Consider the following 144,179-nt stretch of genomic DNA (forward strand, 5'->3'; position numbering starts at 1 on the left):
TATATAATTTATATATGTTATTTATATATATTATACTTTACAGTAGTGTAACATAGTTGATGAATTATGCGGCTGGTGTGAAAACCTGAAGTAAAAACTACAAAATTATATAAATACGCGTTGTTCGTAGAACGGCATGGTTGCTGCGGCGAGTTGGGTAATTTGTGTTTAATAGTTGAACGGGAATAATAAAATTAAAAAAACAAAACCAAAAAAATTCATGATAAAAAAACTTGTTTATTGTTTTTACTTTTTAACCACTGTTTAGAACATTCCGATGTTACGTATGGCATGGGATAGTTTTATAGTTTTTTTTTTCTGTACGCGAGGAGACATAAATAGTATAAAAAAGGTATTTTTTGAATTGTTTTTATTATATTATCATTAAGGTTTACCTTGAAACATCGAAACACAATAATTATATAATCGCAAAAGTTTAATAATCGAGAACGAAATAAATAATATACCCATTCGAGTGGACTTTAATAATTTCGCAGCGCAGCGTCAAAGCAGGTAGGTATTCTTAAGCTGGTAATAGTTGTTATTAAATCAATCTAAGAAGATTGTATTTATAATGCGATAAATAAAATAATTAAACGTGGATAGAAAAATTGCTGTTTTAAATGATTTAATCATTATATAGCCTGGGATTTACCATTTACAGGTGATGTAATTATAAACAAAAAAAACCATAAATAATATTTTTTCTAATTAAATTTGAATGAATTTAATTAAATTTCATAAATTAAATGTTTACATTAAATAAAAAAAATAAATACAATTTATAACTATAGTATAATATCATATTTAGGTTAAAAATACAAATATTTTGTCAAATGAATAATTTTAAAATAGTTTAAATGTATTATAATTCATAATTATTATAATGAAAAAAGTAATTATTGCAAATTATTGAAAATTAATGTTAACAATGGGCTAAAATTACAAAAAACGAGCTTAAAGTGTAAAAAAATGCAAAATAAAAATTAGTATTTTAGATTATTATGTTATTGAAATATTAATTTAGCTGGAAAGATTATCTTAAGTTCCCAACAAAAGGTAAAGAATATATTAATGCTATAGAAACTAAAGAATTATATTACTCGTACCTATATATTTTTTTAGTTATTCAAATCTAGCACTATATTGAAACTGAAATTCTTTAAGTTTAATTATATATAATTAATTTATATGGAATGTTACACTTTTTAAAATTGTAAAATCATTGCAAGCTAACTATCGCGATACCAATAAATATTAATTGAATATGATATTTTAAATTGGTAATAGGCAATATCTAACTATTACATTTTTATAAGTACCTACATGAATTAAATTAATGAAATTAAACAATTATCATGGTTCTTTAGATATACCTACGCCACAAAATTATTGGATTAAACATAACCTAGAGTTGCAATATAATATAACTATTTATATATTATATACTCATAACAAAGCAATTTTGTACGTATATATACATTTTCTCTTTTAAAAATAAAAATGTATAATAAATGTCATTTAAATCTATACTCATAATATGACAATATTGAGAAAATGACTACGCATTTTTATAAATTATTACTTTGTAAGACATTAAATTTAATCACTGTGTTTTCTTGTAAAACAATATCTATGTATAATAATATAATGTAATATCCATAATAAAATAAAATTAGCAATAAAAACTTATTTTCGTAAATGAATGTATACCTAGTTATAAAGGATATAATAATAAAAAGTGATCCCAAAATTAGTGTTTAATATTAATGCACAGATTACTATCCCAGAAAACTATAATGAGCCTGTTAATAACTTTGTCATTTTACTTAATATACAATAATTTTATTTATTCAATACGATAATAAAAATAAATAAATGTTAAGCAAATACGCATTTAATTCAGCTATAATAATAATTAAAATAATATTTGTGGTTGGTGGGTGAATTTTGCTCATATTTTTAAACTCGTTAAGAAAATATCATTCAGATCGAAAATTCAAGAGCCATCTAAATTTAAAAAATATATTTTTTTTTATGTTTAGTTAAAACATAATATTATGTATTTTGATATAAGGAAGTATAGATTACTTAAATACTTACCAAGTATGTTTCATATTACACAAATTATTTATTGTCTTACATTTTCTCCAGGCAATTTTTAAGTAAAATTCATTAAGATTTTTCACAATCTTTTAAAATTATATTTTGCTAAAACTAAATTACTTTATTTTCAGTTTCTATATAAATATTACCGTACAAAAGGTTTTATTTAAACTTCAAAAATACATTTTTCGTTTTCCTATAATTTAATACAAAATATAAAATAAAGGCTATTTATTTCATCCCGCTGCATTGTCAAAATATCAACATATTATACCTGTTATCATCTTGTATTCATACATTGTATGTTAGGTGTTAATAAAAATTACTATATAACTCGTTTCTTACCATATTTACGACCTAGCAACTCTGTATGATATAAATGAATGATCTCTTCAAGAATTTTGAAAAAAAAAATGCATAGTAATATATAAAATAATAATATTGACTCCGTCTTAGAAGTGCGTATTACTGAATAGTTATACGTTCATAAATTCTGGTTTAGCTTAGTTTAAAATATATTATATGAGTGAATTTACGCACTTGTAAGGTTAGATAAAATAATAGAACTATAGAACTTTAATACACACCTACAGGTGAAACGTCTTTGTAATACTTAATTTGATGTTATTTTTTGTCGAATGTCTATAAACATATAACATAATATTATTATTTGAAAGTAAATAAACATTTTGTTTGACAACTCATACGTTATGACATAAATACAAGTTGGGTTTTTTAACTGAAGATTCTGATATTTAACAATTATTACAACTTACTTTCAACATTAGGAACATAATATATTTTTACTAACCAAATTATTTTTTCCACAGTTTCACGGTTTCACCCATGTATACTGTATACATTTGTATAATATTATTATATTTGAGTTGTAAATTGTAACTACATACTGCAGGTATATTATGAAAAATCACATTTTTTGATCTACACCGCCTGAAACTTTCGGTATCCGTTTCAATGCAGTTGTATTCCAAGGATTCGAATAATGTCGTATACAAAAATATGTCTTTATATTCATGTAGGACAATTGCAGGTACATCCTTTAATGGCCTTTAGACAGAGCGGCAAAGCAAAAGATCTTTTGTGATGTGCATACGGTTGATAAAATAATATTGTCTTATTGACACTTGTTCGTATAATATGATAATATATGGCTCGTGTACCTTAATATAGGTATAATATTATCTTGGTTATAGTGCAATAAATCAATCGAACCGTAATAAATTGTAAATCATAATTTATTAATAAATGAAAAACGTGATGGTAAAACGTTTGAACGGATAATATATTTTATAATATACATATAATATACAGGTATCTATTATTATACAAGTATGGTCTGAGGAGGGCTATAATTTTTCTCGAAATCTGTGCGGCATTACGCCACCCACGTTTCTAATATTTGGACAATTCTAAATTCTTTAATTTTAGTATTCATTATGTAGGCGTTACATTTCTAACCTTTTACAATTTAAAAAAACACTTAAATAACAACCAACAGGTATATACAGTTTTGACAGTATATCATATTGTGTATAGACAAATACTTTTTTAAATACATGCCTAAATATTGTATGTACCTACCGATATAAGCCACTTATTGTTTTTGAAACTTTTCATTATTGACGTGTTCAATGTTATTAGGTAGGTATGTCTTTAAAATTAAACTGTTTTAATTTACAATACATTACCTATAATTATATAGATGTGCTATTAAACATATTACCATAGTTATAGACAACAATAGACTATTCATAGTCGTACTCGGAAATCGTAATATTGTTAATAATACACATTATAACAATAATATTGTTATTTTTTGAGTTATCGACGATAAATCTAAAAAATAAGATATCGACTATCACAAAACTATTGAACTGACCGAATAACAAAAAAATAAAATTATTTGGAAAATGTACACTATCGCATACTATAGTTTTTCGTCGAAACGAAAAAATAAATTATAGAGACGACATTTGGTAGTTATTATGCGATAATACGATGTCTATACAATATCAATATAATATTAACGGTTTATAATAATACATTATCATATAATACAGTTTACACTATTGTATCGTGGTCGGAGGTGACTCGTTAAATATAAAAGATTCAGTTTCTTTTGAATCTGTATTAACCGGAACTCGGAAGCAGAATATAATACAAATAAATGAAGATCGGTCCAATAATATAGTTGACACATAAAAGTTTATTCATACTTACAAAACAGCTTACTAAAAGGTAGAGCTGTCTTGGAGTCCCGGTGAGCGTGATGGTCGTACATATTATTGTGTTTTGGCCATAGCGTTACAATATATACTGAATGTGACACAAAGCCGGGGGGGGACTTAATATCTAGATCAGCGTGTATACAAAGTGTATAATATATATGTTACTATAATATTTACGTGTATTGTACATATTATATTTATTAACTATATAAATAATGGATGTAACGATTGTTACACTATATACGGGCGAAGTGGTGTTGTCACGACTTTTCCGTGTACCTACGCAGTACGTTAGATACCTACACCTACTGCAACGAATACGTGTCAAGACGATTGGTGAATTTTATTAGGGTTTTAGACATTTCCCCTCGAACCCCGAACGCAACGCACGTCCCGTCCCCTCCTCGTCGTTCGATATTTTCTTTTCAAAAACAAATCGTCGTCGCGAAAAACGATTAAACCTTATGCGACTCGGCCCCGCGAAAGCACGCGCGACGGCGGCTTCGTCGTCAACGCCGCGCGTTCTCGAAGACTCGTCGGAATAACAAAGTGTGGGTGTAGATTACGCGCGTGCGCCCAGAGGGGAAACGGCGGCGGCGGCGGCCGCGCGTATATGATATTATTATTATTATTATTACATTTTATAGAGACAAGAGTGTCGGTCGCCGGTCGCCGCCGGCCGGACCACACGCATTCAGCGCCACCCAATATCATGATATTACACACGTAGGTATAGTGTGTGTGTGTGTGTGTGTGTGTAAACGTATTTATATGTATATACGTATACGGACTCGAGGCGCGCAGGTGTCCGTGATTGCTGCCCGGCATTATTATTATATTATTATTATTATCGCTATTACTATATAATATTATATATATTTTCCCACCTTTGGTAATTTTTTTTTTCGTCTTTCACCGCGGCGTTAATTCTTTCTCTTTCCCGAAATAAATAGTAGCCGCCATATATATATATATATACGGTCACAATCGAGCCGATGATGACGGCGGGATCAATGGAAATCTCGTGTATAATATATATAATATATAATACGATATATTATATATTGTAATACACATCACCATAGGATCGACGACGCGCGTTATAACATTATAATATTGTCGATCCTCCGTGTATAGGTGTATATAATATATATATTACAGCGTTGTACAGGTATACAGCATCACTACAGTCTTCTATATACACACTTTATTGCGACACGCATCGGCGTGTATATACAATAATAATAATAACTTCGGCATTACGATATGATATAAAAGCACGAGGGTGTGCAGCACGCGACCGTCCTAATCCTCCGTCCACACCCTTACCCCCCTGTAAGTCAAAGATTTATTAAATTAAGCCATCATCCCCGTCACACGCCGGGCACCCGCCACCCACGGCATGCCCGATAATAGCACGTATACCTATATATTTATTGTAATAACGTGTTCCGTATGAGGGTATTATTATTATATATTATGTGGATATACGTGACAACCCTCGGACGTCGGCGTCGGGTGCTGCTGCGACAAAAACGCATCTTGTACAAAGAAAGCGTATTATATATCTGTATACGAGTACGCAATATATATACACGTTTACGTGGGAAAGGTGTTCGTTAAAGCGAATATAAAAACGTTAAGGAAACGAATTGTATATGTATATGTTTTTAAAATCGTTATACGGGGAAATGGCTCGGTGGTAAGCGCCGCTCGCGCCCCCATCGCCATCACCACTTTTTCGATTCGCTTTGATTCGCCGCCTACGCTGAAATCGGGACATTTGTATATTATTATATTTATTATTATTATTATTAGGTATAGGTACTATGGTTATATTATTATTGTTATTATGGGGGTGAAACGCGGGCCGCGTGCATCCCCAAGCCTCCGTTTTTAAATCAATCGGCTCTCCATTGTCGTCGGCGCGATGACGTTTTTATCACTCGATATCCAATAATTTAGAGCTTCACGGTCGAATCGGTTACCTGGTCAATGGTACGTACAGTTATTACAGAGTGTCGGCACTGCTGTTGACGGTGCACAAAATCATCTATTCATTCAACATACATATTATAATCTACATAACTATATACAATGCGAGTATATGTATATAAATAAAAAGCGATTTGCGTGTATGTGTGTTTGTGTGTAAGCTATCGAACTCATTTTCTCGGTTTCTGAAATTTGGTACATGGAGTTTAAAAAGTGGTAAATCCATGGACTACGGTCATATAATTGTTCACGTGCAACGCTGTAGGTTAGGTTATTTAACAAAAATTGTTATACTACGTTTTTATGGAGCTTATAGATTTGGAAAATAACGAACCGGCGCCAAATTTTAAACACGTTTTATTTCTTGAGGCTCGAGTTTTCTTTATTTAATTTCTCTACCCCAATTGATTGATGTATAGGATGAATCACACATTCCAAGTCACGAAAATCGAATACTTTTTTGTTTATGTAAAGGGTTTATATAAGTCACAGAAATAAAATTTAAAAATAAATGTTAATAAAGACTATACGACCTGCAATGCATTGCTATGGAATTTTAATTACATAATATATAATTTATTGTTTGTTATTCAAATATATGTATATCAAAAGGCATTGTTCAAATAATGTCTGTGCCTTTTATAGAATAAAAAAAAAATAATTCACCGATTTTGATAAAAATTTCTAACATTGTTCTTACGGGCGGTGGTAAACTCTCCCGATTTTTAATAATAGTAAACTCTCCCGGGTCAACATTTTCAAACTGAAATATACATTAAAATTCAAAGTTGCAATAAATTAAACAAAACAAGTAAAAACCGTAATACAAAAAATAATGAAAAAACTATATCTCAAAAAGTATTAGATTAGAAATAGATACCATATAAGTTTTTTTAAATGTGTATTTATAATATCAAAAAAAAAATATATTTAATTTAAACATTTTTATTTTATTATATATTTTGTATTTATTTTGTATCTAAGATTTATATTTTATTTTATGAATTTTTATTTTTTATTGTATTTTGACTATAATATTATAGCTCATAGTAGCTAAAGGCAGTAGTTTATATTATTATTATTATTATATGATTGACTATTTTTAAATGAAACTTAAATTAATATTAGATTTATTTTATGAGTTTTATTAAATTAAATAAGTAGTACTGAAGACCCGGGAAAGTTTACATATTTCCGTCAGGTATAGTACTGGAGTAGACCCGGGAGAGTTACAATCGCCCGTTCTTACAGACATCGGACAAATTTAGATAGTTATATGTATAGTTTGAACAACTTTTGAAAATATTCTCAACGCTGAAGGCAGATAGTCCATCTCGGAGTATATATATACTGATGCCGATTTGACCGTGAATTGCAGAGTTACACAAAAGCCGAGATACGCACTTACGCACAGCGTCGTATCTGTTAATATTTTCACGTAGTCGGGTCATACGACTACAGTAATACATTATAATAAACATATTAAAATATATAATAATATATATTATATTATTTATGCGCGCACGCGATATCCACCGACTTTAAACCGGTTCCGTCTACGTAACAATAATATGATAAATCTGTGGTGTGGGTACGCCGTGCGCGCGTTCCACGACGGTTTTAATGATATTATAATATGTATGATAATATTATTATTATTATTATATTATGTACGATTTGTATATTGTAACGTTATTTTTACCGCCGCGCGTGTTATAAATTCGAGAGAGCGAAAAAAAAAAAATTATAATAATAAAATGCGAGTTCACAATATTATTATTATTATATACAGGTACGCCGTAGTGGCCGTACGCGTCATAATACACTATTACTACATAACATTATAATGTGATATACCTACTGATGATATGTATTGGATAGGTACGGCAAGTGATGTGCGCGTATCGGAAATTAACAGAGTGTACGCTATTATATAGGTACATTTTTTTTTTTATTATTATTATGATAATACGATATTATATAGGTATAATACTCGCACGGAATCGTAACGAATGATCGTAAATTTTTTGTGACGTGGTAAATCGTTAATGTTTAATATGCAGCAGATACCCGTGTTTTATTAATTATATAGCGATATTATTGTATAATATCGTACCGCCTCGCGAGAACGCGCGTCTGCGTCGCTGGAAAACAATGTTGCACACTTGGTATTATAATATGTATCGTTTACGCGTTGCTTACAATAGTTATATACAATGGACTCCGTGACGAATAAATCGCTTATAAATTATAATATACTTGTCGACTGAGATTCCATCGAGTTTTTCGTTATTATGTATTAAATCGCGCAGACATGTTTTGTAAACGCGTATATAGGTATATGACTTGCATAACCTACACGCAACATAGCAAATTTTTGTTGAGCAGTTCCGATTTTGTGTAATAAGTTTTAACATTATATAGAGTGAAATTATCTATAATCAAACGTAATGGTTACGATCGTTAACTATGTGTATTTCAGAGGTCGGCAATTAAATTCTTTGACGGTCCGGATATAATTTTAAAAACGATTTTCGAGGGCCAGAAAACATTTCAATATTTGTTAATAATTGTTATTTTATCGTGACTATATTATTATGTAAACAGCGATAAACGATGAACACCGTCGTTTAATCTCCAAATATGCGGTAAACCTGCAGCATTAAAAAAAAAATTTTCGGCGGTCTAGTTATTTCCCTTCCAATGGATTTGGTCCGCGGGCCACCCATTTTCCGACCTCTGTATCTAAGTGTTTTTCTTTACGATATCTTAGTTTTTAAACAAGTTATGAGTAGGTATGTAAAATATTATAATTTAAAAATTCTCATAATTTTCTTAAAAATTAAAATGTCGATAAAAATCCACGATAGAATAGGTACACTGCAGTTAGAATACTTATTATACCTTAAGTTTGATAATGGGATAATTATTGATACTACTATTAAAGCTATAACTATACAAAAATAGAAGCGGAATTAAGTGTTTTCATTAATTGTATTTGTCTAATACAAAAAATAATAAACGATTACAATACGATATAACAAAAACTGGATAAAAATTTTTAATACACAACAATGCAGTACACAGACTTTATAACGGGTAGACGACTGCAGACAGTTATATTATAGTAATATTTACTCGTAGAATGTTGAGAAATTTTTTTTCAAAAACAAAATAGAATGACGATTGACAAATACAAATAGCAATAAACAAGGTCACAAGGATTGGTAACAAATGCATTATATTTTATCTTTGACGAGGCGGATTACCAGTATGAAAATTTAATATATTGTCATAAAGTAAATATGTCACGCATAAAACGAGAGAAAAAGTAACTGAAACTGTGTAGCTGAGAGTCATAAATACATAAGATATAGTTAAGGGATTCCTATAAATTAATGTGATAATAATATCAGTAGTAATAATTCTGTATTTTTTATTCTAGAAACAAAATGTATATATAGACAAGTGTACTATGAACATAAGATGGAATTTTAAGAACGAAAGAAATATGAACGAACCTGCAATATTATTACAGTATTAGATGTAAGCAAGTCGGTATAGTCTAATCGCCAATATTATTTCAATGTGAACCCAATAAAATTTAGCATTTAAGTCAAAATTAATTGATAGGAATACCTACTGTCATCTTATGAACGCCACGGACGAAGATACGAATGCAGGAAATGGAGACAACAAAAGACAAACACATCACATTGAAGACGGGATTAAGAATACTAAAACTCATAAAAATTAATAATCTATAATTATATGCTTTACTGCAAACTATACCTATAGTAGTATAGTGTTACTTAAGTTAATGTTAAGCTATGCCCAATGCAACATAATATTTGTAAAAGTATAAGGTATGTTAGCGCATTATTTGTTTCTTTTCTTAAGCTCACGTGCAATATAGACAACAAGTTTTCACTCAAAATTATCTTTTTTTTTATGTTTTTGAGGAATCTTTAAGTTAAATCACCATTTAAAAAGCTTAAAAGAATAATATTTTTAATTTTTATGAGATATACATGACGATTTGTTTAATATTTTTTATTTTATTTTTTTTTTATTAATTTTAAGAGGCAAGCTCTTTAACACGATATATAATAATATAAGATAGGAATCAGAATAACCAAATATAAAATACACAATACTTAATTTAAATCAATAGGTGCTGAATATAATAATAAAAACGTATAATATATAAATACATAATAAGATATTAGTTTGAAAATAGAATATTATGTAGAGCTTTCATCCTAAAACTTTCGCGGGACATTCAAAAACAAATCGGTACATATGTTTTACTTATAAAAAGGTACGAAAAATAAATTTTAATTTCTAATAGAATATTTGTGAGTACAATTACCAGTTTTAATTAATACATTTGAACATTCAATATTAGTATCAAGAATATGATAAATAAATATGACGGTGTCGGTTAACTTACGTCTTACTTCACATAACTGAATAAAAATTGTATCTGCTACTAAAAAGAGTCAATAGAGATAGGTAAGTTTAAACGAAAAGCAATAGATTTTAAGAAGTTATTCTGAATATTATTAACGCGTTTGGCAGTCGGATTTTATCCCCAGATAAACGAACCAAACTTTATACTAGACCTAACGAGAAAAAAGTATAGCATTTTTTAGCTTATGAGCGTTTTTAAGTTCACTAGAATTCCTTAACATAAAACCTAGCATTTTAAATGCTTTATTTATAACTATATCAGTGTTATTAAAATATATATATATATATATATATATTAGCAAAAAAAAACACCAAATCTCTATTAGATTCAATTCTGTTAATAATAATATTATTAATTTTATAATTTAAAATTATAAAATATTGTTTTTCAATATTAACTGGTAATAAAATTGTGGTTACACCATGAACTAAATTTATTCAAATTTGCTTGAGCATTAATGACATCATCTTAATTTTTAATTATTGATAATAATTTTGTATTATCGGCGAACATATACATTGACTAAAAAATTAAAAACAGATGGTAAATCGTTAATGTACAAATAATAAAACAATAAAGGCTCTGGGGTACACTAGAGCTTACAAAAATAACATTTCATAGAGAATACGGAAATTAAACTATTTTATTACTTTTTTTCCTATTGTTGAAACATTATCTATAATTATTTAAATTCTTTAATTAAATGTTCACATTTCATTTTTATATTATAAAGGATCTAATTCCGTTAAATTGTTTATAAATAAATATATATACCACTACAACAAAAAGTTAAATAACTCAATATTTACTCTTTCACATTTTAGTTCAGATAACTATGTCTTTTCAAAAAATAATTTACTTAGTATTCTATTTGAAAAAAAATTTCTTTCAACAGTTTAGACATCATAAAAAGTTCAAAGAATCAAAATGTGATATTATTAAAATAAAAATTTAAGTGAGCATCAATCATGATAATAAGTCATTGGTTTACTCCAATATATCCATAATATTACCATTATTCTATTCCACATAATAGACAATTATTTTTAAATAAATATGATACCTATATGATATATAAAAAATATTTTTTCTAGTTATCATATAAATATGCAAAAGTGATGTAATGAATTTCATGGAGATTCAAATTTCAAACCGTCGCTCCCTGTAAATACTAAATACACAATTGCTAAATACAATAATTATATAACAAATAGATAATTACCTATATTAATATTATCACTTGATTTAATTAGAGTAGGTAAAATTTTAATTTTTAATCCAATATTTGTCAATCATATCTATTTTTAACAATTAATTAATAATTAATAATTTTAAATATAAACATTTGAACAAATGATGCTAGATACTATAATTTTATTCACTATTACATTTTTAACAAAATATTTAAATTTGTATAACATTACTTGTTTCCAAACCATTATCCGTAAATACATGATAAAACGTGTAGGTAAAATATTTTAATATTTAAAATAAATATAAATATATATTAAATATTATAGCATTGTAACTTTTGTAGCTACATATAGCTACCTCTACCTACAGCTATTTTATTGTTAAACATTTAAAAAATGCATAACATAAATTTTAATCGCAGTCTTGTAAGTAGATGCACTATTGAGAATAATAATGCATATTATTCCTTAAGTTTGTTTTAAGATAAAGAAGATAACAAAAAAGTTTAATTTTTGAGTTGACATACATATTAATATATTATTGTAATTGAAAACAATAAAATATAGCTTATATTACCTACATTTAATTACTATAATTACTAAAATACTCTTTGATTACTTAGCACTGTGCTTGTTATTGATTGTATTAAATAGCATATGTTTACATAAACTGAAAAATTAGTATTTACTTCAATGTACCTATGTCATGTACTATACATGTACTTACGGGTAATTTTTCCAAGAAATAGTTATGAATGAAACTTGAGTAAATCATACTTGACATTTTACATTTACAATACGCCAATGCACATATAATAATATATATTAATCCTGACATAAACTGTGGTTATAGACATTTTATATTAAAAAAAAAAAAAAAAAATGCATTGAAATCAGGTATCAAATAAAGCGTTTAAAAGGCACTATAATTTTTGGAGGTTTTGCACACCGCATTTTACATAACATAAATAGGTATATGTGTATTGTATTACAATGTCACTTCGGGCAGTCTATACCCACATTTTTGTTCGATTATCTTCGGATTTGGTGTGTATCCTGTTTATAATTTACTTTTATAGGTGACTTATTCAGAAAACTTAGCCCGTGTGAAATCGTTTAACGCGCCCACAGAACCAAAAAAAAAAAAAAAAACGGGGAAAAAAAGAAAGAGATAAAGGGTCGTCGAAAGGGCGATCGTTTGATTAATCGTCGAGTGGTCTCCGTCATCGACGCCCTGTATACCGCAGCAGTGTTAGCAGTGTATAGGGATTGGACACAATATGTTTAATATATTATAATATGCGTGGGCGATATTCCGCGTACCACCGTGATGGAATTATCATCATACTCGCTACTATATTTTTATTCCACAATAGCAAAAATAACCTATATAATATTGAATTGCATGTCATGCATATAACAATAATATATAATATATCAATGTATACACATATATGCCTACTACGCTCGTGTATATAGCAACCTAAACTAATTGGCGCGTTACACTGCGTAGTATATATATATCGTTTGTACGCGGCACATTATAATACGCGTAGAAGAGACACGTGTATAGGTATAATAACGAATAAACCGAAACGAAATAAAATAAAACGAATTATATCGACATACGTATTTGCCAGCAATAGAATTTCACATATTAAAAATCCCTCATAAATATAATATATATATATGTATATATATTACTAAAAAAATACATCGTATAAATAATTTTGTAAAATTAGCTACCCCCTTGAACAACCTACAGATTCGCTACTGGTATATAAATAACATATTATAATATTGGTTATAATATGTTATAACAACGCGGTGGCGATTACCCTATTTATTCCGTTCGATCGAGCAATCGACTAGTTGTTGTTGTTGTTGTTGTTCGATGACTTTCTCGGGACTCACTCCTCGAGTATTCGTAACTAACGCTTCCGGTGTGTTCACTACCTGCAACGTATTAAATATTGTATTATTATTTCACCCGTCAATCATGCGGATGCGACGGTGGTGGTGTTGGTGGTATTAATTATTCTATCTACGACGATAAATCGGAGATGAAAAAAAAAAATTAAAAATATAAACGGATATAAAATGTGTGAGTATACTCACTATAGTGATAGAGAAATAAATTTATCAACAGATTTATACGCGAATCGAATGTAATTAGTCGAACGGTTGTGGGTCGTGGCCACTGATTACCAACAAAATACTCAATATATCGATTTATCTATTTATTAGTAATTTTTAATTAATATAACCGTTTAGTTCGAGAGATAAATAAATTAATAATTATAGTTTGGTATAAAAATGTTAGTTTTACTTAATCTATTTCTTGGCAAAATATTTTTAGTTTCTACCAAAACCCATGTAAATATATTGTTAATAAATTAATGTCTGCAAATTAATAAGTATAAAAAAACTATACTGATTTAAAGGCAAATGTCATTGAAGCCATAACTTATTAAAAAAAAAAACGTTACGTTTTTTAATTATTTAGTATATTTTTGTGAGACTAAAAAAAAATATAAAACGAATAACAAAATATAGATAAAAATTAAAAGCATACGAAAATGAAAAACTTAATCTGCGTACACATCATATAACAAACATTTTGCAATCGTATTTAGTCGTACGTTCGCCAAAAAATGTTTCGTCAGATCTTAGCTAGGACGCAGCTTTGAAACAACATTTTAGATTTTAAGCGTAGTGAATTCTAATTATTATTTTATGTTTTACGTTTGATATGCCTGAAGACACTTTTTGCAGTAAAAATATTGCTCCATTCTTCAACTTCAAGGGTGATTGCTGGTCAATTGGATCTAGTTGGTAATTTTTTTATAAAAGCTTCCTCATAAGTTGTTTTTTAAGAACATCATGGAAATTATATTATATAATTATTAAGACTTCATACATTTTTCAATCTTTATAGCAAAGGCTTCAAATTGTAATAAAATATTCCTCAAAAGTTTTTCTTACAGTAACATAAATATAAGAGATGCACATAATATTATTATGTACACAATTTTGTTTTGTATACTTATTTACATATGAAGTTAAAATTTTATTCAAAGTTGGATATTTGATTTAATTATAAATTAACAACACATTGACAGATAGTTAAATTGAATGAAATAATATCATAATAATAAATAAATATAGTATATACATATATTATGATTTATTTTTGAAGAAAATAACTAACCGTATTACCATTGATTATAAATACTATAGTATTTATAATCAATGGTATTACGTATACGATTTCCTATATAGTTAATAAATATTATCAACTTTTGGTATCAAAAAATAATTAAACGATAAATAGCTTACTTTCATTGCAATACATTGTGTACTCGTCAAATGTGCTATTACAAAACGATAATTGTTGATTAGATAAATCGTCGGATACAATTGGATTTCCTGTAACTGTAAATCGAAAAAAAAATCATCCCATAACAATAATCCATATTATAATGGTTGACAATATTCCTAATTTACTTTGAAATGGAACACATAATTTTTCATCTAATACATTTGCCCAATTGTTCTTATGCGAATATGTAATTTTTTCATACGGCGTGATGCCTTGAATTCCTTTTTGTGTCACCATGTACCATTGGCATCTGTACCATAAGTCTTGAATTTTCCCACTCCCTGAGTTGTTATTAAACAAAAAAATACCATTGTTATTGTAGGCTATGTAATGTTATTTTCACTTAAATTAATCTTTTAAAATGAAATTATAAGTGTTTTTAGACATTTTTTCCTTATTAATAATTATTCTCATGTAACATTCTTAAAATATACAAGTATACATAAAGCATTTGAAAAATAATAGAATTCATAAACCTACATGGTTTTAGATGATTTATAATTTTAATATTTTATTACTATTCGAATTGTATAGGTACGGTGAAAAAATTAATAATGAAATCAGTCTGAATGTAAATTTTTGTATTAATATATAAGCCCATAATCAACACAATTTAATATATTAGACTTTTTATCTTTAACTATTCTCTTTATAATATATTTTATTTTTTTTATATGGCCCCATCGCCCCAAATTATATGGTTTTAATAGGTACACTTAGTTATACTTGCCCATATTGTATAAGATATTTCTTGTGTTTTTTGTTAACTTTTTAGATGCCTCGTCGAATGTAAAAAATATTACTACATCCCCAACGTTAACCATGTGATCAAGCCATTCGTCTAAATTAGAACTATTATACTCATACGTATCAAAGTTTTTTACATCCATGATGGTATATGTAGTTGACTCTATCACAGCTACGTTGATACCACGACCACCTGCAGTTCGGTTGAATGACATAACGCTAAATAAATTTAAAAAACTGCATATCATTTTTATACCAAATACTTATTATTATGAAAGTAAAAAATATTTATTATTTTATTTTTGATATTAAAACAATATTTTTGTATACGATTCCGAATCCATTGTTTGGAGCCGACGCAAACAATTTAAAGGGGGGGGGGGGTATATTATATAAAATTGATCACTGTTTACTAAAACTTGAATCATAGCAAGAAAATATTAGGTTTGAAATTTATTAAATATTTATAGAACCTAATGATCGCATGATTGCATGTACCTAATGATTAATAGATATGAAAATCAATAAAAATTAAAATAATTGTAAAACTATTATTATAAATGATTAACGATAATTATAACGATAAGTATTTTAAATTTAAACTACGACTATTAAATGTCATACATTTTTAAAAATACAGTTTTAATACATACTATTTGCCCATAATACACAACCTCGGAAAGTCGGTTTTATTTTTTCCTGTATATATATGAATTGGAAAAGCATTGTCTGAGCAAATGGTTTGTAATCCACAATTTGGTAGAATTTCGATTACTTCAATTGTTGGTTTTCCGTTATCATATCCTAAAATTACAAACATAAATTAATTAGTAATCTGAAAAAAATTTTATTAATAAACTATTACTTTTTAGATTTTAAATTAGTTCAAAAAATTGTTATACATAATATTGCCGATTTAAATAAAACACTAATTAAGTATTCCTCATCAAAAAAATATGTTAATACTCATTATGAAATAAAATTAATCTCGGTAGGTATAGTATTTTTGATACTAAATATTATATGTACATATATTAGTTATTAACCGTTAAGTTAATAATTGACTGATTATAGTAGGGCAAGGACTGCATTTGCATATTTTTTCTTCTTAACATTATCGTATGCTTAGTAAGTATAAAATACATTTCACAACATTTGTGATCAATACTTAAAGTTTTTAGTGTATATTTTTACATATTTTGACATCTTTGGATTTAAATTTTAAAGGGTATATTTTCGATTACAAGAACATATTTTGATAGTTTATCGAAAATCAAGTACTTTGGTAAATATTTTTCATGAATCAGTGCAATTCTAATAATAGGTAAGATATAGATATAGGAGAATTATTCAACAATTATTTTTAAATTTTTTTTTTTTTTTTGTTTAATTAGAGTACAGCATAATAAGAATAATACCCATGCATTGACTGTATAACAAAATTAATAACAATATAAATAATATAATAAAAATAATTTAAATTAATCAATTATTTAAACAATACAAATAATTATTAGTGTTAATGATCAATTGTCTTGATTGCAATTTATAACAACGTGCATTTTTAAATTTTAAAATTCAAAGGATCGACATTCTATTGTAAAATTGTTTTATAACGACCGGAAGATCTCTCAACTTTGATTAGTGTTATCTGACAATATTACATGTTAAGTATGTCTGAAGGATAAATTATATTGCAGCCGATAAAATTGTACCTAGAAATAATTGAAAAATATAATACTATATAGTAGTTTAACACAAAGAGTGTTGTTGAGTTTGTCAGCGTGGAATTCGTATTAAGCCCCACGTAAAAAATATGCTCGGTCGACACCGCTGACCCGACGACACAAGTCGTAACTATTGGTTTACTTATGACTTATGAGAAGTTTTGAATCACTCTGTAATCTAATGGAAACACGTTTTATACATCAAAAAGGCACTCAATGTGTTAAACTGCCAAAATTGTCTAAATACCCATGTAAGAAAAAAATAGAATAATTTATTGAGAAGTATATAAAAACATGTATTTATGAAAAAATTTGTAGAATATAGCTCGTTTTACCAAAAATCTTATGAAACGAATTAATCACTTGTCGAAATTAATTTATCACGTCACATATAAAATATTACGTATTTACATAATATAAATTGAAGAAATTGAAGTTATTATAACAATAGTCCCTGTCCCTATAAGCATGCGTTTAAAATCAATAAATTAAGCTTTAGAATTAATTAAAAATATAATACTTACAAACGTGGGTATCATACTATGTACTTAAATGGTATATCATTAATTATAAAAGTGAACTAGACTAATTGATTAAATTTATTCGATGGATAGAAGAATTGTTTATTGTAGGAATAATAATATAATACAGCAATTCCACACTACTGAAGATGAATTCATTAATGAGTCTACGTTAAAAATGATGGCTTATAAACTAGTATTTATTTTTATATTTTTAACAACATATAATATTATAATATAAATGTGCAATAGCGTGTCATATTACGAAAATTATTTAAAATCTTATGAAATTGTTTTGTATGAATATGCGATTTACGTATATAATACCTACTTATGCAATTGGAATATTATGCGTATATACATAGTATACACACTAATACACTATAAACAAGTTATTTTATAAATTAAATATTTAATTACGCATAAAGTTTACGTATTTACCGACCGTATAACGTTTTAGTAGAGTTCCATGAAGTCTTCATGATCGATATGGAAGATTTTTCATTCTTCAAGTGGAAATAATCCATGTAAACCGACTTGTATAGTAAGACAACCATTACGATGATCAAGCAGATAACGAATCGGAATGACGGACCTATTTTAATATATAAAAAAAAAAATAACACATCAGGATATCAAAGAAAAAATAACATTATTTCCGTGAAGTTCACCATCGTTCGTATTGGCTTACTCGACAGGATGTCGCAGAGCGAATCGTCCTTTCTCGTTCTGTTGTTACCATGATCACTTAGACTATCGCCGGCCCCGTTTCTCAAGTCACGTACAACCGGCAACAGGCTCAATGTGTCCTTTCTCTTATATTTTCTACTAAAATTCCTAATAAAACAAACATATTTTTTAAATCTTAACTCTTAAGTAATAATGGCTAATTAATATTTAATACAAATACAAATGTGGTAATAATTAAAAATAATAATTGAACATACGCAATTAGCAATTTATGTAAGTAAATACATTATACTGTGTAAAATAATAATATAATAATAATAATAAATTATTAAAAATTATCTATATTCAATGATATTTGTTATTAGTATTATTAATATAGTAATTTTTTTATTTTAAAATGAAGAAAAATTTACTTTTAATTAGATTTTTACTTAATGTTTAAATTGTATCGTATTTATTGTTAACATAAACAATTCGTTCTGCTTTATAAAATATATTGAGTGTTGGTACACCGACATTGAGTAGATAACTATATAGTCTATAATGGCTGTATTCAATTTTAATTCAATGATTAATTATTGTGTACGAAAAACGATAAAGATCAATGAGCTTATATTTCTAATAATAATGTTTTAAATATTTATATTGCTATTATTAATTTATTTTTATAATATAAATATAGCAGGTTTAAGTTGAACTAATTTTTGTCAAAAAAAAAAAAATCGCTTATTATATAAAAATTATTATAATAATAACATTGCATACACGAGTAATATTACTAGCTACGTATTTTATCTTAAAGTCTAATATTTACAGTAGAACGATTTAAAAAATTTCATTCCATGGTATAAATAGCTTAAGTATCTTGATAATTTATTGTATTTTATTGTGTTATAAAAGTTGCAAAGTAATATGTTAAAACGAGAATAAAATCTACATGAGATCAATATATAACAACAAACAGCTGGAGTACCTCAACCAAAAAAAAAAAAAAAAAATATAAAAATTTGGAGGAGCGGTTAAATGCTGTTGTAAAAGGATACGATGAAACTAATAAAAATAAATATTTAAAATCAATAGTACATAACTTGATATTATAATAAGTATATTAATTTTGAATATAGTATTTTAATATTTATTTAAGCATTGTTTAGTTAAATTTTTTTGTGTTCTTTAAATGTTAATAATAATTGTATTGTATTAATATCTAAGCAACTTTTATTAAAAAAAAAAAAGGTTTAAATTTTCATTTAATATTGTATTTTATCATAGATTATTTTCGCGGGGATATTTGTTTTTGGGATATTTTTACAGGGATGCTATGGCGTGTCACTGTCAAAGAAAGCGCCCTCAAAGTTTAAGGTTAAATCTATTCACTGTTTCAAAAACTGACACCAGGCACAGAAAAAAACCCACTTTATTGTAAAACCAAGAACTACAATTTAAAACAAATATAATGACAATACAATATATTATCATTCATTCGTCGAAATGCAGATTATAAAAACCTTCTGATACCATGACTTTATATTAATTATATATTATGACTAATACATGTTTTATATCATCGCTATTCGCTACTGTTAGTTTATTATTATTATATATTATATGATTAGTGATTATCTGATCAGTGATATCAGAGAAGATAAACAATAATTGTTAGAAAATTAGTGGCCCAGCAGTAATTTGTTCACACTTAGATTTTTTTATCTTTATCTATTATTCATAAGTCCAAAGTCTGACAATCAAACATAGTATATTTACTTTTTATAAAATTATCACTGCGGATTCTTTTTCAATATCGATGATTACATACTTTAATAGTTAATAAAATCCTTTAATAAGACTATTTTTATGATATTATTAAAATTGTGTTAGATACCAATGTCCCATTGTATTAAGTTTATTTTAAAATTAAATTTAGATAATTAATAATATTTTAAATAAAAGTAAAATCAAAATATAAAAGAACTCGTCCATTATGACAAATATACAACATATTATTATACTGTATTATATTATTTCATAATTAATACTTAAAATATATAAATAATAATATTATTACAATTATTTAGAACCTTCATTTTTACTATGTACGTGATTACATGAGTTGTATTACTTGTATTGGATTAACATTTATCATAGTATTTTTTAAAGTTTTTACCTATCAAAATAACTTTACTATTATAGATACTTGAAAGTTTAAACGTTTATTATATATGTATAGTATTTGATAAGCTATAGTACTATTAGTACTTTATCAACTCACAAATACTATTATATCTCAAAGATTATTTTAAATTTAATTACAATATTAATTATAATTATTATAACTTTTAGTCTATACCATGATAATAATAAGAGTGGGAACTTTCAGGTACCTATATTATAAGAGTTCTGGTCGATTATATTGTAAGCTTGCATCAAAAGTACAATACATGGTCGATATGCCTGTAATATATGAATTTATTATGTAATTGTGTAAATGTTTTACATTTGTATTGATATAGAAAAATAATAAACATAATAAAAAAATAGGAGTCTACTATGACAATAATTAAATAATGATCTAATTTTAAATAAAAGTGAATATTTGATAAATTTATACTAGGGTAATATTAAATCCCAATAAAATATGATTTTAACAAAATTAAATTAAATTTATAGTATCATAGAAACACGTGTATAATTTTGATTATAAACTATATACAGTAAGTTGTTCGTAAACAGTATTCATAATAATTTAAATATTTAATTTTTTCATAATTACATATGAATGTATTTTCACGTATTACAAATTTATAATTTATTACTGACTTTTTATGTTAATTATTAACTTTTAATTGTTATTTATATTTAAATAAATCGTAATTAATATGATAAATAATAATATAACTTTATAAATTGAATATACAGCAACTAATGTAAACAATTAACGCTTCTTATAATAATATCTAGTTTAATAGTTTGCTGTTTAAAATTTAAATAATATTATTTGATTTATAAATGTTAAGGCACCTTATAGGCAATTTATTCGACATTAATACAAGTAGTCTTGCAGTACTTGCATCAAAACCCATTAAACATTTTTATCGGTACTTCACGTAGTTTATAATACTTAATGTTACAAGTTTTTAATGTATAAAAAAACTTTATTATATTAACGTCAAATTAGGGCGTACAAAAACGTTTACTAATAAAATGTAAATACTAAATAGCTATAATCTTTATTTATACACCGATACTTTGATTGATTTATTTATACTACTTAATTTAGGAACCTACTTAACATAATATCATTCTTCTTTTATAATAACGACAGAACAAATAGCAACACGGCAAGGGATGTATATTTTAAGAATTGGCGTAAAGAGACAAAAAAATCCACTCAATCGTACAATTTATATAATAAAATTAACAATGATGTAAAAAAAAAAAATTTCGTCATACAATGTGAAAAGTAGAGGTTAGATCACTTCCGGTGCTTAATACGATTAAAGCATTTATGTTAATGACAATGATAATAATATTAATTATGTTGAAACAATTAAAAAATATAATGTTAAATGTTAATTATATAAGAAATAAGTGAATGGAGTTATGAGAGGATTAAAACAAAACCAGTTTCTTAAAATCAGTAGCCTCCTCAAAATCAACTACATGAAAAACAGCCCCCTGTTGTACGTCGCCATAAATGTGATTTTGATTACCGCTATTCTCGATCAATAAAGAATCGTCACTTCAAAAAATATATCGTAAACACTATTTTTGGATTAACGTTATACATTCGTCGAGTGCATACCTTTATTATTAAAAATAATTATTATTAAGTACAACGTTGTCGTCCGATACTCCGTGTATACGCAGTTTCGTTGTTCACAATCGTTCGTCGATCGTCATCGCAACTATGACGCTTGTGTACGTAACTAGCGTGTACGGCGTTACACACGATAAATATCAGTATGAAAAATACGATAGAAGCGATACCTACCCCCCCCCCCCCCCAAAAAAAAAAAGGAGAAATCTGAGCTGACAACTAACGCGACCTATTACGGGCCATCGGAGAGCACGCCGATCGAATAGCATAACGTACGACTAGACCTATAATAGCGCACAGTGTCCTGCTTATACACCTGGTATACAGACTATACCAGCGGTGGCCAGCGAGAAGATACTCGCGAGCCACCAAATATATAATAAGTCATAAGTACATAAATATAAGTATAAATAAATTCATATTAAAAATTTTTTTTTGTAAAAACGTTACGATAAGATGTGAGCCGCGAAAGTCTATGACGCGAGCCGCGGTTTGGCCACCCCTGGACTGTATACAGTATATACAGTGGCGCAACTGAGGGAGGTGTTTTCGCCTTCCCCCCCTTAGAACCGTAACCTAAGTCCATAGTGTATACTAACAAATGTTGAAATGTATTGGGGAACTACTGTACATACACGCTACTGGCGGACACCTCCCTTGAAAAAATTCTGGTTGCGCTACCACGACGCTATAATGTAATACGTAAATCGCGCATTGTCCCGATGATATCGTCGCCGACGGCCGCGTACAATCATAATAGTGACGATTCGCGCCTTTCGAAACGCATGTCCTATATGGCCCGGCTGTCATAAACCTATATATTATAATTACATAGACCTATATATTACAATAGGTATACCTATAATATTATATGTACGGTGTGCACGCGTGCGGCTTACCTGCTGATCATGTACCGGTGGCTGTACACGGAGTAATACTTGGTCGGCATGTCTCGGCCCGTCGTGTCAACGGGTTAGCGGCCCGCTGTTACCGATGTTTTCGAACTAAATCCACTGATAAGAAGGTGCGTGTTGACATCGAACAGTATAGTTCTGTTATCACGCGCGGTCTCCGTCGCGGCCGAGTCGACGCCGCGCAGTGGTGGGCGGCGGTTGTCGAAAGCCGCACGCGGTGGCGGCGCGCGGATATCACATAATATAAATATATATATATATATATATATTATAATATAGGACGCGCGTATTGATTTCTCGCCCGGTCAGCTGACGCGGTCGTCCCGAGGCTGAGTGCAGTACAGGCGCGCGCGTCGTCGGCGATTCGGTGGTAGGTATTATATTATTGTACGAGTCGCGGGGTCGTTATAATATATTATTATATACACCCGCCGACAACGTATCGCATTATAATATAGTCGTATATTATTTCGATATCACTGCAGCTTGCTATTTTACCTATATAATAATAATGTGCAGTCGTGTTTGTAACTTCCGTATAGATATTATATGCTAAAAGCTGCTGTCTCGTCCGTACACCGTTTACGCAATACGGTTTTACGTAGTATCGCTCGTATACAATATTATTCACCGCGTGTTCGTCGACGTCTATTCGCAGTTAATTATGCGCAGTAAGAATAAAATATTATATGTCCCATACGCGGACACGCAGCTATATTTGTTGTATATGAGGTCGATAAAGTATACTTGCGTAGAATAGTCTACCGTGGGGTGTATAGGGGTGGGGAGGAGTCGAAAAGTCCAACGAAGTATTATTTCTCGCACGTGGGCCCCCTATAGAAAATCGTCGCCCTTAAAACGGCAAAACGCCGCTAATGTCCATACCGTAGGTATATTATATATCTACGGGTTTTACGACAAAATATTATCACGGCAACAATATTCCGTGAAAAATTAAAAATTATAACCACAAAAAACAGCAAAACGAAAAAATATTTTTAATCGTTCAAACAAGTTGCGGAGCAATAACATTCTTAAATAATTCTCATTTATATAATATAATTATACCGTGAGTATAACTATAATTATTTAAATTTTTTCAAAAAAACTACAATTAAAATTTAAACAGTAGTTAACTTACAATACACGTTACCGTTTTCAAAATAACGATTCATATACACATCACGTTTTATTTTGGATTAGAAGTTTAGATTTTGAACTAATAATAATTATGCAGAATTTTAGTCATAATAATAAAACAATATTTTAGGATATTTTTTATTTTTTTATTATAACATATTATCAAAACTACGTAGACGCGTAATAGGTAGGTGAGTGATAATAAGTTTCTAAAAATGTATTTGGTTTTTTTGTTTCCAGTCGTTCGGAAAGTAACGAGAACAAATGATAAATTTAAAAATAGCATTTCACTGAGGATATCATTATATTCAACAATATTACTTTAATCTTTACTATTTTACGATATCTAAAATTACTGTTAAATTATTACTCGTAAAACACTAATTGTTTCAAACTACATTTTTTTTTAAAGAAACACTCTAAATAATTGTAAGTCATTACAAGACAATATTTTTGGAAATAAATTATATCTTTACTATTTTTTATGATTATATAATTTCTTAAGTTTTTCACTTTTTTGGATGAGAACATTGATTTTTAATTTGAAGTAGAACATTATTCGGAATATTTCGATCTATCTAAATCAAATTTTGGATTAGTAGCATATTAGTAAGATATAAATGTTTAAATTTTTAAGTGTCGATGCAAGTGTAATGAACCAACATTTTGCGGGGTACCTAATTTTGTTACACTCAACTTCACTTATCCAAACTTATAAGTGGTTAATAATCGACCAAAATAATGTATCAAAGTAGTACAAAAAATGTTCAGTTTTGGAATAAAGAATTAAAAATGCATGTTGTCATTAAAAATTATCAAAAAAATTAAGAAATGACAACGATAAAAAATATATTATTTTAGAAAAATTATGTTTTTTATGATTTAAAATGATGTGAAAAAAATGTGTAAAATGTTTCCGAAATAACGAGTGTCTTACGTTAATTAGATCAAGCAGTTTATTTATTTATTTATTTTTAGTGTTTATAAAATAGGTACCTATATTTGTTTTAAACATACCAACAGAATTATAATAATTATAAAATATTTATTATTTATTATAGTATAATATATATTACTGTTACTATGTAAACCGTTGTTGAAAAACCATTTTAAAGATTTATATAACAATAAATTTGATAATGTATATCAAAAAATGCTAAAATAATTGTTTAATATCTGTGGAAAAAGCTGATCTTAAGAATAATTTCAAATATTTAATAACTATTATCATGCTATAGCTGATAATTTCATCGCATTACCAGTGACAAATTGAATGCCATGGACTTATGCCTTCTTAAACTCCGATGAATGAAAACTATTTACATTTTCACAGTTATTTGAGAAGTTTTGACCAATTATATACAGTACAGGTCTAAGATAATGTCTAATTATAATAACTATCTTATATTATGTAGCCAATGGCAACTCTATTATGTAAATAAAAATATTTTCGTTTTTCACGTGTCAACAAATCCTTGTATGCGTCCCATTTAAAATACAAAGTTTAAAAAATTTGCTTCAAGGTACACGTCCTTGATTTTAGGATTGTCTATGTACTAAATAATTTCAAAACCGTTTACCCATGTCGCGCCATCACAGCTGACCAATCGAAAATAATGCATCAATCGCAACAATTAGTTACTAAATACTAATTAGTCATTACCAACGGTTGACTATTGTCTATCGGGTATTTTGGACTTTATGACTGTTTTGAATTTGTTCATTTTTTTTTTTTTTTTAAGTACTATTATTAATAAATGTCCTATAACATGATTCTAATGATTACATAGTTCTTGAATATTTATGTGTGTAAATATTATATTATAGTATGTGTCTTATTAAAAATATGTATGAAAATTATATCATTATATTATATAGATGGCTCATCTAAAGTAGAAAAATATATATTTGTATCCAGATAAGCAAGTCTCAAAACTGACGATAGATTACTGATCTTAATTTCCAAGAGCAGGAGAAAAACAGTATACGCAACGACATCTAGATGACTGCAATTAAACTATTGCTCGTAACGCATCGCATTTAATATTGAATGCTATTCAGCGAAAAATGCGTATAAAATGTTGTTATACATTAAACTTAATGTTTTAGTAAGTAGGTTTATTGTTGTGTTTACCAATAATAGTAATAATACCAACATTGAAAGTAACTATTTTTCTCAAAATCCATCACTTAAGTCTACTTTATATGTTGCATACACATCCATGCACAGATGCACATTTCATGTAGATGCTTAAACCGTGTTCTTCATATTATCCTTGAAATTATTTTTTTTCCTTTTGTACATTATAATTTATAAGATATAATAATTAATTTTATATTAAGATATGACGTCGCACTCACACGTGTTGTCTCCGTCTTACACGCGTACGACATGATAAATTTTCGTCCGCCAGTTTCAATAGTGTACTTTTAGTTTTGATATTGGAGTAAATTGACATATTATCAAATTTTTAGGTAAGAACATATTATCTGTGTTCTCTCGTTGGTTTCTTACGATATTTTAATTTTTAGGTGTGTTTTGAGTATGAAAAATATTAAATACTTGAAAATGCTCAAAATTCATTAAAAAATTAAAATATCGTAAAAGACGGCTCTAGGGGGGGGGGGAGATTCCGTGCAGATGCCCGGGGCCCCGTTATCGAGGGGGCGTGTCTACTTATTTTATTATTAATAATTAAGTACTCACCATCTAGTTCCATAATCATCAAGGTCTCCAAAATACGTAGTGCCGTCACTGATCCTAACTTTAGAGTAGAATGAATTTGGTAAAAATACATAGGTAGACAAAAACAAAACTATATACTATTATGACGTAGTAAAAAATTAATTAAGTACGATAAATTTTATTATTATGGTAAATTTATTAATTATAATAAATTACAATTTATTACTAATTATACGTTTGTTTGAGAAAAAAATTAATTTAAAAACACAATATGTAGCACATTATATGTAGTTATTCAAGTAGGTACCTACTTATCTATTTATAATAAAATAAATACAATAAAAAAAAATATATGATAATATCTAAAAAATTATAGATGTAAAGTATATATTTATTTCAGATTGTAACACTAATAACAGTAATATTATTTAAAATTCATGTTTAGTTTTATTCTGGCTCTGGTAATATTGTCGTACGATGATTAAATAACCCACCCAAAAATTCGGACGTGCATGAAAGTTTGCCTATCAAAAAATGTATAGGGGTAATGTATAGTTCTCGGGTATTATTACCGAGTGGGTCTTACGGCTATTCCGTCCGTTCTTGGACACACACAGTACCGATACATTTGCAATACTGTTAAAAAAAAACTAGTCTGAAAAAAATTAATTTAAGCTTCAATATATTGTAATGAAAAACTAAATTTTGTTCCCAATGCGAGCCAGACAATCTAATTAATCAAACTAATTTCAATCAATTGTTATAAATATGCAATTATTTCCTAAGAAACTTTATCTTACGGTTGTTATAGGTACATAAACTTATTAAAAACTCACAATCAGAATACTAGTGTAACAATTATAAATAAGTATGTTACATGACACTTATATGTATATGTACGGACTCTATTGCTGACCAATGCATTATTAACACACACATACAAACACACATATATTTGTAAGGCCTATGGCCAAGCCACTGTATGTATAGGTAGTGAGTCGATTGTACACCTTAGACATAAAGGATTGGGCTGCATCCGAGTTGGGTCCCAAATTTATAATTACTACACTAGTTGGGTCCCGAATTATTTTAGGTACTACACTAGTTGGGTCCCGGATTTTTGTAGGTACTATACTAGTTCGGTCCCGGATTTTTATAGTTGCTACACTAGTTGGGTCCTGAATTATTTTAGCTACAATACTAGTTCTTGAATATTTTTTGGTAAGTACTACACTATAGTACTATACTAACATTTTCCTTCCCATTTTAACAGACTTAGGACTGTCTATGATCTATTTAGACCACAGGTATGGTTAAAAATGTTTTTTACAGTTTTTTTTTTAGTTTTGTTTCTTTTCTATTAAAATATAAGTAATTAGAATTTTATAAAAAAATAAATCACTTATATATTGAAAAGGTTAAAAACTAATTAGTATAAAAATACATATTATATAATATAAATATAGCCATATAGGTGTAAGTTAAAAAATATTAAAAATGTTAAAATTATTATACAATAATATTATAAATACAAAAAAAAAATATTTTTGGAAAAATCACATGTTTGTTGGTAAAAATTTATACGATATTAATTTTACAAAATCAAATCGATTGATTATTCCTGCAGTTTTTTTATTCATATTGTCAGCTATAAATTTTTCTTTTAGCAAAATGCAGTTTCTTTTTTTCATTACTTCTACACTTCTCATTTTTATATAAGTATCAATTTGTACGTTTTTTAAAATTTCTAGGAACTGATAAATATTTGGGTGTGCTGTGTAAAACATAGAATTAAAATGAGAATGGAATGATTCGCAGGAATTTGTGGTTCGCATTGTCGAGGCATTAAATTCTGACCAAATTTTTGGTGGAAATCTAGATTCTTCATTAATATAATTGTCAAAAACATAATCAGTGAATTCTCGAATTTTATTGTCGTTTGGTTGGAGACTCATTATATCTTCAATAAAACAATTTTCCACTTCTTCTGGGTGTAGAAATGGTAAGCCAAAAAAATATTTGAGATATTTACTTAATTCAGAATTACTTTTATACTCGTTTGTTAATCCCAAATTTTGAATTTTCCGCCACCAGCTCTGCCCTAAATGGAATCTACACCCTTTAATATTTATTTCCGGCCATACTGATAAAATAGAATTATGAATAGCTTCTTCAAAGTCTACATATATTGTTTGAGGTAAAAATTTTAAATTAAGTTTTTCGCATTCATTACATAACATCCGAAAAGTTTGAGTATAAATTTCTTTTTGTTTATTTGGGAGTAGACAAAAAATAAGTGGAATATAATGATTATTATGTATTGTATGTATTGTGAATATTTGCATAAATATTTTTGGGCAACTTTTGAATGTGCCATCTACGTAAAACGTGTTGTTGTTACATAAAAAATTTAAATTTTCGACTGTACAAAAAATAACTATGTTATATTGATTATCATTAATTAATAAAAAATTTTCTTGTTTGTTAGTTTTTATATTTAAATCGTTCAATACTTTGTGAACCTCGTCATAACTTTGTGGAATATTTGGTAGAATATTTTTTCTCGCGTGATGAATATTTTTTTTAATAAGTGTACAATCGTAACGTGTTAATGTATCTATATCATTGTTTTTTAATTCAGCATGTAATAATTTAGAAGGTTTCTCACATATATCATTTTGAGCTTTTCTCTTTAAATTATTATTTAATATCTGCCTATTTAATATTTTTTCGGAATCACAATTATGATTATGTGTCAAATTTTGATCAATAAATTGATTTTCGTTGTATTTAAAAAATGACTTACATGATCTATGAATACATCTCCATCGTTCAATATCATTTTTCAGAAGTTTGTGAAATGAAAATTTATATCCTTCTATAATATATATTTTTTTGCCCTTTTCACTGAACATAACGTTAGAATCTTCCATAGTGCTAGTGGTTAGAATGCAGAACACTTACTACCAACATGTAGCTATATCGATAGATAACTCGTCGAGGTTTAACCGGCATTTATCGCTGTTCCAGATAGTTTATTATAAGATATGTCAAAAATTATCAGATATTACCGATAATACTGATATTATTACACGAATGCTCGAAAAATCCATGAGAGAAAACCACTTACGTCTTTTTTTATTACGAATATCCCATAATAGTCATATTATATATGTATAAGTACTTTTCATTTACTTTTAAATTTAATAAAATTCTATTAATATTATTGTACAATATTTTTACTAACTATCAAATACTATTATATAAATTATACAATTCTTCATAAACCTATTATATGGATTTATTTAAATTAAATAATATGTATTTATATACTTGGTTTTTAGCATTTTTAATATTTTAAAAAAAAACTGTAAAAAACATTTTTAACCATACCTGTGGTCTAAATAGCTCATAGACAGTCTGTTAAAATGGGAATGAAAATGTTAGTATAGTGTAGTACTTACCAAAAAATATTCAGGAACTAGTGGAATACCTATAATAATTTGGGACCCAACTAGTATAGTACCTATAAAAATCTGGGACCTAACTAGTACACTACCTGCGATTAGCCCCTAGTATTCGGGACCCAACTCGGATGCACCGAAGGATTGCAGGACTCCGTACGACTACGTTAAGGTAATTTTTAGTATAGAAGACTGCAATTACCGTGAGTAGCATTATTTATAAGTATTTAGTCTATAACAAAAGTTAATAACACCTGAAACAGAATCCTAGTTATTTATATTACATTTAAGATTCCTACGTTCTACCCCTGGCTACGGAAACTATATTTATAGAGTCTAACGACTCTCCCTGGATATCTCATATTTGACTGGTCATTCCCCGACCACGTTACACTAGGTTTATATTTTATCTATATCTATTATTTCCTAATTATATAATTTAATAATAAATAATTGTAATCATAAATACTATTGGAATTATGAAGACGTTATTAATTTTGTCAAAATAAATATAGTATTTACTACAATTAAAAATACCTCAATCAACAACAGTCAGTAACAAACTAATAACTAATAAATTAATTGATACAAAAAAAAAATACTAATGTACCTATCAAATTTAATAAAAATGTATTTACTTAATAATAATATCCTAAAGGTTTATGAAAAATGTAAAAAAAAAACGCCAACGGCACGTAGTGTTCCCAAGCGGTCACCCATCCAAGTACTAACTACGCCCGACGTTGCTTAACTTCAGTGATCGGACGAGAACTGGTGTATTCAACGTGGTATGGTCGTTGGCGATAGAGTTTTGCTTTCTGAAATAATATAGCTATAACATACGTAGTAAACTAATAATTTGATAAAACGCAATTATAATATAATATAATATTTTATAATTTAATGATAATTTTCAATACTTTAGCCACACGCTCATAAGGTTTTAGAAATGCAAAGTTTTTACATTAGAGAAACACAATAATAGTCAAATGTATTTTTTTATTGTATACTACATTACTACTGTATGAATCCACATTCTATGTGGTTTTGGCTATGTATTTTTTAATTTACATAAAAATGATTATTTTTTTTTGTTGAGTAGGTATACTTAGTGAAATAAAGTCACCTAATATACATAATTTCCCTTAAAGCATACAAACAATATTTTATTTTATTTATTATTGGACAATGGTTTCTAACAATTTATACATATTTTTTAATAAGAAAATTATGGTAATTTTCTAGCCAAAATAATAGGTACTTATAATATAATGCAGGCTCTTAAGATTATAAATCAATGTAAATATTTTATATGCGGACAATGGTCATCATACTTGATGTAGGTATAGGTAATACTATATGTATGAGCATAAATAGGCTCCAATTTATTAAGTAATTGTTTATTTAATTCCTTTGAATCAATTATTGTTTAATAACAAACTATTGTAATTGTTGTAAAAAATACTGTTTTTAAAACCTAATTTAGGTAAAAAATAATATTTTGAGTAGAAACTTTTAATAATAAATGTTGTCAACCACGAACCCATTTTTATGCAAATATTTGTTTTGTTTTGTTGATTATAGTTAAATAAAAAGAACTAAAATCTAGATAACGCATAAATATGCTCTTAAAAAGCAAAAACGTTAAAATATACTAAATACAATTTCGGATTAAAATTCTTTGTAGGTATTTCAAATGGTATGATACCTACTACAAATTGTAGTCTATAAGTCAAAAGTAAGTACCTACTAAGTAGGTAGTCACTACAAGCTATACATTATTAATATTCACCATTCTAAACGAACTTGATTAGACGCGCCCGACATTATGCGATGATTTACCTTTGGCTTTTGAACCATCGGATCGGATGCGGATATATAATATATATTATATTATATACAATATATTATATATACATACACAATACTATAGTATATATACATAATACATTATGTCATTATATGAACCACCACAATGAGAGGTGCTCAGGTGCCGCTGCACGCCTGCACATGGAAAATAACAACATGAGGATATACGTAAACTGGTAAACTTCGTAACCACACATTTGATTTTCTTGTCACATCAATGCATCATATCGCGTACCTACTGTACAGTGTACCTACATGTAATTCAAGATAAATCTATGCATTTTTTATTTATAATATATAAATGTATTGAATTTAAATTATCATTTTGATGTATTATGCATCAGAAAACACACTAATACATTAATAATACCAATTTCCGAGTCCAAACCTAATTCCGTAGAAATATTTTTTTTCCATAAGAATTATTTGATATCCTACAACTTATGTATTTCCCCATACGGATACCATTTGATATAAGCATATATTATTGTGTAATTCGTATTTTATATAAAACGATGACGTCGATAACTCCTGTTCCATAATGATTCACGACTCACGAGCCACTGCTATAGCAATAGGTACGCGATTAATGCAATATTATGTTAGTTTATCCTCCCATGTGAGAAACTAGTTTTTGATTAAATTTGTTTTTTTAATTTCATTGTAATTCAATAATAAATAATCGTAGTAGATACTTACATTTGTGGATATCCCTAGTGAGTCTATGTAATACCTAGGTATTACGAATTATATTCAATTTGCCACGATGAGTTTATCAACAAATTATAATAATTAATAGTTCGTTTACGTCGTCAATCTACTACAGTAATATAAGTATCTGATTAAGATAAATAATAATCTAATCGGATAAAAACTTTTAAGATACAATTAGTCTATAATAAATCAAATTTAAAACTATGACATTACAAAGTCTTTGCAATGCAATGACTGAACTGAAGACATATATAGTGAAGAAACCGTATTTTATTATTCAACATCGACAGTATATAACTAAGCACGACTAAAAATCATTTACATTGAATAAGTGCGAGTGAAGTAGATGTTTAATTGACAATCTGTATTTTAGATTTTGAACGGAACGATAGATGTGTTGATTTTCCAGCGATGTGTGTTTTTGTGTCTATGTACACGATAGTCGATAAAACCGATATACGTATACGATAAATACTGCAATTGTAAATTGAATCAAGTTAGTTTAAACAGGTCAAAATTAAAAATGTCCAGTACATTTTTTTGTAATCAGGAAAAACAAATAAAATGTTAAGGAAGATGAGAATTTTTATACTAAACAAGTTTTTGACTTAATTCATTTCTTTAATTTGTTATAATTCACAACCAAATAACCGCAGAAACTTAGTTTTCTATATAACTTAATCTGTATATATATAGAATAATTTTCGAAATATTTTAACTTTTTTCAACTATTTATATACACAATTGGAATTTTTGTTGAAAATATATAAATGGGTAATGGCTTTAAAATTTAATATAAGATTCCTAATAAGTTTTTCATTTTTTAATTAAAAAATATCAAAAATTTATAATTTTATAAAATTCACAATATTTTTTATAAACATTTAATTTAAGAATTTTTAAAAAATTGTCTAAATCTCAATAATTACAAATTATTTGGTATCTATAGTTAAAAAATCATAAGAAAATTATATATTAAAACAATATTTTTTATACCTACGTTTTTCAATCTATACTAAAAATTAAATTTTAATTAAATCAAGTACTGTTTTTCAGTCATAAAATTTACATTATAAATAGATTTTCATTTGTTTAATTCCTATTTCTTCCCAAATGATACCGTTATTTGTTTCAATTAAAAAATGAATAACAATTAACATTTAACATTTTCCCAAAATGTTTATGTTATCATGATGTATATGTTACGCCGAATTTATGAAATTACCGATTTCATGAAATCAGCAACGTTGTCACCGAGTACGTGAAATCGCAACTTAAAGTGCATAATACTGCCGATTGCGTGAAATCGGCAAGACCCGTCTTAAAAAATTATAAAACATAATTTAATTTAAATAAATGTATAAAACGCCAGAAATATAATAAAATCAAATTGTAATAATAAATATTATATGTATATAAAAAATAGTTTAAAAGTTAAACAAAAGTTAAAAAAGTTAAGTTAACAAATCTTGTTAAGTTATTGAATTTTAAATGTAATATTAATAGTTTATATTCATAAAAAATAATATTCTTTATTGATTAAAAAATTCCAAATAAATAGAAAATACTAATTTCCATAAATAATATCCTATTTTAACCAAAAAATATTGATACCAGTTACCAGCTAACAAACGTTGCTAATTGGCTGCTAAACGATGGTTCAAGAAAAATTTGAAAATATGATTTCAATGATATGGGTGGGGCTGGGGAAATGTGTCTCCAGCCCCACCCTAAGTTTTTAATTTTTTCCGATTAAAAAATAGGCTTGCAAATTGTGAAAATATGCTTGCAAATTGTTGCTAAATGACTGCTAAGTGTTGACTTGAAAAAAATGTCAAAATTTTGAATGGGTGGGGTTGAGGAAATGTACGTGCAATAAAAAGACCTCAATGACCAAGATAAAATGCTTGTACGTATCATAGCATCTATCATCAAAGGTAATATAAAGATTACGGCGTGGTAATGCCGATCAGCACGCGTGCAATTATTGTTTATTTATAATCCACTATTTGTAATTATGTCATAATAATATGTTACCGAATTCATGCAATCGGCAGAAAAAAGTCTGCCTAATTCACGAAATCGGCAATCAAAATTTGCCGATTTCGTGAATTTGGTAGCCAAATTGCCGATTTCACGTATTCGGCGACAACGTTGCTGATTTTACGAAATCGGCAATTTCATGAATTCGGCGTAACATATACATGGCAATATTTTAAAACTTTTTTTGAGCATGTCAAATTTTCAAATTTTTTGGCTGCATCCGAATTGCGTGCGGAAAAAAAGAACTATGTTTGACAACAACCGAATGCGTGCGCGGTTTTTTCGAGACACAGTCGAATTGCGTGCGTGGTTTCTTCATGACAGAGCTGAATTGCATGCGCATATTTTATTTAAAGAAAACCGGTTTTCACCGAGCTGGATGTGTCGGCCAGAGAATCATTTATCTGTATTTAATATTATAGCTATATTTGGGTATTATCATTGATTATAAATACTAGTATTTATAATCAATGGTATTATGTACTATGTAGGGAATGGGACTTTTCGGCAATAAGATATAAGCTGATAATTTGATAAATAATATTAAACGATCTATATTCTATATGAAATTGGAATTGAATATCAGTTGATAGTCAACACTCAATCGCGACCAAAATGGAAGTGTATCAAATGTTAAGCGAAAAAAATAAAAAATTATATATAATTAACGGGTATAAATTTCATTTTCAAAAATTTTTAAATAACAATACATACAGAGATGGGCATGTACTAAACGTTTGTGTAAATCTTTTTTTAAGCTAAGTGAAAATGGTGATATTGTTTTTAGTGTTTTAAATCACGATCATGACAAGGATGATACAAATATTTTAACTCGACAAAAAGTCAGCAACAAATTAAAACGTAAAGCTCTGGATGATCCGTATGAAAAACCGTGTAAAATTTTACATAAAGAATTACGCCAAGGAGACATATCCAGTTTGACTACTGCAGATACGACGCTGATAAGAAAAAATATTCATTATGCACGGTCAAGCATTATTCCAAAGTTGCCTACAAATTTAGAAGAACTACATTTGGCTCTTACAAATTTAGGTGAAATTAAAACAAATCGAGATGAAATATTTTTATTCATAAATAATTCAGTAAAAAATATTGTAGCATTTTCAACACAATCCAACTTAAAACATTTAACTGAATGTGATGTTTTATATGTTGATGGGACGTTTAAAAGCTGTCCCAGACCATTTTACCAATTATTCATAATTCATGGAGCTAAAAATGCAAATTATACACTGTTAGTATTTTTTTTATTAACTGGAAAAACTAAAGAAATATATAAAGATGCTTTTTCCGAGTTAATAGAAAAAATTGAATTTAAATTTTACACCAGGTATAATTTACGCTGATTTTGAAGAAGCAATACACACGGCAATTTCAGAAATTTTCCCCGAAGTAATTCGCAAAGGCTATCGTTTTCACTTAGGCCAGTCTATGTGGAGAAAAATTCAATCACTTGGTCTTTGTAAGAATTTTAAAAATAAATCAGAAGTGGGGAAATTTTTAAAATTATTCTTTGGATTATCTTTTTTAAAACCTGAGGATGTTCATAAATGTTTTGCTGAAGACCTCATGGCCATAAAACCAAATAATCAGCAATTGCATGATTTTTGTAATTTTTTCGAAAGAAATTATGTTTTACCAAATTCTAAATTTCCACCGTCATTATGGGCTGAATTTTCTAACTCATTGCAGCGCACTACTAATTCATGCGAGTCATTCCATTCGAAACTAAACAGTATGTTTTACTCTGCGTATCCAAATATATTTCAATTTGTAGAAATCTTGAAAAATGTACAAACCGATGTTTATGTCAAAATTCGTAGCTCAAATGTAACAAAAAAACAACGGGAGGTATTAGAAAAAGAAGATTATATTAATGACATTATGCATCAATTTCAAAATAAAATGTTAACTCGTTTGGAATTTATTGAAAAGTTGGCGTACAAAAATTTGCCAGTTGGGTTTTAGTTTGAATACAAAACTCAAAATATATATATAAACAAACCTATTTATTTTTATTTTTTATTTTTTCTTATTTTTATAATATTTTGACTGTAATTTTAAATTACATTTTTTGCTACTCATATAAAATATTTAAATATAATCGTTTTTACGAGATACCTAATAATTTTATTGTATTATCACTTGAATTAATATTGTTTTAATAATTTGTAATCGAAGAGTAAATGTATTCTTTAATTATTTAGTGTAAATAAATCTGGCACACCGTGCGGCATCAACACTGTATCTCGCACGCAACTCGGCTCTGTCACAAAAAAACCGCGCACGCAACTCAACCCTGTTATGAAAAAACCACGCACGACCCAGAAAACGATTTTCGCACGCAACTCGGAACCGCCGAATTTTTATATAAACGTTGTCAAAAAATTATTCATTGGATCAAAATTCTTAAACATTTAATACAGGATTTCAAATAAGTTATTCTTATGACTTATATCTATCCTGTAAAAATTCAAAATTCAAATGTATTGTTATTATCAATTTTTGTTATCTACCTAAATGGTTTTAAATTGATTACAATGTTTTTTACTCCATGATATGTAATTTGTTCTTTCATGACCGTCTTTTTCTAACAATGTTGGTATACTAACACTAACTTCTCTTTGTACAATTGTGCGGTCGTCGCCCGTCGGTCAGTCCATTTAGTAATGTCTATGTAAAAACCACGTTAATTTTTAAGATTTTTAATACGTAGAAATAATAAACTTTTATAGTTGTTTATATTATATTATTTTACGTAAGTATTTTAAACATATAAAAACATAATAATTAAAATGTTTCAAACAATAAAACTATTATATTCAGTGGTGTTCCCATGAATCTTTTTGAGAGTATACTATATCATCAAATACGCATGTATTATGAGGACGCCTTACCCGCATGTGTTGTCTCTGTCTTACTAACGTACATCATAATAAATTTTCGTTCAGTAGAATACATTTTGTGACGTTAGCTTTAATATTAAAGAAAATTTACCTATTATCAAATTTAAAGGTAAGAATATTATCTAGACAATGACATATGATTTTATGGATATTATCATTTTAAAGTGAGTTGCAGCTATGTAAAATATAATAACTTTCAAATGTTCATAACTCACTTTGATAATATCCATAAAATCATATGTCATTGTCTAGATAATATTCTTACCTTTTAATTTGATAATAGGTAAATTTACTCTAATATTAAAGCTAACGTCACAAAATGTATTCTACTGAACGAAAATTTGTTATGATGTACGTTAGTAAGACAGAGTTAACACATGCGGGTATGGCGTCCTCTTATGGGTATACACAGTTACCCATAATATTGAAAAAAAATCTTGAGAGTATTCGGCGTATATGTAGTATACCCTATGGGAACACCCCTGATTATATTATTTTAGCAACATAAGAAATTGTTTATTATTAATTATTATCGCCTACGTTATAATAAATGCACCGAAATTAAACATCTTATAAATATAACAGGAAAAAAAATATATTATAGGAGACTTTTTACCAAGGTTAAATATTAAATTAAGCGAAGAGGAAGATATACAGATGAGAGATGTAGTATTTGTAGTTGTAAATAACATACAATTTAGTGAAGAGAAGTTACAACTGTACCAAAAAGAAACTATTTAAAATAAAGATCTGAAATTAGTTCATAAATATTATTTTGATTATTATTATTTTTAGGTGGAAATAAGCATAAATGGAAAGCTGAATGCCCATATGTTCTACTAAATGATAACAAGAAATCATCAGTCTTCAATATGTAAACATACTTGTTTTAATTGTATACAAATTATTGTTAATGTTTTTTATGTTATTTTTTTAGGTTTAATAAAAACTCATCACAAATGCCAGTTATAGATAGGTCTGAAGGAACACTAAAAATTAAAATTGGTATGGCTTATCTTTAATAATACACATGCATGTTTAATAATTAATAATTCAATTTATATTTTGTCTGGCGTAGAGAGTGGTGGTATAAAGCTTCAATTAGCTCAATCCGCTTCAATAAATGTATCTAGTTTACAATCCGAAGAGCCTGTTAAAGAAGCAGATCCAATCCCTGATAAAATTAAAATGAAATGTGAAAATATGCTTCTTGAATATGAGCAACTGAAAAATGTAGATGTGTGTATTTAAGGCTAAAATATTTAGAGTAAAACAATATTTCTAATGTATTGTTTGAATTATGATATGTATTTTCTTATATAGGATATAATTTATTCATTATCGGAAGATGAATCTTCGGTAATTCGCACAAGACATGAAGAATTTGTGAAATCAATGACACTTATAACCTTAGATAATAATCCAATCACTCAAACAACTGTGGCAGGAAAAATGTTTGCAGAACTTTTATCTAAAAATATTCTTTCGATGGAGGCCATAACTCAAGGGTGAATTTATTTTTTACAAACTATATAACATACTAATTTGTATTGTGTTTTTTTTTTTTTTAAAAAGAATTGATGCTGTCCTTAAAAATTGGAATGATTATTTGATGGATAACCCTCAATTTTTCTCCTATATTGCTGCCATTATTGGTAACTTTTTACTTATACACTTAATCAATTATTTGATTTATACAAGAATTTTAAAAACAAAATATTTTTTTTATATAGCTCCATTATTATTATCACAAAATGCTTCCTTTGATTTTAATAATTTAAAAGATTCGTGTACGTCAATACGGCCAGATAATTCTAGTAAATTTTTCATAGAAGTATTAAATAAAATTCTTAATTCCAAGGAAACACATAACATAAAAGAAGTAAGTAATAGTATTAAATTCTGATTAGAATTAATATTAGTTTACAGTTACATGTTTTTTAGCAGAATAAATGAATCTTTAATTTTATTTCTGGTTTCTAGTAACAAATCAGTCTCAATTGTTGAGCATAGATTTTGCACCATTTTGGTTTTCTTTTATCATATAAATTAAAAATTATTCTAAGTATTTTCAAGATTCTAAAACAATCAAAAATGTTTATATATTTAGATCAGAGGTTTCCAAATTGTGAGATGCTATATTTTCAAATAGTACATTTTTCAATCATCTATTACTTTTTGTTGATGTTCAAATTCAGTTTGACTACTAAAACAACAAAACAAATAAATAAAGATCATTCATTGATATTGTAAGTCACCAAATTTAAAAAAAAATCCTAATATAGGTCATACAATTAAAAGTTTGGGAACCTCGGGTTTAGACATTTAAAGTTCTACCCAATATGTTTGAATATTTAATTAACATCATGCTTTTAGTTGATCAAAGAATATGAGTTTTAAGTCTAAAAACGTTTTTGTTATTATTCTGTACTTAATTAAAATTAAACTTTATTTAATTTATAGAACATGTACTATTCATTCTGATATGATGCATAATGTTTCTAATGAGTATAAGCTTAGCATTTAGACATTTTCTTAATGTTATTTGTTATATATATTTGTAACTTATATTTTGTTGTCAATTTAATCATTTATTTCACTATATCTAATACATTTTTGACCTGTATGAATGATATTTTTTTTGTATTTTTAGCAACAAGGAGGTATATTGTGGATTTACAATAAGTGGAGGACTTCAGAATATGTTTCTCTTGATGTATTTATGCCTAATAACCAAATAAATAAGTTTTTTAAAAATGATGTAAGTTTTTAAACCTTTTATGTTATTTTTATTTTATTTATAAAATGTATTTAATTTTAGAGAATTGGAGTATTCCTTTTATCTATTGCTATGTATGATAAAATGAAGCTGACTGATAGTGAACTACTGTATGGTATATTAAGTAGTTGGATAAATGTGAGTAAATTAATTAGTGATTTAAAATGTTGCACTATATTTTTTATGTTTGATATGGTGTTATAACTTAATTTTTTCTATTTAATTAAGGTTAATTTCAGCACAGAAATAATAAAATGCCCTCAATTTGTGCGAGCATTAACTATAGCTATTGTCATATTAAATTCAAGTAGGTCACTATCTTTGATACTTTTGTATACTAGTTATTCAAATATTAAATTTGAACTTTTAGAACCGAACCATTCTTATGAAGATTTCTTTGACCATTCTCATGTGAAATTATTGATGTGTCATATTCGGTCTGAACCACTTCCAGAACCTGAAATCCAGGCTCGAGAAGTTCAATGTCTGTATGGCATTCAAATAATGTCTGCAGTACTTAAGCATCCTAGAGGTAAATTGCTATTGATTTAATTTTTAGATATATTATTAATTTAATTGTTTTTCCACTAGGAATGGTATTACGTCTATTCCATAATCTCTATCAGAATGGTATTATTAGTTCAGAATCGTTTGAACTATGGAAAGAAGATGAATTCAAAGCAGGATTTGATGAAGACTTGGAAACAAAAACCATGGCTGTTGAAGTTTTAAATTCATTCTTCATTTCACTAGCAGTAAACAATTCTGATTCTGATGAAACATGTGAGTAGTGTACCAACACTATCTTGTTGCTGTGTATATCCATCAATCGACGCAAATTCTTCTATTTTTTTTATTTTATTGTAGATACCATGTTATAAAAGATTTATAAAAATAAGAAAAAAAATTCTAAATACTTAGCCATTTTTCATTTATTTCCTGTGGAATTCAATTATTCATAAATTTGCAAATATTTGTATAGTGTTTTTTTTGTTAAGGGTTTTATTTTAATTTATTTATCTTTTGTACACCTGGTTTTACTTTATATTAAAGTCTTCTTAACAATAAAAATAATAAATGACTTAAATCGTTACCTCTCCACTCCTCTCTTTTTGAAAATGGGATTATAATAAATTAATTTTGTTGGTATATTTATATGAATTATAATATATAATATAATTGTGTGATTATTATATACATTAGTTTTTAATACATGTTTCAGTAAATATGGAGACTATGCTAAAAGTTGCGGTTAATGTTGATTCTATTATATATATATACATATACATTATATATAAAAAAAAAATAATTGACTAAATATTTTAGTTTTAAATATGCTCTTCTCAATATCTGTATATATTTTGATCATAAATGTATACTATTTCCTACCTTATTTTAAACATTTAATAATTACACTTCTAATTTTTATTGCTAAGAGTGACCATTTTCATGTTTATTATGGTCACTATGTGTAATCAGTTGTTATTGTGTATTATGCCTGAGCGATGTAGAAATTATGATCAGTGGGCAATAATTGTGATTTAAAAATAGAAAAAAGGCTATTCTTGGAATTTACACGAATTTTATTAAATTTATTTATGAGTAATATTTATAAGAAACCACGAAAGCGATGGAGTAATGTTACTTTTTGACTCTCCCCTACAAATTTAACAAACACTTTTTACAATTTTACTACATATATGTTATTTGTTATAGCATTATTTTTCTAATTATCATATCAGAAATTCACATTTTTTACTCGGAGATGCATTTAAAATGCTTTAATCAAGTTAAATTATTATAGTATTTATACTGCTTTGTGTTTATAAGTAAAATGGACACGCAAGGTCGTAAGTAATCTTGTAAAGTACTCGAGTCAAACTGTAAGAGTTTTAAAATACTATTTAGGGAAACAAAAGTCGTTTAAATTCCGAAAATAGTCATGCAAATTCATGTTAGTGAACTATTTTTTTTTTAAATAAGTTCATTGAGGGGGGTCAGTGTAATGTACACATTTTGAGGATAATACGATATGATATAATATTTCGACATGAAGTCATAGCTATGACACTACTAATTACTTCATACCAATAGCATATTTTTTATAAACCAAATGCTGTGAGTTAATTAATAATTTATTTTACAACTCTTATTTAGAATAGTATCTATAATATATATTATCCAATAGCCATAATATTATGTAAGATCAAGATGACTAAGATGTATAAAAAGCTCCTATGATTAGACAACGGTCAGTGGTCAATATCTTCCTGACTATGCTATGTGGCCTGCACAAAATTCTATCTGCTAGTTAATAGTTACTAGACTAGAAACAGTGCACTTCTATACAACTATTTTTCATTAGTATATTTTCAGATACTAGATATCATTTGGTAAACTTATATAAACAACAGCCGCGCTTACGATAGGCATGTTTTTCGATTTAGGTATATTATTTGTTGATATGTACCGGTCGCATAATTTCGTATACGATATTTATACTTCAATACCCAGTCTTCACATCTTTCTATACATCATAAATATATTTTTACATATTATATAATTATATTTTTATAGAAATATTCTTGAGTCTGTGTACATTTTATTGTTTTGAAACTGTACATTTTAAAATGACCATAACTTACTTAAAAATAATAACATCAATAAAATCCTACAGAGGGTCCTAGATAATAGTATTACTTCTAAATTTAATAATAGGTCAATTCGCTCCAATATATCAAAACTAACAGTACAGCATTGAAACTGAACAAAAATTTGCTATATCATACGCGTGTAAGATGGAGACAATACATGCGGGTACTACGTCCTATTAAGCTGAATTTTGTCTAGGCTAGTTTCATATGACAATTATAAGTTGTAAATGTTATATGTAGACAGTGGTAATTGGCTATCGGTAATATCATTAGTTATTTTTATAAGAAAAGATTTTATTCTTCGATAAAGTTGAGTATTATAAAAAAAATTGTTTTTATCAATTTATTATGATATCCAATAGATGACAACACAAATGTCAATTCATACATTATAAAGGTTACATCAACAGTCTTTTAATAACAATTTTTTAAACACAGAAATAACAGAAATACTATATAATATGTCAATTGATATCTTTCAAAAGGTTAATACTATAATAAAAATGATGCTTCTGACTGAATATATACAAAAAAAAAATAAAAATAGTTTTACTGTAGTAGGTTCTAGTACAGTTATATAATTGTATAGTTTAGTTTACTTGTGACCTGTTAAAAAATTTCATAAACCTATAGGTTGTGAAATACTTTTATATACTGGTCTAACAATTTAATATTTACGATTAAATATACAATTATACGTTTACTATAAGTTTATAGCAAAAATTTGAAATTTATATTCAAACGAAAAAGATTAACTATCAAATAAAATTAAAACTTGTTTAATTAATATGTTTTATCTTAACAAATATATTTTGAATAAAAAGAAAATATACACAAACATAATATGATAAATGTTTATAAATATTAAAAATTACTTCAAAATTAGTATTGATATTTGTATATAAAATTGAAAATTAATGGATTTAAAAAAAAAAAAAATTAAAGCAGTCTTATATTGACAATCAGAATGTGTTTGTTTAAAATTAACTTTAAAGCAATATGATACTGTACTCAACAATGGCCACGATCTTCAACTCGCTGTCTTGGGGCAGCCTTGATAATGCAATCGACACGAAGAATCATTTCAGCAGCTTCTGCAGCAGATACAAGTACTTGTCTTTTAACAACAAAAGATTCAGTGATTCCAATCTCTTGCATACAACCCAAACAATCATTTTCCATATCTTAATAAAAAAATAAACATCATAAACACTGTATTTTATAAAATCTACTTAATTCTTACTAACCTAGTCCCATATTATTTTTTCCAAGAGCATGAGCAGCTCTTAATTCACTTATTAATTGTGCTGAATCTAAACCAGCATTATCAGCTATAGTGATGGGAAGAGACTGTAATGCTCTAGAAAACGCTTCCATGGCTACAGCTTCTTTGCCTGGAGTTTTGGCCGCTTCAGCACTTACAGCATTTGCCATCAACATTTCACTGCAACCACCACCATAGACAACAGTTGGTTCTCGGACAGTAGATGATAAAACACATAAGGCATCATGTAAAGAACGGTCAGCTTCGTCAATAATCTGCTCAGTAGCTCCACGAATAACAATAGTACAAGCTTCACCAAGAGCCACACCAGAAAAACGTAACAATGTGTTTTCACCAATCATTATTTCTTCAATAAGTTTACATGTGCCCAAATTGGCTTTCACGGGAGAATCAAAAGTTGACAGAATTTCCCCACCAGTTACTAGTGCTAGACGTTCAATGCCATCAAAATCAGCATGCTCAATAGCCATTATACCAGCATCGGCAAAAAGTTGTTCTGGATAATTGTAGATCAATTGCCTAAAGAGATAAAATATTATTTTAATATTTTTAATCATGACATTTTATAAAATTATATTAAGTATGTAAAGTTACTAGACAATAATAAATTAAATAAACTAATACAATAGTAGTAAATAATAAGCAGTTTTTCTAACAATAAATTAGGTAATAACTAGTAATACATAATATTAGAAACATAAGAATATATTATTTTATTTTTTGTATTTTGATTATTCAGATTGTCTTAACAATAATGACAGATTAGACTGATTAGAGAATAACAGAAAATAGCTGATGTAAATGAAGGAAAGGTGGGGAGAGTTCTTTTTTTCTCTATGAAGGTGTAGGAATACAATACAAGGGTGTCCAATCCCATATAGTTGAGAGAAAAGGGCAAAACAAAGAAGAGATTTTATTTTAACAATAAATTAATTCAAGTAGTTTTTGAATACAAATTAATTAAAGGATTGTCATATTACCTGTTTATGAATACATTACATTCGTAGGAAAGTATTTTGCTAACTTTATCTTTCATTTTCTCTTTTTCTGCTAATTCAAGTTCTGCAACCTTTGCCATTGAATCAACTTTGATACGAGATCCAAAAATTTTAATTTTGTCAGTATCCATAGGTGTGTTTGCTATTAATATACGAGCATTTTCTAAACGTTTTGGTTGATGTTGGCCAATCTTTTTGTCAAGAAGAAAACCTATTTAAATATAAATAATAAGCAATTATTAATTTATTTATTAATGTATGTATTTTTTTTAGAGTTCAATTAAAATATGTCTTACCTTCATCCAAGAATGAATCTTCCAAACAACCACCCTTTATCTTTATAATTTGTATAGCTGACAAGTTTCCAGATCCTTTTAAACGCAAGATTGCGTCTACTGATAGTTTGGCAAAATGTTCTTTATGTTGTGACAAGATCTTAGAACTTAATGTTGTGCGAGCAATATTTAATAAATCCTCTCGAAATTCAGCTTCATTTTTACTATGATTTAATGAAGCTGCCAGTAAAGCTTCATGTGCTATCTGTGTTGCCTTTCTCCATCCAGCAATAATAATCTGTGGATGAATTTTTTGATCAACTAATTTTTCGGCTTCACGTAATAATTCAGCAGCTATAAAATAAAAAAATATATATTAATTTTATCTAATATTAGATATTCCTACACAAGTTCATCATTATAATATCAATCCTATCTACCAATTTATAGAAATTAATACTATAGTTAAAATATAAAATTTAATTAAATAGGTAATTAATTATTTTATTAAGTAATGTTGTATACTATGGACTAGTGTTTACAAACCTATTTGTTGTGACAACTCAAAACTTTACTCTTTAGCTCAAAAAATTAAGCATACCATTCAAGTATCATTTTATAATAATATAAATATTGTTTTTAATTTTTATTATAATACAATACTGAATAGTGAATAATTAATTCTGTTGATTATAAAGATTTTTTCTTGTTATTTATGTTCAGCGACCTATCAAAAATATTGTTTTGTGATTCAGTTTTGGTTTATCATTAACTCAAGACTACTTAGGTCTTAGAGTATAAGACGTTGAAGGTTTTAACTTTTAAACTTTAATGTATATCACTTAATATATGTTTTATATAATAATACAATTGTATTCCCTAAGTGGTAAATTGTATGCAATTAAAATCTACCAAATTATTTGTTGCTTATTTTTATAGGTAATTTAGATTTTATTAATTATAATTAGCTGTGAGTACTAACTATAAGGCTAAAAGTTAAAATACATTTTTTATAACTTAATAATTTTTTTATTAAATTTAGTTGCATAATACTTGATATAACTAAACAAAAAATTACCTAAAACAGTGACAGATGTAGTACCATCACCAACTTCACCATCTTGAACCATAGACATATCGACCAATATTTTAGCAGCTGGATTATCTACTCCAATATTTTTTAAGATTGTTGCACCATCATTAGTAATTTCAACTTTGGAATCCATACTACCACGACCAACAGAAATGAGTATTTTGTCCATACCTTTAGGGCCTAGCGTGCTTTTGACCAAATCACCAATGGCAATAGCCCCAATGAAACTAGATAAACGTGCATTTTCCCCTCGGTCTTCTTCAGCTTGGTGTTTCAAAATGCGTACAGGATTCAATGAAACCTACAAATAGTGAAACATAATAAAAAATAAGAATAAGCTAGTGACATTAAGACATCACAAACACTCAGATGAATTTTTTAGAATATCTTCCGCCGAACTCATAGGCAGATAGTTCTTATACATTATTATTTTTGTTTTTTAGCTTACCATTTTTGTGATTAATTTATTATGTGCATCAAGTATGAATAACTAAAACAAAATGAACGCAAATTTGTTGGTGAAAAGTGAATACTGAAAATTCAAAATACTAACAAAATTGTACGGTCTATAGAACAACGGAGATATAGAATAAAGAATAAAGACAACAGCACGTCAACACTATCGTAAATCGTTGTCCAGTCCAGTGAACACAACAAAATACATACCTACTACAAGCCGACAAAAAAAAAAAAAAAACAGTAAAAACCGTAAATTTTAAAATTCGGTAAATTAATGTACCTATGGCGGTTGTCGTGGTATTATGTACGAGCATATCATTTATTATTGATAAAACATATGATTCGCGTGTTATCATATTATTTGGTTATTATCAACAAACATCCCGCCGTTTCAAAAGTTTAGAACTTGTGACTTACCGTACAATAGTAATTAAAGCTAGAACTTATGTTTTTCATTTACATTTTTTTTTTGTAAATCACTAAATTACCTATAGCGATAATAGAAGTATTATTCATTATATGAATCTTAAAGCAAACTTTTCTTTTTTTGTACATAACTTAACGATTGTTTGTCATGGAAATCCAAAATATTATTGATTCGATGTCCACAATCATCTCTACGAATTGTTCTGGTGAGCTTTTACTGTTAAATATTCTAAATTGATTTACGGATTATTTAAAAATAATATTACAAACTTCAATAAGTATGCAGTACTTGGGTATATTATGCCAGCGATAGTACAAAACCAAAGTAAATTGCAGTATTCACTTGAACTGCTAATTCAATTTATTATACTTACTTCAAAATAAATCAATATTTTTTAATTTACCTCATTGCAAAAGTAGTTTTTAGATGGTTCAGAGGGTGTATAGCAGTGATGGGAAACTGGCGGTCCGTGAGCCTTTTTTATCTGGCCCATGCAATATTTTCAAATTATTTCATACTATTTTAAAGTTTATCGTCTATACTCTATACTCTATAGTCTATGTATTCAAATATGAAACATATAAAATCAAAACAAAACAAATCGTCTTACAGATGAAACATTAAGTCGCCTACTTCGTGTTTCCTCTTCCGAAATAGAAGTTGATTTTGCCGCGTTATCATTAGCAGTCACACATCCTCAAAACTCACATAAAGTAATATTTTTATTTTTTTATTTAATTTTTTTTAATAACCTTTTTTGTATTCAATGTTAATTTATATTATAAACAAAATAAATGCTAATTATTAAAATGCATATTTTAAATGACTTTTTTTTTTAACTTTTGGCTCTGGCCCACTAGATTACAATTTTCTAAAAATTGTCCCAATATTAATTTTGAGTTGCCCATCCCTGCTGTATACTAAACAAATGTAGTATGAAGAGTCAGTTTATCAAAAATTTCCAACTTGAAATTGTGGATGAAATAATAATTATACCTATAATTAGTTATAATATTAAAACAATATATAACTATTACAAATTTAAATATTAATAAAAAGTTTTAAATAAACATAGATTTTATTTTATTTTATTTTAATGTTACTTAATTTCAATTGTATGTGTATGAGAAAAACATAGTTTTATTAATTTTCTCTCTTAAAGGCATTGTCAAACAGAAAGGGTTATTTTAATGTCACATGAATAATGCGTTCTGTTTGATAGAGCCTTTAATAATATTAGTTTGTTATATAATTTAATAAAATTATTAATTCAATCTAATAATTATTAATGATACATGCTCTAATTATAATGTATAGATTCATTATGTATAATGTATTTACATACAATACTCATGGTTGCAGTAAGAATGTATTTAAATGTATTAAATTATAAAATCTTATCTTGTATTATTAAATGTATAAATAAATAAATAAACATTAATGTTATTATTTTATCTTTAGTTTGTAAACATTTTAGGTGATATATTTTGTGACAATACCTTTAAAAGGGTTTTGGATCTTGATTCTGATTTATCTGACAATGAAAACAAAAATCAAAGTCTTAGGTAATCTATTTATTTTTATTGTAATTGTTTTTTTATTTTATGATGAAATATTATTATTTTCAGATTTATTAATGTTAAGAAGACAATTGAACTATTGTCTTGTCTAAAAGAATGTCTGTTAAAGCATTCTGATGATTCTACTGATATAATTTTAAGCGCCGTTCATTGTGCTACAGTATCAAAATGCTTAAATTCTGTTGTTACTTATGGTTTTATTCCATGTCTTATACCAAGTATATGGAAATCATTTGAGAATAACCATAAAAATGTCCAAGTCATCCAAAAAATTTCACCTGATACAGTAATGATAATTATTTATTATAATTTATTGTCTATTGATATGTATTTGATTAACCGCTAAAAATTGAATATTTTAAAATAAATACTATATAAGTTATTGTTAGGATTAGTGATTGACCCTTTTTAATTTTTCAAAAATTATTTTAACTATAATAATATTTATTTAAATATTTGATTTGGTTTGAAAACTACAATTAAAGTAATTAAAAATATTATATTTCTATTGCTTCATTTTAATTTAATAATATTTTTAAGTCCTTGTTTGTTATTGCTCCTTTGACGCGCCATACAACATTTATCACTCGGAAATTTTATAATTACACATAAAAATTTCTTTGAAAAAGTAAAAAATGTAGGTACCTTATGCATACAACTTAAAATAGATACATAATAAATTATGACAATTATTATTTAAATTCTATTTCTTTAGTAAGCATGTGTTATAGCCAGGTTTTAAATAAATCTTTTCAAAAAATGGCATCTCCAATTTTACATAATGTATTATTTTTCCAGTGTGATTTTTCATTTTGTGAAATAAAGATTTACAGTGTATAATTATCAACAAAATTTTACATAAATATAAAATTCCTTGTATTTATTTAAATATAGGTGTATTCAATTTAAATTATTAATATTTTACGTAAATATTAAATTTGAAAAAAAAATTACTTTAATACTTATTTTTTTAAAAAAAAAGGAAAAAATAAGTTTGTAAAAGTATACAGTATTTGCTTTAATTAATATTCATTTAAGAATAATTTTAAGCAGGACCAATATGTACCTAAAAAAAAAAGAAATATAAAATAATATATAAATAATGTAAAGAAAGTATTAATTAAAAGTATTATATAGCAATTAATTTTGATTTTTAATAACTTAAGCAGGACATGACTAATGATAATAGCTGTTACATTGTCTAATACTATCTATAAAATAAGTACCTTATTTGATTTTACAAGTACTTTTTCATGCACAATTCCTGACCCAACTTGAACTGTTTAATAAAAATAGTTATTGATTATTGATTTTTTTAATAATAGGTGTACTCAAGTACCTAAAAAGTGTAGATTTATTGGTTTTGATTTACCTAATATTGTTATCAATTGTATGGTAGATGTATATAGTCCATTTTTATTCTTATTTCAACTGGAAATATGCAGCAATATCTGAAAAATTTATTACACTTGAACTAGTCAAAAAAACAAAAAGCGTTAACTTTGCTTTAAACTATTCAAGTTGTATCCAGTAGTCATAGGCGTTACTAGGGGTTTGAGTGGGCTTCAGCCCCCCCCCCCAGAATTTTTGGGTAAATGTATATGTTTATAAACATATTTGTATTAACTTTATTATTGCTTACAATATAAAAAATATAATGTTTCATATAAACGAATAATCATTCAAGTTAGTTGTAATCATCAATAAAAACAATAAATAATAATTAAATCAAAAAAATTTGCTATGAAAAATGTTTAGCCTCCCCCTAATTTAAAGGACTCGTTAAACCTATACAAGAGGTTAAGAGTTAGTAAGTTCTTAGTATAAAAATCCATATCAAGCTGTTGTCATAACTACCTAATTTAATATTACTTAATAAATTGTTAAGATGATTTCATACCCATCTGAACTGTTGTCTTTAGTTTATTAACACATAATACAGGGGTGGCCAACCAGTCGATCGCGACTCCCTTTCGTGTTTTCTTGAATTTCTGAATTTTTTCTGTAAATTTGTATATCTTTATATCAACGAATATAAAAATTATACTTAGAAAATGCAATAAATAACTATGAAAAATGAGATTATACACAAATATCGAATAAAAGAAGTGTAATACGCATGTATAATGTACATATATAATAAACATATTTTTTTTTTATTTTTTTTTTTTTTGGTCGATCGCGACAACCTAGAAAATCTCGGATGTCGATCACAAGTCTATTAAAGTTGGCCATCCCGGACATAATATACCAAAAATTACATTTAGTAGTTCCAATTTTTACTTGTTACATTAAATATTAAAGTGAACTGACTTATTATCAAATTTAATGGAGTGAATATTACTTAGACTTTATACTAATAGATGGAATAATTCAACAATGTGTAACTCGCATTGGTAATGACAGGTATTGTCTGATAAAATACTGAAGCATTATGCATATGCACGCTAAAGCCATGGAAATATGGAATATGTATTTGGATTCCACAATAATATTGTATTTACATTAAAGCTAATATTATAATATTAATTCACTAAATAATTAAGAAATACTTTTGTAGACATTTCAAATTTAGAATATAATGTTTTATTTAATTTACAATTATTTAAATTTATCTATAACACTATTAAATTATTTATTTATTTTATGTATGCAACCAGTGGTGAACTGGTGAAGTTTAAGGTAACATTAGTAACAATAATTTACCAATTAAGTTTTAATTTGTACAAATTAACTTTTTACTGTACAAACATGATATATATTATGTATCCTTCATGTTAATATTGGTATTTATTTACCTTATTCTATTTGAGACTTGACTGCTTGAGTAAATTCTTAAATTAAGTTTAACATTTTATTTCTGATAGATATTAGAAAACAAAAACCTTATTATACATATTAGTATACTGCATTAAGTACTAATTAGTAATTAATATTTACTTATCATACATTAATTATAAGTATTAACTTATATGCCCATTAATAAAGATATATATAATAAAACAGTATTCAGTTAGCAGTTTTTTATGCATTGATATTCTCACAATAATAAAAGTTTTAAAGAATATTCATCTCTGCAATTTTACTTATCTGGACTAGTTAAGATCATACATAGAAAGATGTTCCATTTATAAGTTTAAGATCTATGAATTACTATCTGTTCTCTTATGTTTTTTTTTATTTATATATATTTTAATTTTTAAACAAGCTATGAGCATTTTTAGATACTAACATTTTATATACTTAAAATATAGTTTTTAACTTGCTATTAAATATAATATTTTAATATTATACTTAAACAAATTGAAAACATAAATTTCCTATGTTTGTAAGACAAATACAACACTTTTAAGGGTATGAAATTTGTATAAAAAATACTATGTATAATTTAATTGGACTTTAAATAAATATAGCTTAAATGTATGATGTAAGTTGACATGTACTTTTATTTTGTAAAATTTATTTTAGATATTAGTATTAAGTATAAAGGATTTTCTTTTTAATTTTATTATATTTTTATTAGGTACCTATGCTTAAACTAATATTTAATATAAATTATTACTTTTATAATAATTTATTTATTGTATATTTCAGGCATATGAAGAATTAAAATTTTATGTGAATTCATTATTTGATCTGATAAAAGAGCCTACATTAAAAAGACTCATATTGGTGAAACATACAAATGTTTTACTTGCAGGATTATGTCAATTATCTTTACTACCCATTGCAAAACCTGGTACAGCAATTGCAACAGAAAGTACTATAGATGAAACAAAATATGAGCAATTGATAAATGAACAGAATACATTTAAAAACATTCTCAAAAATCTCATTTTGATAAACAGAGATCCTTTGTTTATTCGAGAAATAATATTTGTTCTTGGTCATAAGGTACTTATTATTAAATTAATAAAAAAATACAGTTTTAGAGATCAATATTTTATTAACTAACCTAACATTAGACACATTTGTATGCAATCATTATTGAACCACAACAAGAAAGTATTATTCACCAAACTTTCATAGTATATGATTAAATCATTAAATTAATTTGCTATCAAAATATAAATTATAACATATCAAAATATAAATATAAATTTGCATCACTACTCTTTAATAATAGTATGTTATAAAATACTCGTATTTATTTTAATTAAATTGTATTTTTTCCAAATCTTGATTTCTAAAAATAGTTTTTATGTATTGTATTTATCTTAAGTTTTATTTGTTATGAAGTAAAAGTGAGGTAAATTTGAGGTACATCTTATAATACTTAAAATTAGTTCTAAGTTTAAGAATTTAATGTTTACATTATTATCAACATAAAAAGAGGAGTAGTATTTGACCTTAGTTGTTTAATGTAATTCAAAAAAGACTTTATACACATATTATGATTTATAATGTTATAAGTAAAAGTAATTATTATTTTCAGAATTGCCAGAAACATATAAAGCTTGGTCTTGGAGAATTATTTTCAGATTTATTAATACAGTCTAATGGAATTCAAACATTTTTAAGAGTGGCATGTGATTTAATTTCTGAAACTTCACAAAACTTTAACCACCATGGTTTGGAAGAGTGGTCAAATTTAATCCATAGTTATTACTTAAAATCAAAAGAAAAATATACTAATTATATTGTTCCTCAGGTAAATAATAGTATGATAATATTATAATTTTTTTGAAGTATTAAATATTTAAATTTATTTTATTTGAATACAATTTAAAAATACCCATTCTTTAAAAGGCAGAATTGTTTATTATATACTTTTAATAATAATTAAATATTCTATTTCTGTTTTATCTTATATATTGTATTAAAATATTTTAGATATGGGAGTTATTAAGATCTAACAAAAATTTCCATCAACTTCAATTTCGTAGTATTGCTGTGTTTTGCATTCATTTAATGTCAAAAGAAAATTATAATGATTTTCTAGCATTCTATATAAGCCCAATTGAACAGTTAATGAAAATAAGTAAAATTCAAAATGTGTCAAGATGTATAGAAGATTTGCATTCTCTTTTTTATTTATTCAGGAATGAAATTTGGTCTTTAAATCCAAAGTTATTAACACATGTTGCTACAACTATATATAATGTGTATACAGCCACTGCTAATGGTGTATATTATTTGAAATCTAAATTAGAAGATTTAGTTTTCTTAATATTAATTTATTTTTCTAGTTGTAAAGATCATTTAAAACTGATTGTATTTTCCCCATACCAAATTTCTGTAGAATATGATGATGATGGTGGAAATATACAAATAAAATATGTTGAAAAAGAACATCAGTTAAGTTTAGAAACTCAAGTTGATTTAATTTTAAATTTAATTGACAATCGTGCAGACTCAAAATTGATGAAAACAATTTTTATAACTTTACTCGATATGTACACTGATGTACCATCAAAGGAATATTCTATTATGGAAACATTATTCATCGTTAAAGCTATTCATTATTTAATTCGAAAAGATGATGTGCAAAAATCAATATCTACTAATCCAGAAATAGGGTTAAATCTCATAAAGTCAATACTAAAAGCTATAAGTGAAAACAATGTAATTAATGTCCAAGTTCTTTCTACTGCATTGATGGTACTTACATATTTACTAGAAAACGCCAATAGAATTTGTGAATTTAACTGTTTCATGGATTCTCTTACAAAAATTTCCGAAAATGTAGAGGAAGGGATGTTAAAAGATTTAATTCTAAAAACGCAAGAGAAAATTAAACAAATTAATAATATTTGTACAAAAAAACCATCAGCTGTTCAGCGTACAATTGATGACGTATTATTTGATACCAGAGACCCATTATTACCTTGTAGATCACATGCATTAATTGAACTAAAAAAAATGATAGACTCTGGTGACAAAATGGTTCCTGCAAAGAAAACAGCAATATTAATCGTGATTCAAGTATAATATTTGATTTTAATATATTAATATTAGTATTAGTTTTTATTCTAAAATGTAATATTGTATTTAGGAAAATTTGAAAAATACTGATTCATATTTGTATTTAAGCGCCATATTCACTTTGTCTTCTTTGTGTTCATATTTTCCAAATGACATTCTCCCAATACTTTGTGAAGAGTATAGTATGCCAACAAATTACAACCATTCACCGGAAACTAGATTAAAAATTGGTGAAGTTTTAATGAAAACCGTAAAATTATTAAGTATGTGAACATTTAAGAATACATTAATTATATATAAAAACTAGAAGTTAAAAATAAATAATTTAATGGTTTAACATTCTAGATGAGACTATTCCTTTGTATAAAAATCGATTACTAAACACTTTTATGGCTGGTGTTAGAGACAATGACCATTTAGTCAGAGCATCAAGTCTTTCAAATCTGGCTGACATTTGTCGACTCTTGCGTTACAATCTTGGATCAATTGTTTCTGAAATTGTTAACTGTGCGGATTATGTACTACGATATGATACTGCAATTGAACCTCGTAGAGCAGCTGTTTTATTATTACAAATGATCATTCAAGGAGCAGATTCAGAATTACTCGAAGTAAGTTCACAATAAACCATAATTACTATTATTGCTAGAAAATAAATTTATAATATATAAAATATATATTATTATATTTTTCATATTAATGATTTTCATAACATTTAAACCAGAGTTAAATTATCTTTTGCATATCACTCATATTCATATTTGGTATGAGTTAGTCACATGCTGCTAATGACTGAACATAAATCCGTTCAAAAATTCAAAATGTTAAGACAATAAAACATTACTAAACTACAAAAATTAGAAATTTATGACAAAATACGATTGAGATTGTACTTAATGGTGAGCAAAGTGTATGTCCACAATTATAAATGGATATATTTTCTATGATTCGGAATCACTTAATAATTTTGAATAATAATTTATACTAAACATTAAACTAATATTATATCCACCACTAACTGAGTGAATAATAATAAAAAATTATTTTCCGTACTAATGTGTGACCTGCATACTACCTGCATACATTTCTTTTTAACTTTTTTTGAATACAAATATTTTATTTTTTCTACTCAATTTTAATGCTCGTACTTTAACCTTCACTGAAAAGATTTTCAAGTATTAACTTACGTATTTAATAAGTACTAACCTAATTCAATATTCACAGATTTTGACAGACAGTATAAAAGATATCTATCATATGCTCAAGTTCCAATATCAGTGCGACAAAGATGAAACTATCAAATTACACGCTCAAGTGGCAATAGAGAGATTGAATGATATAATGAAATCTTTATTTTTGGAACCAAAATAAATAATATATAATTTCAGATTGATATTTATTTATTTTAAATACTGAACTGAATAAAGTAAATTTTTTAAATTAACAATGAATTTTTTGATTTTAAATACTGTTTTATTTACAATACAAAATCTATCAAAGTTTTATACTTATTAGTTATTATAGTTATTTGTTATATATAACTAGCGTTTGGTATAATTTTAAATTTTAAAAATGTTTACCATCGACCAATTTTATTAGTAGATTTAGAAATTTAGCATAATTAACAAAATTAATTGTTTATACATACAATATACTTAATTCAAGTATAAATTTTATAAGATGTATTTTCTATATATTAATATCATTATTCGTTAACAGCTCCAACTAATATAATATGCTAGATATACCAAGCAAATAGCTGTTATATGCCATGTTATAACACATTCAATTATAAAATTTGAAAGTGCTTTTTTCAATGATTTTTTAAAAAAGATGCTTATTTCCAATTTTTTTGATTATTTTTGATTTTTTCACCAGTTTTTCTACTTTTTAGTTTTTTCTGAAAATCCCTCGGAAAATCTATAAACAATAAGGCAAAATGTCTCGAAAGTGAAGTTTGACTTTTTTATGATACAAAGATTTATTTATTTTTTTAATTAGAAACTTTTGTTTCAATATTATTTGTAATATTTGATTGTATTATTTTTAGCACAGTTACAAATTATGTCTAGTACCTAATTTATCATGTAAAAAAAGAGGAGTTTTTTTTTTATTAAATATTTTTGTTCAAATTTAATTTTTTAAATGTTTATTTGAGTGCTTATAATGATGATTTTAAGTGCTATAAGTCCCGAGCCCTGATTATGTCAATATATAAATGTATAAATAATATAAATGTTTGTATACAATACAAACAAAATGCATTTGTCATATTATAGTAAATTAAAATCAAAATAAAAAATCAAATATAATCAAATTTATTATTCAGTTTTGTTGAATAAAAACTACAAATTTCTTTGTTTTATTCCAAACATTAATGACATCCTGAATGAAACTATCATTGTTCAAGTTCAGGTGATTAAGAAAAACAATTTATCTTCTGCTATCTAGGTTAGTAGGTGTTACCATGGTAGTATTTATTAAAAAGTTCATATTGCCTATGTCGACAATTGATCAAGTATAAATAGGCATTTTATTTATCTATATGACTATATACCTATTGGCCATTCTATTGACTTATGACAAGTTAACCAAATGGTATCTACAGTATCTGAAAATATACTAATGAAAAATAATTGTATAAAAGTGCACTGTTTCTAGTATAGTAACTACTAACTAGCAATAATATATTTGTAATATAATATACTGGATACAAACCAGCGCTTATTGTAATGGATAATTAAGTATTATATTATATAGTGTAGCCAGTGCCAAGTATACCGACAACCAGGTATCAGATATTACTCTAAGCCTCTATATAGCTGCAGGTAGGTAGAAAATAGCAATTATTATATCTAATATATTTTTATATTATAATATTCAATGTGCACTATACGGTCTATACTCTATACGTTATGAACGACGCACGTTATACAGGTATTATAACCGTACTGAGTTTCTGAAAAAGCAATTGCATGTGCATACTGCATACACGACATTATTGCATTATTAGTTCATTACATTTAGATGTACACATATGTTGTATAATATTTAATATTAATAAATAATATCTACTGACCATTGTTACAATATCTCTCATAAACTATATACTATAGTATTGTGTATGTATATATAATATATTGTATATAATATAATAAATATTATATATCCGCATCCAATCCGATGGTTCAAAAGCCAAAGGTAAATCATCGCATAATGTTGGGCGCGTCTAATCAAGTTCGTTTCAATGGTGTTATTACTAATCAATTCGTCGACACGTTAATTAATGTATACACGATTATATAATATAATAATACATAGGTGAATATTAATAATGTATAGCTTGTGGTGACTACCTACTTAGTAGGTACTTACTTTTGACTTATAGACTACAATTTGTAGTAGGTATCATACCATTTGAAATACCTACAAAGAATCTTAATCCGAAATTGTATTTAGTATATTTTAACGTTTTTGCTTTTTAAGAGCATATTTATGCGTTATCTAGATTTTAGTTCTTTTTATTTAACTATAATCAACAAAACAAAACAAATATTTGCATAAAAATGGGTTTGTAGTTGACAACATTTATTGTTAAAAGTTTCTACTCAAAATATTATTTTTTACCTAAATTAGGTTTTAAAAACAGTATTTTTTACAACAATTACAATAGTTTGTTATTAAATAATAATTGATTCAAAGGAATTAAATAAACAATTACTTAATAAATTGGAGCCTATTTATGCTCATACATATAGTATTACCTATACCTACATCAAGTATGACGACCATTGTCCGCATATAAAATATTTACATTGATTTATAATCTTAAGAGCCTGCATTATATTATAAGTACCTATTATTTTGGCTAGAAAATTACCATAATTTTCTTATTAAAAAATATGTATAAATTGTTAGAAACCATTGTCCAATAATAAATAAAATAAAATATTGTTTGTATGCTTTAAGGGAAATTATGTATATTAGGTGACTTTATTTCACTAAGTATACCTACTCAACAAAAAAAAATAATCATTTTTATGTAAATTAAAAAATACATAGCCAAAACCACATAGAATGTGGATTCATACAGTAGTAATGTAGTATACAATAAAAAAATACATTTGACTATTATTGTGTTTCTCTAATGTAAAAACTTTGCATTTCTAAAACCTTATGAGCGTGTGGCTAAAGTATTGAAAATTATCATTAAATTATAAAATATTATATTATATTATAATTGCGTTTTATCAAATTATTAGTTTACTACGTATGTTATAGCTATATTATTTCAGAAAGCAAATCTCTTTCGCCAACGACCATACCACGTTGAATACACCAGTTCTCGTCCGATCACTGAAGTTAAGCAACGTCGGGCGTAGTTAGTACTTGGATGGGTGACCGCCTGGGAACACTACGTGCCGTTGGCATTTTTTTTTACATTTTTCATAAACCTTTAGGATATTATTATTAAGTAAATACATTTTTATTAAATTTGATAGGTAGATTAGTATTTTTTTTTTGGTATCAATTCATTTATTATTATTAGTTATTAGTTTGTTACTGACTGTTGTTGATTGAGGCATCTTCAATTGTAGTAAATATTATATTTATTTTGACAAAATTAATAACGTCTTTGTAATTACAGTAGGTAGTATTATAAAACCAAATCACCCTTAAAGTTAAAAATTACTACACCCAACAAAAAACACACTGTTTTAAAATCAGTGTAATTATATGGTTCCGCTCAGAATCAGCAATAATACATTTATGATTTATTTAATAATATGAGAAAAATAAATGTAGTTATTACTTATTACAATTTCCTATAGGTACCTTGGTACCTACATATTTTATTATATCTTCATGAGAGATATTGTAACAATGGTCAGCAGATATTATTTATTAATATTAAATATTATACAATATATGTGTACATCTAAATGTAATGAACTAATAATGCAATAATGTCGTGTATGCAGTATGCACATGCAATTGCTTTTTCAGAAACTCAGTACGGTTATAATACCTGTATAACGTGCGTCGTTCATAACGTATAGAGTATAGACCGTATAGTGCACATTGAATATTATAATATAAAAATATATTAGATATAATAATTGCTATTTGCTACCTACCTGCAGCTATATAGGGGCTTAGAGTAATATCTGATACCTGGTTGTCGGTATACTTGGCACTGGCTACACTATATAATATAATACTTAAATATCCATTACAATAAGCGCTGGTTTGTATCCAGTATATTATATTACAAATATATTATTGTACTATAGGTCTATAGCAGACAGCAGTATTATAATATGTATTTTAATATTTATACGATCTCATAACCTAGGAACCGAAAGACGGAAAGAATATTAACACATAGGTGTATACCGCATATATGAGTAGTTTAGGTCTTAGGTAAAGTATTTGTAAGTAAAGATACTGTATTATATTATTCGTAATTCGTATAGGTCTCGTTTGGTGAGTGTAAGCTTTAGTAATATATAAATTATAAATATCATTTTACTGCTTTCGCGGTTATACATCATAATATATTTTAGCAACAGTTGGCCTACTTATTTTGTATATTCATTGTTAAATTTTGTATTAAATATTATCTTTTTATATTATAAATTAATATTCGACAATATCATCGTGTACTTAATATTATTATTTATTTGAGTAATTAATATACGACGTATTGAAATAATTAAAAATGTTGAAATCATCAAATCAATACCAAATAGTAATATTGCATGTTCTGATTCTATTATAACCTTTCTATCTTCCAACCTAGTTTTTACCAGCTAGTACCTACAGACCAAGCTGGCACAGAAAAAAGATTACGAACAACAAAGTTTACCTCTTATTAAAAACGATGTAGGAGATCAGGGCCGGATTTAAGGGTGGGGGCCAGGGGCGACGGGTGAACCAGGCCATGTATAAGCCCCGGAAGTCTTGATCGGAAGGAAAGGCGCCGCATTACCAAATTATAAGTGAATATATAATTAATAGTTATAGGCATAATAAGAGGGAAACAATTATGAGGGAGGGCTAATTTTATACTTTGTCCTGGGTAAAAATATAGTTACCAGATCCGCCACTGTACAAGATAGGTAAAAATTGATATTTGTTTACCAAAAAAAAAACAAAAGGTTCGTAGTTACTAATTGACAACATTTATCATTACTAAAGTTTTCATTTCAAAATATAGCTACACAAATATACAAAAAAAAATATTGTCATGTTAGTTTGAAACAAATGTAATTTGTAATAAGAACTACTGATAAAAATATAAAACTATAATAAAGGAAAGAGAAAAGACATACAAAAATCATTTAGCAATAGGTACCTATAAGTCGACCTAAATTTTGCGAGCTTCATCGAGTCGACATAACTACTAGCTAGGCTTATCCGTAACGTATCTCTAACACACCTAGCTACCTCTACATATGTATTACATTATTTTAATATATTTATATGTATAATAATACCTATTCTAGGTAATACAATTATATGCTCGGGCAGCAGGCACAACGCCATACGACTGATATATAATTATTATATTATATTATATCATATATTTAGAATATTTAGATAATTATGTGCATAGACAGTGACGCCCTTAAACCTTTTCATAGGGGGAGGAGGCGAACTTCATACATTATATATATAAAAAAAAACACAAAGATTAGTGATTACTATAGAGTATAGGTAATTTACCTAGTGTGCACTGTGCAGATAGAAATTACAGTAGCACTTCCATATTATAACAGTCACCGTAGGAATCGTAAATAATTATCGCTATTTAGATTTTAGAGGCACCCGTTCTACAGAGGTGACGGGTAGGGGTAACAGAAAATCAAATAGTTCAATATCCTCCAGATGCCATGCTATATACCTAAAGGTCATGCAAATTTTAAAAATAAAATGCATACTAAATAAATAATGCTTATGAATATGATGATGGGTACTAAAACAAGATACCGTTTTCCTCCACTGTCCATTTTCTTAAAAAAAAAAAAATAAAAGGTTGGTTTCCATTTTCCTCCAATATTTTAGCCTGCAGTGTCGTAGTGTTGCGTTTCGAATTATAAAGATAGAATATGGCTAGGATCACATTTTGCGCGTGTCTGTTGATTAAATTCTGGTCGCTTGATTTATAGATATTAGATATGTAATTACAAAAAGTAAAATAATTATTCATATTATGTCTAATTTTTATTTTCTTTAAACAGGTATTCATTTGTTGCTTAAAATGTCCTATAATTATAAAAAATATATAATATTATATACTGTAGTGATTTTACTATTTTACATATTGTTTGGTTGCATTATCATCAACCACTTATTATTAATTATTATCTAATTTTTATTATTATTTTATTTATTGATTGATGCATCTTTATCGACATACGTATTTTTTTATTATATTCATTTTGTTTTTAGCCACCCACCTGCAAGTTCGGTGGCGAAGTACGGTGTATTTTATATTATTATAATTATACTTTAATGTTAACCTAATAATACTTGAATGAAACCAATGACGATTTTAATATTTTATTTATTAGAGGAAAATGGACCCGCCCAATAATTTACGGCCGATTAAATGTTATATAGGTAGCTATGTAAGTACCTATTATACCTACCAATAATTAATCAACGGTGTTCGACGTGCACGCGGTAGCAGGACGTCTATTGCGTATAACTATAAGCAGATTCAATCGTTGGTTTATATATATATATGTATATACACCATATTATACATTATTAGCCATTAGGTATGGTAGGTATACTAGCTATATGGTATGTGTACACACTACACAGTATATATATATATTTATCATAAAAACGTAGGCATGCGATTACCAATAGGTATACAAATAGGCTGTTGTTATATAATTTCATAAAAAATAAAAATAAAATAATGTATTATATTATTATTAAAATAAACGGTTCGGTTCGTACGAGACATACCTACAACGTGTGATATACCGATATCGCGCGTATGGCGTACAGGGCATAGTATGCACACAAACACACACACACACACACAAAGATACGAGCGCGCGCACGCACACACGCACACACATTACGAACGAGTCATCACGTCGAGCACACGACGAATCTCCTCGACTCTCTCGAGTATTCGAGCTGTGCCAGTGTATGTGTGCGTGCGTGCGTGTGTGTGTGTGTGTGTGTGTGTGCGTGTGTGTGTGTGTGTGTGTGTGCGTATAATAGCAAATAGCAATCACTTTATATACCGATCGACGACCATCACGTACGTCATGATTTATAATATCTTATTATATCGGTAGGTACACAATGATAATATTATGCACTCCGCGATACGTCCTGTCCTCTCGACCGATTGAGATTTAAACGCGACGGTGTTTGCCTCCAAATACCGTCGAAAACCACTCCTCCATTGATCCAGCGTACGTGATAAACGGTGATAACATTGCCTAATCTCAAAACGTGTAAACACACACATACCTACGTTATTATTATTATTATTATTATTATTACATTAAAAATTAGGTACGATATCGACAAGGGCCTCTCTCGTTCCGAATCAAAATTTTTTAAAACGACTCGATCGCCGTCGAATACCGCGCGCGCGTACGTCCCGTACGTCGCGAGGCAACACGTCCCGTCGTACGGATCAATCGTCGCCGCGCCGCGGACGAACGACGCACACGGTTGGGCGCGCGAACCATATCAATCCGTTCTCAGGTCGCGGGCCCCGCTGCCGCTGCCCAGCTGTACACGCCAATCTATACCGCCGACGTGACCGACGTTTTCGCGGTAAGGCATTGAGTAGCGCGAGAGTAGTTTTAAATATTTCACGTCGGCCCCTCGTCCCCGTCGATATCGCGTCATATTGTCACGCACCCGTTTTGCCGTCACAACAAGTAACAGTCTTCTGTACCCGCTGAACACTATGAGCTCGGACATAAGTACCAGAAATCCTCAAGAAGAATACGAGCTGATTCAGAGGATCGGTAGTGGTACATACGGCGATGTCTATAAAGTGAGATATGTTCTTATACAACTTGGTGTGGAAAAAAAAATTCTGCTGCTGTTAACACTGTTTGGTTTTATTAATTACAGGCAAAGCGAATTTCAACATCAGGCTTAGCGGCTATCAAAGTTATCAAATTAGAAGTCGGTAAGTGAAATTGTTTCCAATGTTGCTAATGTTTAACCTATAATTGGCAAACAGTTGCCAAACTGTTAAGGTTTGTCCTAATCAGTAATCGAGCGTGGTATGTTTGGCTTTATTAAAAGGTTTTTCTAAAGGGTTTTATTCAATATCTAATCAATATTAGTCATTAATAATTAAAAAAAGAAATTATGTAATGTACATGAGAATAATATTGTGTTTACATAAGCACAATCTTAATATTGCTAATTTTATTTATATTCTTAGGTGATGATTTTTCAATAATACAGCAAGAGATATTAATGATGCAAGATTGTCAACATTCCAATATTATAGAATATTATGGTAGCTATTTACGTAGAGACAAACTATGGATATGTATGGAGTATTGTTCTGGAGGATCATTGCAAGATATTTATCACAGTGAGTATATTAAAAGTAATAAAGAAATAACTACATAAGTTGTTGGTATGAAATTAAGTTTCTTAGTATCTCTAAACTGATAAACAATATTTTAAATATTAAATGTTTTCATAAAACGAGGTTAATTATTGTAATTGTTTTAATTCATATTCAATATTTGTAAAAAGCTCTATAGGTACTGAATGTTATTTAATAAACATTTAAACCAAAATAGTCTAATATTTCCTTCAATTTTAAATTAGTGTTGAATTTGAGCATGAAATTTGAATAAGTAATAAATAAATAATACCTTTAATTTATTGTTTTTTAGAAGGACTTATATTATTATTTAGCCGTAGAAGCATATTTCTTTTTTTTTCTTAAGAGTGAAGATAATCTTGCCAATTACTAAGTGGATGTTATAACCTTTTTATTTTTCATATTTGTATTAGAAATATACAACACACCAAATTTGTATTCAGTGTAATCAATTTCATGTTATGTTAGGTTTAATAATTGAGTGAATTAATTCCTGAATAGTAGATGTATTATCAAATGTAAAAGTAAACATTTTATGTAAGGCAAGTGCGTTGTAGTCATTTATTGAAATTTAAATTTTAAAGAAAATTATGAGAGTTTTTAAAATTAAAATATGTAGGAAACCTATTATTTAATTTGATTAATTATTATTAACCATTATACGTAATATTTTGTTTTGCAAAATTAATTATGTATAATATATTTATAAACAAAATATTATGCTAAATTTAAGGAGAATGTGGTACTTGTCATAGGAGAGGGAGAACCAGGTTAATTCACTCTAGTACCAAAATTTTACTAAAAACAATCCAAAATCAATTTTCCTAAACACAAATTGTTTGTATGTTTGAAGTATAGAGATAACACATGCATGTGTGGTATGCTTAAAACATCATCTACTGAATTGTAAATGTCCCGATAAAAATTGTTTTTTTTTTTTTATTAAATCTTAAAAACGAATTTAAATTTATCCAAGAGGTAGTTACTAATTTTTAGTTTAGTATTGTATTATACCTACTTAAGTAAAAACTAATTATTTGAGTTTAATATAGTTGGTTACCATTTAAATATGATTAACACCAGACTAAAATAAATTGTAATTTTTTCAATATTGGCTTTTGTAGATTATTGACTATATTTTATTTGTTGACTTTAAACATAGAGATTTTTAGTGTCTCTTGGACTCTAAGTAAATATATGTTTATATAATATACAACTTAATTGTATAAATCCATGATATATATTATATACTAACTATTTTACAAGATTCTACTTTGAAAATTGTTTCTGATAAAATAATAAATTATTTTAAAAGTTGATGCTAAAAATTATCAAGTTTTAAGTTTTTACTAATGTGGCCCTAAGAAACAGTGTAATAAGTAATAACTATCTATGTATTTTCAAGTATGGAGATGATAACTTTTTTTTATATTCATGTCTTTATTTTTATAGTAACTGGACCACTTACAGAACTACAAATAGCATATATGTGTAGAGAAACACTTAAAGGACTTTCATATTTACATACAGTGGGTAAAATGCACAGAGATATTAAGGTAATAATCTAAAAAGTGTTTAAGTATCTTTCTAAAAGCTTCTAAAATCATAAATTATTATTATTGAATATATCTGTAATATAATTGTAAAAATAATATATCATTAATACACATATAAGTATAGTATGCTTATATAATATTATAATATATTATTTACAGTGTGTTCATGTTAAAAAATACCACTAAATACTTCAGCTCAAATATGTCAAATAGACACATTTTATGAAAATTCTTTCTACAGATTTGGATAGACGATTTATTTTTAACTATTTTTGTATAACATTTTTTTAGTTATTGAAAAATTGATTTAGAGTACGGTAAAATGTACAAACAATTAATGTTTTAAGCGATATTTTAACTATGTTAATTTTATACTCAATACATCATATTGTTTAATATACAGAAAAGATATAAATAAACACTAATGCTTAATATATAAATAACAAAATCTTCAAAATAAATAATTTTGCAATGTGTTAAAGTGTTTGTTAAATGAAGATAAATTATGAAAAATAAGTGTATAAAAGCTTTATTATTTGATATTTAAATTTACACATACTCAAACTAACTTAAATTTGTTAATTTTGCAGTTAAGAAAAACTTTTTGTACAAATATTGTTTAAAAAAAATAATCTAGAAAAAAATTGGTGCTACAATTTAAACAAAAGTTAATGTTATCATGCGTGAATATATTAAGGGTTTAAATTTGTACTCTATAGTCTATTCAAAATGAGATCAGTACAGGACGGTGACCACTTTTTGTTGGCGGCACACAAATAGACTGTCCCCACCAAGTTCACCACCTACTGATTTATCTGTCCTGTCCCGCGGAACAAAGTCATGCTTGTGGGTATAAATTGGCCGCTTTTATCAATATCATTTTGAATAGACTATAGTACTCTCTCTAATCTTTTGAAAACTATTTTGACCTGAGATCTTACAGCTAAATATTAAAATATATAGTGGTATTTCTTATTATGAACATTCTTTATAGTACATATTATATATATCATAATAATAGAAATGTAAATATAATAACCACAATCTGTACTTTGCCTCTTTGTCATTTCTGTCAATTGTGATTAAAGATTCAGTTAATTTTAAGTTTTTTGAAGAATGCTGAAAAATGATTTTGTTTAATTAACAATTGATTAAATGTAGTATATATTTTTAGGGAGCTAATATATTGTTAACTGAATATGGTGATGTAAAGCTAGCAGATTTTGGGGTTTCTGCTCAAATTACTGCTACAATAAATAAACGAAAATCATTTATTGGTACTCCGTATTGGATGGCACCTGAGGTTGGTTTTATTTGTATTTTATTATTTATTATTGTGTGTTTATAACATTTATAAAATAAATTTGTATTTTTTAAATCCCTAATAAAACAAATTAGACAATAATAACACTAGTTATTAGAAGTTTACCTTATTAGTTGTTAAATATAATATATATGTATTAAAAACATCCCGCCATTGGTATCGAGTGTGCGTCGCGCTCACCTTGTTGTTTTTTCATCTTTATTTATTATATAATAAACATAGAATATTGAAACTAACACCAAATTCTTTATATTTTAGATGTTTACAAAAAATGTTCTTATGATTTTTCTTAATTATAAATACAATTGAAGATATAAATAGTATCAGATGAATCAAGATAATAATAAACGAGTGGTTCTTAAAATACTAATGAGGTGAGCGCCGCGACGCGCTTACCACGATACCAATTACGGGTTGAAATCATCACTTTCACATTTATCCCATAAAACTTATTTCTTTATTTAATTTAGGTGTCTTTGAATATTTATTAATCTATTTGTATATACAGTAAAATTTTGGTAATCCGGCTAAAATCAGATGAATGAAAACATAGGATTGATGGAGGTTTATAAGAAAGAACAAATGTTTAACCTACATTTATTCTATGAAAAATTAAAAACATATACATAAATACTTTATACTTATGTATTACTGTATTAAATTTATTAAATCTATGATGGGATAGGTATAAAAACATTATACATTTTTATTCCTTGTCATAATCCTTTTTTAGCTAAGATTTATAAAGTTATCCAGCCATCTGGCATTAGCTTACTAAACATCTTTGTTTGATTTTTTTATAATAAAATTTGTTTTTCCTTTAAAATTTTGCTAGAAATGAGTCTTATTACGTTTAACAAAATAATAGATACAGAGAATTTTCAAGTTTGGGAAACTCACCAGTTTTTAATGTTCTCTGTGTACTTATCAAACTTTTAATGTTTTAAACAATTTTTTATATCTTTTTGTTGTTTTCATTGTATCATATTTTTTAGCACGACCTACTTCAAACTCATTAATGAGGTTTACTAATTTGTCACCTTTTTTTATTTTTTATTTTTTTTATAAAATTGTAGTTTCTTGAATAAGTTAAATTAATATGTTTTTGCTTATTTTTGTTTTGAAAATTTTTTTTTAACTTGTAATACAACACAATGACTAACTTATACTCAATGTACATGCACATGTCCGCGTGATTACGTTTATTTATTTGTAAAATATTTGAAAATATTTAAAATAATATTAGCATTAGCTTATTCAAAATTAAATGAAACACACATGTTAAAATCTTTCCAATATATATAACATTTTTTATTTAAATTAAAATCTGTTTCCTATTTATTCCTAAGGCTGGGAATGTAATGCGCTATAAAACCTTAAAAAAAAATTAATGTCCTACAAATTCTAAATAATGCAATAAAAAATGCAGGTAAATTGTTTTTATTTTTAATAAATTTAGTATAAATTTTAAATAATATTTGATTAAATTAATTAATAAAAATTACTTGTAATAAACAATATTGTCAGATGTTAGTATTGATTTAATTGCTTTGACAGATTATTAAATAGATTAATATATTACTATAGTAATTCTAAATATATTTTGCCACGCCATCAATTGCAAACTCGTTATCTAAGTTTTCCTACAATATGAAATAAAAGTAGGTACCTACTAAGTACTAATATACTTTATTGTTTGTTGTACAAAAAAATTGTAGACTCAACAACGCCAATAATGCCTTAAAAACTATATATTGCCCTAAAAAAATGAAAAATATTATGTTAAAATCAAAAAATACAAAATACATTTTCTTATTTTTATTTAAAAGTAAACGTTACGGATTTATGACTAGGCAAGTATCGTACAGCAACCTCTGGAATAAATGAAAAGTCCATTGAAATCCCAGCCCTAGTTATTACAATGAAAGCGATAATTAAAATAGTGCCGGGTTGCTGGATGGTATTGGATTAATGCATGGCTGGATTACAGAGAATCTACTGTATTATACATAATATGATTCATCCTCAATATGTACAGTGTACAAGGTGAATAACTATGATCTGACACAATAAAATTTAATTTCAATGTAAAATTGTTATATTTTCCTGATGCACCTTGTACCTATACACATTTTAACATATACTTCTATTATTCATGTTTGATTAAAATTATTATATATCTAATGTAGTCTAATATTTTTACTAATTAAAATATAATTTAGGTAGCAGCTGTAGAACGCAAAGGTGGCTACAATCAATTATGTGATATCTGGGCAGTTGGGATTACTGCTATAGAGTTAGCTGAATTACAACCACCAATGTTTGACTTTCATCCTATGAGAGCTTTATTTTTAATGTCTAAAAGTGGTTTTAAACCTCCAACATTAAAGGACAGAGATAAATGGTATTTTACTTTTATTCATACAAATAAATTTATGTATATGATAATATTATGTTTGAAATTTATTTTTTTTAGGAGTCCAACATTTCATAATTTTATAAAAATATCACTGACTAAAAATCCAAAAAAAAGACCAACAGCAGACAAGTTATTAATGGTTTGTACATCAAATATTTTTTACTTAATAATAACTGTATGAAAAAAAAAATGACATTTAAAATACAGATTAGTTAATGTATATAATATATATACAGTAGAACCCATTTAAGACGCTCTCCAAGGGACCAGTTAAAAATAGCGTCTTAAGAGGAAAATCATATTACGCGGGTACAAAAATTTTTTATTATATTTTACAATACGTCCATGTTATATACAATATACATACAAATTATGTTTTTACTCTGCAGAGTGAATTATTACATATAAAAATATGTATTAAAATTAAATTAAAATATTACAATTATATTACATGTATTATTTTATATTATCTATTTCAAAAAATTATCTATCTTTTTTTGTTTCACATTTTTGATGTTTTTTGAATACAGGAAGTTTTCAATTTTATTAAGATGATGTTATCGACAATGGTTATCGTCTGATAACCAGTACAAGCACACCTACACATTATTTGTTATTGTTATTATTAGTGAGGTATTTCTTTAAAATGTATACAATGTTTATATATATAAATGTATTTTTATAATAATATCATTGTCAAGACGAGCGTCTTATCCGGGAACATAGAGCGTATTATCTAGTGTTAATTACATGTTAAATGTTGTCAAAATCAAGAGACTCATAAAAATGAGCTTATTAGCTGGGAAATCGTCTTAAGCGAGAGGGTCTTAAACGGGTTCTACTATATATATATATATATATATTATTTAGATTATTGTTAACTAAAAATAATAGTTGACAAGGTTATTAATTTTTTTTACTTTGCGTTTACTTTTTTACTTTAATTTATTACTAATTGATATTTATATTTATATGCTTAAGTATTATTAATATTAATTATAAACATTTTTATAACAGGTTTTAAAAAAACATTATTGATATAGGTTATAATAATTTTGAAAATAATTTTTTTTTTTTTTTAAATATCCCAATATAATGTTGAACTATTTTATTTATAGCATTCATTTTTTTGTCAAGATATGAGTAAACGACTTGCTATTGATCTTTTACAAAAAGCAAGTAACCCTACTACTCAATCATTTGCAGAAATTGAACCTGATGATGATGTAAGTATAATTAGATAAGAAATTTGAAATTTGAATAGCTTAGATTATTATGTTAGCAATTATGTAATATGTACAATGCACACTATACATAATATATATTGCTATGCATGTTGTTGTAAATTAATAATTTAAATTATTGTAATATTAATCTATTGGTCAACATACTTCTTCATTCAAATTTTGACAAATCATCAAAAGTGATATAAGCGGTTTAAATTTATTTTAATTATGATATTCATAAATCATAATCAATAATCATAATTATGAATTTTTTTTTGAAATTTATATTAGATAATCTCTGATGTTCCTCGGCGTATTGCATCTAGAGCAACTGTTGATCATAGAGGTAAGTTTTTATAAAATATTTTAAAATGTAATGTATTAATAACACTAGAATTATTAATTAGGCAGCAGATGTATGATTTATGGCCGTACAATAGTATTTTTCTGCAGTGTTAGGAAAGACTATGTTCATTTTATTTCTAATATTATTATAGTATTATTGCATCAGAAAATTCATATTATTAGGGTATTAAATTTAGTAACTATTTATTTTACGTTTGTTTAAACTTATTGTTATATAATATATATTGAATATATTTTTATGATCAATAATAGTTATATGGATTGATAATTACTGAAAAAGAACAATTTTTATTTGATAATTTAAAATTATATCTAGGTATATACATAATTTTAAAAGTATTGTTTAATATTGCTTTGATTTCAAAAAATATGATACCCACTTATCTCTCATAGTGGTTATATTGGATATATAGCTAAGTACCTAATGCGTTCCTAATTTTATCATAATAAATAATCTAATTATATATGATATTATCATGTAAGATTCATCAGATAAACATACATAAAAAAACTTTTTTGAATTATTTATGGCCTAGCCTATCTAGTGTTTTATTTAAAGATGTACCTATAAAATAATAATCTAAGTGATAGACTAGATCAGTGGTCTTCAACCGGTGGGTCGTGATAAGTTTTCTTTTTAAAATAAAAATGAAAATACCTACTAAAATGTAATTTTTATTTATTTAGTTTTAATAGTATTACTGCAAAGCATTAAGCAATTTTAGCTTTTTTACAAAGCTTACGTGGGTCTCGATAAATGTAGGCCTAAAAAAGTGGGTCGCGAGACCAAAAAGGTTGAAGACCACTGGACTAGATGAATATGTTCATTTTTTTTTTTAATGAATTTCAATATGAACATGTTCTTTAAAATAAAAGTGAACTTCATTATTCAATAAAACTTTCCAAACATTGTTTTCCTATTATTTTACTATAGGAATTTGGTTATTAGTATAAGTATCTTTGTATTGATAGTTTCTGATCTACCATATTATATTATATATAGAATCATAGTTTGAATTTTTCAATGATATTTATATATATATAAAACTTATAATTAGTGATTCACCTGTAGTTTGCATCCATATTTAATGTAATTAAAAAATTAAGTTCAATTGGCTTGGATAATTTTTATTTTATTAAATTAATTGTTGGACATTCCATCAATCTAATAATTACTTAAACTTGTGTTAGCTTATAATGAATATACATATGTATGTTTTCTAAAAAGTTTGATATAAATTTTTCCATGTCTACATTAATTTTTGTATTTATTTTGGTTATATAATTTTAAAACATATACACGGTAAAATACTACAGTTTAGTATACTATAGTCCACACAACAGAAACTGGCCGGTAACCATGAAACCCACCCGCCATGAACCTGCCGTTAACCGCGGGTTCTCAAACCGGATCTCACCATCCAGTTTTTGTTGCTCGAACTATAGTTAGTTTATTTAAGTCATAACTCTGAACAAAGTCAGTCAACATTTCTAAAATCGTGAAGTTGCTTAGATATTATTAGTGAACATGGTAGATGCCAATAAATTAATGTAGGAAACAAAAGATGTTATCGATCTTATATTTATGCATATTGTGTTAGCAATAACTGTTATAGTTTCTCACATTTTATATATAATTATTATTTATTTATTTTTAAAAATCCATTACAATACTGTATAATACATATAATAGTTAAACGTATAATAATACCATAGTAAGTTCTGTATTTATTAAGCAGCTAAATACATTTATTCAAGACATTTTTTCTTTAAGTATTCAATTATTATTATTACATATTTTTATAATTTATAAAAAAATACAAAAAAAAAAATAATACACATATTTGTAAGTACTTTCTTTTTAAAATATTTACTATTTTTATACAAAAAAAACTGTATGAACATAGTTAAAATTGATTTTTGTTACATATTTCAAAATTTTTCCATTTGTATAGTGTTTGTTATACACATCTCTTGTATAATATTATGATTTGTACAATCAATTTACTGTACGTAAGATGTATATGTTTGTATACTAAACTATATTATAAAATAATAATTAATTTATTAAATTTATTTTAATGTTTAATATTTGAAGGTTCAAATCTATCTGAAGCAACACAATTACCTCACAATAGTAAAAATGAAACACCTACTCTGTTGGAACCTAGAAATTTGGGAATGGTTAATCTAAAAAAAAGCGTACTAGTGAGTAATAGTTATTGTTATTTATTTGAAGTATTATGATGTATAATAATGTTTATATTATTCTTAGCGCAATGATGACTGTGATAATTTTGGAAGATTAGACTGTATTTTGACTGAAAAGTAAATATTAATATAAATTAATATTTTCAAATATAGTTTATTTAATTTTAATATTTGTAGTCATTAATGCTTAATTAAACATTTTCAATTGAAAAACGCATTAACTTATATTTAAATGTGAAATTAGTGATTAATTTACAATTTGTGTTTGTTATTGTTTTATTTTAGCAAATAGCAAATAGTATTAAATAGCTTAAATTTAGGGAGATATACTTTAAAATCATTACTACTACTAGTAGTACTACCTTAATATATAATTTTGTAAATATGCATATGCTTTTGCCTATTATGGATTATTTTACTTCTAAAATGGACTTGCAAAAAATATTTACAAATATTTTGTATAATATTTTGTACATTAACACGTTCACTGAATATGACACTAAATTAACATAATCTGTATATAATGCTGAATGATATTAATTAATGTTATGTTCCTTATATTATTAAGTATATCATTATTAAATCTGAACTTTTTCAGTCATCAGGTATACTCAAACATGATACATGCAACTCACATGTTAAATATTTTCAAAAATGTTAAATCAAATTATTTTTTTGTCTAATTGTATTAAATTATATTACTTAAAATAATGTTACCACATTATTTGTTTACCTTTTCTTACTCATATGATATCAATTTGTATTAAGCAGAATTTATCTTATGTTTTACCTTTTTTTCCAGTGTAATATACTGGATTGATCAAACTTTAAGTTAAAAACATTATCAGTGTTTGTAGTTTAGCTTTTTATTTTACAAAATTTAGATTTAGATGCAAGTTATTGTGAGTATATAAAATATAAAAAGTTTAAAAATCCTCATTAATTCCAGAAAAATTGAAATAAATCTAATGTATGAACAAATATATGTGTTCTTAATTTTGATAGTAGGTTCATTAACTTTAATATTAAAGCCAACAATATAAGTTTGGTTCTATTGGACATATATTTGCTATTAGCCAGGGAAAGAAACAAATAATGTGTTGACATTTTCTTTTTATACTTCATAAATTATAAATCATAATATACTTACCAATTTTATTAAAACGCATAACTTACTTAAATCTATAAATTACTATTATGATTTTAAAATTTTAAACTTTTACATAATAAAATCTAATTTTTTAAATTGCTATATTACATTGTTCACAGTATTTTTTATTTTAGAGAAAACTTTATCAATTAATTCTTTTTGATGTAACATTTTAATTTTACAACACACCTATATTATAGAATTAATCTCAAAATAGTATCATATAGTGTTCTTCAGATCAAATATAATTTTTATTTGAATATTTTCAATGTTTTGATCATAGTCTATTTTATACAATATAACATAATTATTTAAATATTTTTTTTTTTTATCATTTCCTTAATTGTATCACTAATTTGGTCATTATTTTATTCATTTATTTCAAATCCTATTATATTATGTAGTTGTAATGCACTAGCATATTTTGAAATTGTTATCCTTATGTCATGAATTTGTTAAATTTATCATCATAGCATGTCGTAAAAACATAAATAACATACTAAGTTTCAGAAACTAGAAAGAATTGTATTAATTAAATACAATGCATTTTACTAATAGTAAATCATGATTAATTTAAAACATATTGTCTGTTCTAATCATTTTGTGTAAATTATATATTTTCAATTTTTACTTAATAATTTTTTATCCCTGGTTTATGATCCCAAAAATTGCCCATATTTAACCATTCAGAGAATTTACATATCTTATCATCGTTAGACTTGAATTATTTGGTCCATGTTTTATTCATATCAAATAATCTTGAGGTGTCAATGCATTTTAGCCTTAGATTTAAGCTTTTATAAGTAATTATTTATCTTTTATAAGTAATTTACCTTACTAACTTTATTTAGATGTATCAAAATTATTATTTACTAATATATAACTGAATTCATATACTAAGGAATAGTTGATTAAATCAATAAATTTAAGTTATATTTCTTAATTATTTGTATAAAAATAAACAATAAAAGGTAAAATATTTTAACATTGAAATTTTCCATTAGGGCCTGTTGTACAATTTGAATATATTTGTATACTCATCAAATTCTTAAAATTTATTAGAGTCATTTAATTTCTACAGGAGTCTTCTGCAAAACATAGATGAAGAACTTAAACTGAGGTATGAAACCCTAATAGATTTTTTTTTTTTTTAACTTCGCACAATTAATATAATTGGATCAATCAATTAAATATATTATTATTTTATCACATTGCCGAAGAAAATCATTTGGCTCATGGTGTCATTGATTGTGATCCACTAAATTTACGCTTATATCAAATTTCATTGGAAATTAATATAATTATTATCTTAAATATTTATGTACTTTTAATTAATTAAAAAATTGTATATTATATAATTAAAATTATTACAATATAATGCTGCTTTGCTTTACTAATATTTTTGAGCTACCACAGTAATAAAATTGTGAGCTTTGGGCATACTTTGCTTAATTGTTTTGTTATTTGTCATGGGTATCCTGTATATAAGAAAGGATATAAAGTTAAAAACATTGTACAGCTGGCCCTTATCTATAACTATATTTTTTTTGTAAAACTATTTTTTAATTGCTAATCATTTTACTAATTTTTATTTTTTTTTATTAGGGGAGATTATAGTCGTGTATTTAATGAAGATAGGAATGGAAGTTATGAAGATGTGTAAGTATAAATATCTTAAACAATTATTTTATTTAATATTGGACATTAATAAGAATTAATTTGTGTATTCACTTAGTAGTTTTAAAAAGTTACACTATTGTATATACTATAAGTAATATGTATTTAAGTATAATATTAAATTTTATGATTATTTTGTTTATTAGTAATCATATTTCATTTACTACAATTTGATATCTGAAAAATTGTTTACTGAAAAAAAAATATATTTTTCAGATCTACTTTACCACTGACTGACAAATGCTCCATGCCACATTCATCTAGTCAAAAATGTAATTTTCCTAATAAAGGCTGTGTGTACCAAAATTTAAGAGGTATTGATATAAAATAATTATTTATTAAATCTATAGTCATTATCTTGAAATTGAATTGTTATTATGTTCATTGTGATAATGTTTACTGAATCTAGTATATTTTGTTGTACAATTTAGTATTTACAATAATTTAATAATTGCTCATAAAAAAGTATTCACTTATTATTTTTCTTATTGTAGTTACTAATTTCTTATTCGATAAATATATTTCTTATTTAATCTGTTTAATTTATGACTGTTATTAAAAATTATATATACTAATTATCGTGTTTATATTTTTAATAATATTGATATGTATTTTTAAAATATTTATCAAATTTACTTTTTAGATAGTTCTTCGCCCTCAAGACAACATAGCTCACTTGATGAAATTATTGCATTAACTACATCTAATGTTAGTGTAAATGGACGTCAACGTTCATTTAGCGATAGTGGAGGTAATTAAAAAAAATATTTATTCCCTTTTAGTATTAAATTAACTAGTATAGTATTCTGATTGAATAGGAGAAGGTCCTGAACCAGATTTATTAGCTGATACACCTCCAGTACCACCACGTCGAAGAGACCGTAAACAACGAAATTCTCCTCCTAAACCAATTAGTAACGGCCTACCACCCACGCCTAAAGTGCACATGGGTGCTTGTTTTTCAAAGGTATTTAATTTAAATTGACAAAAATTAACTTATTATTCATTGACAGAAGGTTATTTCATAATCATAAGGTTATTTTAGTTGAATAATTTGTATCATGTACCAGGAATATATTATATTAAAGAACATTGTTGAATTTGAAATTAAATATATTTTTGTAAGAACAAATTTTTGAAATACTTATTAATTTAGGTATTTAATGGATGCCCTTTAACAATATATTGTACGGCTAGTTGGATCCATCCTGTAACTAGAGATCAACATGTATTTATTGGAGCTGAAGAAGGAATCTACAATCTCAATCTAAATGAACTACACGAAACTGCTATTGATCAGTTATATAATAGACGTACAATTTGGTTGTATGTTATAAAGGATATTCTAATGTCCTTATCAGGTGAAACATTTAACAGCATTATAAAGATATTATTTGAAAATGTTTTTTATTAATTAAAATTTTGTTCTTAATAAAACAGGAAAAACCACCCAGTTATTTAGGCATGATCTCTTAGCTCTTCATGGTAAACAAAGTCATAGGTTTTCACAGCATATGACTAGAATTCCTGAACGATTAATGCCTAGAAGATTTGCACTTACCACCAAAGTGCCTGATACCAAAGGTTGTATAAAATGTTGTGTTGGACGTAATCCATACAATGGTTATAAATATTTATGTGGCGCCATGTCTAGTGGGATATTTTTAATGCAATGGTATGATCCACTTAATAAGTTCATGTTGTTAAAGGTAAATTTAATAGTTAAATTTTGCTAACATTTAGAATGTGTTTGATGTAAAACATTTTTATTGTAATTTTTGGTTGTAGCATTTTGAATGTAATTTACCGATACCTTTAAACATTTTTGAAATGGTCATAACTCCTGAATTAGAATATCCACTTGTTTGTGTTGGCGTGAAAAAACCAATTGGACCTATTAGAAAGTCTATGAATTTGAAATTAGAATTGATCAATGTCAATACCGGTGCATGTTGGTTTTGTTCTGGTGAAACAGATGATTCTGATAATACTGGTTAGTAACATTAAACTAATATTTGTTAATTTTTTAATTTTATGTTAATAATAGATAATGAAAATAATGAATGATTCAATGATTCTTTACTTTATATAATTTATATTTTTAATGAAATGTATGTATTAATTGGCTAGTTACAATATTGATTTTTACTTTTTTGTTATTGTAGGCACTGTTATTCAGAGAAGAGATATCATGGATGTTGTTTGTGTTTGCCAGTTGGATACAGATTCATTTTTAATATGTTACAAGAGTATGTATAATTGTATATTAACATAAATTTAATATTTTTTTTTTGTTATTGAACCATATAACATAACATATATTATTATATAATTTGTTTACAAGAAAAAAAGAGAATAAAATGATAAAATACATTTTAAAAAACAAATTTTTTTAAATACAATTTTTATACAATTGTAAATTCTAAACAATAACCATTAGACCAGAATGAGTTATCTTAACCTTAGTGATCCGCATGATATACAGTTGCGCACACAGGATAATTATTTTTCGTTAATATTATTCAATTATTAATGACTATTGCAGATTTTAAATTATATTTAAATTATAAAATATGTTTCTTAATAATTGTTTTAAATATTTATTAATTAATTTACATGACTATATTACAAATGTTAATTTAAAAAATATATACTAACAAGTAACAACCTCTGTGATACCTTAGACAAATACATATTTTTTATTTCTTTGATATTTATAAATATTAAAACTATGAAGCCATAAAGCAGTCAGAGTAATTCTATAACCTCTATTCTATGATCTCTGCAGATGAGTCCACACTTTTGTAGCTTTACGATCTTTTGAGTGGTCACCAAAATTAGATCTTCGTGCGGGATACATTTTTGCCAAACTACGAATACAATCACTTAAGTTAACGATTACTCACGTACTGATGTTAATTAAATCCAGATTGTTTCATTTTTGTGACTGTAGTATAGTGACAATAAGATAGCATGGTCCATATGAGTGTAGAAAATCTAATAAATATATTATCGCATTTTAAAAAGAGACTGGGGTGAATAATAATTACTCTGCGCGCATTACTAAAGGTTAAAAATATTAAATTAGCATAAGTCACTAGAAAATTAATAGAATCAAATAATTTTCCGTGACAGTGTATTATTAAATTTTATTGAAATTTGATTTGTACAAATTAATACTTCAGGTAGAAAATGATGTTCAGCCCTATGTAGCTTATTAATTTGAATCATAATAGTATTGAAAAATAGTTATCATGTAGTTAACTTAAAAATAATTTTTTTCAAATTACAGATGTTGTAAAAATAATTAATTTACACGGGAACCTGAAGCAAGATAAAAATCAAATAAATCAGCTTTATTTTGACTTTACTGTAGAGTCAATAGGTTTGTTAATTAGTTTATTTTAAATTACTATGTACTTGATAAATGTATTCTACTAAATTTATTTGTTTTTTGTTTTTCAGTTCGATTGTCTGACAGCATTTTGGCATTCCATAAGAATGGAGTTCAAGGTCGTAGTCTTTTAAATGGTGAAGTCACCCAAGAAATTGTTGACAAAAGTAGAACCTATCGTCTTTTGGGCTCTGACAAGTAATTCACAAAATTATATAATATGTATTATATTAGATGATTAGTTGAAGTCAGTCACTGTATTTGGAAACGTGTTTTATTTTTGGTTTTTTGTCGCAATATTATAATATCTATATATTTTTGATAGAAATTTAATTAAATTATGATGATACTATACTTTTAATAATATTATACATTATTTGTCGTATAACTATTACTAACTAAATCATGATGTTCATTCAAGTACAACAAATTGTTGGTATTATTATGTTAGTTCTGTTTAATTCTTTCCTATAAAAACTAGTGGTAGACTTATAAAATAATTATAATTTTTAAATCATCTAATTATTAACAAAAAAATTTCTGCTGTTAGTAATACTTTATAAAACTTTCTTAGCACTCAATTTAAATTTAATTTATTAGATACACAAAATAAACGCTTAGTTTAATTTGTGATATTCATGTAATGTCTATTATGTGTACATAATATATTAATATGGCCAGATTAAATTTTATGAAATTTAAGACAGAAAATTCTAAATCGACCTAATTAATACTATCATTTATCTTATTTCTTGTATGCGTTAGTTTTATTATATTGGTGTTCATATGTTATTACTTTTCTACCTACTTATTAACAAATTATCAACAAATATTTATCAACTAATATTTTTAATATTTACATCTATTTTATTTGATCATAAAAAAAATCCCATTTAATATCCTAACATTATATTTTAATAGTCAAATTTTATAACAACACTAATTGGCAAAGAATTTTTTGGGATACTGAGATATGAATTCGCCATAATATGTATTTTATTTATTATATAACAGACCATAATAAACATTCTGTAATTATGATTGTACATATTAATAAATGTATAATTTTTTTTATTATAGAATTCTAATATTGGATTCACACATGGTCTCCAAAAAAGCCGATGATGGTGCAGACTTGTACATCCTTGCTGGCCATGAAGCCAGTTATTAAGATATGTTATTATTAAATAGACTTTATGAATATTATAATTTTTTTTTAATAATTGTAATTATACGGTATTATACGTCCACTTTACACGAAGAGACTTTACAAGTTAATTCCTGTTATGATACATTGTCAAATATATTCCACTATTATATTATTATGTTAGAGATTGCTTTCAATATCTATCAACATCCAATTATAAAATGTATGTTAATTATGTATCATATAAGATCATATATTATATAAAGATTTACAGTCTACACACACACACACACACACACACACACACACATTCACATCTTGTCTGTTTATATCTTATTATATGATTTTTAGGCGAATTAATTAAGTACCAACAAGGTTTATTAATGATTATACAAAAGAGTAGATTTTATTGGCGTACCTAATTATATTTCTATCAAAGCAATAAAATATTTTAATTATTTTACTAAATAATATTTTAGAAATTTAAATATTTGAATGGAAGTTTATATTATTTATTGTTGTTGTTGTTTAAATCAAATCTAATGTTGTATTAAAAGTACAAAATAAAAATATCAAAATAGTTTGGATTTGTATTGTTCCAAAAAATTTTTAAAAATCTATACAATAAATGTATTTTTTAAACAAAAGTAATTTATTATGTTTGTTTTATTATAAATGTACATAGAACTATACAACTAAAAGATTGGTAAATGTTGAGTAAAATTTTATGAATTGGTTTTTTATAGTTTAGCTAATTAACCAATATAACGGCCTAGCTATGATAGTTTATTATACACATAGGATGCTCTCCATTCTTTATTGCTGCTACTTACAATGAATAGTATAAATAAAATATTTTCAATCATTTGCTTGGTTATTTATATTGTATAATTATAGGAAATGGTTTTTTAGTCAGTTTAGACTGTTTAGAGTTATTGTCATTATATTTTGGGAAGGTTTTATGTATTATAATGAGCTTTTGTATATTGGTAAACCATCAAAATTAATGTAGACTTGAAACTTATGTACATTTTTTTAAATAGTTTTACTGTACTTCAACCATTTATTGCGTAACCCAGATTCTAAGCCAAAATGAGTGTATTCCCCATAATCTTCTACTTTTTTGTGACTAAAGGTAATCTCGGAGTACTCATTAGAGTTCTTACATCTTTTGGAAGTGTAAGCAAATCAGAGAGATTACAAAAACAAAAAATTTTTAAAAGAGATGTTACTGCATTTGTAGGAATACTAGGAATACACTTATTTGATACTCATTTTTGAAAATCATGAGAAAGTTTATTCTGATAATCAAAATATTCGTCATCATTAATTTCATCTCCAGAACTACCATCAGAAGTATCAAATTCAAAATTATCAGACAAGTCTAAATCCTGGTATAAATTGTTAATATTATATTCATTATACTGGTTTATTGAATTTTAAGTTATTGGATTGGAACTACTAGTAACCTGACTAATATTAGTCAAATTACTATAGGTTACCTATGTTACTATTACTGTTACTACTACTACTTATACTACTAGTAATATGTTGGAATTATATTTTCAATGTATGATCGAAACCTACGAAATCGTTGACTTCTACTCAAAATGGGGTAAGCGTGCTTAAAAAAATCGATCACCTTGTATATATATATATGTGAAATATATAACGGGTGTTACTTATATTTTGTTGTCATATTAATTATTTTAAATAAGTGTTCCCTAATACTCACAAGGCTCTGGAGGACCATGTGTACGACGAGTGACGACAACCTTGTTAAAAGGCTCGTTGGTCACAAACAATTACCACGATGCCACTTATATAAATATAATTAACATACAAGTCATATGTGATACACGCAACTTAATGGACTCGTTACTTCCGTCAATTTGAGGTCAATAGAACAACGTTTTGATAATATTTAAGTTATTTAATTGTATCCAATTTCAATTTCAGCTAACTTCAAATCCCTGTTAATAATTAAGTATATTTTCGCATCTCTATTTGGGCATAGTTCTTCGAAAAATGACCTGCACCAATTTTTGAAACGAATATGATCATACTGTGCTTGCGTTGCTTATTGATATTATAATGGAAATTCTCGAAGCTCAAAAAAAAATAAGGAAAAACTGATAATTTATTTCAACTGAACATAATCCACTAGGTACAAGTGACTTATACTTGCAGAATCCTGCAGAGTTTTATATTTTTGTTGAACGTGTCTACAAAGTGAAAATGTACTTTCTTCGTGGTCATCTTGATTTGAAATCGATCATTCTAATCATCAGTCTTACACAGGTGTAACTCATTTGGAATATTAAAGTTTCAAATAATATCGAATTATTTTTGTATTAGTTGATTATACAAGGTGTACAGAAATCCAAAATGTACTACATTTTTGTTGTATTAGGTATTGAATATAATGTATTTTATTGTATGTGAATCGTATGCAAAAAAGAGGGAACACTATGCGTTTTTTTGACTGAACCGATTTGGTAGCCCGAACTATTCGTGGTAATGTCGAACATAGTTACAGTTTAAAAAAACAACCAGTTTTTGCCTAGTTGTACGTCATTGTGATAAAAATGAAAATTATAATTACTGAAATATTGTAGATTTCTCGTATTAATAAATTGATAAAGATAAAAGTATATAAAAAACAATGTATTATATAGTAGGCATCTAGATCGCCTGCATGACAAACGAAAATGAAATTTTGTATCTCCTGCTGTATAAATTTAAATTTGAATGAACGTTAAATTAAAGTGTTATTGTATTTTTTGGTTTTCAAAATATTCTAAAACACAATTTTTTTTTCAAATAGATTAAAACACTTGTATGCCAACATGAATTTTTCTATATTTCACGTTTTTTTTTTTTTAAATCAAATATGATAATATTTACTAAATATTATATAATATGTATCTCTTATTCTACGCAATACAGTTCTGCGACGGTAAAACTGTAAACATATTTCAGCTGTCATTTGGTTAAACATGCACTCAATTTGACCTATTTAATGATTTTTGCACGGAATTAAAAATCTATTACGCTTACGCAATAGAATATTTAGATTACGCATTCGAACTTCCTTCCCTGGTACATCACCGTCACTTATACAGAACACATAATTTTGGATGTAAACTTAATTTGATGAATGATCCTGTGATACAGGTTTTTGCTCATAGATAACCTGTTATATTTGCAACAGCTTACACATACTTATAATCAAATTGTATATGACATAACATACGAACTTATTAACATATTTTATAATATATGTTATGTATATATAATTAACATACAAGTCATGAGTGATACACGACATTAAAGTGGTGTTTATTGTATACACGAGTTATACCTAATTAATATGGAATACATGTACAGTTCTATAATAATTCATAAAAAAATTGTAGTGGATAGCATAAAGTTGATAGAAGTGTTTAGGTGCGTATTGAAATGTACCATTTGCGAATAGCTCTGTCGCTCTGAACAATTCATCATAAAATGCAAATTTTCTTTATTTGTAAAACAAACTAAATTTTTTTCAGTCGAAATATGAACAAAATTTTCTTTTAATAGTATACAACAATTATTATTTTTCATATTATTCTGTAAGTGGCGTAGGTATGGCATCATTTAATGAACTCGGAAATAGGGAATACGATTTTCTTCTCTTATCATACATAGATTTTCGAACTGAAATAGTGTATTTCAATAGTTATTTTCTAATAATTTTGATAAGTTGTGTTGAAATTACATCTTCTACTTATCTTTTACAATTTTCTCGCAATATTTGTCATTCTATTTTCACATCAGATTTAGGTTCATGTGTGTGTTCATCAATAATATTATCTACTTACAATTGAAGTCTTATTCGCATCAGTAACTATACATGCGTAACACGTTTTAACTGTACTAAGCCATTTATGCATTCCGTCTTAACGTGTTCTTAGTGTTCTTACATGCCTATACTTATTAAAATTTAAAATAACTATAACTATTTTCCTTTTTTGGATTGTGTAAGTTTAATTGCGTTTTCCATATTACTAAACGTCGGGATAATAATATATACATGTTCAACGCACTACAACCATCAACAATCGACTGAAACCCAGAAAATACCGTATAATACAAGGGAGACAACGAAATCTCGTTATATTTTATATTTTTATATAATATTTGATATCTATAACATTAAACGTAGGTACTAAAAGCGATAAAAGATATTAGAAAAACGCAATGTATGATAACTTTTTTTAGTTCACTCATATAGTCACGTGTATATACCGGTATGAAAGTTGGCAGCAACGTTTAAAATTTCATACGCAACCGTGTAGTTAAAAATCAGGTAAATTCGTTCGGAATTGTGTGGCTTGAAAATGTATCAACTATAGGTAATGAATCATGTTTTACCCCTAATGACCTCAATATCTTCTGCACTACTGAAAATAGACCCAAGTAGTATTGTTTAAGGCTATAAGGGAAAGGAGATATTAAATAATTAGAATGGTAGATTTATATAATAAGAATATTTAGTATATTTCGTAAATATTTAAACAATTATTATAATGGGAATAAATAAACAATAAAAAAATAAAATAAAAACACTTATACTACTACACAAAACAAGTAAACCAGGAAGAATTATGGATGTCGTTAATCTCTGTTCCTTCCATACCTTTTTCCCAACAATAGTAATTTGGAGTTGTATAACTGCCTAAAATATAATAATAACACTTCAGTATGATTATATTATTTATTTTTGTTATTTATAACATTTGTAAAAAATATATATATTTAATATATTAGTGATTTATAGTTTTAGTACATACTAGATACATATATTATGTATATGAACATTATGAACTATTTTTATATAACATTTAAGAAAACTAAATTGTAACTGATTTGATAATTACTTATTAATATTCCTTGATTGTTGTATGCGTGTATATAGTCTTTGGCAAATCCATGAACTTTTTAATAAAATCAAAATAAGTCTTCAATATTACTTTATAAGCTATACATTTTATATTAAATTTAAACCAATAACTTACGTTTACTTTCATCTTTATTTAAATCAACAAAAAATTTTTATATAAATAAAAGTTATAAATTATTTTATAATGAATTTTTATATACACGTGTTACATGGGTAAGACATATAATTCGTATTTTATAAATCTTGATATTTATGGATTAATTATCATATTAATACAACTTTGATTATATAACTGTGCTTTGTGTATTTATTTAAGCCGTTTAAAGTTCTAATAATATATTTCAATATTTAAAATATTTCCATTATATTATATTACCAATAATATAATATTCTAACATCTGATTTTCACTTTATGCGTAAAAAAATATTTAAATAAATCGATATAATTAGAAATTAATATATTATATATACCTCTGCTTTCAACAAGATCTTTGTAATCATTAACATTTTCATATTTTTGATTTACTGTAAAAATATATATTTATAATACATTTACATAAGTGTATTTTTAGTACTCACTATTTTTATATTGCTACATATTAAACTTCACAAAACTGTGTACCTACTTATTATTATACATATTTATGAGAAGAATAAAAATATTTAAATTCAGTTCGTTTTCACATCGCGTTCAGACAACGCTTTTCTTATTGTGAAATCGCAAACAATTCGACGCAATCAACTTACTCACATAATTTATTGTGATGACTATTTTAATACTATAGTAACGAGTACTGACTTAAAAAGACCAATCTGTAAGCCCAAAACACATAGGTAAAGTGTATTAAAAAAAACAGCGTCAAAAAGTCTATCAATTCGCTAAACACTAAGCACAATAAATCCAACCGTTGTAGAAAGATCTAAAAAAATGGTTACATTAGAAAAAAATTGATAGAAATTTCACACAAACTTGGTTCTTTGTAGTACAGAAAATTTCCATCTAGCCATCAACAGATATCAAAGTAAAAGTGTATAAAGAACTGAGTACTATGATGGATTAATATATCAGGTTTAAATTCTCCCCAGATAAATTACAGTTCATGTCTCACTTTATATGCCTTTCATGTATCATACTTAAAATATTTTGTAAAAATGTTACATATTCCAGAAACTCCAATAAACTTAATGTTTGAGACGTATAAATAACTTATTTTTAGATTACTGGTCTTATTCACGGCGATCATTGTATTAGTATATTGACCGAACAACTGTGTCCAGAAAACATATTATAATGTGAATATTTTACGAGTGCTAATCATAACATGTATAGGTATGTATAGATAATTATTAATACATTACTATAAAGAATTTCATAAGGAAAAAATACATTTCACACATAAATTTAAAGAAAATTTCAAACTGCGATAACAAAATGTTAAATAAACACAAGTAACATACTCAACCTTTTTTATCTGAGTTGAATTTAAAAATAACTACTACAATTTCTTAAGATCAGATGCTATGGGGTCGATGAACCTAAGATGTGTCCTATGCATTGAGCCAATATCGCTGACAGTTGAAATAATAAAATTATTATGTGTATACATAATTCAAAAGTATGTACACAGAATTCGTATGTAGTTAAATATAAAAAAATAAAAAAATACGATCAATAGTTTATTGACATTCTGCCCAAACAATTGATGTACAATAATATAATGTTTCTATGTTTACCTGATCGAGTCATCAATCCGCTTGAAACCATATTGTCTGTAAAAAGTTAACTCTTAAATAACAGTGAATATTTTTTATTTTTTTTTAAAGAACTTATATTTTCTGGCAATGGCAAAAAGTGATCTATATCAGTCATGGAAAAACGTTTGCAGAAGGAGCTGTTGGTGAGAGCTGCGCCATAGGCACAACTAGTAAGGGGGCTTTTGGGCTTATAACCTATATACTCTCCTCTCACAAGATATAGTAAATTACTTTTGTGGTGGTTTTTTTTCGGGCAATGAGGGGGGGAGGTTAGCCTTAACAGTGCTTAAAGGGTTCGCAATTAAGATCGATCAAAATAAAAACGAATACATTAACCTCGCTTCATGGCCCACGGATTTGTGGAGGGTGGGCGTCCATAAGGATAAAACGAATGGAATGAAGTAAACTGGTCAACGAGGAAGCGGCAAATAATCTACAGGACATGACAACTAATGATGTTCTCAGAGGAGGAGCCACCGTGGCTTTAGAACTAAAGTCTTAGAGGCACGATAACTGGAAAATCAAAAACTACGGAGGAAGATGTGGCAATACTCAGATCAGCGACTGAGGTAACGGTAACTTTTACAGTTAAAACAGTTCCACCTTTGTTGATCATAATATAATCGAATGGTCAACCGAAGCCAAAATAAAACATTCGAAGCAGTATAATTCTCAACGTAGGTGGTATTAATTAAAGTAATCGCAAATTGCGATTGTGGGATGTCATAGACAAGGCATCATGAGCCAATAGATTCATATGGGACATGGAAAAGTGGTCATACCATGGACCGAAATCTATGAGTAACTAAATGGCACAAACCTTAACTGGGCAGGGATTCTTCCAGATTTATTTATGGCTTTAGTAGCCTTACACATACCTAAGGAATGTACAGGCCTCAATAGGCTGAAGATTATCCTTCCAATCTCTAGTGAAATTTACATCCGTAGACCGAGAAGCTAATTACAAGGTGGTTAGGGTCCACCAATAATCTGTATTTCTAATTTTCTAATTTTATGAGCTTATTAGTCATCTATTTGGTTTAATAAACGATGTAGGCAGAGAGGCAGAATTGGGAATCCATATTTCCCACCTTATCTACTATTCCAAAACGAAAAAAAGGATAAAATATACCACATAAACAATACACGGATTTGGAATGTCATTAAAACGCATACAACGAGCTTCATTGAAGCTTACTTTAATATACTAATTGTTTATCATTGTGTTGATGTTAATACCGGGAAATATTATTTTATTGGTAAAAACTTCTTATTTTCTTAGATAATAATCTAAATTAATTTATTACATTGTTTTAATAATAAATTTAAAATTAAAATACATTCTACGAATTCGTATAAGAAATGTGTAAATTGTAAAATGAAGTGTGGATAAGGTATAACTTACTTAAACATTCTAAATATGCTTGAAAAAAAACAATATGTTCTTTTAGAATATTGTTAATATTGTTAATATTATTGTTAATTTTTTTTGATGAAATTCAAGCTGGAATGAACTTCAGGATTGAGGTATTTGACACAAATAGTAACACGACTTTTTGATTATAATATCAGTATAATATAAATGTAACATATAACTGATCTAGACACACATCGTATGACGTATCGTGTTCCAGAGTGAGTGTTTTACATGTCAACAGCCCTAAATATGCGCATCGTTGACGTCATATACTATATATAGTCATACCTATGTATATGTGTGACATTAATAAGTTTTGTCTCATATTACAATTGAAAGTTAAACTATGATACATATTATATTGACACACATACACCCATGGGCTTACAATGTATGTATACTGATATTAATTGAATATTTCAAACATTTTATAAAAATATATATATAATATATTTAATATTATAATTATTTAAATTAAAGCAAAAGAGTGATTATAAAATTAAATTATAATTATTATGTATTCTCTAGTTAAGATTATCCATAAATATTAAACTGTGAATTAGTGTGAGAAATAAAAAAAATATACTTGTCTTACTTGTGTCATCAAAATTTGTATTCCTACCAGACACTGTACCAGTAATAAAATAAAAATAAAACAAAAATACTAACATATACCTATAGTTGACCATGTTTGTATATCACTAGTATCAAATAGGTAATAATATTGACTGCGTTGAATAACATACAGTAAAAATGATAGAATATTATGATTACCAATAGTATTTAACGGTCTAAAAAGTTCATTCATGCACAACTGAATAACCAGTTTGAAAAATTCAAGTAAATACTCATTTAGTTTTAGTTTGAACAAGTGCATTCGGCGCACTTGTGTTGACGTTCCGAATCTATGTTTTGCAAATTTAACCGTATTATTTACAAAATATATAACATAATTACCAATCGAAAATCATATGAAAAAATTCTGTATAATACACCCCAACCGATAGAGAGTAACTATTATTAATCACAAAAAACCTGTTAAATTTACCACCTTATGAAATATACGACAGCGTATACATACTTATAATCTAATGGTACATGCCATAACGTACAAAAACATTCATATATTATATAGTATATATTATAATAATTATATAATTAACAGGTTAACCGTTACGTCATTTTTTGGTACATTGCCAAAAGAGCTACGTGTACAATTTTTGGTATACTTGTTGTTTTGCCAATAAGTTTTTGTGTACCATTATTGGTACACGGGAGTGTTTGCAAAAAAATGTAATGTATACTTACTATGGTACATTGGTACATGTAACTACGGTTTTAACACAGGAATATATTTCGTGGCCCTCCAGACAAACAAATTTTCGACCAGCCAATTGATATTTCATAAATTCAATTTTTTAGGTAAGAAAATCAAAAAAAAAAAAACAATGATAATTCTTTTCATAAAGTTTTATGTCCGTAGCGTGTTTGCTACTTTTTGGGTTAGCTCAAAATGCAAATCAGCCATGCACCAAAAATGGTACACATAGCAGTTTACCTATTTTAACATACGAGTCGTGTATGATAAAGTCCTCTAAGGGACTCACCACTACCGTCAATTTGAGGTAAATTTGTTGGTTCTTCGAAAACTAGTCTTTATCAATATCTACCACGAATATGATCTTAATATGCTTGTGCTGTATTTTAATTATTGATATTGTAATTAAAATTCTCAAAGCCTAAAAAAAAAAATGAGAAAAAACAGATAATTTATTTCTACTGAACATAATCTACTACTAGGTACAAGTGATTTATACTTCCAGTATCCCGAGTTTTATTTTTATGTTGAACGTGTATACAAGGTGAAAATGTATTTTCTTCGCGCGCAGTCTTCCTGATTTGAAATCGATCATTTTAATCGTCAGTTTTACACAGATTTTACTCATTTGGTATATCAAAGTTTCGAATAATATCGCATTATTTATGTATAAATCGAGTATACAAGGTAACCAAACATCCAAATTGTACTACATTTTTGTTGTATAATTGAATATTATGTATTTTATTGTTTGTTTTTTTTTTTTGAACAGAACCGAATGGTAGCCTGTAATTATCGTGAAAATCTAATACGCTATTTGTTTTGTATCAAATAGATTAAAACACTCGAATACATGTACATACATATGCCTACATGAATTTTCCTGTATTATATCATTTTTTTGTATTGTGTGGCGTATCTGGTTTTTCCTATAATTTTGAATTGTATAGTTGTCAAGAAAACAATGACGATAATAAGTATTTATGGGAACCTGTGATTTTAATGCTTCCGGAAATGTAGCCATTTGACTATGTAGAATAATTCCGAAAAATATGAATTATAAAGTTTATTTTGATAACTATTACACATCTGTACTATTGATGGTGTACACGGAAACCCGTCAAATATGTTCTTTGGGAGCTGTTCGAAGAAATTGCAGTCTAAATAATATTTTATTATCTAATGACAAGGATTATTTAAAAAACACTGAGGTACGTCTGATTATTGTTTAGCAAAAATTAATAATCAAGAAGTTTTTGCCACATACCATAGCGTGATAACTACTCGTAAGGTGGTAACTTTATTATCTGCATTTGTGGAAATATATCCTTTATTTAAGGTTAAAAGATTTTCTAAAAAGGAAAATAAATCTATTGAAATTAACTGTACAGATATTATGAGTGTAGACTATAGTATTTCCAGCGAGAAAACCCGCCGACTCTGTGCATCCTCCCCGCGTCACAATGCTATCAAAACTGGTTCGCTTATGGCTGGGTATCATTGAGGAATGCGCAGAAAAACTGATTGTGTTCGGTTTGCGGTGCGTTCTCTCGCTGGACTGAGTATAGTTACATAGCTAGTTTGAATAACAAAAAATTAAAGTCGTTATTTAAGTCGTAAATGCTACTAAGTTTTTATAATTTGGTAGCTAGTATATTTTTTTGTTAAAATGTCGAACATAGTTAATGTTTAAAAAAACGACCGGTTTTTGCCAACCTGTTCATCATTTTATGTTGTGTGGTACTGATATATAATAGGTTTTCTCGTACTAATAAATCGATAAATATGAAAGTACATAAAATAATGTATTTTATTGTTGGCAACCAGATCGCTTGCATGACAAACGATAATGGATTTGTATATCTGTTTGTATTCATTATGTTCGATTCAGTTATAAATTAAAGTGTTAATTTATTTATTTTTTAGTTTTCAAAATATTTTAATACGCAATTTTTTATCAAATCAATAAAAACACTCGAATACTTATATGCCCACATGAATTTTTCTATATTTCACATTTTGTTTTTGTTTTTGTTTTTTTTTTTTATCAAATGTGCTAATATTTACCTTATATAAAATATGTAACTCTTATTCTACGCAATACAGTTCTGCCACAGTAAAACTGTAAACACATTTTTAACTGTCGCTTAATTAAACACGCACTCAATTCGTCCTAGATAATGATTTTTGCACGCAATTAAGAAATATTACACATACACAGTAGAATATTTCGATTACAGGTAGATCTGTACTTCCCTGGTACATCACCGTCACTCACACAGGCCTCATAATTTTGGATGTAAACATTGTAAACTATAATTAATTTGATGAAAGATCACGTAATTCAGGTTACTAAACGAAAACCTGATAAATTTACTACTTTGGGAAATATACGACAGCTTATAGTGTTTGTACATACTTATAATCAAATCTTATATTCCAGAACTTAATAACATATTATTATACATATGATATATATTTTTATTTAACATAAAAGTTATGAATGATACACGCAGCTTAAGGAACTCGCTATGCTATAAATTTGAGGCCAATATTTAAGTCACTAAACTGTATTCAATTTAAATTTTGAAAAAGATATTTGATTTTAGTTAAAAAATTACTATAGTTTGTATGAAACAATACATCGTCATATACTTTATTAACACGCGGCGTCTAGTGTCATTCGAGTCACACGATCACAACCATTTCCACCAATATTGGTCATCTCATTATCCTTGTATAGTAATATTATATATTGTATTGTTGATTTTATTTCCAGCCTAGTTATCTTCTTGAGTATCCATACAATTATACTAATTGTAATATTATTGTTATCTTACCCTAGTTACAATATGCTTAAAAATAATGATACTAGCTGTTATATTGTTACCTACACAATTGTTTTATTAACTTAGTTTTTAAATACTAACATTTCTTATTATTGGGTACCTATTTAAACATGTATTTTTCTTAAACGCTAATCCAACAGTCCCCAAAATAATAAAAATATGACCTCATATTTTAATTATTATTATCATAAACTCTTTGAACGATTGTGTATTTCGTAATTTATTTTATTTTGCTTAATATGTTAGAAATAGAAGCAAAATCGTACAGTTGGAAATATGTTATCATTGGTTCTGCGTAGTTTTCATTTTCCGATTTTCGTGTTGATGGTCTCATTTCTTCTTCTCTTGTTTGTCTATTATATTTTATAGTTTTTTATTTTATTGTAAAATATTCTACTTCATTTTTATCTTTTGTGATGATTGTTGAATAATCGAAGCCGTATCTTCTTTTTATATCATAGAAGATACCTATCATAGACTATTGATAGTTCAGCTACATCAACTCTATTTGAGTTCCGTGGTATGTTGTTTACTTTTTATGGAAGTGTTCTATATTTGTTATTTTTCTATTATAATTGTTGTTAGCCAGTGGTCAGCTGTTAGATGTTGATGTCAAATATTCTATCGTGATGACAGTAATATAGTATAGATACCTTTGTCTCCCACCATGGTTATCCGTGCACTGGAGGAAGATGACACAATTCAAATTGTCTTTACATGAAGTATACGTATAATCACTAAAATTAATTATTATTATTATTTATTTATTTACAGGCTGTAGCCCAGTGTAATTCACAGGAGTATTATAAATACTATATCTAAGTTGGTGTAACACATATTCAACTTTACAATTAGTTGTTTAAAAATAATTAATAGTAATACAAATAATATAATTAATAAAATATAAAAGTAATGTATATTTAGATAATATGTAGTGAAATTGATAAAAATAAAAGATAGTTTATTAACAAAATTATATTAAAAAAAAAAATTAGTTGATACATTATATTTTGTCCTTAATTGTGTTACAATGATTACAAATGTATTTTTACAATTTTGTTCCTATAACTATACTTATTATTAGCTTACATATTCCACACCATTCACACATTTTGGTATGAATATAATATGTATAATATAATATATATTATAAATATATTCATATTTGTACAATATTGACAAAAGGTCTGCTTAATACATGCTGGTACATTTTTTTACATTTAATTATAATTTTTATAATAAATTATATAATTTATGTTATTGGTACATTTAAGTATGTTATTACATTTTTTTTTTTTTACAATGTTGATTATATTACAAATATAATTTAACCTGTTAAAAAGTTATTACATTTTTGCTGAGCTTTGGCAAATATAATGGAGAAGTTAAGTATTTGGATTGATATTAGAAATGAAAGATAAGACAATGTTTACATTTTTTTTTATGTGGATTTTTGGCAACCGAAAAAAACACTTTTGGATTTATCATGGAGTATTCAACTATCTGCTGGAAGAACTTGGAATAATTAATTACGTTTGTTATGTGTCTATTGGTGCGTGTTTTTTCCTTTCTTTCTCTTTTTTAAAATTTTTCTTGTGGATGTGAACACGATAGCTGTGTTATCTGTGCAGTATGTTAATCTTTTCTTTACTATTCATGTGAGAATTTTGGATATCTTTAATACGAGGGAATGCTGTTTAATTAAGTTTAAATTTATTTTAGTTTAATAGTAGGCTATAAGTTATATTAATAGTAATATTATTTATTTTTTTTTATATTGTCTGGTTGGAATACGTTCGGGGAAAGGTGTGTCTTGTACTCTTGTTGTTAGTAATTTTATTGTTATAAACAACTCTTCTGCATTCATCCTTGAGGTACCTATTAACAATATTATGGTCCGATACCTATTTATAAAACAAACTGATATATTATACTGATTATTACTAATTTATAATTTATAATAATTACATTTTTTTCTCTATCTGTGAATGGTTTTATTCTTTGTACGAGTATGACATCAGTAGTCAATTTCTCATTTAATATTAATTCTACCATTTAATTTACATCGGATATTTGTTTTATTATTTTAAAAGGTCCTCTATATTTATATGCTAATTTTTTTTGATTTGTTTTCTTCCTAAAACTGAAATTGTATTAATACTTTCTGACCTGGTAGGAGTAAACAGTCTTATGAGTTCTATCGTAGTTTAATTTTTGTGTCAGTTATTCTTTTCATATTATGTTTGGTATATCTTTCCTGATTTCTTGTAATGTTTCTAGTGATCCAATTAGGTTAAAATTGTCATTGTTTGGTATAATTTTATTGTCTAATGGCTGGTTGGTCTCCATACCGTGTAATAGAAATAAAAAGCTTACCTTTAGCCTTGAGCTTGAGTATGTACTATATAAGCGAATACCACTAATAATATAGTACCCAACCATTTTGGTTTTTGTTTATACGAGTATAGTGAGTTAAACTATTATATATATTAAATTATTCATCAATTCTGTCATTCCATTTGTTTGTAGGTGGTAAGCACTAGAAAATATTTATGTAATTATTTTTGCATGCTTCCTCCACGCTTCTTTTTTTTTTTTTATGTGCCCTTCTATTACTGCAAAAATATTTTGAGACCCATATGTTGTTATTAAATCCAGAAAGTTTATTGTTTCCGCTCATGTTGCATTTGCTACCGCTTTTGAAAAATCCATCTTTGTTGCGTTACATGCTGCCACAATTAAGTATTTTTTTTTCCGCGAGAAAGGAGAAGTGGTCCAAAATAATCGAATATTAATCTTTGTAGCGGTTTTCCCGACTCTATTGGTATTGATTGTAATAATCCTGGTGCTTTACCAATCGATGTTTTTAATAATTGACAAGAAACACAGGAGTTGATAAAATCTGTAATGTCTTTGATCATTGTATCCCAATAATGTTTTTGTTTTAATTTTGCGATTGTCTTGGTTATGCCGAAATATCCACTAAATATTGTTTCATGGTATGATTTTAGTACAATATTGACTACATTTTTTGGAATGACTAGTAGGTTAAGCTGTAGGTACATTTTTATTCCATTGTTTGTAATATTATATACTATTTCTTTCACAGTATCTTCGTGATTTCCTTTTAAATTTTTCTTCTCCTATGCCTTTAAGTCTTTAAGTGCTTTTAATATATTTGAACATAATTCGTCTTTTGATTGTTCTATTTCTAAAACCTCCATATTTATCTCTAAGTAGATTTTTCTACCTATATTAAATTTATGGGAAACCTGGATAGGCTGTCTGCTGCTAAGTTTGCCGATTCAGCTTTATGTTTAATTATAAAATCATATTAGCTTAAAAATACTCTTTGTTATTCTAGATGAAGGGGTTTTCATTGTTTTAAAATATTGTAGAATCAAATGGTGTTTTGTTTGAAAGAAATGAATGTAACAGTTGACATTTTTGATTTATATTATGTGACATCACTTATGTTTTATTTATTACTAGAAATTATCAAAAATAAGATTGTTTTTACTATAATATAATTTCAATAATTTCATTGTCCTTATTGATTAATAATATAAGTATTAAGTATTTTATATAATTTGTAATTTGTAATACGTCTTTGTTATGCAGTTATTATAATGGAAAAATCAAAAATTAAAACTATAACTGGTTGTCATGTATTTAAATAATCGTAATAAAAGCTTAAAAGATTATGGTATAAGTTTTTTAGTTAAAAAGATATTGAAGGCCATAGAAACTCAAATTTTTTGATATTTTGATATTTAATATATTTAAAAAGAAACCATTAAAAAATTTAATCTACGATTTTATTGGTGATAAGATATAATTATAGAAATTATGTTTAATATATCGAAAACTTGAAAATAATTAGTGATAATTAATCATTATTAAATATAAAAAAAAAATACAACTATGAACAATAAACATTATGTTATAATATGTAACGAAATGTAAGAACTCTGTTTTTCTTGATACAATTCATTAACTTTTATTTAAATCGAATATACATTGTTTTTTTTTTTATATATATGTTTTACCGACATCGGTTTACAAATTTACAATGTATTCACAAAGGATTCAGTTTTATAAAAATAATATATACTAATATAATAATATAAGGGCTGTGTTAGTGTATTATAAGTAATGATCTTCCTGAGACTATTCCGGTAATTTACGCGATACACGGCCGACACCGTCGCCTATACCTATACTATATCCGTATAATTGCAACACGCTATCTGTTGTTGCCGGAAAATATAGGTATGAGGATAATGTGATTTAACGAAAACGCACGGAATGGAATTATACTATTAAAAACAGATACCGTCGGCTATACCTATACTATATCCGTATAATTGCAACACGCTATCTGTTGTTGCTGGACAATATATGGGTATAGGGAAAAATTATGTTTAACCGAACGCACTGAGTGGGATTAAAAACGGACACCGTCGCCTATATCTACACATTGTTACGTATTGCAACACGCTATGTGCTGTTGCCGTAACACGTAGATAGTAGAGGAAGATGGATAGTCGCGGTTCGTAAGTTGGTGTCCCGTATTGCAACGCTGTATTAATAATTGTAGTCGTTGCCGGGAACAGAATGAAAACGTAACGAAAAAGAGAAGCTGTAAACACGTTAAGAACGATTGTTGCGTACCGTAATGCAACACGCCATAGCATGTTGTTGCCGGTTTAATCACATTAATATTATACTGACCTCAACGTGTCTCTAGCTGTATTAGCGTAAGAAGGCTGTGGTGCCAATGTCGCATCGGCCGGCATTTATGTCTTTCGTACGGGTTGGTTATTATAGGTGTTTAATAATAATTGATATTATGGTTTTAATAAGAAAGTTATTAAATATATAGGGTTTATTTGGTGAACGGTATCGGGATTGTGTGATTAGATGGATTTATTGACGTGAATTATGTTATTGTAATATATATTATTTATTAATTAATAGTGTTTTTAAATAGTTAATGTTCGTAGGCGGTTATTGTTCTGAAAAGAAATTGCACAGTAGCGCTATCTCTTACTGGCTTTGTTACTAATGATGAATAGAAGTGTGTGATACTGTATCGTAGAGTGCGACATGGTTTTCGGGTAGTGCACGTGTTACGGTGTTTTGTTACAAATATAAATAAATTAAATCATTATAATATGATATATCACAATACTATTATAAAAATTAAAAAATAATTAACACTAGAATAATATATAGGTTTAAAATTACAGCATATGTTTACATCGATAGCAACAACTATAATGATACTCGTACTTTAAAAATAATACATTTTTATTACACATACATTTCATAAAAAAAAAAAAAAAAATATAGGATACAACTATAATAATTCGAAGAGATAAATCTCGTATAAATCGTAAATAAATGTAATTTTTTTTATGACAAGAATTAACTTCAGTTACTTTCTAAAATTGACTTTAGCTATTATATAATATTATAGACATTTTAGTTATACAGTAATAAATAACATAAATATAGTATGTAAATTTTAATTTTTGATGGCTAAAAATGTGAAAAAAAAATAATTACACATAATATTATAATAGTATTTATAACTATTGATTCCGTTAAATAAAATTGTCATTATTCTTATATAATTAAATAGCGTATTCATGGTGCATGTTGAGAAAATTGTTTTCAAATACAATTTTATAATGACATAAGACGTTACAATTATTGGGTATAATAGAAAAAAAAATACAAATACACTAACGTAAAGTAGACGTATTCATTACAGCAAAAAGATTGTCGTAAGTAATATACAATATTTATAACAAAATAAATATTACGTATACCGATGTATACGATCAACTTCAATGGTCGAAGTGAGTAGACAGTAGTCATTGAACGATAGTGTGATGTCTTAAATGTTCTTGAACTCTGTCGACACGAAATTGAACTTTGTTTTTTTTTATCGAAATAATGCGGTTCAAGACCGAACCGTTTTTTACTCGAACCTTTTTTGAACCCTTCTAACGTCAGGTTAGGTTCGAACTTTAAATTTAATTCATAAATACATTTTAATTTTAAATAAAATATATAATTTACGTTCTTGTGGTGTACAATTCAACGGAGGTATATAAAAACGATATTATGATATAATATAATATAATATAAGAGTATCGGTATTAAACTCGATTTTTCGCGAACCATTTGAAACGATCGGGGTCGAAGCATTCGCGGTTTCAATAGTATTCGTTTACAGAAACTTCGAATAGCCTTTCAAAGTTCTTGAAGCTCGGCATGTCCGAGAGTTGGACCAGTTATAGAGAGCCCGTCCCCGATTAGAGGTGCGTTCTCCGCGCCACCGATCCGCGCTTAGGGGTCGAACAGCTTTTTGGTGTACTCGTAGACGAGAAACAGCACGGCGGACGACGGGACGCAACGGACGAGCGTTGGCGCCAGGCCGCTGTACAGCGCGACCACGCCCTCGTTTCGGTACACGTGCAACATGCACATGGTCCAGCCGCGCGTGGGCATCGCGTCATCCAGCTGTATCCGAGACTTGACTACGTCCACCGGGAACGTGACCGTCCACAGGAGCACGCCGCCCGCGGCCCCGGCCGCCGTGGTGGCCAGCAGGCCGCAGTCGGCCCGGGTTTGGCCAACCGGTTTCAGAGCCTCCCGGACCGCCTCGTACACGCCGAAGAAGCAGAAGTAGCTGGGCATTTCCCGGGCCACGGTCATCTCCAGTCCGCGGAACAGACCTCCGAGGCCGTGGTGCCTCACGATGTCCTGTGTGCACAAACACAAAAATCATAATAATATACGTATAACTACGACCGCGCAAAGTGTTGTTTTATTAAAACATTCAACGCGCTATACTCGTATGCGCATGTCCGGATTTAACCTATATAGTCCCGGATACGGCACTGGGTTCGTACTGCACGCACTAAAAATAGCCAGAAAATACTAAAAAATTCGAAATAAAATTGTCATTTTTGAACTATCTGTTATCACGGGAAACGAGGCAGGCCCTGTATGCGCCTATTTGGAATACATAGTCCAAGTATTCATTTTTTGTCACATTTTAATGTTTTAATATGAATAATGAAAAAAATCAGTTTTGTCTACAACGTATTTTATAATAATTTAAATTATAGAAACAACTAATTTAGGAACATTTTTTACCTAAAAACTTTTGTGATAGTACCTGTATATAAATTAACTTTAGAAAACTAAAAACTCTTTTGATTATTAATGTCTAACTTACATATTATCCGTACATACGTTTAAGTGTTAATAATATTTGTATTAAAATAACTTTATTATGGTTTGATTTTAATAGGAGCACGTATATTATATATAAAAAATATCCAAAATTGTAAAACATGTATTTACGTTTGTAAGGAAACTTTAAATAGAAATGCACAATTAAATTAAATATAAATAAAAAACAATATATTTTTATGAAGGTAATTTAAAATATTAATAGTTTAAACGCCTAAATTGTTGGTTAAATGTATCAAGTAGTTGATATTTTGAGTGATTGATATTAGTTAAATTTAGTTTTAGTAAATTAGTTTTATAAGTAGGTATATACATATTGTACGAAAATAAAACTATACTCATATATTTATATTATACCTATTACCTATAATGAAATTTGTTTTTTTTAAGGTATAAATTATATGATAATTATAACTATAAAATAAGTATTTTATATAATTATTCTTTTACATATAGTACTTAGGTATTATGGTATTAGAAGTCTTTTGTCTTTATTTTATTTTATTTTTTCGGGACATATTTTGGTAGTTGACTTGATACTATTTTTGAGATATTTAATGATTGTTAGTATTAATGTTAAGGACAGTATTGTAAAATATTAAAATATGTAAATCATAGGCTGTCACAATAGGGCCGTCTTGTTTAAAGTATTTCGTATATTTAATATTAAGCTTAAGGTTCAACAAACAAATATGTTAACAGGGTAAAGCATCTTTTGATTAAAATTACATCCAAAGTGAAATGGCGAAACTTCTAAAAATAAAACGGCAATATAATTTCGATGAAAACAAGAAGACAATTGAAAAATGGTACGACCCTAAATTAAATAGAAAAGAAGAAACCACAATAAATCGTATATAAGTGTCGGTCATGCAATATTGACGCACAGTTACTATTAATAGCTTAACAAGGACATCTGTGTAGGTATGTGTAGTACGCGTGAACTTCACCTCGCAATTACATAATATATATTATATATTACTATCCGCACAGAATTTTGAAATTATGAAGATGCTTTAGAGGAATGCTGTGGTGTCCATGGAATTTTATATCATGGTGCAAATCATGAATATAACCTTACCATAGTAAAGTTTTTAATAAAAGTCGAAATATAAAATATCTAATAATCCAGAAATTAAACGAAAAACAGAAAAAAAATGTAATAAGACATTGTGGGCTTAGAATAAAAAAAAAAAATACATACTTTACGATTATCTGTCTTTTTAAATACAGACATTATCGAAAATTAATGACCTATGTGGCTATATAGATGGGGGTTTTTTCTCTTTAATTTCCCCACGCTTTGATATTGTATTAATATGTTAATAACGGCAAGAACGCAAAAAACTCCCCCTTAATTTGTTTACGGTCAATAAAATTTACTAGAATGGTCAAATTAGCTATAGAAGTTACCCTCGGGGCTCGACTTATATCCGCTGGGATTCGATAATTTCAAATTATGAACGCTGAACGTATATACCGGGGACTTAAAGTTTTAACCCTTCGGAAAAGAGACAAAGAGCAGAGAGAGAGAGAGAAAGAGAAAGAGGCAGAGCACTCTTAAAAAGAGTGATTACTAAAATATATTGTGTTGATTTAAATAAGCTATATAAATAAATAACCAAAAAAAAACACACATTGAACGATAATTTTGAAAGCAAAGATTAAATAATGTTTTGGTTAAAATTAGTGTCGTAAACATTATCTGGGATTAAGAACTTTGAGTGATATTACTAACAGCCAATGTTCTCTTGAATAATAGCGTATTTTCTTTATAAGTCCTTTTTTTTAAAAAACTCGTACGGCATATTCAAAAAGTAAATATTTTTCTCAATAGTATCTACATTGGTAGCTTACAAAGTATTTTATAGCGAGTTCACAAACATTTTTAATTTACCCAAGTTATTTTAAAATTAAATAAGTACCAATGTGATAATAATAAGTACACTTTTCCATTCATCAATATTATAATTATTACTGAAACATAATTTGTGTCTATTTTTTGACACGCTTCATTTTAGTTGTCAAAAAAGTATAATATAATTATCTACATGCCATTAATTACTTAAAATTATATTTTTAAAAATAATCAACTTAATTACCAAAATGTGAAGGGTGTTCAACAAAAACAAAGTAATCGATTCATAAAAAAAAATATTTAAACTAATCACATCACGCTGTTTACATATAATATATTTAAAATTCATTTCAATGAGACATTTTTAGCAAATTACTAAAAAAAAAAGCTCCTATTAGTTATTATGTATGATACCTAATATCGATGATTTAGTGCACACTAGTTATAAATTCATTTTTTCCAAAATATACTTTTTGATACAAACATTTCTCTAGCCCCGCTTCTTTATTTTTTAATTTTCGGCTAAACCGGTATCGCACAAATTTACACTAATGGCGCACTAATGTTTGACCGAAAAAAAAATTATAAATTTAAAAAAGGGGGCTGGTGTAATGTTTCTATTTTTTGATACTAATAGATAGGAAAAATTATTTTTGATTTTTATACAATTTCTTAGTATTTTAAAACCAGTAATTTCTTATTACTATTTTCACTTATCATAAACTGCAGTTGGCCGTATTTATTTTTGCCCTAATATAATATTAAGTCCTCAAATTTTAGTGATAAGTCCTTAATTTTTGTACTTGAACAGTTATTTTAATTGTACACTTATTATATGTCCGGATTTATTATACATTTGGTTTGTATTTCCTAATTTATTGATTGCTTACATGTTATAAGTCTGGACATATTATATGAGTGCAATTGAAATATTTCAGATGTAGGACTTATTTTATTTGACCATAAACATTAACTGTAAATAAGTGGATAAATAAGTTAAAATGATTTGTGTTTGGTTACAAACAAATGCAGTGATATTATTTTGTTTTATATAATATTATGATATAAATAAAAATCATCAAGAAACGTTATCAAACTAATCAGCTGAGCATTATATTATAAAAAAATTTTTATGTTTCAATTTTTCAAGTATAAAAAAATTTTATTTTAATTTTATTTGAATACATTGAAGAATTTTTGTCAATCAATTGTTTCCTTGTATTTTTTTTAAAGATTTATAAAAATAAATTATAATAATATATTTGCAATGTAAATGTTTAAGTCCATTTTATATTATAGTCCATGTCTATCCAAATTTATTTTGTCACATGGTTATAAGTCCATGTAGTTTTTAAAAATGTCATTAAAATAAATAAATAAATGTTACATGAATTCAACTTATATATTAAAAGAAAACTACATTTTTTCAAAAGTTAATTTGAATTTAGAAAAAACGAATTGATTAAAAATTACCTAAGTTATAATGTGAGTGTAAAAAAAGTTAAAATTTAAAATAGCTCTCTTGCACAATTTTAATTTTTTAACTTATAACTAATAAACATTAAGCTATCGATATAATAGTACCTAATACATAAGGCCACACGTAGCTTTTTATTGATATAATAATCATTATAATGTGAGTTATGAACATTTTAAAGTTGTAATATTTTACATAACTATAAATAACTCACTTTAAAATATTAATATCAATAAGAATATAATGACATATCTTGGATAATATTCTTTCCTTTAGATTTGATAATAGGTAAATTTACTCTAATATTAAAGTTATCATCACAAGATGTGTTCTGCTGAACTGAAATTAGCTATGATGTACGTTAGTAAGACAGAGACAACACATACCCGCGTATGACGTGCTCTTAATATTTGTAAATCGCTTTAGGAATCCGCGCACTACTTAGGTACTAGGAAAAGTTTTTTAAATGTAATTATTATCATTAGTTTCAAACTTATATTAAAAACACAACTTGACTGTCTCGAAGAGTGCTTAACATTCAAACACTCAGTCTTGTTGACTGTCCATTTTTTTCTGTTATTTGTTTTGATTTTTTTCACTATCATTTTTTCCTTTTAAACAATGTACTTTTTGATATAAATTATTAAATTCATCACATTGTTTTCATAATTTTAATGATAATACTTCAAGTGAATAAAATAGAGGTATTATTTCTCTATTTTATTCACTTGAATGATTCATTGTTAATATGTACCTTTCAGAAGTCAAGTTTAAAATAAATGTATTGTTTTATACATAGTATAATGACACAAAAATTTATTTTGGCAGTCGTTCGAATATAAATGTACCTACATACGTACATACTCGTATTACCAATGTCCCTTAATATGATCGCTGGTACGATTGTTTAAAATCAGTAGATTTAAAAAATATATTAAAATATTTATTTAAATAAATTTACTAGTACCTATTGTTTTTAAAAACTAATCCATATGGTTTTTTGAAAAGGAGTTACATTCGTTTTTTAAATAGTTTGTTGGGCTACTTCTGTTAATATAATAGCTGACATTGCATTCGTAGAAAAATCGTACAATTTTTGTAATTAAAAAGCTTAGGAATTATTTAATATAGGCTGTGTTAGATACACAGTTTGAGTAAAACTCGTTTAAAGGTGTATGTTAAGTCACTGTTATACTATATTATAATAATATAACATGACAAATGTGATACGAATCAATATTCAATACTTACAGCTTAATGTACATTTGTATATATTTCAGCGATTCAAAAGTAATATGATTAAATACAAATATCTGACGGCTGCACAATTGCACTATCCGACTGTTTAGTTATTCATTTCAAAAACCTTTGATGTACAGTAGTAGATCTCAAGGGAATTGTTAAACTTGTCTCTCAGTTGAAGTCTATTATTACTTAAATGGATCAAGTCAAGCTATTGTTTCAGCGTGCGGCAGATCGCAGATACATATACAGTACATTAAACTATGCATTTTTAATTCCCATGTTTAATCCAAAGTCCGCTATAAAAATTAAATAGTCTTTGATATTAGTACATTTTCCATATTTGTATTTCACTTGTAGCTCATCGGTTGTTATAATTATTATCTTACTTACAATATTATGCAATTAATATTATAATAAATACATTAATTTATACAAAAACCTGTTATGAGTGTTATGATAACTTTAATCATATATTAGCTGTAAAATAACCATTCGTGTAATTTTTTGCTAAGTCCACAAATTGAAAATGATTATACAGTAAAGTTATACGGATACATTTTTATAAATACAATTTCTATTCAGATTTGAGATTAAAAAAAGAATAAATACCTAATTATAATATGTACAATTTCAAATAGCCTTGATTTTACATACTAGACTCATCACAGGCCGTACAAACTACATGGTAGGGAATTGAATAGGTCTACAAACATAACATGTTAGTAAATACTAAATATTCATAAGATAAAAAAGTATTTAACACTACTGTAGTTGATTCACTAAAAATTACATAGCCATTTGCGAAAAACTTGTTAAATCCTTATTCTGTTGTAAAGTTATTAAAATATTAACAGTTTGTATAACATTTAAAGTCTTTACTAACCAGATTACTTATATAATCTCTTTAGAATTAAAACTATCCATGCGCATAATATGGTAATTTTATAAAAAAAATGTACAAAAAAACATTTAGTCATGTAGGTGATTTTCTACAAGCACATAAGTTTAAACAACAAAGAATTATAATAATACGATTTTCGATGAAATTTGTGCGTAGTAACTAATGAGCTTATAAATGTATGATATACACGTTTAAAAAGTTGAACATAATATTTAAATATACATATGACTTTTTATAAACTACAACTGATCTAACCTAACCTAAACATTATTTTTAAAATGAATATAAATATGCGTTGGTTTTCTACTTGACATATTTTATACTCGAAACACAACAATGTTGTAGGAATGTCACAGACAAAATTTGTTTAGAGAAAAAGGCTATGTGTAGTATAAACTACATCATGAAAATAATAGGAATAAATTACGGTGGGCGCATACTGTTTGCATTTTCATATAATATATTACGCAGGCTATTACGCACATTTGTGAAACCCGTTTGCACACTGCCTTTAAAAGATTCAAGACATATTTGTGCATACAAATTGTTTTGTGTATATTCGTGAGTAAACGGGTTTCCTCAATTATTGTCAAGTAGGAGTATATAAACGTTGTACAGTCAAGTTGACTTATATATATTAGGTACAGCAAAAACATTAGATTTTTATGTACAATATTTTCAAGTCCACGTATTCTGTAAGATGCAAAAATGAAATAAGCAAATTTTATGTTCTCAATAGAGACGCGCTTATGGTTGGTTTATAATTCAAGTACGCCAATCAATCATACTTTGAGTGAGTTATAGTAGAGAAATTAAGTAGTTTGTTAGCTATTGGTTAGTTATTATGACAATATGTGGTAGATAACTATTTAAACGTTGTCTATATGTGATACGGTGTAGTATAGTGACAGATTAATACAAAACGGGGTAATATAAGAGGATATATATATATTAGAAAATACGTTTATAATTATATCGAGTACAATTTAACGTCTATTGAAATAATATTTCAATATAATTTATTTCACTTTACCGATGGCCTGGTAGCAATACACAGAGCGAGCGATGGAACGAGACAACTTCGACACACGAATATGTCGCAGGCCGAAGGATTACACATTGTTATAATAATAATACATTTCGTTAAGTAATCAAAATATAGTTAGTCCTACTTGTATGGCGGAACTCCGTGATAATACAGAATTACAGAATGAATGTAAGACAACACATGACGTGTCTACCCGTATATTATACATTATAATATATTTACAATATAAATATAAATACTGTAATGACGTAAAAATTATTTTTATCATTAAACATGTGGAAAGATTTCATTCAAGGACGAACAAATCTTGAAGAAAATAATCTTTTCGGTGTCTATATGATATATTTTGTTTTATGCCTTTTATATATACTATTGTATAGTTAAATGTTATTATTGGAATTTCCATTAGTAAGTAGGCCGTACATATCCAATAAAATCCAACATTCGATATCAATAATAATCAAATAGAGTTCCAAGGAGAGAGTGGAGCTAGGACCTTGAATCTAATCTTTTTGCGTCACTGTGTAAGAAATTTTTTTAAGTACATAAGTTTTTGATTAGGTAAAAAAGAAATGCCAGTAAAAGGGGTTCTATAATTTTTTTTTTAATCTTCTTTAATAGGTGTTAATAGCGTCATATTTATTTTTAAATAATTTATTCTGTATTTGTTTGTTGTTTACTATATCGAGTTCAATAATGTTTTAAACAAATAATACTCGAAACAGCTAATTTACTTATATTTTCGTTAATGACAAAACATAAATGTTTACTTTATTAAATGTTATTACTTAATTTTATAAACTGAAATTAAAACACCCATATATATATAACATTACAGGTCGAATCAACAAAGTATTTTTTAGTTACACAAATATTATACTTTGTTAATTTTAAATATAAATATACCTTTATGTTTCATAATACTTTAACATAACTGATAATTTTATAAATAAAGTTTATTGTGTAAACTGAAGTTCCTAGTTATATCTTTAATTATATTTTGTACTAAATTCTATATAATATCGAGTTCTATTGTCTACTATATATCGTTAACTTTTAAACTCTAATACAACTATAAAAAAGCCCAGATGTTTGAACTTTTGATTACTTTTATGGAATGTATAATTTAATTTTTTTCTCAATCCAGACATGAATTTTTTATGCCATTTTCATAGGAGTTTTAAATCATCAACATTTGGTTGTTAAAATGTTAAAAATATAACTTATCAGTCATAATATTTTATTAACAAAGCTAATAGATTCAAAATATCAGTCACTAAATATTTTCTGTGGATGGCCAACTATATTATATGCAACTTTTGTCTATGATTATCTTAGTATTATAATGTATAACAATTTTAGTTTTAAGAATCCAAGAAAAATTTAAAATTTAATATTTTTAATTTTTAAAAATAATAAAGATTCATAATAGTACAAAATATCTATCATACATTTTCCTTATATTTTTTAGATGAAATTCGTTAGCCAAGTATATTATACTTATATAATCAATAAATATACAAAACGTTCTTATGTATACGTATTATAATAATATGTTATCTATGTAATGTATCATTTGATGTTGAGATTAATTTTCAAATTGCATTGATCAATTTTGTTTTAACACTGAACATAATATATTATTCAGTTAATGATAGTCATATGGTAAGTACATGGTTCGCGGTAGGTACCTACATCAAAAGATAACACTATTATTGTTTGCAGGATGAAAATAATTACTTATCTATGATCAAAATATCGAGAGGATTAGGTATACGTTACCATCCGAAACGTAAAGCCAAATTCCCATTTGTGTCTGATAATTAATTAATGTACATTTTATGGGTAATATTATACTGAAAGGGTTGTTGCCTGTTGGCAAATATTGTCAAATTGACCTGGCTTCGATTCCAACGAAGACTCAGTATGGATTAAATTATATTATTGTGCGAGAAATTATAGGTGGGTACTGGGAGTGTGTATTAAAATTATCAGAGCACAAAGCAGTCAAAGCCCGTTAGACAATGACATTGTATATGGGCCAACAATAATTTTCATGCTACAATTTTCGATGTAAATGTTATACAAACTATGGTATAAAAATTATATTTTTATTTTTACTTAAAAATCTAAAGTCACTAATCACTCTATATATTTCAAACTGTACTAATTTTTTTTATTTTAATTTATAAAAAAAGAACTAGAAAAAATCCGATAAGGCTTTCCTCCGATTAAATTATATGAGACAATATTGTTATAATATTATAGTAATATAATAATATATATCCGAAAAAAATTACAAATTCATGTAAACGGTTTTAGAAACGATCTTGGGTGAGCTTAGTATACTTACTGAAATAAATATATTGTTCTTGAAATTTAAATAAAATATAATATTTAAACGGATAAATTATCTATAATATGTCTCGTATTCTCTCTTGTTTAATATTTCTTTTGTACAAGGTCCGTAACAAATTTTCGTTCAGCAGTTCACGTTTATTTTCATGATCTATAAACTTGGAGGTACCTAACAATATTATCTGTGTTGTCGTATCGATATTTTTTTCTATATTTTAATTTTAAATTAAGTGTGTAATGTAATAAGTGCTATTTTAGAATGCCCGTAATTTATTTCAAATTTGAAATATTGAAAAAAGACAACCGATAAAATACCCAGATAATATTGTTCCCTTTAATGCGTTAATTCAATATTTTATAATTAAACTATAACAAAACTAAATGTGAAACTGCTGAACGTAATGATTTGCTATGTTATAAATTTCACAAGATGGAGACAACAAATGTGGATGTAGCATTCTTTTAAGTTGAATACCTATACAATATTAGCAGTTTATATAAATAAGTAATGTTTAACTACTCTCACGCATTTGAGATTCATGAGCCCCACCGGTGTTTGTGCAAAATAATAGGAACGAATCTTATAATAAACTCATAAACTGAGCCAATTATACCCGTTTAAGTAGTATGAAAAACGTTAATTTATTTCAAAATACATACCGTTTAAAATAAACACTATGCTCTAAAATATTTAACAAAGTTTTATGGAGAACTATAAAAGTTTAAGTGAACTAAATAAAATAAATCACAATAAGATTATTTATGTAGACACAGTAAATATTATATTACTTACACATTTTATAATCCCTTATTATAACGATTATTATTAAATTCAGAAGTGAAATTATATGTTGAATACTAGATTTTGAATTATTTAATTGTCATGAATACAAGATTTGAAAAGATTTTACAAACACACCCATGACGAAAAAAAGTAGTAATAACTTACGAATAAGTATCTAACTATTGAAGTGTGGTGTATATAATACCTATATTTTATAGTTTCGTAAAAATGTATGTTTATATGTGCTCAGTTGTTAATAATTGCGATTTACTAGCAACAATCAACTAATAAATAGTTATAAATAGTTTGTATATTTTTGTACAACATTAATTATATAATTATGGTTATTATAATAATAATTATTTTTTAGTTACGTATAGTTAAAAAAAAATCATTCAACTTTTAATTTTTGAAACGGTTCTAGTATAAATGTTTCAAAATGTAGTATTATGTAACCATTTTAGTATTTTAATATTTAATAGCTTATATTATATGTATTATTATATTATTATAATTTATAAGTATGTACGATAGTCAAACTATTGATTATGTATAATGTATAGTATAATACTCGATAATCATATGCATGACATATATTTACATAAAAGTAAATATTTATCTATTCCACTCATAGTATGTACCTAGTTTAAGAAGTAGATACAATGTATAGCTAGTACATGTAGCAACAATGTTTTAAAATAACATTACAACTAATTTTAACTGGGTACAGTAACACTTAAAATATAAGATGCTAATAAAATTGAATTTAATACATTGATAAAGAAAATATGATAATAAATACCTAATCCTCATACTTAGTGATATACTTTCAAATAGATTTTTATTTGTTAATCACTAATCACAACAGAATAAAAATAATAGTTTCAAAATTAACAATAATCAATAATGTATATTAATTAATATAAATTAAAGTTATTGAAATAAATATTTTTGTTCAAATATAAGAATAAAAAATATAGGTACCTATATAATAATAATATTACAGTTACATGCAAAGACTATTATGAAATATAAAGGTTAGATAAAAAATGTGTGAGTGCACGCTCAAATAAATATATATATTTATTTTTTTTCGATAACCGTTTTATTTATATTTATAAAATTACAATTTATAATACAAAATTGAAAATTGAGACTATTTAATATATGTATAATGTACCTAATATTATATAATTATAGCTATAATTCGTTTAAACATATCACATGATTAATTTAACTGATCATATTATTTTTGAATGTAATGGAATTTAATTGTATATAGAGTAGTGTTAATGATTTTAAACTAAATTAATTTTTAGCTTAATGATTTTTATTCGTATTAAAAATAAAGGATTGTACAACATACACATAAATATTATTAAATTTAGGAACAAAAACCAACTATGTAGTATAGTATTGTGTATACATAAAAGCTTAATAATATTATATCTTTTAAACTTGTCGTAGCTTTTTAGAGAAATATTCACTTTATAAAATTAAAATTAATTAAAACAGTGTTGTAACTTTTAACACTAACATTTAATATGTTGTTTATGATGTTTGTTGTAGTAGGTAAGAGAAAATATAAAAACTATAGTAATTCACCGTGTGGTATATCATCATTACAATATCAATGCAGTGAAACTGGACTATTCAATCTATCAGTCGTGTAGTTTAAATTGGTCTGTATAATCAATTTATAGATAGAAATCTTTTATATATCATTAGTTTCGTATTTGAAATTGAAAAACAAACATTTCATTATTTTTTATGAATGAACAATAATGAGAAAATAATTATCATATCTGTATATTATTATGTCGTCGACCGTCGTACACAATTTAAGTTACCATCAAAATAGTTGAATATCAATCGTATGAGTAATTTATATTTACCACCTACGTTCAATCTTCAAATAATATTTTCAATATAATTTTTAATAAACGTTTACTATAGGAGAAATTAATGTATTAATAAAAAAAAAAAAAATATTTTTTTTTTCATTACCATTCGGGACTTATTGACGAAGTAGGTACCTAGATTCAACTATGAAATTAATAACATCATAATTATATTTTTTAAATTATATCAAAGTACTACCCACACTGTTATGTTAAATTGTGAGTATCATGAGAATTAATTGACTAGAAGCTAATTAATTCCTAATTTTCGTCTAATTTTCAACTAATGATAATCTCTTAAAATAATCCTTTGTATTTGGTTTAAACTTTATGGTCAAAATTTCTCAACCGACGATAGTTTTCCATGTGGCTATGGCGATTACATTATGTCTAGGTAAACGTTTCAGTGAACGGGGGAAAAGCCGTTTTATATGATTATAATGCAATGGGATCTGAAAATATTTTTGTTGAAACAATAAGAAAACAATAAGATCCATTTTTATAAAAACCACGTGAAAACTCTATGCAACAACATTTGTACCTAAAGTGATATTTTTATAGAACAGAGTTACATTTGAAAAATTATTCTTATGTTTTTCTTAGTAGTCAACCTTGTCATAAATCTTATCATAATTCACTGTCTCGTAGTGTTTCCCGGTGAACTTTTTTCTTTTTCAACTACACGCATATGGGTTTTAAGATTAAGTGGCAACCGTGCCAAGTGTGTAAAAACAACTTCCGATTTAGGACAGATGTTCTAGTTGTCTTCTTCCTATCATAATCACTAAACTATTCATGAAAAATTCTAAAAACGTCATAATACATAATACCTTTGCGTAACTTATATCAATTTGCAGACTTAAAAAAGAGATGTACATGTGGGTATTACTCTACTGTACCGTAGGTGTCATTGTAATAGATTTGTTAAACTTGAGTTCAATTGTGTATCATTTATTATGAAAAACGATTCTGAACGAAAACTTCTTGATATGTTTATTGATATTGTAATTAAAGTTATGTATTACGAACTACGGTAGGTTGATTTAACTTTTTCAAAAACGTCGGATTATTAGTATTTAATTATTACTATAATATAATATACTTATTATTAATTATGCCATATTGTATGATTGTTATTAAAATTTAAGTCAATATTACAGTAAAAGGGGCGATTGTAAATTTCTCTAGAATACCAGTTAGATAAAAAGGTAATGAAAAGGTCTAATGTAAACTCCACCAATTTTATTTTCTTATCTGTATAATGGGTATATGGAAACTCTGCCAGGGTTAGGGCCTTTCCACGTTAAATACGCTGGCATCCGTTGCGATGATATACGTCAAAATTTCTAAAGTTTATACGTTATGTTTGGTACAATTTCAAGTATTTATTTAATAGATATTTTTTTTAATTGGAACAAAATAGCAAAAACCGTTAATTAATTGTATGGGTAAGTAAAAATTTGAGATTCAAATGCCCATACAAATAATAGGTATAATTAATACTGTCATCAGTCATGCTTATAAATACCGAGTAGAATTTTTTTTCTTTACTTATAGTCTAGTTTTTAGAAAAACCATTGTCATTTATGACTTATGAGTATATCGAAGTATATCAATGTGTAAGCATTTTTATAGTTGTAGCTAAATTAGGTTTCAAATTCGAGTGATGTAAAGTTCTATTTTCACATACTCAGAATAAAATACTCCAAGTGACTATTGTGCTTTTTGAGATTTTTCTCAATCTAATAGTGGTTGTTCGGCTGCAAACAATTTTATTTGAACGATGCACTTCAGCTCACTTGCTGCTAATATACCGTGATAATTGGCATTCAGAAAGCAGTCGACCCGATAAATGAAGCCAAAACCTAAATGTTATAGAGCGTTTTTTAATCAATGCCTTCATGGGAATGTATCACAAGATATATTTAACCATTCAAAAATATTGGACGAATCATATTTATTAGACAGGTACGTAAATAAATTAATCTAGTTTAAAACATCGTTATTTATCAACACCCAAAAACCGTTTACTGTATAGTCGGGAGACGAACTCATAAAACCCATACAAGAATCATCTCGTTAGCGATTGGAATTACTGAACTTCGGTTTCCAATCGGGTTTAGACACATTATCATCGATTATCACTATCTCATATCATTATTGTCAGACCCGTAGTAGTAAACGGTACGGTTTTCGATTAACATCGATTCCCTGTCCTTCAGTCGGAATAATTGGGATGGAATCATTGTATTTTTCGTTTAAATCCTCACCGACATCATAAAACTAAATAACCATTTTAACGAGATATAAGCAAATCAATTATTATAAAAATAAAAAAAAATCCATAAAATATTAAAATATCTAATTGGCCAAACTCGTGATAAAAGTCAGAACTATTTTACTTGAAAAAAAAACAGAATATGTTTTAGTCATAATAAATAATATTGTGCTATAGATTTAGGGTTTATTTTCGGTTATTATTATTACGTGACACAAAACTGGTGCTGGAAAAGTGGATGTGCAGAGTGTGTACACACTGTATAGTTTTTATAGATTATATTTATATAGCTGGCATTAAACAATAAAAAAAAATGACGATTTAATCAAATTTTATAAAAATAATAACCTTTTAAGTTTTATAATTCATGTCGTACACAGTATTTATTTTTAATTTCTAAATATTTCATTGTTTTTCATTGTCATATAATACTACCACGTCTGCCACGTATATGAAATCGATATGCCGCGAAATTTATTTAGCGAGTCGATAAACCATATTTAAAATATTTAATAATTTAATGTACATATATTTTTTTTTGTATAGGTAATTGCGAGATTGCATTACAAATTTGCTGTCAATTGGTTTTATATCTATGACATATTCACGAGATCAATTATTTGTGTTTCGAATTATCCGACAACATCCTGAATTTATTAACGCGCTATTTTTCTGGTTCACCGATATACATTTTTTAGGTCAATCAAATCAAAATCGCGTTGAATTTTTTTTCTATTATTTCCATTTCCGGGTGCGATGAATTAAACAAATAGTAGCGAGTCAAAGACACGATAAACACTGAAATGCGCATTTACCTTGGTGACGCGGTACACGGAACCTTGGAACCGCTGGCCGCGGGATTCGGCCAGCTCGCGGCCCGCCTGCAGCTTAATCTTGACCAGCTCGGCGGGGCACAAGACCACGGACGAGAACACGGACGCCGCGCAGCCGGCCACCGCGTTGCTGAACGCGTCCATCTGCTTGGCGTCCCGGGCCCCGGTGACCGCGGCCACCGCGCGCTGGCACAAGCCGTAGCTCGCGAACAGCACCGAGTTCTCGGCCACCCCGGCCACCATGGCCGGCGACGAGCCGGCGTACAGGCCCCGCATACCGGACTTCCGGTACGTGTGCACCAGACATTGGGCGGGCCCCGCGTACAGCCCCCGGAACGTCTGCAGCTTGGTCTTGACCGTGTCCAGCGGTTGGCCGACCAGCACGACGGCCACGCCGGCCAGCGAACCGGCCAACAGGTCGGACAGGCTGCTGCCGACGCCACCGCCGTCGGCGGGCGGTCCCGTCGCCGCGTCGCCGCCAGTGTCCATGGCCGGGGAACAGACGATACCGCTAACGACGTTTATCGCCGCGACGAGAGACGATCGGTCGCCTCGAAACGCGCGTACGCACCCGCGGAGTCGGCGAAACGTTTGAGTCGTCGGTGTCCGCCGATCGGACTTCTCCGACTCGTGTCGAGTGTACCGTCGCAAATGTCACCGCGACGACCCGATCGACGGTATTTCAATCGAATCGCGCGCACACAATGTGGTTATTTTTTCTAATGCGCGTAAACCACACACACACACACACACACACACACGATATGCGCGCCAGAGATTAGATAGCGCAAACGGTGATCCGAACTCTCGACTCCGCCAAATCAACTTCAATGTTGTTGTTGTTGTTGTTGTTGTTGTTGTTGTTGTTGTTCCGTCGTTATTATTATTATTATTTATGGTGTCCTACCGATTGCGACGTATTATAACATATTATCGACTATATACAGGTAGTGCACTAGTGCCACCCAAACATAATATTATATTAAACAACATATTCGACGAGTGAAAACGAAATTATATTTTTTGGTTTCGACGACCGCGCAGAATAGAACCATTTAGTCATGTAAATAATTCAATAAAGATTATTCGTGTCAACGGTGTATTATTAGAAACATACTAAAACCGTATTTTAATAATATGATGATTTATTAGTTATAAAACTTACAGAAACGTTTGTTTGGGATGGTCAAATTACTCAAATTGCTTATTTTAACTAAATTTAAAAAAGGTCGTATTGCACTGAGTTAAAAAATGATATCGGTCAAACTGCACTCGGATAAAAACAGTTAATGGTTGAATTACTTAAGTAACTAATTAGTAGATAATTATATTTCTAACGTCGAGGCACTCTTACCACTTAATATTTTGGCTTCGGATATGATCCGAGCAAAAGGACAACAAACACATTTAAGTCCTTCGACGCATAGTTCGTTAAACCATTTTCATATTGGAACATTTTGGAACACAATTAGAAATAATATATATACTTATATTTTAATACAAAATATTGATTTAAGAGTTTCGACTACATAGTACCAAAAAAAAAAAAAAAAAAAATACGAACAAAATTTAAAATTTATTGACTTGTATGCTCAAAAATCAGTTAGTTAAAATTGTTGAATTCAGTTTTTTATGATTACTATAAAAAATAATTGGCAAATTTAAAAATAAAGCATGTCACATTTATAAGATACACACACACCCACATATATATATATAATTATTAATTACACCAATGATTTAAATTATTTTCAATCCTATTAAGACTGTAAGTGGGAACGGAAATAATTGTTTTCAAAAATATTTCATCTCCTCAAAACAAAATGAGTGATATTTTTTTTAAAACACCTTTTTTGAGCCCAAGTTCAATTCGACTACATCAATATTTTTCCAGTTTTAAAATTTTAAGCCTTGGTTAGTTTTTTATTTAATTTCTGATAACTTCTACTTCTATTCCAAAAATACATTGTCAATAATGCTGTTAATTTTTCGTTATATATTTATGAGTTTATGACGTCAATATTTTTTCAGCAATTTTTAATACAGAATACAATTTTTTCTCGCTTGAATTAGAATATATAAAAAGGCAATTTCATCAACATAAGGGATGTATGGTTTAGGAATGAATTATAGAAATATCTTCATACATTTTTGTTTCGTTAGAAAAATATTATTAAATTATAAGCTTTCCTCACCAAAATCTTTTTTCAAGTTCTATGTATAAATATTCACTAGCTTGGAGTTCCAATCTTGTTTTATGTAGGTCAAATAATTTCATATTTTTAAGTTGTTATTCCTGTATATATTTTTATTAAGTTGAACAAAAATTAACGTGCTTATTATAAGAATATATTTTCCATTCTTAATTTATCCTTATTCTACGTTTAATTTTAGTTTTCTATAAAAAAAAAAGTGTTGGTTGAAAATTAAACTTTGTTAAAAAAATGTTTAAATTATTTTTGACTTTTGGAAATGATATTACAATAATAACATAAGAATTCATGACACCATACATTAAAATACCAATACAATGAAGTTGATGGATTTTTAAGATATATCGAATATTTCTAAAATGGATATCAAAATAATTAAATGATTACATTCTATTGGTTATATGATTTTGATTCTTGTTCAATAGAATTTTTTTGATCAGAATTATATAGATTAAAACTATAAAACTTCAAGATCAATAATACACTATATGGCAAGTCTTAATTGATTTGCATACTGAAACGATCAACAAATTAGACATACATTTTTTTTTAAAGTGTAGCTTTTCATTAAAATATTTTGTTATGACATGTTTTAGATAAATTTAAATATATTTTTTTAAATAAATCAACAAAAAAAAAAATATAAGAATCTATCTTTTAAATAAGCATCTTAGAAAATTTGCTAGTTATATATCGTTTGATTAGTCTTGTGTAAGGTTATTTTCAATTGAGGGAAATTCATTCCAAGCCATTAATCTTCTAAAAATATCACAACATTATATTGATATCATAAAGAAATAATAACTACTGCAATCGAATGTAATTATTCTAAATGTATTGCAATTGTTTATTATTTGCTGACTTAAATCCTTATAAAAGTCGATATAAATAATATTTTTGTAATCGGTACTGTACATTTTAATAAAAATTGAATTGTTTTTATATATATAAAGAGACGGTGCACGGAATTACAGTGAGTATATTATTATGCATTAAAAAAATTTCAATGAATAGTAAAACATTTTACGCAATTATTTTTGTCCGATTTTATGTAGTTGAACATAGTTATATGCATAATGTTATAAATTGTCTGGCTTTATTATGATAATAGAACTTGTTCAGTTTTCATACAAAATATGCATATCAATTTTATACTGGGCTAATGCACCTGTATAGTTTAGAGCAATTTAAAACAAAACGATGAGATATTTAATTCAATTCATCTAACATTTCTTCGTATTTCTTATATTTAATAAGAGTTTTGTCAGTTTTTGTGGAAAATGTTTTGATATTTATGATAATTTAATGTTTTAAATACTATTTGAATAATTATCCTAATAGATGGATCGTCGTTATTGCGTCAACGACCTCATTTTGTTGATAAACAATTTTATTATATTATTTATTACTCTAGTATCTTAATTTCAATAAATTTTAAAATAGCTGTTGGGACCATTATTCTAAACATTGTCTTTTATTTTGTATTAATATGGAATATACGTTAGATTATTTAATTATTAAACATACCGTCTAAAAACCGTATGTTTGGCTCGCGATTTTAGACTCCTATTTGTAATTCTCTCGGACTTGAGTCATTAGAAAAACGGCACAACATCTATCGTTTTACTTTGGGTTTGCTAAAACGTAGAGTTAACGCCCCCATCTACTTCAACAGCTGTTTATCCGTGTCCTGACTAACTGGAGGTTCTCTATATTTTTCCTACCAATCAAAAAACGTATTTTGCTAAAAATGCACATATTATCGATGGACATTTGATGTTATACAGGTACTTATATATAATTGGTAGACAGCAGGCCGCTGCGTTCATGCCTTGACCTAATTATTATGCACCTAATAAATGTTTTTTTAACCATTAGTGTCGTAATAGTTATTTAATTATGTATTTTTTTCAATATGTACCACTATTATAAAAATAGTCTGGCGTATATATTACAAATAAATAGATAAATAATATTAGTATCATAATAATTATTATATCAATATTTACTATAATATATATATTATATTCAGTCTTATGGTAAACGTCAACCATACGACTATGATTATACGAAAAGTCTGATGAAAATAAACTCTGATATGAGTATGCGTGTAATAGACATAAACAAGAATGTTAAGATACTCTTTAGAAGTAATTTAGTTTTTGACAAATCTTTACACAATATCAACATTATTTTTGTTTGGGTGTGTGAATGACACTTGAAACAATAAAATATGAAAGACATATTTATTTTTCGTTCTTTGTTGAATCAAATCCGCATTAATGGCTAGTGCAACTTCTCAAATCTAAAGCTTATTGCTTATAAAACTAAGACGATGGTTGCTCAAGACTGTGTCTTATAATATAATTAACGACGATGACTAAGTTTTTGCGGCGGTGCTCTTTTGCTAACGATCTCCGAAAAAAAAAAGTTTACCGGTGATTTAACATTTAAAACGATTATTATTTAATATCATAGATATTTATTTTACACACCGATATTGTCTCGGTGTAATATTAACCGTGTGCCTATAAGTATCGACACATATTGCACATTAGATATTATAACATATGGATTCTGAAAATAATCGAAAGATGTACTCACGCGTATATCGTATATTTTGGTATTTGAAACACACCGTAGAGTGTTGTGGCTTAACGAGTACCAAAGTATAACACTGTAAAGTTGAAACACGCATGCATCGTACGTGATAATATCACGGACGTATGCATACGGGTGTAGCATGAAAGCTCTCGAAAGCATCGCACGCGAAGCTTATAACACAAGTAATAAAAATAACAGCGTCTATAATTTAATATTAAGTACACATCGGATATTCCATAATATTAAAATACAGTATGAGGCGTATACATGTTTCCTCTAATACCAGGAGAGCAATGGTTGACAACGTGAACTGGTCGCAGGCCACACGCATCTTTATAAAATATATAATCTAATATAATAATATGTGGTTTTCGGTGCGGCAACGTTGAAAATAGTATTATTGCATTAGCCAACGTCGTCGACGAGCATATAATAACAGAATTATAATATTGCGCATTGTATAAGATTTACGCTTGTCGTATACATTATTACTGTATATATATATATATATATATATATATGTATATTATACAACGACCAAGTCTGTACACTACCTGCCATAGTGGAGTGCAAGAAAAAAAACTCAAATGTTTTATTTGAAGTACGAATGGTATATACAGATATTATGTAACATCTAATATTCTAATACCGTAAATCCTAATTAAATAGTAATGATTAGTTTTATAAAAACTTCTCTAATAGTCTGTATTTAAACACGATATAGTATTAAATAAAATTGTTTTATACAACGAATATTACAAATTATAGTTTTATAATCATGATTTATTTGATTCCAAAAAATAAAATGAAATGAAAAAATGAAAAAAAAAAACAATCAATGAGATCGAAAAATATAAAATTTTCTTATTACTAGATAAATCATAAATGTCTCGTTTATTTTAAAGGCGAATCTAATAACGAATGCACAATAGGTATGAGCATCACATTTATGTCAATATTAATATTGACAATAATTAATACTGTTTAATATTATATGAAAAGCATAAAAAATGTTTGAATAACGCTATTTGTTTTTGTCGACGTTATTAATAACGAGAATATATTTTTCTAATAAATTGTCGATTTTTAACTGTCAAAAAAATCGAGATACCTACAATAAAATGAAATTGTCTTTCTTTAATTATTTTTTTGTTTGTTATTTTACCTTTTAATATGAAAAATAAAAGATCTTAAATATTATTTAGATTATTGACCTATTTACAGATTACGATTTTAACCTTGTCAAGAGGATTATTTTCTTTTGTATAAACTACGATTAACAAAATGTACGTCATGTCATTATTTGTTATTATATTTGTCTCTTTCACACGTGACATGGAAAAAAAACATTCACAATGATCGATCGTAATGGCTCTGATTATGAAGTATTTCAATAATTTATAAAGGACAACACTATTTTCAATATATGAATATGTAGAGGATTTTGATATGTATTAAGTATTATTAGCAGACAACAATTCACTATTCAAATATTTATTTGTAATATGTTTTATTGTTTATAATTAATATTATAAGTTTTAGTATGTATTTTAATTTTTTTATGACAATAAACTGACGTTGTATCATGTGCCGGTTTTGCGATGGAATAATAATAATAATAATAAAAAAAATGTTAACATTTAAACAATGAGTTTGGTTTTGTATCATTTTTATATAATTATAATAATAATAATAATTATTATAATGATATTATACCATGCGAAAATTATAATAAGTTAATCTCAATACACAACTTGTATTTTATTGTTGCTTTTTTTTTCATTTTAAAGTATTTTAAACATTTTAAAATTCCATTGATAAAATCAATTCTGAATTAAAACTTAAAATATGTATTAATACTCATTTCGTTATTATATTTCCAAATTAAATTTAAAAATAAAAAATGTAAACTATTTATGATCGTGAATTAGTACATTTCATAATATTTTGTAATGAATATAAAATACTATTAAGTTTTAATATACTATGTGACTTTATTAATAGGGTATGTTATTAATTTGAGGAATTGCGTACATACTAATTAAGTACTATTCGTTGTAGAATCTGTTTGAGTTTATCAAACTTTCTAATTATAATATGTAGGTTAGGTTCAGTTAAAGAAGATGTATTACAATTATTATTACAATGCACACACAAATGTATTTAGTATGCAAAATTATTCGTCATACCTGAAATTTTAATAAAGCTTTCAAGAAAATTGTCATCAAACAATATAATTTTCCTATTATATATATTTATAAAATTATAACTCTGTTTTTAATTTGAATTGGGTACTTTACTCAAGCACTGCACTTTTTAATTCAAATACATACGAACATTGTCTATTTTAATAATCTAAAAATGTATTTGACAAATATTGCGGGATTGGTATATTGTGTCTTAGCAAAATAATATAATATAGTGATTTAATGCACAAGTGCAACGGGTCGGTGGAATATCTTTTTACGGTATTAGTTATCCAGGGAAGGTTACCGCTGCTGGGGGTTAGAGCACTGTGTATGAGTTGTTTATCAACAATAATACACGTTTGATTTATACGTATATCTAAAATAATGATATATTTAAAATATACGATGAGTACTTTACGGTTTGGTAGATGGCTGTTAATAATTGTATTGCTGAATTCGCTCGCGTTAATGGTCAGTGTTGAACTGGTGCCGTGTGTCGTTTTAATATATTAAGTAATAATTCGGACGTGTAAAAAGTGTTGAGTGTATATCTTATGTTAGTTAACCATATAGTGTGTTTAATGTATAATAGGTATTTATATAGTGTGTAACGAATATTACACGAGTAATAACTACCATTAAATGTTTGAAAAAAATATATATAAACTAGACACACAACAAAAACTAACTAGTTCCTAGTCGATAGTTCTACATATTATTTGATTTTAATATTTAAACACGATTTGACTTTTAGACTTCCAATCATTGTTTTAATAATAAATTTATATTTTCGCTTAAAATACCTACATTATATATCTACCAATATGTAATAAGAATGATATTTTTTAGTTTTAATGTTATTAATGAATAACCTTGTATATTATTTTTATTTTTTAGGTTTTATATTTTAATCACAAAATTAAAAAAAATATATAATGCTATTATTAGTTTTTTTTCTTATTCAATAATCCACTAGAAAAAAAAATGAATAATTTAAATTAATTATGAACAATTAAATAAAATTACAACTAATTTATGTATATGACAAATAATATAATGCCTATAAAAATAAATATTTATAAATTGTATTAAAAAGTTATAAGTGCCGTAGGGCTGCTTACAATACTAACATCAAACAGAAGTTGGTAGGAACATGTGTGTAATATAAAAGTTGGAGTGAATAAAGAGTAAAGTGTTGTTTGTTTTGCTTATTTTTTGTTGAACAATTTTCAGTATACTACGTTTCGGAACAAATATTCGGCTGATTTCTGTAAAGAAAAAATGTCTTTATTTTTATTTTATTTTTTACCAAAGATTCTTTTTTATCCGCAGGATTTACCTTTTGCATTACCAGCCTTAGTATTTATTTCCTGAGCTATCTACTTCAATCTGTTTTTTCATTTTCAACCGAGTACTATCCTATTAAAGAAGATTTGCTGTCTATCTAGTCACGCCCTATGATTATACTTTATTGCTTCTTATTATCTGCCATACCTTTTAGCTGTTTCCAGTTCTTTATATTTTCATCAATCTCTATGATCCCAAATCCACTCTGATCAACATTTATTTGATTTTTTTTTTATAACCATTCTATTACGTTTTTATAATACTTAACTGTACATTTAATTTTGAATTTCTAATTAAGTCTAAAATGTCTTTAAACATTAAAATACAGAAAATAAGACGTTTTGTAAATGTTATTTCTTTCATTGTATCATAATAATTGAAAAAAATGATTTTGAAGAAATAGAGAAATTAAATAAAAGAAATTTTGTAAAAGAAATGCTGTCATATAAATCAAGTTGATTATTTTAATTTAAAATTAAATTAAAATACTTATATACAAATATAAATATTTATTAAGTAAATATATATCAAAAATTATGTTAATGTAATGTAATTATAACCATATCACATTATTTAAAATTAAAAATTATACTGACCAAATCCTTAAAATGTATAAATTAAACACATTTTTTAAATAGTTTTATTAATAAAACGATGTTGAATTTATTGAAAAATTAGCAATAGGTATAAAGAATTTACTAACAATAAGTGTTGGAATTAGATAGATTTGACAATAATATAAATTAAATGAACACTCTTTGTTCTATATTATTTTAAAAATTAGAAATATGGAATTAATTTTACAATCTAAATTTTATTTTATTTGATATTATAAAAATGGTTATTTTATAATATTTTATTTTATTATCATAAAGCATGTTATTTCATTCGTTTTTCTGGCCACACTAATAAACATTCAAAAATAAATATAGTAACGTATCAAAATTATTCCTTGCACACTCCGTGATATTTGGATAAACAATCAAATATTTTAAATTTATTACTTAACACAAATTAAATTTTTTTCACGAAAAAATGGCTGACACTGAGCAGAATAAAGAGTATGATTATTTATTTATTGAGTAAATACATTTCACGTATAATCAATTTTATTATAGATACACTGCAGAAACTCCTAGTAAACAAAGGGTTAAATTAATACCGCAGATATACAAATTTCGAGTAGCTCCGGTAAGGGGTAACATCAAGCAATTTGCGCTGCAAATGCCGTTTTCAACTCTATTTGACAATTTGATTGCAGTTTTGTGGTCTCTGTACAACAAAGAAACAAAAATCAAAAGCGGTACAATAATTTATAGTGACTATAGTTAGGTTTTTGACTAATGTATTATTTATATTTTTCGACGGATGACATTTAAATGTATTAGCAGAATTTATGATATTAATGACACCAAACTGCCTAATGTGTTTATTTTGTTTGATTCATATCTTATAGGGATAAATCAAATTCAATGGGCGTTAGAGTTTTTGAAATGTTTAAAAGTGGATTATAATTACCCAGAAAGCATTGGTAAAATTGTTAAAACGATAGAAAAAGTTATGATAGAACTTTATTCAAAAATTAATATAATACAGTATAAGGCAAAATTGCAGGAACCAAGCGTTGAACTAAAAGATTCAATGAGCGATTCAAAAAGTTAGTAATTATATTATTGATGATATAAAATTGTTATATGAACGTACTGAAAGTAATTTGTCATTACAATGAATAAATTTTAGTTTTTTTATTAACATAATTGTTAACTCTTAAAAATGCTAAAACGCTGCTTGTCAAATTCAAATTAAAAACAACAAAAAGTCGTAAAAATATAAAGAAATTAAATATTATATTACAACTTTATTATTATTTATTATATGAGTATAATAATATCATTGTAATCTTACCTGTTATTAATATTTATTATCTCTCTATTTTATTGTAGTATTGAACAATTCATACATAGTATTAGTATGAATTTTTTTAAATGTTGTAGGAATATTTGTTGCATTTCATCAGCTATTAAATATAATTAAAAATAATTTTCTTTGATTTCTTTTGTAAAAATATTAATAAAATGTACAGTTATTGTTTTTTATATATTGATAGGTGTTGTACAAACAAAAAGTGTAGAAATATAAATTTTAAATGTATATAATTAATGTTTATGAACTTTTTTTTAGAATTAAATCAAATTTCATTAAGTCAAAAAAAAAATAATAAATAATAATAATAATAATAACTACAATTATTATTCATCTAAAATTTAGTTATCCTTTATAAAATATATACATTTTGTAATTGATTTAATTTTGTCAAAAACTCAATTTTTTTTTGATTTTTAAAATAAAACTATAATTATTAAATTGCGAATAATATTTAATAGTTTTATAATGCCAGACATGATTTGAAATATAAACTATGAAATGCAAAACATATTTATTTAGTTAATGAACATTTTATAGTATATGTAATATTTTATTTTTTGTGATATAATTTGTTTTAATCTGCGTATAATAATATACATATTTTTATTTTTGAATTTTGAAATGTTAGATGAGTATTCCTTATACTTTAACGAAAATGATATAGTGAAAAAACTAGAAACAATTACCATACGAATGGACCGGATATCTGGAGAACCCAGATGCATAAAAGAATTGAATGAATTGGGTAAAAGAAAACCTAAAGCCGAACCCTGTAAAAAAGACAACAAAACTTCACAATGTAATAATGATATTTTAAAGATATTTATTTTAATTAATTCAGAGTATAATTTAACTTATATTTACGTGTTAAACTTAAAGCGTTCGTGATTGGAGCGCTGAAAAAAATATTGAAAAAAGCCACAGAGGTGGACACTATAACGGAAGTTGAAGAGTATGTAACATAAATGCGTTCAATTATTATTATTTTTTTTTAATGTATTTAATTTATTTCTAGGCTATTAAAAGAATTAAATACTCAGAACGCGACTCAAGGAGGAACAAGGTCTCTAAATAAGGTGTAATTTAATTAATTTTATTTTAAAATATAATTTAACAACAAATTATGCACATGTTTATGTATACCCATTATTTTTATAATAATATTTAGGAAAGTTTTTAAAAAAAAAAAAAATACAAATTTAGAAAAAATAACAATTAAGTTATAAATTGGTACTAAAACTTTTTGAACTCGCTTTGTTGTAACCGTTTCGTAAGTAAAATATATCCAATGATTCCGGTACTCTGCTATTATCGTATGATGCGATGTATTTTCACAATCACCAATACCCAGTGGCATGCCAGGGAGAGGGCTGAGGGGGCTGAAGAAAATTTAAAAATTATTTTATTTTTAAATGGTCTATAAAAATTGCTACAAAAATCTTAAATTGTACTTTACAAAAATTGATCAGCCCTCTCCAAAAAAATAATAACGTATGACAATCTTACATACTATACATATTTGTATTTAATACATTACATTTTATTATTTATTTTGTTAAACCATAGAACCAGTAGGGAATGCTGAGCAGGAAACTGCGACTGTTGTGACAATAATTATTTAAGCGATGTAGGATGTTCAAAATTAATTTTATACGTTGTTTGAGAAAGGTAGGAAACGAAAAAGAACATTTGTAATTAAAATGACGATAAACTTAATAGTTTAATTAACACAATAACATAAAGATATAAAAAGCTAAGTTTTATAATTTTACTAGAACTGGTAATGGCTATAAGTACTTGCGGCAATACATGGCATATATGACAAAGTTCATGACGAGGAAAACAGTCTTACAAAATGGAATAATAGTCTAGTTATATTATAACACTTTTTGCCTAAAACTTGGTATACCTACTACACGTATTTATACAAGTCATAGTAACTTGGTTATCTTTAATGTTGCTCAATGTAAGCATTACATGTAAGCATAACATATCTAGTTTTTATGTGTTCCATTTACTTATGACACTATTAAAATTATTAAAATAATCGTATATATTTTGGATTTATTACACGTTTACGAATATTTTTTTAGCGTGTCAAGAAAAATGTATTAGTACCCTCGTCTTTCACCACCTCCACACATTCCTCAACCATCGCCATAAAAAGTGTTGATGTATAAGACTATTATAGATTAGGAGACATGAAACTGATTAAATTACCTGTCACACATAGGCTTATCAAATAAGATAAAAGTCACATACATCAACAAACTTGGTGTTTAAATTGTTACCTATTTTTAAGACGTAACCAAAATTACTGGTACCTAACTATACATTTGATAGTGAGCAACCCATTTATTTATTTGTTTATACAGATTTAACCTGTAATTAATAAATTATCATAAGTACAAATCATATTTATTTATAAGTATATGGCAAAACATTTTTGTTAATTTAACTATATATTTCCTGAAAATCTTTTATTTATTTTCTTGGTAAATTAGCAAGTGTAATTTATGCCAAATACCCCTGAAGTCATAGAATTTTCTTTCTATTCTAGATTTTATTTTATTTTTAGGTTATTATCAAAGTTTATTTTTCTATACTAGTACCTACAAAAGTTTATTGAAAATAGTTCTTACACAAAGTTACTTTGAAACTATCTGATTCCAGTCGAAAATATGATAAGAATAATATTCCATCAATTTTTTTTTCTAAATATTTTTCTCGAAACTAATTTACTTTGGAAAAAAATGTACTCTTCTTTTTTGAGACGAATATCTCATTACTCGTTACTATAAATACACAAATTCAATAAATTAACTTACTTTAATGTGTTTTTTCCTCTATATAATATAAAAACAGGATTAGGGTAGTTTTTACAAACAATGGTTCAATTATATGAGTTAATTAATTTTGATATGCAAATTTAGATGCACAAACACATTTATTGGACTAGTTGGTGAATAGATAAAAAAAAGGCTTAGTAAATATTATGCACTGTTATAGTATAACTATTATAATTTATCATTAAAATATAAATACCCCGTTGAAAACTCTAGTAGGCCAAGACTATGTATGTTTTGATAAAGTTATGTAATCGATTCGACAACCATACACCATTACACCAACTTTATACTCTAGAGTCTAGACTCTAGAGATGAGGGATTAGAGATACAGTGTTTCGATTAGTTGATAGAGTGTAATATTTAGTTGACACGTCAAAATATCCCGAAACAAAAATACTCCCGAAATAATATATAATTTCAAAATAGGTATCCCACGTAAATATTAATTCAAAACTTAAACCTCATATAGCGGTTTATCAGTAAGTTATAACTCTTATTATCAAATGTACGGTTATAATTTATAAGTGATGTGTGTTGTGTGTTAATCGTTATTAAAATGAAAAGGTGTTTTGTGAGATAACCGACTTCACTTTATCTTTTATATTTTAAAATATGGATTTTTGAATTTTAGATTATTTTTGTGGACAAATTTAAAATAATTAACCATACCTAAAACTTACGATATATTTATATAATATTATGTAACATTAATTTTTAAACAAAAATTATTTACACTGAACGTTATTGATAAGCAACTAGAACTTAAAAATATTATTTCGTTTGTACTCGTATACTAAATAACACTATTTTCATTGTTATTTTAAATAATTAATCATAGAATATTTTTCCAGGGATGATTTGGTTTACTTTTTTGTCGAAATATTTTTAATGGAATATTTTGACGTAGAACCTCAATTTTATACTGATTTGCGATTTTAATATATTAGAACAAAACGTAAAAGTGACTCAGTTATTTCATTCCAATAAATATAATTAAGGTTTTAAGATAGGTATGGTGATTTAAACTTAACTATTATCTTATATTTTAAATTATCCAAATTAGGAACAGTATCATATAAAATTGGATATAAATAATAAATTGCTTAAAAAACTAGTACTTTTTTTAACTTAGTCCTAATTTTACTCAAAACTTTTAAACAATAATTGTATTTTACTACATAGAATATTATTAGTAAAATTACATAGAAACATAAAATAAGCCAATTAAAAATAATTGTGTTTTATGACTGTTATATTGTAAAAATTTGTCAATAATTGAGTATAACTACATAATAAGATGAATACTATACTATATTTAAAAATAAAAATTTTGATTAAATTAAAAAAAAAGCGAAAACATAAATAAAATCATATAAAAACGGCTGTAAGTTATTTACAAATACATATAGGTATACGTATAATGTGCATATTATAATAGTGAACCCTCGACATATTATATAGGTGCCGTATTCCGTTTACGATCTTAGGGATTTGGATAATCGAAGGCAGATTGACATGTACGATTTATGTAAGGCAAAGACTTATTATACTGGTTTCGGCATATAAATCACTTCACCGAGGACCCACAAACCGTTTTAAACAACCCCATTTCTTACTTCCCATCCCGTTCAATTCTCTGCTGTCTCCTATTTTTACCGTAAATTGTATTTTATCATTAAAAGAGTTAAAACAGTGTATCCTTGTTTTTCATTGATCCGACATCCTATACGGGTATTGACTGCTGTCACAGTTGTTCTGTTACCTGCAGTAAGTAACGTAATAACGATTTATTCACAAAATACTGTGTCGTTTGGATATTATATTTAATAGGTGTTCACAATAGACTAATTAGGTATGCAAAATATGTATACACATTACAATATTAGGATATTTCCATACGAATATATTATATATATTAGGATATCACAGCCAAATGGTAATAACCAAGTTTTTGTCTTATTTATAATCATATCAATGTCGATAAGCTTTGTTTAGTCCTACTGTGATACAAATATATCTGACAGTAAATCACATACTATCGCCGAAACACTTATTTTGCTTGATGTGAAAGAAATCTTATATTCAAATATTAAATGTGTCTGATATAATCTATTCCTCTTAATAATAATACTGTGTCCTTGTGAATCGATAAAATGAGTATAATGTTGAAATTCAATTGTGTAATTATTTTAAAAATAATAAAATTTTCACTCCAAAATTACGAATCAATTTTAAGAGATAACGAGGCCTTGTTACTTGTGTATGTGTGGTATGTAAGCAATGACGGAAAAATAACGGAAGAACTATTATTTACAAAGTCATTTATTTAAATTTGTCCGGGGAAGGGCGAGGATGATATTTTTTAAAATCTAAAAGGGGCATTAAGTAAAAAAAGGTGAGCAATCACTGATCTAGACTTTTTATCATTAAACTTTTTAGTTTATTTATACACGGTTTTACTATATTGTCAAGGGTACAAAATAACTTATGTTTAAATCGTGTATTCATTAAAAGTAAAAATATGAATATTTTAATAAAACAAATGAAGGAGTGCTATTAACTGATATTAAAGATACCAACTATAGTATCACTTCCAGTTATGGATATAGTTTAAATTACTGAAAATAAAATAAAATATTAATATTATAATAACCACGATACAATAAAATCTATTCTAAGTTTAGAAAATTGGACTAATTAAAAAATAAAAGGTTTAAGATTAAAATATTGCATGTCAAAATGATTGTTATGTTACATCATTAGCAATAACTAATTCTAAAATTGAAAAGCATCCAAATCCAATATTGATATGTTAGAATAGTGCAATTGATTCAAACTTCAGATTGAAAGAGTAGATATAATTGTATTTATATATTATATTATGTTTTTATTATATAAATAAATAAAAGAATAAAAAATATTTGACTGGTCATGTTTTGTATATTTTATAAGACGATTAACCAAGCATGTTTCACATCAGCTTTTCTTTTAGTACCTAATAGATTTATTCAATTTATGATTTTTGAAATTTATTATATGATTTAAAGTTTTTTTTATAGAATAGTAACTCAATAACTATTAGCTAGAATATCGATTTGGATACATCAGTATTATGTTCCAAAAAGTCTTATTGATTTATAAGAGAAGAGGACGATTCTCGTTTTTTGAAGTAAAAATAAATCGCTATCACCACGTGACACTCTTTAAATCTAAGCCCTTAAAAATATTTGGTCTTTACTATTTAAGAATATTTAAATGATTTACAAAATTAGAATTTGAATAAATATGGGTGAGGTAATGTGGGATCACGGGCATGGTGAATTATCATTATGTACCTATAGTACCTAGACTTTGACTACGAAAAACTATTATTGGATCAAAGATAAAAAGAAACAACTGATATTATATTATATTGTTATCATAAAGCGTAAGTCTGGTAGTCAGCCGTGGTCAACTGTCAGTCCGTGAGAAATCTTCCCGGAGCGTTGCGGTTAGATCAGGCGAGTCGGCGCTATGAGCGTGGGCGTGATTAAACTGTTCAGGTTTTCACGTGCCCGTATTCTACGTGGCTACATAGGTATAATAATGTGGACAAACTATAATAAGCGTTAATTCGACTTCGTAAACATCCTCCGGAGGTGGCTCGTAGGTTTCGCGATCACCCCTCTAAATATACGTATATACGTATATTCCTCTCTCTCTCACACACACTCTCTTGCTCCATATATATATATATATAAATATGGAGAGAGGTCGAACAGTTTTCGGACCAAGTTTCTCTACGCACAAAATTAATGGGCAAAAACATTTTTGATATTATCACCGAATAAGCCGCCACGACCAGAGTGGCAGAGCTCGCGGCTCAAGCACGGGCGTCGGCGGAGGGCTGGCTGCCGGGTGACCGATGAAGATTGATAGACGCTCGGGGTAGACCTTTAACCCTGTAGAACCCCTTTTGCAGTTCTGTAGCCACCACCACCGCCACCCCCTGCCGCGTGGGATCAACCCAGCTATTTCTTCTTTTTTATATACGTTTTATTTTTTTATTTTTATCTCGTTATAATTTACAACTTTCTCGACACGAGGATTTGCGTTCGGCACTACGGCGGCGTAGCGTCTCTTCGACCCTCTGATGAATAGCCGGAGCGCGTCAAATTGTTAAGAACTTTACGCCTCGCCACGTCCGTCACGTTCGTTAGTTTTTTCTATCTCACCTGCCATTTACAGTTTTTAAAACCATCCGGCCGGCTTTTCTTTTTCCGTCATTACCCGCCATCGTGGATAAGATAATTTTAACACAATAAACAACAACAATAAAATTAATAACAATAATAATAATAATAATAATAATAACAATAGTACAGTAGTCGTTGGTTAGTAGGGTGAAAGCGGAGGTTTCAACGAGGAGTAGACGGCATTAATAATAAAATGTAACATTTTTCCGAGGGCCGTTCAACTGATTTTCGACGAAATAAGGATAATGCGTAGATACAGCGAATCATGAAAAAAATATTCTTAGGTTAATTTTTATGCTAACGTTAATATTTTAAGTTAATGGTTAACAAGCAATATTTTTAACTCAAAAAGTTTAAACCTAATATTAACATAAGTACATGGAATAGTTTAAAAAAAAATTAATTCATTTTCATATTTAAGTTTGGATCACACATAATGTAGTGTTATCCAAATTAAAATGTTTGCGCAACTTACATACTTTTATATAATAGGTAATCAAATGTTTTACCATAATTAATCTTATTCTCTTTTAATGAATACTAGTTGTTGCAGTGGCTTTTACAATTATAGATTAGTAACACATTTTAAGGTCAACTAAATTACCTAACCAAGTCATATTTATTTGTATGTTTTTACTTAAAAACATTGTATAAAGTATGATTAAACAACATTTAATTAATGAATAAGTTTTAACTAAAATTATAGATTAAATTAATAAAAGAAAAATAATTTAATTGAATTAAAAAAAGCTAAGTTATTAAAAGTTAAAGTACCTACCAGTCAAGTTATTAAGTTGTTTAGAAAATTAATTATCTAGTTGAGTTAAATAGCTTTAAACTTATTAATGCCCAAAATTGCTTGGCTGTATAATAATTGTAGCAGAGGAGGTTTCCTAATCTTATATGATTGACTTTTAGTAGTGTAATAGAAATTATTAGAATAGTGGGTATAGGATTTAAAAATACTTAAAATATATTCGACATATAATATTATATTGTAATACACCTTTAATATACATATATATACATAATATATTGTTATTTAATTTTAAATCCAAATAAGATTAATTTATTAATTTTAGGTTCTGAATGGAACAATTGATTTATTGGTTTTGAAATAACTTTTCATCAAATTTTTGAGCAGTACAAATGCTTTTTCAACTTTGAGAGTTACTAATTGAAAATTGTAACTAGAATTTAAATGGTTCTTAAACTTACAGTATTTTTAAAAAATAATTTAGAAAAATTGAGATTTTAATTTTTCATGAAATATTTATATAGTATCTAATATCTTATACATATGATATAATTATCATAATGTTTTTGTTCTTTTTGTGTTATTAAAATAAAGTCACAATTTTATTTTATAAATGTTTAAATTTCAAATTTCTTCAAAATTAAATATTTGAATGAAAAAATAATTATTGTTATTTTATTTTAATTAAAATAATATAAACACTAAAAATTTGAAACATTCATCTGGTATTTAAAATATTATTTTTTTTTTACTAAATGTCAGGTCAGGTATCATATTTTTCCAATAGAAACATTAGAAGTTTTATTATTTTTATTTTATTTTTTGAAACTTTTTAATATCAATATTTATGCAGTTAAACTATTTATTAATGTAAAATATTAAACATATGCAATTATACTAGATCCTGTCAGAATGTGTGTTATAAAATCAAAAAAATTGTGGGACATTGGTTTTATTGATTGTGTTTTGTTTGCTCGGCTAGTAATTATGATATAAGTATACTAAGGTAGTAAGTATGATAATACTATAACTAATAAGTAGTCATTTATATATTATGTTATAGATCTAAATTATTATGTATCAGTAGTAATGATGTATTTTTTTTATTGATATACATTATGGTAAATATTATAATAATGTATTTTTAAATGTCTTGCCTAACCTATCATACCGTAGTATTAGTGTATTACCACATGTTTGTTTAACCATATATTATATTATGGTATCAAATAAATCGTGTTCAGTATTGGGAGGCAATTACCAGTGATGGTATAGTTCTTTTAAAAAATGAGCTAGTTCAAGTTCATAGTTTTTAAAACGAACTAGTTTATAACTTTATTGTTTTGAAGTTGAAAATTTAGATTTAAAATTAGAAATGGGTAAATACTTAATTAGCCATGGAAATAATTAACAACCTGATAAACATGAATTATGGTCTATGAAAATAAATTGTCAATAAACGAACCCAAAACGTTTAAAATCATAATAAACAAGAACTTAGTTCACGTTCAAGTTCATTTCTTGAAAATTAAACTCGTGCATGTCAAGTTCATACATTATGAACGCGTTCTTTTCCATTACAAGTGATTAAAGATTACTCGTTAAATACGCAATGATATAAAAATACATTTTTTACAAACTTTTTTAAACATTATAATATTACATTATTGTTTCAATTCAATACATTTTAGAGTAAAATATCCTGAACAAAACCTTGAATGATACATCTAATTTAAAAAATGGGCAAAAGTAGAGCTGTGCAATTCGTATAAATAGAATTGTTTGCATAAATCTTCTTTGCTATTAAATAATGAGGAGAAAAAGTGGTTAATTTCACGAGCTGGGTAATTACACACTTAGGACATAACAATTAACCTACTTAATTTATATACATACTGAGCGTATTTTCTTTATTGTCCTTGAAAATAGATAAACATTTTTTTACATACAATTTTCATCAAGATTTTTTTTAAATAAGTAATTAGTAATAAATTAACTATTAATTTTATTTATCCACGAGCTATAGAATAAATTTATTTAGTCTCTAAAATTTAATCAGTTAAAACAAGGAATTTATTAGATGTCCATACAACTTGATGTAATATTGGTAGAATAATAAACGGCACACTACTGTAGTAGACATTTTGAACATGGGTTTTTCGACGCAAGTATTCAAAATAAAATGAATTATATCGTACAAAATTTAAAATTGTATTCATACAGTAAAAATAGGAAATAAAAAAAGAATAGTTAATTAAATTTTATATTTTCAATGTCAAAATACATACCAAAAGCCGTATTAGGTTCGTTATAATTATTAATGCATTTGATGTCTTAATGCTGAATTTATGACATCTGCATAGCTCTAAACTCTAAAGAATAGTTAATGTTCGGTAAAATAATTAATAATTTTATTTCCAGTCTCGGAGTCACGAATGACCACAATTTACAATGCAACTCCCATATCTCTGCGAGTGTTGTCTCTACAGCAAATGGAAATTATCCGGTAACAATAAGTGTACGAATTAATGCAGCTAAAGATGGCAATTTGTATAATACGCGCCGGTATTTGAATGAAAATAAAGGACGAACGCGTAAATGCATTATATTATTATTATAGTCAGCCCGAAATCGTAATAAATAGCGGTTTTTCAGAGTAAGCGATTCGGTGCGCGTTGTCTCGTTTAATATTTTACGTCGTTTTCCGTTTTAAACTAATATTAGTGCCGAGATTATAAAAATGTCCTAAGGATTGGATATAATGCGCGCAATGAGTAAAAAATACTGCAGCAGCCATCGTGTAACTGAATACATACACCGTTTAAATGTGTATAATATACGATATAAGTCCTTTTATTATAGTTATTCGGAGTTTTATGTCTGTTATGTATTCATTTTTATATAGGTATACCTATATGTACATTATAATATATACTTTGGTTACAAAAACAAGTGTTCTCGGAGTGGAGCACGACGGGGGCAATAAATTACACTGATTTATAATTAATACGAGATGTAGATGTACCTACAGAGAGGGAGAGTGAGCGTGAGAAAGCGCGCGGTAAATTTTTTTCCGAAACCTCGGTTCCAATTTCTCGCTTTTACTTTTTCCAAAACGAGAGATATTTATTTATTTATTTTTTTTTTTTATGTTCCTTTATTGTATTTCTTTTTGCTCGTCGAAAAACCAGTATTCGTCTATCGTTATTATGTATAGGTATAGCTGACACCTGAACCCACAATATTTATCGCCCTTGCCGATTTAAGTGTACACCGTTTAAGGAGCACCAACTGTTTTTATTATTTTTGTAAAAGTCCAGCCAAAGGGTGCGAAAAAAAATATAGGAAAACAAGTCGTCTCGAAAAACTATGTATATATACATATATATATTATTATATATGCAACCGTGGCCCGCGGAATATAGCTGCCGTGAGATACAGCGACGGTGGCGGATACCCGGTAACCGTTTATCAAATTGAAATTCGGCGACGCACGTCCCAACGTATTTTCCGCGCCCAAGGGGATTGAATTTTTCCGCCTTCCACGAGTACCCCTCTCGCCACCCGGAAACCGACCGCTCCACCGTTATGCCAGGAACCCCGGACGTTATCCCTTCACCACGACCACTCGCTCGGCGTTTCCGCCCTCGTCAGCCAGTGAACCACCGCAAATCCTCCTCCGCCTCACCCGCCATTCACGCGAGCATACACCATCCGCGTATGCCGTATATACATAGCCAATTGCTCGGTTCCGGCCGCCGCCAGGGACTTTCGGACGAGTTTTATCTAGAAATTGTGTTGTCAGTGCGAGTTTTCAGCCCGTGATGAATGGACCCTCAAGGCTAACCGTAATTTTTATACCATACTTCCTCTCACGCTTTCTCTCTCTCTCTCTCTTACTCTCTCGATTTCTTCCACTCACGCGTCTCACTACCACACCAGCCACCTCACGCCCGAGTCAAACAGTATATGTACCGTTCAAGTGCACCCCCCTCCTCATGCCTATCGCATCGTTGCAAAAACCATTTCACCCACCGCACGTAGTGATTCTCACACACGTGCGCACAAACACAAACAAACGGTACCCCGTGTCCGACTCGTGAATATTTCCAAATAAATCTTATATACGACCACATGCCAAATAATATCCACTGTACCGTTTACGTGGCGCGCGGCCTGTACTATATATGCTCACGACGGTAACCCTTCGCCAACAGTTAAATGACGATGGTCGGCACGGGGCATCTTATCGAAAATCCAGTCGCAGTCGTGCGATGCATTTAAGACGTTTTTCACTCATACGTATATATATATAGTCATAACTATAGGGCTGGGCTTATAGTCGACATACAATAGTAAAATTTAATTTAATTTTATAAAAAAAAATGCCGTATAAAAAAATAGATAATTTATGATATATATATGAGGTGATTTGTGGACAAAAGGTCGCAAAAAAAAAAAAAAGACATACAATTAATATACATTTCAGATAATGCAATCATACGACAAACGCATGTATGCGTACTCACACGCACATCACACCACGTAGGGTATACCGTACGTATACGTAACACTATTATAACATGTGTCTTGTTCACCAACAAGTGACAACTCACTATTATATTTACCATTTATATTACACCAATAACATATAGTTTATAAGACGTACACTACTGTATACATTATAAACGGTTACGTTCATTTAAGTATTTAGCATACTGTCATTGCTCCGGGCTTCAGTTACTTAATTTTCAATTTTAACACCAATGCTTAATGATGAAAATTCGAATGTGAACACGTCATACAATATAGTAAACATAAGTAAAATAGTGTGTAGCTCATAGGGTTCTTATGGAAAACGATTTGTCATTAGACAACTGAAAGTTTGTTCTTCACACTTACTCAAAGTATTTTTTTTTTTTGTATTTTCATAATTTTTCTATAATGTTTAATCTAAAAATCCCGATTTTTGCGTGTATATTGGATAATTTCTTTCTCCTGTAATATTTTTCCTACTTTGATAAAACCAACGTCATGATATCGTTCTCGTAAATATACAACCAAGTATTATATCCCATGATTTCACCAAAAATAAATCATCAAAATACTACTGTAGTTGGATGTGATCTAATAAATTGGCAATGTAAATATCGACCATATAGAAAACAGTTTATGAGCTAATATAACATAAGTGCGCAGACTAAATTCTTACTATATAATTTATTTTTACAAAAAAAATTACAGTTGAAGATTTAATAATATATTAATTAATGTCATCTTGTATAGTTATTTTTGTTCATTTTGTAAGAACTAACCTATGCTGTTAGAAATTTAATAATACCATTGATTATAAATATTTATAGGTAATCAATGATTGTACGTACAATAACGAATGGTTTAAATAATTTGTATTATTAAATATTATTTACATCATTTACATAATATAGTACAAAAAAAAAAATGTAATTTACTTTTAAATTTATTTAAATAGAAAATGTCATCTATTTCATATAATATATATGATTTCCATACAAGGAAAAATGGTTAATTAAAATAGATAATTAGTGCTTTACGAATTAATCTTAAAATTATTGGCTTAACCTAAACTAAATTGTCAACCATCATTTTTATATCACTCAATTCTTAAACGAGAAACCAAAACATTGTATTATGATCAATGGTGAAGAATAGCCTTGTTAATAGTATAAGAAATTACTAAATAAATATAAAATGACTTACCTATTATATCACAACAGGGTCTATAAAAAAAATCATAATAATTATTCAATCGTGCATAATATTATACTACTCATAAAATACTTTGTATTGATTATATTTTAACCGCTTTTAAAAAAAAAATATATTATTTTTTAAGCTTTTAAAAACACTTCATAAAGTACCTTCGTGATTTATTTATCATTAAACTATCGTCATTCATAATATTTTTTGTGAATACCACGATTTATCATCATACACCTCTGACGCACGTGACCTAATTGCTTGCTCGACGTGCAAAACTGCAAAGTATGTCCGGCTGTTTTTAATACAATTATATATGTATACCATATTTTAAAGCAAAAATTATAAACATGAAACTGGGAGACAAGTTTTAATTAGTTCGGGTTTTAAAAATGTTTTAACAATATGAAATGTGATCATCATATTTAATGGTAGTTTAGTATATATTTCAGAGTATGGTTATTGTGCACTTATTTTGCTGAAATTCAAAATTTAGTACTAGAAGATTTAATAGTATGATGTCCATATTTTTTTTTTATTTTTCCTTTATTTGTATGACTTATATCATATATCGTAATTTTAAATTGTGTAATCATTTGAGTAGTATTATATTATGTAAATATAATCTGAAGACTAGCCCGTTTCGATAGGGTTCACTTAATGTAAGTAGAATAATCAAATTGACGTTATAACATCCCACAATGTTCATGAAAGTTAGAAATTGTGCGTTCACTTTTATTATTTAAATGGAAAATAGGAAACTTGTCCATTCTCGTGCTAACCATAGAGCAATGTCAGAATTTTTATCTTAAAATAAGAAACATATCAATACTGTTTAGTTCTCTGAATTTAATGATACATGCATTGCGTTTCCAAAATATGAGTGAAATTACATTTATAAACACGAATTGATAATATTTACTATTCAATATAATAAAATAATTAATTACTGAAAATAACTTAATATAGTTGTTTATTTGTTGCTTTTATTTTATAAATACCTAGTAATTTAAACTACTATCCTATATTTATATTAAATTCTTAAGAGGACGTAGAACCCGAATGTGTTGTCTCCGTCTTACACGCGTGTGACATAGCAAATTTTCGTTCACCAGTTTCAATATTGTGTTGTTATTTTTGATATTAGAGTGAACTGACCTATTATACAACTTAAAGGTAAGATTATTATCCAGTGCTCCACGTAGCCTTTTATTTATATTGTTATTTTGAAGTAAGTTATGATAATTTTAAAATGTACAGTTTCAAAAAGATTATAAGTTACTTAAAAATAATATAAATAAAAAGCTACGTGGGGCCCTGAATAATAATCTTAACTTTGCATTTTATATAATAGGTCAGTTCATTCTAATATCAAAACTAACAGCACAATATTGAAACCTGTGAACGTAAGTTTGCTATGTTGAACGTGTGTAAGACGAAGACAACACATGCGGATACTACGCGTCCTCTTAAAAAAATATATTCAATAACTTTTGTTAATCATTACATTTTCTTAATTTAACTAATACTCACTAAATTACCAAAGTTATACTAAATCATTTATTTTATATATTTCTTTGATTTATATCAAACTGTTGACATACTATAATATAGAAAATCATAAATACGAAATTGTTGCACTTAAATTGCCTATCTAAGAAGCCGTGTGATCAATTTTAATATAAAAACACATGACAATGGAATAATAATAATTATTGCTCTTTGGATCAGTGGTTTCTAAAATTTTTTTTTTCCGATACATTTTTATTAGCTTCCTACACAATTTTGTGTTCAGAAAAAATGCAATTTGCATTTAAAGCAGTTCCCTACTTATTACAATAACTGAATAACGTATTTATAAACTTATATTAATGTATTTATTAAGTATATTTATACTTCATAAACATAACCATTTATTTTATGTATTTTGATAACAGGATCACGCGTCTGTTATATTGACTTTATCACAATTGAATCGTGGGGTGTTGAGATTATTTTGATTCGTCAATGAAGCTATTGGACTTTGGAAGCTCGTAAGGATAGTTTTATGGTTTGAATTTATTTTCAGGTAGAACAATGTGCTATAATAGCACTCATTGCTTCATTTTATATCATAATAAATATAACGAGTATGACCCTATACTTAGTATTTTATCATTTACTAAATAGATAGTGTCTGGTTACAGCATTTTATTTTTACTACATTACTCATATCCATTATTTTGCATTGTATTGATTCTTTATATCGTATTATTATTATTATATTTAAATTTAAACTTGAACTAAGTGTAGTTAGTGACATTTACGGTAATTTAATATTGTTATATTACAGAATATATAGAATAGAATGATTACACGATAAAAATGTACCTATGTACTTTACAAATATGTTGACTGTTAGAAAAAATCTCCAAAATACAAAATATATTGCTTACACGAATGTTTAATTCAATTATTTAACAAAAAAACTAATTATTCTGTCTTAATAAAAAAATAAATAAAATCGAGAAATGTTCATTATTTTAAAACTTCAAATGTAGAAAAAATTCGTAAAATAATTCGGTTTAGAACAATATTTTTAGATTTATTTTAAACATAAAATTTGTATCAATGTTCTGCTAAGAATATAAACTGATAACAATTTAAAAAATGTTTGTTTTTCAAAAGCAACGTATACACATATTTAAACTACTGTAATTTAATTAGTTTTATAGATATACATAATACCCTATTAAATACACCTATTAAAGTCTTTACTTAATATATTTTTGTAAAATAATAAATTATATTTTTTTAAATGTTTATTTAGTTTTTGATATGTATGATATCATTGAGTCATTGAGTTAGAACTGTAAGTAAGTACCTATATTCAGTTTTGGCGTTTGAAACCACATGGTTTATCATTTTTGATATCCATAATAATGTATGTTCACTGTGGCGTTACAAAATAATATTCTATATTTTATAAAAAAATATAAAAGAAAAATAAAGTTTGCAAGATTTATTTTAACTTAACTGGTAGAATTTATATAATATGTGCCACGGGACACAAACTTTTATTCAATTTGTCACATCTGACATTTTTTTTAAATGAGTTTTTCATAAGAAGTCTAAACACCATGGGTACAGATGATACAGATGAGTTCAAAGTGAATTTGGATTTTTTTTAAATAGGTTTTCATTTCTTATTTTGTGAGAATAAAAGCTGAAGTTAAAACGACTACAGTACGAAGCAGTAATAAATTGGTTGTCGCCCTGTGGAACATCTATTATACCGGTGTATCTATATAGCATTTTCAGAGTATTTATTCGCATTTATTTTTTAATCGAAAATGAAAAGTTTTTTTTTCCCAACAATCAAGTACGTGGCAGGTGCATTGTATTGTAAATGAGTGTACCTATTCACATTATTCCAAATCGATTGTCCTGACATTTTTTTGTGTGTGGAAGTTTTCCTTTATTTTTGTTTTTCGGTCAGTTATACGCTTGAAAAGATTACTAAATTGGATCTGCGGAATAATGTCTCGTAAGTAGAGATATTCGACGATGGTGTTTAGCGTTAAGCTGAAAGGGTCGACTTACCACCATAGAGAAATAACTTGTTAAACAGAAGTCGAATAAGGGTGAATCGTATTATCGAATAAAAAATGTTCCATCCTTATAAGAAAAACTATTGTTCTGTGGTTTTTATATTCTCTCTAAAATTCTATGGTACCTACCTGTAGTAGTTAACAAGTTAATCGTGAAATTTTTAACTTGACCGATATACATATTAATATCTATGAGTACAATTAAAGTATAATTAATCCGAATTAAATACGTATTAAGTATGTAGGTAACCTATTTTTATATGCCACAAGTT

At 27.0% G+C, this 144,179-nt stretch overlaps 9 protein-coding genes and 2 non-coding genes across 15 annotated transcripts; 6 read left to right on the forward strand and 5 right to left on the reverse strand.

The window, feature by feature from the left end:
* Nucleotides 1-10,534: 10,534 nt before the first annotated feature.
* On the reverse strand, nt 10,535-24,017 carry LOC132927307 (protein FAM3C-like). Its single transcript, XM_060991819.1, has 8 exons — nt 23,801-24,017; nt 19,086-19,231; nt 18,840-18,989; nt 16,800-16,950; nt 16,130-16,365; nt 15,525-15,680; nt 15,357-15,452; nt 10,535-13,973 (listed from the first exon to the last, which is right to left on the reverse strand). The coding sequence occupies exons 1-8, from the start codon at nt 23,848-23,850 to the stop codon at nt 13,861-13,863; spliced, it is 1,098 nt and encodes a 365-aa protein (XP_060847802.1). The 5' UTR covers nt 23,851-24,017; the 3' UTR covers nt 10,535-13,860.
* A 7,771-nt stretch (nt 24,018-31,788) lies between these two features.
* LOC132928089 (5S ribosomal RNA) lies at nt 31,789-31,907 on the reverse strand. The gene has a single exon (XR_009661966.1). It is a non-coding gene; the product is annotated as a 5S ribosomal RNA (ribosomal RNA).
* Nucleotides 31,908-36,441: 4,534 nt separating this feature from the next.
* LOC132924821 (uncharacterized) lies at nt 36,442-37,720 on the forward strand (the record flags this gene model as incomplete). Its single annotated transcript, XM_060989263.1, has 4 exons — nt 36,442-36,979; nt 37,083-37,214; nt 37,317-37,487; nt 37,530-37,720. Coding segments are annotated over 4 exons (1,032 nt in total), but the record flags the coding sequence as incomplete, so codon positions are not given.
* A 281-nt stretch (nt 37,721-38,001) lies between these two features.
* On the forward strand, nt 38,002-42,517 carry LOC132924468 (uncharacterized). 2 transcript variants are annotated; one of them, XM_060988808.1, is made up of 12 exons: nt 38,004-38,510; nt 39,454-39,532; nt 39,596-39,663; nt 39,737-39,897; nt 39,982-40,166; nt 40,234-40,313; nt 40,392-40,540; nt 41,312-41,419; nt 41,480-41,575; nt 41,666-41,744; nt 41,808-41,969; nt 42,029-42,516. In XM_060988808.1, coding segments are annotated over exons 2-12 (1,290 nt in total). In that variant the 5' UTR covers nt 38,004-38,510; nt 39,454-39,530; the 3' UTR covers nt 42,229-42,516. The 2 variants fall into 2 exon arrangements, with proteins under 2 accessions (XP_060844790.1, XP_060844791.1); XM_060988807.1 differs by having other exon boundaries at nt 38,002-38,510; nt 41,666-41,969; nt 42,029-42,517.
* Nucleotides 42,518-44,854: 2,337 nt separating this feature from the next.
* On the reverse strand, nt 44,855-48,469 carry LOC132926438 (T-complex protein 1 subunit beta-like). The gene is made up of 6 exons (XM_060990793.1): nt 48,191-48,469; nt 47,728-48,043; nt 46,671-47,003; nt 46,357-46,585; nt 45,339-45,895; nt 44,855-45,275 (listed from the first exon to the last, which is right to left on the reverse strand). The coding sequence occupies exons 1-6, from the start codon at nt 48,191-48,193 to the stop codon at nt 45,103-45,105; spliced, it is 1,611 nt and encodes a 536-aa protein (XP_060846776.1). The 5' UTR covers nt 48,194-48,469; the 3' UTR covers nt 44,855-45,102.
* A 107-nt stretch (nt 48,470-48,576) lies between these two features.
* On the forward strand, nt 48,577-58,270 carry LOC132926437 (uncharacterized). Of its 2 annotated transcripts, XR_009661444.1 has the most exons (10): nt 48,577-48,833; nt 50,106-50,193; nt 50,257-50,494; nt 53,803-54,102; nt 54,644-54,859; nt 55,042-56,133; nt 56,204-56,396; nt 56,479-56,744; nt 57,358-57,559; nt 58,028-58,270. XR_009661444.1 is itself a non-coding variant. In XM_060990792.1 (9 exons), the coding sequence occupies exons 1-9, from the start codon at nt 48,776-48,778 to the stop codon at nt 57,502-57,504; spliced, it is 2,598 nt and encodes an 865-aa protein (XP_060846775.1). In that variant the 5' UTR covers nt 48,577-48,775; the 3' UTR covers nt 57,505-57,580. The 2 variants fall into 2 exon arrangements, 1 of the variants encoding a protein (XP_060846775.1); XM_060990792.1 differs by lacking the exon at nt 58,028-58,270 and having other exon boundaries at nt 57,358-57,580.
* Nucleotides 58,271-60,444: 2,174 nt separating this feature from the next.
* Nucleotides 60,445-60,563, forward strand: LOC132928079 (5S ribosomal RNA). Its single transcript, XR_009661959.1, has one exon. It is a non-coding gene; the product is annotated as a 5S ribosomal RNA (ribosomal RNA).
* Nucleotides 60,564-64,332: 3,769 nt separating this feature from the next.
* Nucleotides 64,333-82,401, forward strand: LOC132924620 (mitogen-activated protein kinase kinase kinase kinase 3). Of its 2 annotated transcripts, XM_060989027.1 has the most exons (23): nt 64,333-65,173; nt 65,254-65,311; nt 65,573-65,728; nt 67,199-67,302; nt 68,477-68,605; nt 70,849-71,030; nt 71,103-71,184; nt 72,164-72,271; nt 72,563-72,617; nt 74,736-74,845; nt 74,913-74,965; nt 77,080-77,118; nt 77,604-77,657; nt 77,892-77,989; nt 78,319-78,426; nt 78,494-78,642; nt 78,832-79,036; nt 79,116-79,384; nt 79,464-79,668; nt 79,841-79,924; nt 80,968-81,060; nt 81,141-81,267; nt 82,150-82,401. In XM_060989027.1, exons 1-23 carry the CDS (start codon nt 65,084-65,086, stop codon nt 82,238-82,240), a joined length of 2,649 nt encoding a protein of 882 aa, XP_060845010.1. In that variant the 5' UTR covers nt 64,333-65,083; the 3' UTR covers nt 82,241-82,401. The 2 variants fall into 2 exon arrangements, with proteins under 2 accessions (XP_060845010.1, XP_060845011.1); XM_060989028.1 differs by lacking the exon at nt 77,080-77,118 and having other exon boundaries at nt 64,337-65,173.
* Nucleotides 82,402-86,736: 4,335 nt separating this feature from the next.
* Nucleotides 86,737-91,135, reverse strand: LOC132927716 (uncharacterized). Of its 2 annotated transcripts, XM_060992302.1 has the most exons (7): nt 90,932-91,135; nt 90,325-90,342; nt 88,899-88,934; nt 87,636-87,689; nt 87,280-87,291; nt 87,142-87,198; nt 86,737-86,939 (listed from the first exon to the last, which is right to left on the reverse strand). In XM_060992302.1, exons 1-7 carry the CDS (start codon nt 91,023-91,025, stop codon nt 86,839-86,841), a joined length of 372 nt encoding a protein of 123 aa, XP_060848285.1. In that variant the 5' UTR covers nt 91,026-91,135; the 3' UTR covers nt 86,737-86,838. The 2 variants fall into 2 exon arrangements, with proteins under 2 accessions (XP_060848285.1, XP_060848286.1); XM_060992303.1 differs by lacking the exon at nt 90,325-90,342.
* Nucleotides 91,136-98,428: 7,293 nt separating this feature from the next.
* On the reverse strand, nt 98,429-117,171 carry LOC132926341 (mitochondrial ornithine transporter 1-like). The gene is made up of 2 exons (XM_060990692.1): nt 116,441-117,171; nt 98,429-101,280 (listed from the first exon to the last, which is right to left on the reverse strand). The coding sequence occupies exons 1-2, from the start codon at nt 116,945-116,947 to the stop codon at nt 100,864-100,866; spliced, it is 924 nt and encodes a 307-aa protein (XP_060846675.1). The 5' UTR covers nt 116,948-117,171; the 3' UTR covers nt 98,429-100,863.
* An 8,675-nt stretch (nt 117,172-125,846) lies between these two features.
* LOC132924822 (uncharacterized) lies at nt 125,847-127,819 on the forward strand. The gene is made up of 6 exons (XM_060989265.1): nt 125,847-125,872; nt 125,930-126,114; nt 126,268-126,468; nt 127,366-127,536; nt 127,617-127,689; nt 127,753-127,819. Exons 1-6 carry the CDS (start codon nt 125,847-125,849, stop codon nt 127,817-127,819), a joined length of 723 nt encoding a protein of 240 aa, XP_060845248.1.
* Nucleotides 127,820-144,179: the final 16,360 nt, after the last annotated feature.

This window comes from Rhopalosiphum padi, chromosome 3 (assembly GCF_020882245.1).
Source record: "Rhopalosiphum padi isolate XX-2018 chromosome 3, ASM2088224v1, whole genome shotgun sequence".
Classification (NCBI taxonomy): Eukaryota; Metazoa; Arthropoda; class Insecta; order Hemiptera; family Aphididae; genus Rhopalosiphum; species Rhopalosiphum padi.

What these genes read in the sequence shown, in the direction of transcription:
- LOC132927307 (XM_060991819.1), bottom strand. Translation starts at nt 23,850, where the DNA reads ATGCCGACCAAGTATTACTCCGTGTACAGCCACCGGTACATGATCAGC. An exon ending in CTCTACTAAAACGTTATACG is followed by an intron (nt 16,951 to 18,839) that starts GTCGGTAAATAC and finishes TTGTAATTTTAG; the next exon opens with GATATGATAACGGAAAACCA. An exon ending in AAATATCTTATACAATATGG is followed by an intron (nt 15,681 to 16,129) that starts GCAAGTATAACT and finishes ATAACAACTCAG; the next exon opens with GGAGTGGGAAAATTCAAGAC.
- LOC132924468 (XM_060988807.1), top strand. An exon ending in AGCAACTGAAAAATGTAGAT is followed by an intron (nt 39,898 to 39,981) that starts GTGTGTATTTAA and finishes TTTCTTATATAG; the next exon opens with GATATAATTTATTCATTATC. An exon ending in TATTAAGTAGTTGGATAAAT is followed by an intron (nt 41,576 to 41,665) that starts GTGAGTAAATTA and finishes TATTTAATTAAG; the next exon opens with GTTAATTTCAGCACAGAAAT.
- LOC132926438 (XM_060990793.1), bottom strand. An exon ending in TACATCTGTCACTGTTTTAG is followed by an intron (nt 47,004 to 47,727) that starts GTAATTTTTTGT and finishes TTTATTTTATAG; the next exon opens with CTGCTGAATTATTACGTGAA. An exon ending in AAAAAATAATATGGGACTAG is followed by an intron (nt 45,276 to 45,338) that starts GTTAGTAAGAAT and finishes TTTTTTATTAAG; the next exon opens with ATATGGAAAATGATTGTTTG.
- LOC132926437 (XM_060990792.1), top strand. Translation starts at nt 48,776, where the DNA reads ATGGAAATCCAAAATATTATTGATTCGATGTCCACAATCATCTCTACG. An exon ending in AACAAAAATCAAAGTCTTAG is followed by an intron (nt 50,194 to 50,256) that starts GTAATCTATTTA and finishes TATTATTTTCAG; the next exon opens with ATTTATTAATGTTAAGAAGA. An exon ending in CAATATTAATCGTGATTCAA is followed by an intron (nt 56,134 to 56,203) that starts GTATAATATTTG and finishes TATTGTATTTAG; the next exon opens with GAAAATTTGAAAAATACTGA.
- LOC132924620 (XM_060989027.1), top strand. Translation starts at nt 65,084, where the DNA reads ATGAGCTCGGACATAAGTACCAGAAATCCTCAAGAAGAATACGAGCTG. An exon ending in CATACGGCGATGTCTATAAA is followed by an intron (nt 65,174 to 65,253) that starts GTGAGATATGTT and finishes TATTAATTACAG; the next exon opens with GCAAAGCGAATTTCAACATC. An exon ending in CAGCAGACAAGTTATTAATG is followed by an intron (nt 71,185 to 72,163) that starts GTTTGTACATCA and finishes TTTTATTTATAG; the next exon opens with CATTCATTTTTTTGTCAAGA.
- LOC132927716 (XM_060992302.1), bottom strand. Translation starts at nt 91,025, where the DNA reads ATGGTCAACTATAGGTATATGTTAGTATTTTTGTTTTATTTTTATTTT. An exon ending in CGGATTGATGACTCGATCAG is followed by an intron (nt 87,690 to 88,898) that starts GTAAACATAGAA and finishes ATATTTTTACAG; the next exon opens with TAAATCAAAAATATGAAAAT. An exon ending in CAATCAAGGAATATTAATAA is followed by an intron (nt 86,940 to 87,141) that starts GTAATTATCAAA and finishes ATTATATTTTAG; the next exon opens with GCAGTTATACAACTCCAAAT.
- LOC132926341 (XM_060990692.1), bottom strand. Translation starts at nt 116,947, where the DNA reads ATGGACACTGGCGGCGACGCGGCGACGGGACCGCCCGCCGACGGCGGT. An exon ending in CCGTGTACCGCGTCACCAAG is followed by an intron (nt 101,281 to 116,440) that starts GTAAATGCGCAT and finishes TTGTGCACACAG; the next exon opens with GACATCGTGAGGCACCACGG.
- LOC132924822 (XM_060989265.1), top strand. Translation starts at nt 125,847, where the DNA reads ATGGCTGACACTGAGCAGAATAAAGA. An exon ending in AGAAACAAAAATCAAAAGCG is followed by an intron (nt 126,115 to 126,267) that starts GTACAATAATTT and finishes CATATCTTATAG; the next exon opens with GGATAAATCAAATTCAATGG. An exon ending in TTCAATGAGCGATTCAAAAA is followed by an intron (nt 126,469 to 127,365) that starts GTTAGTAATTAT and finishes TTGAAATGTTAG; the next exon opens with ATGAGTATTCCTTATACTTT.